The sequence below is a fragment of the Cupressus sempervirens genome, chromosome 2, assembly GCF_028749045.1.
Source record: "Cupressus sempervirens isolate cs-2001-9-10 chromosome 2, ASM2874904v1, whole genome shotgun sequence".
In the NCBI taxonomy this organism is placed as follows: Eukaryota; Viridiplantae; Streptophyta; class Pinopsida; order Cupressales; family Cupressaceae; genus Cupressus; species Cupressus sempervirens.
In genome coordinates this window covers 427,524,673-427,668,851 of record NC_143119.1, presented here as the reverse complement: position 1 = coordinate 427,668,851, position 144,179 = coordinate 427,524,673, and the positions used below count along the sequence as shown (strand labels likewise).

At 35.6% G+C, this 144,179-nt stretch overlaps 1 protein-coding gene across 1 annotated transcript; it reads right to left on the bottom strand.

The window, feature by feature from the left end:
• Positions 1 to 52,740: 52,740 nt before the first annotated feature.
• Positions 52,741 to 95,747, bottom strand: LOC149572915 (uncharacterized). Its single transcript, XM_089814022.1, has 3 exons — positions 94,999 to 95,747; positions 53,406 to 53,540; positions 52,741 to 53,142 (listed from the first exon to the last, which is right to left on the bottom strand). Exons 1-3 carry the CDS (start codon positions 95,516 to 95,518, stop codon positions 53,000 to 53,002), a joined length of 798 nt encoding a protein of 265 aa, XP_089670148.1. The 5' UTR covers positions 95,519 to 95,747; the 3' UTR covers positions 52,741 to 52,999.
• Between the last annotated feature and the right edge of the window lie 48,432 nt (positions 95,748 to 144,179).

Here is a 144,179-nt window from a genome sequence, read left to right as displayed (position 1 = left end):
TTATCATTATCAATTTCATGCATTAACCCTCTCAATTATAAATTAGCAACATAACTTTGGAAATCACATATGGTTATCAAGGACAACCTCATCATATAAATAAATTTTTTCCAACCTCTTAGGATATTTTGCCTTAATAATGTATGTGCTCCAAAATTCAACTGATTAGATTTAGATGTTTAAAAATAATGGATGAAAGTTGAATAATCACAATTGATATGTGATAACATATTTGCTAGTAGCAAAATTGCATGAATTACAATAGTGTTGTACATAACTGAAAGAATGTATGGAAACAATTGTTTATTAAAAAGTACATGGTTCCTTTTGTAGTAATTTTTTTAAAAAAATTAAGATTTAGATCAAATAAAAAGACTTAATTAATCAAATTCCAAGGAATATGAAATTTAACCATTGGTTTTTAATCCTATTTTTTTCTTACCAAGGCATTCGCAAATGAAAAAAAAAAGTACTATAAGATGGAGGTGGGTAATCTAACACATACTTGCAAATGGTTGAATAATGAAACTAATGTTTCTTGATATAATGCTAAACTTACTTGTGTGCAAAAGACATGACAAATAATGGATTGATACAGAAGATAGATTTCTTAATATATATAGACACAGAAGAGTTTTTCTAGATATATAGGGAATGCAAAAACATATCAGCAGTAATGCCTCAAGTTCTACAAATAAGTAAGATATACAATTAAATTTTTCTTATTACAATAATTTTGAAACTTCTCCAACTCAAAAATAGATTCAATGATGAAATTTCCATTCTAAATCATTTCATTGATCTTAAGACTAGTGTACTATTAATTGATCATTATAATCTACTAGAAAATAACAAATAGTTCACAATAAGTCTATACCAAGGCTCAAATATATTGAGTGATAATTTATGGCATTGAAGCACAACCTCCATAAGAAACAAAGGCAACATATGAATTCATGGATGCATCAAAGCATGATGCTCAACCTTTTGTACAACATATTCCTCAAGAAAAAAAATTGTATAATAATGTTCAGAGTCACACTAAGAGAAGCCAATTAATACAAATAAAGAAAATTATTTCTAAGAATTTCAAAATGAAAAGGAATCCAAAGAAGAAAAAATTGAGAAATGATCTTTATTGTCTAAATAACCCTTTATGTGATTTGACATTGTCTCTTTATTACACGAGGTTGCATTTATTCCAACTAAACTCAAAGTTATAAAATATTAAATTGGTTTATTAAAAAACATTGAGAGGTGGACACAAACAACAATAAATCAATCATTGAATGAAAGAAAAAAGTTGCAAAGTAAAGAAGAGTAACTTCATATTTTACCTTAAAGGGTATGTCCTTAGATTTAAAAGTAGGATTGTTTTGCACATTGGGCACTTATTACCTACATGTGTTAGATTAAAATTAGCTAGGAAAAATAAACCAATATAAACATAATTGGTACAATGTGATTTCTTATAAGCTCAATCTTACCATAGTCAATGGATTGAAAGAGACGTGCACAATAGAATGAATGTCTACATGGAGTAGTCACAAGATCATAAAGAATCTCGACAGACAAAGTACAATCAAACATCACTTCGCTACACTCTAGCTCATTTAGTTCTATCAGTAGAATCCTTTAGTCCCAACATAAATTGTTTGTCAAAATAAAAAATTGCTTCCTGCATCAGAAGGCTATTATAAAAAACAACAAGGCTAAATCATGGAAATTGTCAAGTCTAAGATTGTTAGAAGAAGAAATAGTTGGGAACTACTAAACTCAAACATCATTTAGTTTATCGATTAATAGACACAAGAACATAAACCCTTAATGAAACATGATTTCTCTTATTTCTTGTTAAATAAATTGAAAACCTTAAAGGATTAACCTGAAGTCTAGATACAAGTTCTTTCCTGGCATCACTAAATTGTTCTAACTACAATGAATGGTTTATTAGATTGGATAGAAATTGGAGGAACATAAATGAAAACAGGTGAAATAGATTATGTTAATCATACGTTGACAAAATTATGATTGTTTCACTTTTATCCATTATTTTCAAACATCTAAATTTAACTAGCTAAATTTTGGAGCACATGCATTTTTTAAGGAAAAGTATCCTAAGGAGTTGGAAGAAATTGTTTATATGATGAGGTTTTCCTTAATAACTATATATGATTTCCAGAGATATGTTGCTAATTTAAAATTGAGAGGGTTAATGCATGAAAATAATAATAAATCCTAGAAATAATCAATATTAACCAAGAATATTTTTAAGGTACAAATACTGAAGAAGATGGTCATGTAAATTATAAAATAAATACAATTATGCTACTAGAAAATATGTTGTCACATATCAATTGCATCATTAGAAATATTAGAAGGGAAGGGAATGATAGTAACCCATATTGGGCCCATGACATGATAGAATTGGAACTTGTGCATTTTTTAATGCCAACTTGAGAAATTTTTAACAAGTAGATATTAATTGCTTCATTGAACACCCACATCGGCTTTAGGTCATTATATGATGTTCAGAAGTAAATTTACTAATCTGAAGAAGAAAATCAATTACTTTGGGTGGATACATAATAGCCAAAGAAAAAGCATGCTTTGAAGCATAAATAATATTATATAATTGAAAGAACATAAATAAGCAAGAAAAAGTTGGAAATTTATTTTTTAGACAAGTCATCAAATGATATTGGATTGAACACATATTGAGCTTCAAAATAACAAAGTCCAATGCAAGCAGTAAACAAACTCATAAGTAATGACTCTTTAATAAAACATTGTAAGTGTAATTTTGGTAAGCTCAATTCCTTATGTAAGTAATAAACATTATTTTGGATATGATATCAGATATATTTAGTATTGTGCAGTTCTATGTGTAAACTTGGGTGATTTCTAAGAGGTAAATATTAATACCAACTAGGACAAATACACCAGTCTCGGCTCATTGCATGTTCAAAAATAAATGTATTCATTTGAATATGAAAACCAATTAATTCAGTTGGGTATGTAATAGTTGAAGTTAAAACAATTCTTTGAGTTTGAAGCATAAATTAAAAAACCAAAAGAATATTAATATAAAATTAATTGAGGGGGAGAATTCTTTACTTTAGATGAGTCATCAAATAATCTTGGACTTTGCACATATAGAACTTAGAAATTTCAATTAATAAGGTTGTTTTATGGAAATGTTGGCACACATCAATTATAATAGGTGATATTGTACACAAACTGGAAAATTGTGACTCTTCAATGAAAAAAATCTAATGCAATTTTGGTATGATTAATTTCTTTTGTGAGCAATGAATTTTATATTTTGACCATATATGTGTATTCTTATCTTGTGAAAGCTACAAGTGTATAATGTCCATAATTGTGCATGTTCCTTAATATATGGATTGCGAATATTATATCAAACAGGAATATCTTATTGCTAGCACTTGTAAGTGTTTAAGTTTTGTATCCTCTACTTGTCTCCATTCTCCACATGCTCTTCCAATAAGATGGATTATTCCACTTCTCAAAGCTTAAGTGTCAATTTGTCTATAATAATGAGATTATAAAATATTTCTTAAAATAATTTTTGTCCATTATATCCTACAAAAGAAATTAAAATACCAATTGGACTCCATTATGTGGATTAAAAATAATGGTTTAAGTGGGTTATTCAATTTTGTTCTTGGTAGATAAAGAAATCTGAACAAAATTTGAATAAATGCAAAGGTACCCGCATGTCTCAAAATTATTGTGGATATTAGGAAGATCTTGTTTTTTATTTCTATGACATATGCATGCTATCTCTAGGTACTAAGGGAAATTTATTTTCTGCTATAGCTTTGGATATTTTGTTAGCCAACTATCCTCTTATAGTCCTTATAGTGTGTGGGCCAAATTATCTAATTATAAGTTGATCTCTACATATTGTCCTATACTTAATCAAATTTCTTATAGACCCTTCAAGCTCTAATAGGAAATGTGAACTATTGTACACATTACTTCTTTGATGCATTGGATCCATGAAGAGAGTTAATTTTTTATTTTGTTCCCAACACTAATGCAAGCATACTAGTGACTAAACCTTCAACACTAATGTTCAAACTTCTATGTATCCTAGTACAATTTCAAAAAATAAAATAATTACTCAATAACATAATTCAAGTACTTTGCATCACTCATGTCCACTATATTGCTCTAAGGATTTCAAATTATACAATCAAAAGCATAGATAGGAAAAACAAGTTGCCTCAACAAAACATTGTGATAGAACAATCCAATTAGTAATAACTTGTTAACACATTATATTTGTAAATGATTTGGTAGGTTTAATATTACCAACTTTAGAGCCATTCCTTCCCTATAATATGATTTTGGCAAAGCACTTCGGCTTTTCGATGCCTTCTCTGCATCTTTCATAGCCAGATAAACTACAAAAAAAAAAAGATAATTGTTGAAGGCTAGAATAAAGTATTTTTATGTCAAGATATCAAAGTTGATTGTAACCCAAATTCAATACCTCTACATGTATTGTAGGCTCCATTGCTAACAATGCTTGACTCTCTAACAAAACAGCAGGATGTTTCCCTAGTTGTTGACTATGACTGTAATAGAAACCACAATCATTTTTAATGAATGTCTAACTTTAAGAATCTCATTTCCTTCTAGAATTCTAATTTTGACATATTCATTCTAAAATAAATCATTTAGGAACATTTTAGCTTTCTCCTTACCAATAAAAATCTACACTATGATTGTTGAGAACTATAGGATCACTAGGTTTCCATTTGAGAGCTTTTGAATATAAACTAATGGCTTGCATAAGAAAAAATTTGCAAGAATGAACATGCTTAAGGAAATAACCAAAAATATATATTCATTTAACTCTATATTGTAGCTCAAATATTCCAAATCTTTCTTCACATGTGAAGAATCTCCCTTTCATTACATGTATTATATGTGTATGATCTTAATATTACACCACCCAAATGCTAGTTTGTTTGGTAAATCAAGAATTTTACTCAAAACCACAAATATCAAAGTATGTTGGCATGTTATTACAGCAATAGCAAATTAGGAAGAAATAAATTTAGCATTAAAAATACAAAATGATTCAATACTATGCACATTCTCACAAGAAATATATCTTGTCAAATTAGTGAAACTAAAAGGTATACCATGTCCTGCAATAATTATGCTAAGTACAAAAATTTACCAAAAAATATTTTTATGGTTTCAAATATGTGCAAATCCTAAGAGTTTGATATTTCCAACTAATGAATAAGAAAAATCTTATTAGATCGTTGATAAACCATGTATGTACCAGAAATATAAAGAGAACCCTAAAAAGATGTTAATCTTGTACTCATTTGTGATATCTAAATAAATTAACATAATATTTTATAAGAAGATAATGAATTTAAATTCAAACTTTTATCATGAAACGTTTTTCTTTAATAAACATCATGGCGTAATCACACAATTTAACTATCTTGGTTCAAAATTTTAGTTAAACTAAAAATAGGTGCAAACATTAAGCCCCTCTAGGCCTTGGAAAAGCATAGGCTTCACCTTAAAATGGCCTTTTTGTTAGTTTTGGTACCATCGAGAACTAAGCCAAAACATTGCAAGGACCAAGAATAAGAAAAAATAATGATTTTGATGGTCCCAAGAACTGAGCAAACAATCAAAAAACTTCACTTCATGAAAAGAATAACTATGGCATGAAAGAAACAAATAGTCAACAAGAGATGGGGAATGGGGAACTCGTCAACAGTTCTATTGGTTCTAGGAATAGTTGTTGTTGTTGATGGAGGTTCTTGGGTCCAATTAAATCTCTATTTAGCCATAATTTCTTCATTTGGACTTCAATTTTCCCAAAATTTGAGTTATAGATACCCATTTATTTATTTTACTAGATATAAGATTTATACAAGCCCTAGACTTAGTAAACTGTTCAAATATTTGAATCTTGAGGCATTGACTAAGGAGAAAGGAGGGAAACATGCACTCAATAACACATTTCAACTAGATGACCATTGAAGAATTTGTCAGATCAATTATTAATAAGGGATCATGAATGGGAATTTCATAGACATGCAAAATGAAGGGACTCAAGAAAATGATAACAAGAAACTTGAGTCCCAATAGGGGACTCTTCTTCCATTTAGCCATAGATACAAGGATTGTGTGTATAGGGAGCCACATTTCTAATTTTGAATTTTTTCTTACTTGTAACATTTTTGATGCACAACCAATGTCAGATGGTGTGATGTGAAATAAAGAACTAAAACATGAGGCAAAGTAGACGCATGGAAATTTATGGGGTGTGTGCTTTTTTTCTTCTTTAATATAAATAAACACGTTTAATAGAAACAAATTCAAATATTTGGCTACATATAACAAGTCATATCCACTGTTGGCTTGCCTTTGGCATCCAACTTTTAAAACTTTTAAAATCAAGCCTCATGAAGAATTTCCCTCAATTTTCTTATGTCTTAAACTATTTTTTATGATAATGCTTTTGTGAAGTTATATTTTGTAAAGGAGATGTTGAACTTTAACATTGAATCGTATAGTTTAAGGTTCAAATTTCAGAGTTCAAAATTTTATAGTTCAAAAGTTCAGGTTCACAAATTGGCATATCTTGAACTCAAACCGTCGCACTTACTTTGGTTCAAAGTTTTAAAAAAAATCATGATCCGATAGGTTCAAAAGTGAAACTTTAGGCTCAAGTGCAAAAGTTCAAAATATGGAAGTTTGAAATATTCAATTTTAACAATAGCATCTTGTAATTATGAATTTTCTAAAGCTATAAAATTAGGTCTCAATGTCTTGAATCTTTCTAAATTTTGGATATGTTTTTGAAAACCAAGTTATCTAAATCATCATAGAGCAATTAGAAAAGTACAATTGAGTTAAAAAGTTATTGTTGACTGAGTACGAGTCTATCAAGGAGACCAGCAATGTCTTATTTTGATAGGAAAATATACCAAAAATGACAACTCCATTCTAATTGGAATGAAATTATAGAGGGGAACATGATAAGTTATTTTCCTATGGTATATGAGAATCCAGGTGGCAACAACCCCATGTAGATTATTTTATTTTGGCATAATACAAAGTGTTGTTTGAATGGAGTGTGGCCACATGTCAAGCACATATGCATTAGAGCTAAGAGGTTTAATTAAATATCAGTTAACAATGTTGAAGATATTAAAACATTATATGGGTATGAACAAATTAAGTATACAATCCATTACCACACGGGAGGGAATATGGCTACTAGAGTTGGAGTTTTTCTTGGAGCTTGTCATGGCATGGTTTCTAGCTCTTTATCATCTCCTAGTGGAAAATGGTTGTTGTGTGGATGGAATAGGGGATGGTGTGGGTCTTGTCATTGATGTTGGATGTGGTGATATTTTTGTTGTTGGTGATGGCATAAGTGTTGATATTAGTGTTCTTTCATTTTTTGGTGTAGCAGTTGCTAAAGTTGGTTTTGGCAAGGTTGTTGGCTCTCTCTTGTCTACTGGTGGTAATGGTTACTATGTTGTTGGAATGGGGGATGGTGTAGGTCTTTTTGTTGGCATTAGGATTCTGTTGTCTGTTGGTGGAGCTACTAGCTCTTTTGTGGTTAGGGAAAGGGTTGGTGTGATTTTTGGATTTGGTGTTAGTATCGCTTGAAATGGAGTTATTCTTCACATTGGTTCTGGGACTAAGACTAGGGTTCAGTCATCTAATGGTTTTGGTGTGTTTGGATCATCTATTGGGGTGATTTTTGGTGCTAGCAAAGGTGTTGGCACTAGGGTTTTTCCTATCACAAGTACCATTTCTAAATCTGGTTTGTCTATTCTTGGGATTAATGGTGGTGTTAGGACTGGAAAGATTATTGACACTACGTTGTCTGATGATCCTTCTTCTTCTTTTGTTAGGATTACAGTAGGATATTTGGGTCCTTCAAAGGTGAAGGATCATATTCATGTTAGTAGACCTCTCTTGATCAGTGTAGAGGAGGATGTGGTGTTTGACATTGTCCATAATTCAAATGATCTTTCAGTTTGTGTTGTGATTTGTCTCTTTCAGAGGATTTGGTTGAGTCTATCAGATTTGCATGTATGGATAACTAAAGAATGGGAACCTATTTTATTTGCTAATGTTCAATTTTATTCCATGGCTAAGGGTTTTTTTATGCTAAGTTTGGGATTATTGAGGATTGAAAGAGGATCCTTTGTTGCTCTTCTTTTGCTTGGTCGACTCAACACCACCCTTTGATGGTAAAACCATGGCATCTTGATTCTTCCCCCACTTCTGAATTGTTTACTAAGTTCTTGATTTGGGTTGATTCACTGTTGGAAACTATGGGAGATTATATTGGAGATTTCTTGATGGTAGATAAGGATTTGTCAAATATTTTGCATTCCACCTATGCGAGAATTCTTATTGGGGTGTATATTTTTTAGGGGTTTCTAGAGGAATTTAAAGTTGGGCTCCCTAATGGGAGCAGGTAGATCTAGACTTTTGACTATGAATGGATTCCCTTTAGGTGTAGAAAATTTTATAACATTGGGCATTTGGCTACCCCATGCTTCCTAGTGAAAGTGGGCTTCTCTTAAACATTATATTGTTGCTAAGCAAAGGGATCTTATTTCTCTCATTGTCGATACTACAGTGGGTTGTGATTTGGATGGTATGGATGTTGTCGTGGTGGCTCGATTTGGCTCTATTTCTATTACAACAAGTTTTTTTGCTGTTGATTTTTCTTGATAGGATGTTGTTGTGTTTGCTAGCACTGGTAATGTTACAAAAAGTTCTACAAGTACTTCTATTATTTTCCCTGCAGTCACTAATGGATTTTAGTCTTTGGTTGATCCTTTTGTTATCCTTGTTTTGGGGTTCCTATGGGTTTCCATGTACTAGCAATGGTTGTTCTGGTTGGGTTTTCTGATAGTATTGATTATGTTGTTATTGCTTCTACTAGTACTGCTATTGCAGGTTTTGTTCAAGTCTTATCTATTGAATCTCATGTGATTGTTGATGGAAATTATGTGGATTCCCCTATGTTGGAAATAGTTGTTATGGTTGGGGTCTCTGTCAATACTAATTGTGTTGTTATTGCTTCTACTAGTTCTACTACTGGTGGTTTTGTTCAGGTCTCATCTCATAGACTTCCTAAGATAGATATTCTTAGTCATGATTCATAAAGGATTATTTCATTACTTGAGGAGGGGTGGACCCGAGTTATTGGAAAACATCATAAGAAGTTCTCTCCTCATTTCAACATGAAGGTTCGCTCCCAAAAGAAGGGAGGTAAGGGAAAATCTTAGTGCTTTCCTTATTTTTATGGTTGAAGGTTTTTTTCCCTTGGGGCAGATCGGGTCTTATTTCCTTTTTTTTTAATCTTTCAGTCTCTTTTGGTCAAGTTTTTTGTGGTTCCTTTTTGGTCCCTATTTCAGATAATTACAATTCTTTTGGCAGGTGGTCTTGTTGGCTATGTTTAGTTGAATATCTTCTTCTAGAGAAGTTGTACATGGTTTTGGGGCCCCTTTAAAACATATTCTTAAATTAATCAAAAATATTATATGGGTTTTAATAAGAGCTTATCTATAAACTCTAAAGGGGTATAATTTAAAATAATTAAAAGAATTAGTTATAAGAAACTAAAAAAGATCATCGGGAAGAAAGAAAAATAAATATGCAACAGAAAGACAAGGAATGTTTCTTCTTTTCTAGATAGTTAGTTGGTTGTGGGGGAGGATAAATTTTTTTAGGGTTTATTGTAATGGAGGAGTTTAAGGGGAGACATATTTCTCAATTTTGCATCATATTTGGTGGCATGGGATAGATTAATTTGTTGGTTATCTTTACTCTGTGTGTGTGTGTGTGTGTGTGTGTGTGTGTGTGTGTGTGTGTTGTGTTAACTATAAATTATTGGTTGGTTGCTTCATTTAATGTCATATATTATTCTCTTCCATCTTTGCGGGTGCATACATATATCACAAAATCCATAGGTCTTGTGTATTTTCTATGTAGAATAAAATATTAAATCTTCTCTTGGATTCTCTTTGAACATGAAGATTGATTGAATGGCATGCATTTCATACACTTAACCTTCTTTTTAGTTATCTAAATTTATATTCACATTCATTCATGCTAATGAATGGATGTTTGTGTGCCTTCTAGATAAAGGCATAATCAAAAAACCATTTACTATAAATTAAATGAAGGGAGTTATATCTTCACATCAAAATTCAGATAGTGTTTACACATCTCATTATAAATGGATCAATTGTTAGCTTTAATTCATCTTCTAGTTCTAGGCATTTAAGAGCCATTTTTGAAGGTATTTGCAAGAAGACAAATCCGTTAACTAACACTCGACATGTTCATTTGACTTCTCAAAGCTTCAAAACCTTAAGAACGTGTCAGTTGAATTCCTATCGATATCAAGCCCCTATTAGTCTAATTAATTAGTAAATAATTTTCAAAATGAAGTATTTGGTTTGTAATTTTTGCAATGCACCACACTTCCATTCCATAACTTCTCATACTCTCTAATATACAATCCAATATCAATGGAAGTGAATTCCACATTTGGTAGCATCTAACTCTACAACTTATGGTAGTTACTAAGCTAACACCACCTCATTTGTTGATGAAAGCTATAAGTGTGTATAGTTGCAGGATTAGCAAGATTCATTATTTTAAATTGCAATTACTTAACAAGTCAGTAAACCACTTGAATAGGAAGACTCATTTTCCACCCTCTAACTGAAAGATAAGACCTCTCCTTTCTAAATCCTAACAAGCAATTGATCAAAATTAAGTTCTGTCCAACTCTAAATGCAAACCAATTTAGTAGTTTTGGATTAAAAAAGAGACATTACAAACTTAGAAAGTAATATTTGTAATTTTATTAAATTATTACAATGGCATCTTCATATTATTACTTTTAATGCAGATTTCTTTTGAAGAATGAGAGAAAATATAAATATAAGAAATTAAGGCGCCTCTTTTAACATTATTTTAATAAGAAACATTTAATTGTACGTCAATTAACTTATTTTTAAAACTTGAGACTTTATAATTGATATGTTTTTGCATTCCCTATATAGAGAAAAACTCTTCTACATCTATATATATCAAGCAATCTATCTTGTATAACAACCCATCATCTGTTATATCTTTTGCACATAAGTAAGTTTAGCATTATACCAAACAACATTAATTTCATTATTCAATCATTTGCAAGTAAGTGTTACATTACCCGCCTCTATCTTATAGTACATTTTATTCTTTTTCATTTGCAAATGCCTTGGTAATAAAAATTAAACTAAAAAACCAATGGCTAAATTTCATTTTCACTGGCTTTTGATTAATCAAGCCTTTCCGTTTTATCTAAATATAAAATTTTTAAAAAAATATATTTTACTAGAAAAAGGAACCATGTACTTCTTTTTAATAAATAGTTGTTTCCAGATATCCTTTTACGTTATTTACAACAGTGTTGCTCCTTTGACTTCTTAGTTAAAAGAAATGTGGTATGTCAAAAAATGATTTTGCAGATGTAAATTTTGTTTTGCTGAATTTTAGGGATGGTAGCGAGATAGCTATTTAACTAACTTTAACAAACTATTGCAATGACAATCCTTCCCTTATTACCTTTTTATGGTTTTTTAATCATTTTATGCACCAAGTGGAATAGGTAGTTAATTCTGAAAAGAGGCATATCCCCTCCAAATTCTTATGTCCTTAGGATCTCGCCTAAACCATGGGAACACATCTCCATGGAACATTGCTGAAAATCCATAAAATTCCTCATTCTTCGCCATTTTCCATTTTTGTGTTAAATATTATTTGAATTTTAATTATGGATATTAATGTTCTAATTTTTAAATGGGTATTTTAATTGATATTTTAGATATATTAAGGTAGGCATTCTTTTATTATTTAGAATTAAAGCAAATACAAAAATATAAGGGAAAATTAAATTAGAAATTTAGTTCCAACAACACTTAATTCAATAGTCAAATAATCAATAACAATTGCATATAAAATGTTAATCAATTATTTTATATTTACTGATTTAAATTTATCTTAGACTATTCAATAATGCTTAAGAATTAATTATTTAAAACTTTTGAATGACAAAACCTTAAAATTCCACAAACATATAGATATTTCTTATCTTTCATAAATCATATAAATAAAATAAATAATAGAATATCTAAAATTAAAATTAACATAAAATTACTTTAAAATATATTTGTTTAACATTTAAGTAATTCTATTAAAAGAAAGTATTGAACAATTGCCTCTTAATTAGATCTATTTTTACAAACTCTATTTAAACTATCTCTAGAAATTACTCCCACAAGTTGTGAATTAAAAGCAAAAATTCCATCAAAATTAATTTTCTACTAGCCATGGTTCTTAGTAGGAAATTGTCCCATCCTACAAGCAAGCAACCTACCTTTCCAACACTAAATAGTCCTTGTACAACATTCCTATAATGTACTATGTTGCACAATATTGGACATCCTTTCAACTAACATTGTTACAAAAAACTACATTTGTTGTACAATTAAAAGTTATAAATTTTTATCACAATATTTACTAGATGTTATTATCGGCTAACCCATTGCACCTCATCTAGTGCAAGCACTACTGATAAATTTATCAATAAATGAGACATCGTCTGTCATTCTGTACAACACACAAAATCTAATGGCCTTGTGTAGGTAGCAGGTGCTATGCATAGATTTGTGTATGTGGTGAAAATGTTAAACACCATGATGAACAAATGAAACTGCTTGAATCGTCTTGCAAGACATTTAATATGTGAATGGGACCCATAGCACAGTTGTCACAATGGATGAATGGATTTGTCTCATTCGTCTTGCATTAAGTCTACCAAATTTTTGACAATAGATTGAATATGAAGTTTGAAAACTTCAATATAGGTACGCCTTCAGCATGATTATTAATATTAATATCACTATTATTATTATATTATTATACTCATTTCTAATATACAAAAATTATTAATAGATTATATTATCATCTATTTGTTTATCAATTTATTTATTTTATTAATTATTAAATCTTATATAAGGAAGGGGACATTAACATAGTACTTCAAGACAGTAAGCACCTAACCTAGTAAGGCAAATACCTACCATGGTCTTAGAGGCGGAGAACCTACCATTGAAGATCCAAGTGCACATCCTGCCACTTCTATTGGTGAAAACACAATGGATTGATAGTTTTGAAAGTCTAAGAACATACACAAAGAAATTTAACAACACGGAATTGACTTGAGGACAAGTCGAGGTTTTGAAAGGGTTGATGATGCTAGCAGGAAAGATGAACAATAAAAAAAAAACTAGATCTTACAACTTCATTTTACAAAAAGTCCACAAAGCATAAATTTGACAATATAGTGCCTCAAATAGGGTACTTTATATGGGTCACTTCTCATCCCTTAAATATTATATAGAAAGATGCCAATGATAGAAGAGAGGTGCATGTATTAGGATATAAGATACATGTATAAGACTACAGGATATATGAATACACGAAAAGATATAGAGGAGTATAAGTGAAGATATGATGTACCACAATGATATGAATAATATAAATACTTGTGAGATATTAAATATGATATGATGTGTGATATCTTTATGTTGCGTAGATTAATCTCCCATTCGAATCTAATCTATATTCCCTTGGTATGACTGTGAGATATAACAACACTTAAAAAGTGCTTGGGTCCTAGAACTTTAGTTTGTGTTCCATGTATTTCTTGGTAATAGGCACCTAAGCTTGAGGGGAAGATTTCAAGCCAAAACATATTTCCTTACACATTCTTCAGAGACAAATTGAAGGATTGGATTATTGGAATAAGTGTCATCTTTAGGTGTCAAATATGGTGCATAATAATTCCTTACGAACTCTATTAATTTAGCTCCTAAGATGTGGAAAATCAGAATTGTAGAACATAGAGTTATAATACAAGAACAATAACCTAGGAAGAAATAGGTTGGAGCACACAAAGGTTGTTCCAAAGCACCGTGGTGTTGTAATATTGGAGGCAAAAAGGAGAATGGAAGTGTGATCATTTTCAGTCATGTTTCAAGAAAAATGCATATGTGACCTCTCTTCTAGTAGGGATAACTTTAGTGGCGAATATTCGCCAATTGGTGAATTTCATTCATCGGGAACCTCGAATTTTGCAAAAGAATTTGTACTTTTTTCGTGGTCATGTCGTCTACATTTTATGAAAATTGGGTCTGATTTGACCAATCAAATAACTATACAAAATAATTTTAATTTTAGTGGTCTTTGCCAATAGAATTTAATCCTTTTACACATTACATTAAATATTTTTGCCTACAATTTTCAAGGCTCGCCTTTATTGATAGTCATATTCGCCATTGTGTGGTATAAATTTAAGTTAGGTTATAGTTTAAGTACATATATATGACAAATGTCTATTCCGAAAAGTTTCCTTGGAACTTTATATTCTTTCTCACTTTGTCCCAAACTAGATTTTATTGTAGACATGAGTCTTTATTTCAGGAACTTTCTTTAAAACTTGGTGTCCTTCAAAGAAAAAATCTCGAAATAGGATTTGGGTCATTGATTAAGGACCATCCAACTATTGTAAAAATAGGGTTGCTATATGTTATATGATATAGTATTAACTTAGGCTCAATTTAGCCTTCAAGTATGATAATTAATTAGGCTCCATATAATAAGAATAGAATAATAATTTCTAGGTATGTTTACTTATGAACCTATGGCTTATTGGCTTTGATTTTCTTCAATACTGAAATATTAGCCAACATTTTATAGAATTTCAATAGGATCAAAAAAAAACTGTCAAAAAAATTAAATTGTTTCCTCCTTTGGAAAAAAAAATTGCCAATAGAAAATAATTTTTCCCCCCTAAAATAATGTTGGATTTTCCAAAGTTTTATACTTTTTTACAAAAGGGGGTTTCTTAAAGTTATCCATGTCTTCTAGTTGGAATATTTTTCCACAAAAGATCCCTGACATAAACCCTATGTTATGCGATGGTTTTGTGTTTTTTATTTCACTTTGCTTCTACCTTATGGTGTATATTTTTTTTAATTTATCAACATTATAAATCTACATGAGGTGATAGTGTTAAATATGTTTAAGTTTTAGAGTCATTAAAAAAAAATCTAATCAGTGATAATTTTATATTGAGGTTAAATAAATCTCAGACTTGCATAAGAATTTTCATATTGTAGTAGTTCAAGCTTGGTGCCTCATTATTTAATAACATAACATTAGAACATATCTTTAATGTCGATTTATTGGATAAAGATTAAAAAATTTCCAACTAAATAAATGCAATGCAAGGAAGGAAAACTAGAAAACAAAAATTATTTAATCTTAGAAGATGTGGGAGTGTAATTAAATTGACATCAAAATGACTATGTGCGTGTGTGTGTGTGCACGTGCGCATGAGAGAGAGAGAGAGAGAGAGAGAGAGAGAGAGAGAGAGAGAGAGAGAGAGAGAGGTTCCATTAAGTGAGCAATTACCATCACTTTTCTTTTCTAATAGAGTACTAGAAATATAATTGGTTTTTAAAAAGGAATATATCTACAAGCTTATATGCATATATGCACATACACATACAAATAAGTATACATACAAATGCATTAGTACATACCCACATGTTTGCATGTATAACTATAAAAAAATATTATATCCTCAAACATACACATACAATTTATACATAAAGGTGCACACAAACTCGTACAAATATTTAAATATATGTTTATGATATATGTATATCTACACTTATGTATGTGCACTCTTATATATCACAGTATATATAAAGTGCATGTGTGCATTGTCCTATAAATACATACAATATATGTATGTGCATATTATAGCACACGTGAGTACTATATGCATGTTTGCATGTATAACTATAAACAAATATTATATCCTCAAACACACACATACAATTTATACATAAAGGTGCACACAAACTGGTACGAATATTTTAATATTTGTATATGATATATGTATATATACACTTATGTATGTGCACTCTTATATGTATGTATGTATGTATGTATGTATGTATGTACACATATATAGATATACATACATATGTATGTATATCTATGTGTGTGTGTGTGTGTGTAGATATACATGTATATATATATACATGTATAGATATACATGTATATATATATATATACATGTATATATATATATACATATATGTATATATATATATATATATACATATATATACATATATGTATATATATGTATATATATATACACATATATATACATGTATATATGTATATATATGTATATATGTATGTATGTATGTATAAAGTACAAGTGTGCATTGTCCTACAAATACATACAATATATGTATGCGTATATTATAGCACATGTCAGTACTATATGTGTACACCTAAACATACATGTGTACTATATGTGTGCTAGAAATAGTTTTTAATAAGTTTTAGTAAAGAAAAATATCTACAAGTTGATATGCATACATGCACAGTATACAAATATGTTGCACACATATACAAATATGTATACATACAAATGCATTAGTACATACCCACATGTTTACATGTATAACTATAAACAAATACTATATCCTCAAACATGCACATATAATTTATACATAAGGATATATGCTCGTACAAGTATTTAATCTAAATATACAAGTATAAATATTTATTTTAAATATATTGGTATAATATATGTATATATACATTTATGTGTGCACTCTTATATATTGTAGTATAAAAACTACACGTGCATTCTCCTATAAATACATAGGTTTGTTTGTCTAAAGAATAATTTTGATAGCTAAGTGTCAATACACTTAACCATTTTTCATTACAGTGCCGAGTAATATCAAGTGCCGAGTTATTCAAGTGTCGAGTGATATCAATTGCCGAGTTATTCAAGTGCCGAGTGATATCAAGTGCTGAGTTATTCAAGTGTCGAGTGATATCAAGTGCCGAGTTATTCAAGTGTCGAGTGATATCAGGTGCCGAGTGATACAGTTTTGTTTAGGTGCCGAGCTATCCAGGAAACAGCATGTGCCGAGCATCAATAATGCTTCAGGAGCCGAGTAACTCGAGATATTAACATAAGAGTTTGTAATTGCACAAACTATGATGTAAACTATTTTTGTAGCCGACATAAGGTAAATCTCGAATGATCCAGAGATAAGAATGAATCTTTTACATTTCCTATGCAATCTGCATGCAGCCAATTGGAAAATTGAAAAGGCATGCAACCAATCAGCAAAAAGGGAAGTATTGAGCAGGAAATTGAGATTCAATATCGATCGTAGATCCATATCTAACCCTAAATCCTCAAATGTCTTTATAAGGAAGATGAAATTTTATTGTAAAGTGATGCAAGCGGATATACAAGGGTGTATAAGGAAATCTATTTTCAGAACAAGGGTTATCAGATCACAAAGGATCAAGATCAGAGAAAGCAGAACAAGTGTCTGCATTCAGCAATCAAGGATTGCAAACTATCAGGTTTATAATACCTAATACTCTCTTACCATTGTATTAGAAAGGAAATCCTATGTAGATAGGTTGGCTTAATAGCTATTTGTAGATCCTTATCAAAAGGTGATTAAATCATTTAACAGGGTGACACTTCATGTTAAGTGTTTGTAAATCCTTTAACCAGGTCACTATTGACACAGTGTAAAGCCTTTAACAGGGCAAGCCTTTTACAGGGAAGACCATCAAAAGTGGTTGAACCATATTACTGCAGTGAATTTTTGTGGGTATCATCCCCACCCCAGTTTTACCTTCTTATTTCTGGAGGGTTTCTGGGTTACCAAATTCCAGTGTTATGTGTTGTTGATGCATGTTTTAATTTCATATTTTCATGATGTATTTACATGCATGCAATTTACTTTCAGATAAAAGTTTTATTGTATAAAATATAATGCTTCTGATTCACCCCACCCCCCCTCCCCCCCTCTCTCATCAGTATTCTTTCCATATTTGAATATTCCAACAATTGGTATCAGAGCGGATTAGGTTCTCACAAGAAAAAGCTTAACAGCTTGGAGGAAAAGATCTAAAGATGGAAGCTTTCAAACTTGGAAAGATCATTGAAAATCAAGTGATAGATGTGCAACTTGCTCTGCATAGCTTGGAGGAATCTAGAGATAAGTTGAGAAACTCATTGAAAAGAAGGAAGGATTTGGCCATAGCCAAAAATGAGATAAACTACAAGGAGATTGATGCTACAAATATATTTTCCAATGGAAATACTAAAGAGTTTGATGTAGCAATTGCAGAATTGATGGAGAAAAATAAAAACCAAACAGATGAGATAAGATCTCTCAAGATGGAACATGAATCACATGCCATAATGTTATGTGAAATTACTGAACAAAAGAAAAGAGCAGTTGAAGATAAAGCTATGATGGAAAATGACAAAAGGAATCTTGCAAACAGACTTGAAGAAAAATGTACTAAATTAACAAGGATCTCAAACATGCAGATGGATACACTTGCCCAAATGATGAACCTTCATCATGAACTTAATGTGAAAGACATTGAGATCTCTACACTAAAGATGCAGAATGAACAATTGCAGAATGACTTAAGAAGAGAAAAGGAAATTTCAGAAAGCTTCAACAAACCCAATGAAGCCATCAAGTATTTTGAGCAATTACTGAAATCCCCAAGATCAATCCATGATACATCAGGACTTGGATACAATAGCACTAAAGTTGGAGAATCATCAAAGAGTGCTGAACAAAGAAGCGACAAAGGTAAAAATGTCAAACTTACATGTCATTTCTGTGGAAAGAAAGGACATACATCTAATGTATGTAGAAGCAAGAATGCCCATCAGCATGATAAGAATGTAAACTATTGCCATAAGTGCAAGAAGCAAGGTCATCAAGCATATGAATGTAGAACCAAGATTATTAAGACATCAAGATTTGAGGGTCATAGTCATAATTGCAAGAAATATGGACATAGAGCTTTTGAATGCAGATCAAAGCCTATGTGGACATCAAATCAATCAGCAAAGGCATCAAACCATGAATTTTGGGATTACAACACCAAGTACAGTTGTCACTATTGTCAAGAATATGGACATATACCCCAAAATTGCATAAGAACACATTTTAGGGGAAACTATAAAAGATGGTTGAGTCAAACCACATGTTTTAGTTGCTTAAAAACTGGTCATATCAGCAGGAATTGCCCAACAAGGTTAAAGGCACGTAGTTCTATGTTCAACAATGGAAAGGCAAAGATAGATGTTGAAAGCATCAAAAGTGAGATGAATAAGACATGGAAGAAGAAAAATGAGTGTAGCACATCAAGTGTAGAGATCACTTCACCTAGTAGGTCAAGTGATCACACTTCATCAAATTAAGCAAGAATGGGTGTGTGGGATTGATAAACTAAGTCACATCATACATCAGTCCCAAAACATAGAAGAATTGCAAAGAAGAAATCAGCATAAGCAAATATGCAAAACTAAGAGTCTTGCAAAATCTACCAAAATTGTCTTCAGATGCCGAGTTGCTAACAGCGATCGAGTTAATAGATAATGTCGAGCTGTGAAATATCAATAGGAGCCAAATGAAGTCAAAATCCTTTAGGTGCCGAGTAGACAGTTGTCAGTGCACTAAGCATTAATTACTCTATTTTAAAAGAGTACATAATCTGATTTTTGACCATTCAGACACAAAGCAAAGACGAGAAGAGCACAAAAGATCAAGGTCAGCTTAGAAGCCATTTGTGAAGATTTCCATAGCAATTCAGCACAAGTCTCATCGATTTGAGGTATTTTTACTTAAGTGTTGAGCTACGTAGTGTTTATAAATTTGTTTAAACTGTAAACCCTAGTTTGGAAAACAATGGCATCTGGGTTTGAAACCACTAAGAGCAAAGAGAGTCATGAGATACAGTTGGTCAATAATGAAGTTAAGCAACCAAAATTCAAGCCCATCCCAGAAGTCGCATATAAGAAGGATCCTACAGGTGCATTATCAGTTATTCCTGATAAAGTTGTTATGGTCCAAGATGTCCGTAGATGCTATAACTGCAAAATTGGAGCCATAGGAGATTTAGAAATTCACAATGCATATGACAAGTTATGTGAGAACAACATACTGAAAGATGAGTTCTCAATAGTCGAGAGAAAAGGATTAACCAAAACCCTAGAATTTCTTACTATTTTCAAAGTTGAATGGGTGCGTAAAGTTTTGAGTAGAATACATGATGGAGCCTTTTGGTTAGAAACAAGGCCAGTGAAATTCTCCAAGAAAACTATTCATAGGGTTACTGGTATTCCAACCCTAGATCGGCCAAAGACCCTGCGTAGTGATAAAAGAGAAATAATAGAGAGAAACACGGGTGCTAAATGGAATAATAGGGGAATGACCATAGATACAATCACAGAACCCCTATTGGATTTTGCTGTGAGAATCATCTCACACAAATTCTATCAGTCAAGCAGGTTAAACAATGTGCCTTGTATAGCAGTTGATGTTGCATACAAATTGATCAAAAAGGATCATACTTATGATCTAGCAGAGCTCATATTTCAACAAATTAATGAGAATCTGGGAGCTATAAGGAAGAGCAAGGGAGCTCAGTGAAAATTTGGATCTGTTTTGGTGTGCATGTTTTTCTATCTGATGAAAGAATTTCCTTCTGTAGGTAAGGTGAGATGGAGTCCAGACAAAACAATTGTTGAACAAATCAATGGATATATTGAACAAATGGGTGATAATTTTGATGCCCAAATGACTAGTTACTTTGAGGACTTGAAACAGTCCATGAAACAAAGAATGAGAATTCCAGTTTCGTTGACTGACAAATATGAAAAAGACATTTATTTTCTTGTAGATATTGATTATACCTATATACAAGCAGTAATACCTAGACTAAGATGTCTTAGGCCACTAGGATATGAACTTGACATTGATCAAGCCTCTGCAGCAATAACAGCCCTCCTTGCAGAAGAAGTTGATAAGAATGCAAAAGCCTTTGGAACCTATGATTTGGTAAAATCAAGGGTGATAACATATTTCAAAATGTCTTCTACAGTAAAGAAGTAAGAAAAATTGGTAAGGAAAATTAAACAAAAATTTGGTGTTGGAGAAGAAGGAACAGCAGAAGAAAAAGAAGAAGACATTGAAGATGAGGAAGATGAACCACAAGGTCTGACTCAAGGGTTAGGAGAAGATGAAGAGGAAAGTGCTAAGGAGAAGAAGTCGAGGAAGCGCAAGTTGAAAAAAAGGTCACAAAAAGAAAGGCCACAACTCCTCTTGCTCCTCAACCCAAGGGAAAGAAAGTAGCTGCTCTAGCACCAAAGAGACCTACTATAAGGGCTGCAGCACAAAAAGCCCAAGAGGAGGCAAGAGAGAAGAGGAAAACTTCAAAGAAGACTGCTGCCGAGCCAAAGAAGAAAAGAAAATTTGTTGCCCAGCCTGAAACAGATGAGGAAAAGACTGAGTCGAAGGACAACAGCCAATTTCAAGTGGTAAGGCACAAACCTCAAACTACTATTGATAAATTATGTTCAAAGATCAAGAATGATGATTTGAAAGGTTTAAAGAACCTAACTTTTTCTAAGCTCACCAAAGAAGAACAAAATAAATTAGAGGAATTAGTATATTCTATGATGGCTGAGTATAAGCACACACCTCTAGAATTAGATGAATCAATGCCTAAAGATTTGTACAAAATTGTAGAGGATAAATGGCATTTTTGTTTACAAATGGAAAGGGAGATAAGAGAATCAACATTAGCTAGATTGTTGCCTAATTTGACTAAGGAACAAGTAACAAATGCAATCAAGAGGCATAACAATAGATTCACTCCCAAACATAGAGCTTTCAGCATTTTACAGAACAAAATTGAGGAGGTAGTTACAAAATCCACAAGATTGTGGAAGATAGTTTACAAGAAAATAGAAGATGTGTATAATGAAGAATATAAGGCAGAGGCAAGTATCAAGATAAAGGAGAAGAAGGCATCAAGGATCAAAGAAAAAGAAAAGGAACTAGTGGAGAAGAAGGTTGGAGAAGAAAAGGCACATGTACAGAGGAGAAAGAGGAAGAGAAAGATACAGTTGTGCAACAAGATCAAAGTGTGCAAGACACACAATTATCCCCTTCTAGCCCTCCTCATGCCACCATCACACCTGTAGAGATTATCAAAATCAAGGATGTTATAGACACTTCAAGTCCAAACATCAATCCATTAACTGCAGAGGATTTAGAAATCCTTGACCAATCAACACTAGTAGCAAAATTATGTTCAAATCCTGTATTGGTCAGTGTTGATGAATTACAGAATCCAGTAGTCAAAACAAAAGCAGTCAAGGTGAAAACACAAAAACCACCTTCCATCATACAACCTACTAGTATTCTATTCCTTCCTCCACCACCTTCACCAAGTGTAGTCAGTGACACACTTCAAATGCCAAGTACAGCAGCAGGGGAAACTAAAGAAACAACTGAACAGCCAGCAAGTTCAACCCCACCTAGTGATCATCAAAAGGATATACAAGATGAAGAAAAAGAAGAGACAAGCAAGAAAGAGGAGTCTGCAATACAAATGTTGGTTGCATTACCCAAATCTAGTACTCCAACATAGACTCTTCAACAGCCGAGCACCGATAGGTTACAATTACAAATCAGGATACCAGGCTCGAGCTCATCAAAGGTAGCCAGGAAACTTCACTATGGAATTCCTGAGCTTGATGAAGAAATAAAAATTCCATATTATGAATCCAGCACTCTCACTAAAGAGAAGATCAATGAAATTCAGAGTGCATTGGATAGAAGAAGGAGACAAGAAACACTAAGAAGAGAACACAAGCACAAGCTTACCTTGAATGAAATCAAAGACATATTCACCGAAGCTTTCTGCTTACAGTCTCTAGATGACTCAAAACCAATTGTAGAACAACTATCTGATATAGTTGACTAGGTGACTAGTGAAGACCAGGAAACAAATGCCAAATTACTAGAATGGTCAGAAAGAAAATTCCAAGGCAAGGTAAACAAGAAAATATCTGGTGATATAGCACTATCACAAGTAGAGCTGGCTAAGAAAATAGAAAAAGTCAAAATTGTACTTAGAAACATATTTTCCCTGTACAACAAGTTATGTGACTTTTTCACATTCACACAGGATACTAGCCAGAAGATACTGAGCTTGGAGAAAAATTTGAAGATTTCTAGCATGCAACTCCACAGAAATCCAGCTCAGAGTGAGAAGCATTTTGTCCAAAGAATAATTTTGACAGCTGAGTGTCAATACACTTAACCATTTTTCATTACAGTGTCGAGTTATTCAAGTTCCGAGTGATATCAAGTGCTGAGTTATTCAAGTACCGAGTGATATCAAGTGTCGAGTTATTCAAGTGCCGAGTGATATCAAGTGTCGAGTTATTCAAGTGCCAAGTGATATTAGGTGCTGAGTGATACAGTTTTGTTTAGGTGTCGAGCTATCTAGGAAACAACATGTGTCGAGCATCAGTAATGCTTCAGAAGCCGAATAACTCAAGATATCATCATAAGAGTTTGTAATTGCACAAACTATGATGTAAACCATTTTTGTAGCCGACATAAGGTAAATCTCAAATGATCCAGAGATAAGAACGAATCTTTTACATTTCCTATGCAATTTGCATGCAGCCAATTGGAAAATTGAAAAGGCATGCAACCAATCAGCAAAAAGGGAAGTATTGAGCAGGAAATTGAGATTCAATATGGATCATAGATCCATATCTAACCCTAAATCCTCAAATTTCTTTATAAGGAAGACAAAATTTCATTGTAAAGTGATGCGAGCGGATATACAAGGGTGTATAAGGAAATCTATTTTCAGAACAAGGGTTATCAGATCACAAAGGATCAAGATCAGAGAAACCAAAACAAGTGTCTGCATTCAGCAATCAAGGATTGCAAACTATCAGGTTTATAATACCTAATACTCTCTTACCATTGTATTAGAAAGGAAATCCTATGTAGATAGGTTGGATTAACAGCTATTTGTAGATCCTTATCAAAAGGTGATTAAATCCTTTAACAGGGTGGCACTTCATGTTAAGTGTTTGTAAATCCTTTAACCAGGTCACTATTGACACAGTGTAAAGCCTTTAACAGGGCAGACCATCAGAAGTGGTTGAACCATAATACTGTAGGGAATTTTTGTGAGTATCATCCCCACCCTAGTTTTACCTTCTTATTTTTGGAGGGTTTCTGGGTTACCAAATTCCAGTGTTATGTGTTGTTGATGCATGTTTTAATTTCATATTTTCATGATGTATTTACATGCATGCAATTTACTTTCAGATAAAAAATTTATTGTATAAAGTATAATACTTCTGATTCACCCCCCCCCCCCCCCTCTCATCAGTATTCTTTCCATATTTGAATATTCCAACAAGGTTATGTATATATTATAGCCCATGAGGGTACTATATGTGTGCATACCTAAACATAAACATATGTATGCTTTTATATATATGTATACTTTTGTATATTTAAGTTCAAAAAAGAGAAAAAAATAATGCAAACACTTAAGAACCCTACTTATAGATTACAAAGTGAACTCAATGAATTAGTGATATGAAAAATTGAACTGAAAACCATGTTAAAAGGATTAGTTTTTGACTTCCTTCGGCATTTTCTCAAAAATTGTTCTCATCAATTGGTGTAATATGCAAGTAGTTTACACAACCACAATATTCAATCATTTAGCCTAACTTTATATACTAGAGTTAGAAATAGTTCATTAGTGCATTTTCAGAAATATAGTGGATTAATTCAAGCACCAAGAAGAGAAATGATAAAAGGAACTTATTCAAACCCAACAAGAACTCTCTATCACATGAAATCTCACACAAGATTAAACCACTTTTTATGTCGTAGATTCATGTATTCAAGAGATGAAGGAAAACGCTCAGAGATCTCACTCCATATTTGTTTGTTTTCTTCAACCATTTACGAAGTCACTTGCAAATTCACATATCCAAAAGACTCGAGGTTAACTATCATAACCCAATTTTTCCTTATCTGAATAAAATGGCAATTTCATTACCACGTGGTGTTGGAGATGAGACTGCCACTAAAATGGTAACCAAGAACAAGGTTGTTTTTCTATCTTGTTGAGCTATGTTTTCTAACACTTGAATATTTCTGAGACTATTTTGCTACATAATTCCATTACTACTCTTAGTTTTGCTTGTTTAGTCTTCCTCATTGTCGGGTTCGGTATCTTTCATGTCAAGAAAGATTCTGGGGAAGCTTAATAGCTTTGTGGTAGGGTGGTAAAGAACTCCTACAATATTCTCACACTTGTGTTCTTAGATAGGTTCTGGAGCTTCATTCCAACTTTCTCATCATGGTTAGTCCATCTAGTATCTAGTATATGTATTCTTTTAAATTTAATGTTAGTTAAATATTTGTGTTGACAAGTCAATATTCCAATTATCTTGACTCTCTTTGACCTTCCACATTTTTACAAAGATTGATGATGTGGCATTGGTTTTGCAGGGGTAGTCTCTACATATGGTATCAAAGTAGAAGTGATGCTTTCACTTTCCACTCTACTTGTCAATGTAATATTGGCACTACAAAAATGCTTTTGCCAAAGCTAAGTGCGTATGTTTATTTGATATGCTTGCCCATGTTTCATCTCCCTACCACATCCATGATTATGGCTATTTGGACATATGTGGAAATTAGTATGTTTCATGGCTACACTAGATACCTCCTACTTTTTGCATTGTTGGGCATTGTTGGGTTGGGAATTCTACATGTTAGATAGGATCCCACAAAAAGTACCTATTGTATTGTGAGGGCATGGCTAGATTGAGAATTCTACGTGTTAGGTAGGATCCCAAGGAAGTGCATTTTGTATTATTTGGGCATCTTATGTGTTAGTTAGAATCCCATGGAAGTGTAAGGCTTCATGGTTGGGCAAGAAAGTACCTCAAACCATATTTTATGTGATGATTTTTAATGGCGTGAAGGCCATACATCACAACTTTTTCTTATATGTTGGTAAAGCACACTATGGTGATGAGATGGACTTGAGGGCCTAAGGTCACTGAATTGATAAAAATTAGATTTACTAATCCTTGCAAGTGATCTGTGAGCATACCTAGATGATTTACTTAATGGTGTTGATCATATGGAAGATGGAATTGCACTTGTATGATGTGCTTATTGGTCCATGTCCGATGTGTACGTCGACATTTTCTATGATGCCCATTGAGGTATGATGCTTTAAATTATACTTTGTGTATTTATTAAATAATGCATTTTGATGGATGGATGACGTGTAGGTCAACATCCTTGGATAATTTAATGTGTTACATTCTTAAATGGATAATTGTTTGTTAATCCTTGATTATGGTAATGAAATAGATATTGACTATTCAAACTATGGTTTTTCTTGATTATTTTCATGTTTCTTGCATTTGTTGATGTGGAAATTGTTTAGTAGGACATGGTTCTTACATATGATGAAATAAAGTTTGACATGTAGGTCAACTTCTTCAATATATTCATGTGTGGAATGGGTAAGAGCACAAAGTTGGGTCACAATTCTATGGAAGTCAAATCCGCAGAATTGGACCTCTTAGAAATAGGTACCCAATTTGCTTAGAATCGGGTACCCGTTTCTAAAATCCCACTTCGGGCACCCAATCCGCTTTTCAAAAAGAAAGTGCCCAATTTTTGAGTCATGGCTCGGGTGCTCGAACCACTTAAGAATTGGGCACCCAATTTTGAACAAATCGGGTACCCGATTTGTTCAAAAGTGGGTGCCTGATTCTAAAAACATCGGGTACCCGATTTTCAAAAACTACAAATGCCCCATCTTTGACATTTTTTGTGTCATTTTTATCATTTAGAAAATGGGAGCCCAATTTTAGAGCAATACGAGAGCCCATTTTTTACCTCTACTGACCCCCCTACTGCTATTTTCTGACATACTAGGTATTTTATTTTGTTTTGTACTATTTTATTTAATTATTTTCAGTTTTACATTTTATATATTGTCAATTTATTATTATTTTTTCAGTTTTAATATACATAAAATTGTAAATTTTCATTGTTAATAAATATTATCTTTAGATTATTGTATCTGTTAATTTAAATAATAGTTTTGTAAATGTTCATTTAAAAATTATTATTTTAGATGTTTTGAAATGTATTTAATATGTAAATTACAATGTTGAATGATTAGATAGATGTAAATTCATTGTTTAAACATCTAATTACATTCAATATTTTATATTTATTTCAAATAAATAGTGATTAATTATAGATTAGTTTGTAAACCATATAACAAAGAAATTAAAACTAACTATATTTGTAAGTCTTTAACCTCGACCTACCCATAATTGTACAATAAAATCCTAAACTTATAACTAAATATTTAATCACGTAACACTTCACCAAGGGATCCAAACACAAAACTTAGTATTTAATGATTTTACTTATTGTATTGTACTTTGTTTCATGGATCAAAAATGGATGATGTAAACTATTTTATAAATGTATATTCTTTCAACCTTTCATACCCTGTGACATGTACAGTGGATGATTGTGCATTTCGAATTAATGCCAATTGGCATTCAGAACAAATGTATATTATTTAAATGGATTGAATTTGTAGTTATTCTTTCATGTGGATGTGTTATTTATTTTACTTCTAGTACTTATAATTATTTTAAAATGAAATGTAAATGTACTCGTTAAGGAATCATTAAAGAATGTAATCTCTTATGTTTTTTATGTAAATTATTGTACATGTTATTGCTTGCTTAGTAAAAATTTAGGTTAGTTCTTTGAATCCCTTGGCTGGGCATTACATAATGTGCTTCCTTACTTTACATCAAGGTTATTATTTTTTAGAAATGCTTTAGAATAACTGAGGGGGGGGGTGGTGAATCAATTATTCAAGTTCCAAATGTCCAATTCAAACTTTTTCACTAAGTGTAGTGAGCCCATTCAACCATTCATTTATCCAAGCTTTAACATTCCTATTCAGCAAGTTACTATAAATCAACATATAAGCATAACACAATGACTTATGTGGAAGCCCAATTTGAGAAAAACTACCAGGAACATGCTACTCAATTCTCACCCCTGTGAAAGGCATGCCCTATTAAAGGCTTACAACACACTGTTAAATGCGACCTTGTTAGAGGATTTATCCACCCTGTTAAAAGTGGGCCTGGTTAGAGGACTTTAGAACATTCACTTGGAATGCCACCATGTTAAAGGATTTACAAATGATTATTAAACCAACCTAAGTCCATAGGATTTCAATATCTAATACAATTACTAGAGAGTATTAGAAAATCTTTGACCTAATTACAACATACAACTTAACTTGCAGATCTCAAATCACCGTTCTGCTCATATCTTTGACTAGCTTTCAGTCTCTACAACTCTTGACAGCTTGTCCTCCTTTCAACCTTAGTTTCCTTGAGTCCCCATGCTCAATGTACTAGTGCAATCATCTCTTTTTAACCACTTGTAAAAGCATAGCCTCTATGCTCTTCCTTCTACTAGATGCCTTCTCCTTGACACCCTTCTAACCACTTCCTAATTTGGCACTTCAGCAGTAGTAGCATTTTCTTCTTGGTCTATGACTCCTTAAATAGAAGTTTGGAGCTCCTTTTACACTTGATTCTTCCATCCTTTGATTTCAATTCATATGGATTAGGTAGGATTCATTGTATCTAACCCATATTTTGTTTCCTATAGAAACTTCTTGAATAATCCCTTTGAATTCACCCAAAAATGGTTTACATAGGATTCTATGCCACCATCTCATCATCCTTATCCTCCAACTGGTTCACAAAATTCAAGGTAACAACTATGTCAGTTCAAATTTGGCAATTCTTCATCATTTAAAATAATGCAGCAGCTCGACACTATTGAAATCCTAATGCTCGGCACATACTATGTTACTCGGCATCAATTGTGTTTTTACTAATGCTCGGCACCTAAAGTTCACTTGGCACCAACTAAAATTTTCTGATGTTCAACACCTAATACTTTTCTCGGCACTTGAACTTCACTCAGCACCTAAAGATCACTCGGCACACACTAGATTTTTTTTTTGCTTGGCTTCAACTAGCTTTCTCTACTCCCACTAATGAACTTAGTTTAAGCTTTGCAGTCAACCTTGTCACAACTTCTTCTTCCAATGTTTCTAAGTGTGACCAACCTCTGTATCTTTGAGTATGTTAGCAATACATCATTTAACCATTGTCTTAACTGATCCTTGTACTTCATTACAACATCATAACTCAACCTTTCCCTTAGGTAATCTTGTTACATCTTGTTGATCAAATCCTCTTCATCAATCAACTAAGTGATAGTACTTGGATCATATAAGAAAATGTCATTTCTACAAGTAGCAGGTTTGACATCAATTACAAAACAATGATTGAAAACATTCTTTTAACAACAATCTCCCTCTTTGATCTTCAATAATGAGCTTTTCAATCAGATTTCCAACAATCTCCCTCTTTGAAATTAATGGCAAACCAAACTGGCCAACCATCAGACTAAACTATTTAACCAAATGCTAACTAGGTTAGAACAATAAGTCAAATGCCAAAAAGTAATTGTGTTACCATCACCATCAATTTTTCGATCTCCCTCTCTTGATCTACTATCCTGATTGCTTCATCTCTACTTCTCCCTCTTAGTTGATGTATCCTCTTACTTTGTTTTCGCTCTCTATATGCATTTCTCTTCTTTTGCCATTCTTTCTCTATTCTAATCAGCTTCTTCATCATCTCCCTCAATCTTCATTTGATCAGTTTCTACATTTTCTTGACATTTCTCCCTCATACTTTTGATCAAATGTTGTTGATCAGTTTCTCACTACTTCTCCCTCTTTGACAACAATGCCAAAGACATATTAGCATCTTATAATGCAAGTGTAGCATTTGCAAGTTCATTCAATTTCTCCCATTTTCACCTTTCTTGTGATTGATTTGTAACTTTTGCACTTTGATTAATTCAAGCATGAATCCTAAAGTAAAAATCCTCTGCATCAATGTGTAAAATCTTCAACAATCAGATCATTTGATGCAGGGCAGTCTTGCTTATTCTTAAGTAGCCTTGGCTAGGGGTATCACCCCTAACTTACCTCTAAGATACTCAAAAGAATCTTTAAGTAGAGCTTTTGTGAAGATATCAACAATCTGTTCCTTTGAGCTAACATATTTCATCTTCACTTGTTTGTCTTCCACCAATTCTCTTACATAGTGATACTTGATTGCAATGTGCTTAATTTTGGCATGCATTACAGGGTTCTTTGATATGTTGATAGCACTTGTGTTATCATAATAAAGTATCACGGGCTCATTTACTTCTTCCTTCATACCTTGCAATAAATGTTTGATCCATACAATATTGGTGCAATTGATAGCAGCTGCAATGTATTCAACTTTTGTAGTGGACTATGAGGTACAACTTTACTTTTTGTTGGTCTATGTAATCAATCTTTTTCCCAAGAAAAGTGCTCCTCCACTAGTTCTTTTTCTGTCATCAATATTACTTCCCCAATCTACATTAGTGTAGGCTCTTAGATCAAACTTTTTACTTCTCTTGTAGTACAAACCATAGTCATCAGTTCTTTTTAGGTACATCAATATTCTCTTTACTGTCATCAAGTGATTTTCACTTGGATTTGAAAAATTTCTTGCCACTATTCCAACAGCTAATGCAATGTTTGGTCTACTATGTACAACATATTGCAACTTTCCAATCATTGATCTATACAATGTCTGATTCACTTTAGCAGACTCATCATTCTTGGATAACTTATGTCATGTTGCCATTGGTGTACTAACTAGTTTTGAATCTTCTAATCCAAATGTCTTGAGTATCTCCTTGATGTATTTGGATTGAGTCACAAATATGCCATGCTTCAATTGATGTACTTGTAATCCAACAAAGAATTTTATTTCTCCAAACATTGACATCTCAAACTCATGTTTCATTTGATCAGAAAAATATTTGCATAGAACATCTTTTCCTCCAAATATTATATCATCAACAAATATTTCTGATATCAAAATGTCTTTACCTTTTTCTGCCTTGATATACAAGTTGTTGTTGTCATCTATTCTTTCAAATCCTATCTTCACAAGGTATTTTTGCAGTCTCTCATACCATGCTCTAGGTGATTGCTTCAAACCATAGAGTGCCTTGTGCAATTTGAAAACCATGTCCTTGTTCTTATCATCAACAAATCCCTTTGGTTGTTCTATGTAGACTTCCTCTTCTAGTATACCATTTAGAAAAGCAGACTTCACATCCATCTGGTAGACTTTGAAACATTTGTAAGCAGCATATGCAAGTAATGTTTTTACTCCTTCCATTCTTGCAACAAGGGCAAATGTTTCCCCATAATCTGGTCCTTCTTCTTGTACATAACCTTTGTAAACTAATCTGGCTTTGTTTCTTGTTATCTCACCATTGTCATCAAGTTTGTTTCTAAACACCCATTTGGTACCAATTACATTCTTATCAGCTAGTCTAGGAACTGGGGTCCAGATTTTGTTCTTCTCAATCTGGTCTATCTCCTCTTCCATAGCTTTATACCAGTCATCATCTTGTAGTGCATCCTTCACGATTTTGGGCTCAACCTTGCTCAGCAGACATGATTCATTTCTGAGTCTATTCCTTGTCATTGGTCTTGCATCCTTGTCGCCAATGATTTGATCTGCAGGGTGATGTCTTCTTACATACTTGGCTAACCTTGGTTCTATCCTTCTTTCCATGTTTGATCCTGCAGCTTCTAAGTCATTTTGATCTTCTTCGTCTGGTACTTCATCATTTCTCTCATGTGCACTAATTTCAGAGTTAGAATGTGCATTTTCTACATTCTGCAACTCAACTTTTGAATGCAACTCGACATTCACTAGGTGTGACTCAACTAATACTAAAATTTTTTGTTGATTCTAAACTTGATTTGCAGCATTGTCTTCAATAGGCATTCCTTTATAGAAGTATACAAGGGATCCATAATCCTCTGATTGCTTAGTTCCATAAACCTGAACTTCTACATGTTCATCAAAATGTACATTTGCACTCCACAATCTTGTTAGTGTTAGTATTCAAATATTTATATGCTTTGCTTCTAGTGGAGTAGCCAAGGAATATGCCTTCATCACTCTTTGCATCAAACTTGTCATTTCTAGTATCTTTAAGAATATAGCATTTACAACCAAAGACTTTGAAATGTTTTACATTAGGTGAGTGACCATACCATAGTTCAAAAGGTGTTGCATTTGTACCTTTCTTGACTTAGACTCTATTTAGGGTGTAAATAGCAATTCTTATAGCTTCTCTCTAGTACTTTAGAGCAACATTTTTCTCCATCATCAAGGTTTTAGCATAGTCTATCACTAATCTATTTATTCTTTCAGCAATACCATTCTATGGGGGAGTTCTTGGTGCTGATGTTTTCCTTTTGATACCTTTATCATTGCAGAATATCTCAAATTCTTTTGATGTAAACTCACCTCCTTTGTCTGATCTTAGGCACTTTAGACTCTTTCCTATTTCTTTCTCAACTCTAGCCAAATACCACTTGAACATTTGAAATGTATCATATTTTTGCTTCAAGAACATAGCAGTCATCATCCTAGAATAGTCATCTACAAATAGCATTATGTATCTGTCTCCTAGATAGCTTTGCACTTCTATTGGACCACACAAGTATGTATGGACTAACTCTAGTACTTCTTTGGAAGTGTATGTTTTTCTTTTGAAGCTAGACTTAATCATCTTCCCTAGTTGACATTGTTTGCACATTGTGATTTTAGGTTTCTTCAATTTGGGCAACCCTCTGACCTTTTTATTTTTGTTGATGCTAGTCAGATTGTCAAAGTTAACATGACACAACTTTTTATACCATAACCACACATCATCAAGTCTAACAACAAGACAAGTTGCATCTTCCATATCTAGGTAAAACAAGTTACTCCTAGTTTGTTCACCTTTTCCTATCAGATTTCCATCAGTGTCATAGATCGTGGCAGTTTTGTTTCCAAATTCTACTTTGCAACCAACATTGCCTAACTATGATACACTCAACAAGTTGTAGTTCAATCCTTCAACATAGTATGCATTATCACATGAAATTTTCTCTGTGAGTTTAATTGAACCTTTTCTTTTGATTTGACATGGAGCATCATTACCAAATCTAACACTATTTCCATCATACCAAGTAAAGGTAATGAACTTACTTTTGGCTTCTGTCATGTGATATGTGCATCCACTGTCTATGATCCATTTGTCATTCTTCTTCACATAGGTAACCAATGTTGTTTCTTCATCTTCATCTTTATCTGATTCATCCTTCATGGCCACATAGACTACTTCATCATCATTCTCATCAGAATCTTCTTCAACAAAGTAGCATCTTTTGCCTTTTTCTTGTAGTCTTTGCTATCATCTTCTCTCTTATTCTTGTACTTGTTTCCTTCTCTGTAGTTCTTCTTCTATGTGCACCTTGCAGCAATATGACCTACTTCATTACAATTGAAACATATGATAGAGAGCTTATCTTTAAATTTATTTGCCTCTATGGAATATCCTAGCCAGTAGTGCTTCTAACTGTTCCATGTCTTCTTCATCTGTACTGCTATCATTGGATGCATGCTTTCCTTTTCTTCTTTTCTTGCTTGATGTCTCCTCCTCAATGTCTTTTATTTTCATCTTGGCCTTGAAAGTAGATTCAAGATTCTCAGGTCTGTAATTGTCATTTTTTGACAATTCAAATGCAGTAAGTCTTCCCGCTATACCTTCAAAGGTTAGTGTGTTTCCTTGTACACACCTTAGCTCTTGGATGGCTGAAACTCTAATAGCATAGATAGGGAGAAAAGTTCTTAAGTATTTGCTATTGACAGTTTCTTCTTCCAATTGACCACCTAGACTTCTTATTGCACTTACCACTTCTTTCATTCTAGCAGCATTTTCACCTTCCTCCATTTTCATTCTGCTCATATCTTTGCTTGGCTTTCAGTTTCTGCAACTCTTGACATCTTGTCCTCCTTTCAAGCTTAGTCTTCTTGAGTCTCCATGCTCAATGCACCAGTGCAATCATCTCTTCTTGACCACTTGTAAAATCAGAGCCTCTATGCTCTTCCTTCTCCTAGATGCCTTCTCCTTGACACCCTTCTAACCACTTCACAATTTGGCACTTCAGTAGTAGCAACATTTGCTTCTTGGTATGTGACTCCTTAAATAGAAGTTTGGAGCTCCTTTTCTGCTTGATTCTTCCATCCTTTGATTTCAATTCATATGGATTAGGTAGGATTCATTGTATCTAACCCATATTTTGTTTCCTCTAGAAACTTCTTGAATAATCCCTTTGAATTTGCCCAAAAATGGTTTACATAAAATTTTGTGCCACCAGCTCATCATCAGTATCCTCCAACTGGTTCACAAAATTCAAGGTAACAACTATGTCAGCTTAGATTTGGCGGTTCTTCATCATTTAAAATAATGCAACAGCTCAACACTATTGAAATCCTAATGCTCGGCACATACTGTGTTAGTTGGCATCAACTATGTTTTTAATGATGCTTGGCACTTGAAGTTCACTTAGCACCAAGTAAGATTTTCTGATGCTTCGCACCTAATACTTTGCTCGGGACTTGAACTTCACTCAGCACCTAAAGATCACTCGGCACACACTAGATTTTTTTTTGTTGCTCGACTCCAACTGAAAATTTGCTCGCCTTCAACTAGCTTGCTCGGCACCCACTGATGAACTTAGTTTAAGCTTTGCAGTCAACCTTGTTACAACTTCTTCCCCCAATGTTTCTAAGTGTGACCAACCTTTGTATCTTTGAGAATGTTATCAATACATCATTTAACCATTGTCTTAATTGATCCTTGCACTTCATTACAACATTATAACTCAACCTTTCTCTTAGGTGCTCTTGTTACATCTTGTTGATCAAATCCTCTTCATCAATCAACTAAGTGATAGTACTTGGATCATATAAGCCAATGTCATTTCTACAAGTAGCAGGATTGACATCAATGACAAAAAAATGATTGAAAACATTCTTTTAACAAGAATCTCCCTCTTTGATCTTCAACAATCAGCTTTTCAATCAGATTTCCAACATTATTATGGTTAGGGTTAGGGTTCAAGTATTAGGCATAGGATTTACACTAATCCATAACTATAATCCCAATTTTAACCAACACTCTAATCATAACCCTTACTGTCATCCTAACCATAATCTTAATTTGCTAAAACCTACACCCTAATATAAATAATTAAATAACTATCCTAAGAACCAAGTACTAATTATAAATGTCAAACCATAATCCTAACCTTAAATGATAAACTATTATCCTAAATGCTTAGCGCTTATCTTAAATATTAATATTACTAATCCTAACCTTGTCCCTAAATCCTAACCCTTATACAATCTCTAACTTTTATTAAAACACTAACCCTAATCCTAAAAGATTTACATAAATCTAAAGTATTAAATACTATATATTAGATCCATACCTAAGCAATAACCCTAAGTTATAGTAAATGATAATTTAAAATGAAAAAATCTAAACTCTTCAAATACTAAACTATAGTTGTTAATGATATTATAATCTCATCCCTAATTATAAATGCTAAAATTTTACTTTAAATGGTAAAACATGCACCTAATACAAAATATTAAACCTTGACATTAAGTTTTAAATTCTAATCTCAAGTCTAACCCTTATCCTAAACCTTTATCCTAAATTCTTAACCCTTAGCCTAACTAAGTTATCCTAAATGCTAAACCTTTATCCTAAAATTAATCATAAATGCTAAGCCCTTTTCCTAATTCTAAATAAAAATATTAAGCTTAAATGTTAAACCCTAATCTTGACCTTAACTATTATTTACATATAAGGTTAGATGATAAGTATGAGATAATTTCCACAGCAAGTCAACTTGTGATATTGCTATCGGGATTTAACTGTGTGATTTTTGAGTCAAACTCATTGACCCATGTTTCATGAGTGTTGAATCACTACTCATGAAACATGGGTCAATGAGTTTGACTCAAAAATCACACAGTTAAATCCTGATAGCAATATCACAATTTGACTTGCTATGGAAATTATCCCCTACTTATCAATTGAGATGAGCTTAAGGGGATTTCTAATGAATGATTCATAAGGCACAACACTTGGTGAAGGTTTTGCAAATGGGGTTGCAAGCTTTGGGTTTAACCATGGAGGAAACTTTGTAGTTAAGTGCGCTCAGGCTGGAGTAGTACTGGGATGGGAGGTGGATGGGTGACCTCGCGGGAAGTCCCAGTGCTTCACCCCTGTGAGCATCACCTAGATCCAATGAGTGCTAAGTGTTCCATTTATTCTCATGAGAGATGGATTCATGTTGAATCACTACTCATGAAACATGAGTCAATGAGTTTGACTCAAAAATCACACAGTTAAATCCTGATAGCAATATCACAATATAAGGTTAGGGTTTAACATTTAACATTTAAGATTAGGATCTAGTATTAGGGTTTGTATTCAATTCTAGAATATAAATAGGATAAGTATTATAATTTAGATTTTATAATTAAGGTGTATATTTAGATTTATGATTCAGGTTTATAATTAAGGTTTATAATTAAGATTTATGATTAAGGTTTATAATTAAGGTTTATATCCAGCAACTCATTAAAACACCTTAAGAAAAATGATAATTTATGAAGTTTCTTCCACCTACAAATTAGAATTAGGAATACATATTTTATTAATCATTGAAACTACTGAGGCTAATGTTTGGATGAGCCAAGAGTAGTTCGCAAGTGGAAGACAAGTAAGCATCCAAAAGTAATTATAAAAGATGTGATTAATATAATACAAAGTTTTCTAATAGTAAAAAGACTTTGGTCATAATTAGAAAATGCAATTAATATAACACATTCCAACATAGAGATTTAGAGGGAAGAAAAGTTCTATTAGCAATTCATAACAATTGTTAAATGATAAGTTAAGATTTAAATTACTAAAGAAGATATTATAAGTTTAAGTATTATGATTAGAATTAGGATTATTATGGTTAGGGATAGGGTTCATGTATTAGAATTAGGATCTAGACTTCATTAGCGGATAATATTTAGGATGAACTATAATCATAAATATAAATCAAATCATAATTCTATCTCTAAGCTTTCATTGTAATTGTAACCTTAACTCTCATCCTAACGCCATCTATTATATATCCTTTAAACAATAGCACCATAATAAATATCCAAAACCTAAATATAATTCTAACTAAAACCATAATCCTAGATAAACCCTAACATTAATCATTATCATTATAATAATCTTAAGCTTAACCATCATGAGAACCTTAAACATGACAAAAATTTAAACCATAACCTTGCCATAATCTTAACTTTGTTTGATCCTGAAATGAACATATAATCCATAATGAGAATACAATCCCCTAGTGTCACAAAATAAGTGTACATAAAAATTGATCTAGCTACTTGAATATAGAAAAGGGAAACAATTTTGAGGCAAACAACCCTAGAACAAACAACACATTAGAAGTTGCATTCTTAGTCCCCCTGCCAATTTCTTCATACTTTCCTTCCATAATCTTAATTATCCTCATTTTTATCTCATCTTATCCTTATATTTCTTAATGATTTTGTGCATTTCCTCACAAGTTTAGTAGGCCAAATAAATGCATAAATAGTGTTGAATTAAAAAACTTATAGGAGTATCAAAATATATTTTCCCTTTATATAAGGTCAGTTAGGGGTCTAGGACAGAAACATATATCTGTAATATTATTTTCAACAAGACTTTAAAAACTAAATAGAATAGGAATATAACTACTCTAGCATTCAATATAAAATATTAATAATAAAAAAATCACTACAATATATTTCATAAAGTAGTTCCCTTTAGGATCTAGATCATAATCTAACAAAACAATGGTTAAACTATTGGGCACTTTCACATCCTTTTCCTTAATATCAAAAACATGTTCCCTTGAACTTGCATAGACAAAACAAGTTCGTATCTAACATTAAAACCAAATTTATATAGTTGATTTATTAATATAGTTTTTTGGAGTATTATTTTATGATTAGACTTAAATTCGGTATAATGTTCAATTAGCCTTAACATTAAAGTTTACTTAAGTATTTAACTTTATTTATTTAATTGATATGGTTTTAAAGATATGCGCATTTATATAATTGATATTTTAGATTTAAATTTTATTAAATAGTAATTTTGTCATTTTTTATGTTGTTTAAACATATTAGCAAATTATATTTTATGGACCCACCGACACCCCCTCCCCCTCCCCCTCCCCCACCCTCACATCTACCCCCTCCATTTCCACCTCCACCTCCACCCCCACCTCCATGACCACCTAGTCCTCCTCCACCACCCACCGTAGATGATTTTCAAGAGAGCATGAGGCATAATCTTAACAACCTCATGTGAGTTATTGAGGCTATCCAATGCGAGGCCCACCCCCCTCTGCACCTACTATGCCTTGTGAATAGCATGCAAGGCATCATTCACTCCATACAGCATCTAGATTGTGATATTGATTCATTTAGATTATAGAGGCAAAACATGTGTGCCTTCTATTCTAATGGCTTATCATACAGAGAGGTCCATAACCTCAAAATAGGTAAAAGACATTTTACAAGATATTTTGTAGACCCTAAGACGGGTCTGGAGATTAATGAGAAGAAGCCTCGTATTTCTATTAGATGGTGCACACATCCACGCATAATAGCACACTTTTGGGAGTGATGGTGGATGGTATTTGACCATCCACCACACGCTAATCATGAGGTGCCCATGTACTTCCGTAGGAAGCTATGGACTGAGTTTGAATTAGGTTTGAAACTCAATTATTTTGATATCAAATCATTTCAGGGGGTTGGTGGAGGGATGCCTCAAGATAGGCCTGGGACAAAGCTAAGTGATAGAACGAGAAACCCTTGTACCTCTTCCTATGCTCATTGTACCAGCTCCACACCATCATTGAGCATTTTCATCTGCTCTTACCTCTTTGAGTGCCCTTTCACACAATTTAGTACAACAATGGATGCAGGAAAACATGTTTTTCTACTTGGACATATTTGTACTAGTTGTGGAGGCATATGTAGAGGCCCCCAGAGCGATGTTGATGCAACACACGATGACCATTATGCTGAGGATGTTGATTTTGATGATGACATATGCATTGCCCATGGTGATGGTAGTGATGAGATTGATGTGTCATCATTTGTTGACCTCATGCAGGGAGAGCTCGGAGACAGTCAAGAGCAACAGATAAAATTTTAATTAAAATTTAAATATAAAGTACATAATTATTTACTTTCTACATACATGTGTAATTGTATTAACCATATTAATTTGTACTTTTGAAATAATAGAGGATGGATGATATTGTTCCTCGTAGGAAGCAGCATAGTCATTTTTCGAGACCTACAGATGTTAGCGTCCCACATACAGTATGCACTTTGAATTACACTATAAAAATGTACATTCGAACTCGAATTTAATAACATGTGCTCATATGTTCTTTTTATCTAATTTTGTAGGGATTGTCCGCTACTACACAGTTTGATGTCAACACAGGTACTGATCCAGTGACCACTAAGGCACAGCCTCAAATACATACGGTATGAACTTTTGACTGAAGACAAATAATTTGTACTATTTTTATGTATGTACATTGTTATTAACTTATAATTTGAACAATTTTGACTCATGTATATATTTTATGTGTTTTGATTTTATGAATAGGAGATCGATCGCACTCATCCATACAGGCCTCAATATAGTTTATTTTTGACTCCATCTTTTGATCATCGTGCTAGCATTCCTGTAGACACATATGTGACATTGGCTACTACTCAGGTATGATATATATACATGTTTTATAGTGTATAAAAAATGTAGCGTACAAATTATGTACTTTTTAGTTTATGCACTTTGTAATTATTCATATATATATATATATATATATATATATATATATATATATATATATATATAATTTTGACTCAACGTTTATGTATCCATAATTTTAGGACTATGTCGCCATGAGTGTTGTTGAGAGTATGAGACTTAGCCAGATGGAGGTACCTACATCATCCTTCAAAGTCAGTATTGTGATTTATGTACATACATAGTTCATTATTCTCTTTATCAAATTTTTAAAATGTATATATTGTAAATTATAGGACCTCACCACTGCTGCATTTGGTAGCTTTCACAGTGCACCTCCTCTCGTTATAGAGGGACACCCATCTCATGTGGTATTTATTTTATTATGTAGTTAATATTTAATTTATTTGCAAGCTAGATTTTGAAACCCATTTCAATTAAGCATGTACATGATGAGATGTGCCTCATGTTACACACAATGATCCATCTACCTCACAGGGTGTCTCGCATGATGAGACAACTCATATTACACAGGATGATCCATCTAAGTCCTCTTCACCTGGAGTAAAGAGAACATTTGATCAGATAGATTAGGTCTTGTTGGCACCTTTAGATTGTGTTTTTATGACACATTTATTTATTTTGATACACTTTGTATTAGGATAGTTAACTGTATTATATGTATTTTTTGACTTCATAGATCATGTTATGACATGTTAGACCATGTACTATTTTTTTACGACTTCTTATCATGCTAGTGTATGTAGTATATATTATTATGTTTCATCATGTTTTAAGTATTCAAACCATTTTCTTTATTGCAACATATTTTATTCATGAACATATGACACATTTTGTAAGTATATATGCTACATGAACAATAATTTTAACTATTTATAGAGCATTAGTACTGATATCAAAAAGATTATTGGATAAATATCACATCAAATTTATGCATTGGGATTCATACAAATAAAATTGACGTACTATTATAAATATTTTTCATCCTAAAAATTCAAATTTATAAAATTTAGGTAAAGATTGAAGATTTTTTTAATGAAATGATGGATGATACCCTTCCCTTCACACATTTTCTCATCAAGGCTATGTACGTATGTTCATATGATTATGTACCTAGGAAAGTCATGTACCTAGATGGTTCCTTGTAACTTTGACTTAGGTTTTCTTACATCACAAGTGTCACTCTGGCTAGAATGCCTATTTTTCTAGACAAGACACTTGATGTCTTATCAAGTTGTTACATTTTCTTAAATATATTTACCTATGTAATTAAATAACTGATCGAGGTAGTTTTAATGTGTCCTAATTGGTCCTAATATATTCTTAGGTTTTGCAATGGGTCTTGGGGCCACTTACAATCCATTATGACCCCTTATGATACATTAGAATCATTAACATCCCATTTGTGTGTCCTATTATAGTTAATGTGTTATAAGGGGTCCTAACAAGCCCTAAGATGTCCTAGGACCACTAAGAACTCATTATGACCCTTCATGATATATTAAGATCACAGTTTAAAATTCAAGAGGAAACATTAGGACTGATTATAACCACTTAGGAACTATTATAATGCCTTTGGACATAGTAGTGTATTGTATGATGATGAATGTGTTCAGAGGGGTTATAATTGATTCTTATGAGTCCTAATGGCCCCTAATGGATTATAAGGGTTCCTAACGGGTCCTAAAAGGTCATGGGATCACTTAAAACACATTAGAACCCCTTGAGACACATTAGGACCCATTAGGGCATATTATAACCCATTAGTGCGTCTTATGCCCCTTAAGATTATCTAAGAGGCATTAATGGATTTTAATATGTTTTAAATGGTCATAATGTGCACCCTAAATGGTATTAATGGGTTTTCAAGCCACATAGGACCAATCGTGATCCATTGCGAGATATTAGGACCACTTAGGACACATTACTATGTCTTGCAATGGTTAATGTGTTATAAGAGGTTTTAATGGGGTCTAATGGGTCCTAATGTGTGTGAATGGACCCTAATGTGTCCTAATGAGACCTAATGTGTACTAATGGGTCCTAAAAATCCCTAATGCCCCCTTTGAACATATGACTCATTAAGACACATTAGACCTCTAAACGGTGTCCTACAATGACTAATATGCTATAAAGGCTCATAATGGTTCTTAGGAGGTTGTAATTAGTCTCAAAGATTCCTAGAACCACTTAGGACCCACTAAAACTCCTTAGGAAAAAATAGGATTGAATAGGACACATTACAACCCTAAAGTGTATCCTATGATGATTAATGTGTTCTAAGGGTTCATAAAGTGTGTTAATGGTATGAATGGGTTCCAAGGAGTCATAATGGGTCCTAAGGTTTCTTATGACCATATATGACCCATCAAAAGCTCTTGGAAACATTAGAATATACTAGGACACATTAGAAAAGATTACTTTTAGGACTATAATAACTAATTGTTGTAAGGGGTCCTCAGAGGTGCTAATTTGTCCTAAGATGTCCTAATGGGACCCCTTTCTGATAAATTACAAGCACTTATAACCCTCCTCATATCCCTCCCTCTCTCTCTCTCTCTCTTCCTCCTTCCCTCCCTCTCTTCCTCCTTCCCTCCCTCTCACTTAACATGGTTAACATGGTTAAACATACATGTCAATTATCAACATAACAATAGCATATAATCAATACAATGAGTACTGATCTTTAAATTATCATGTACAAGTGAAGGGTTTAATATTACAATCAATAGTAACTTGAAACTTCAAACAAACATTAATTTAAACATGCTTGAATGTAAAAGTAATGGAAAAAAATGAGGTCATTACTTAAATTGACAATTAATTTATAATATCAAGTGCACACCTTTAACTTTCAAATAGAAGTAAACTCTTGCTTTTAAAATTGTTTGTACAACATATTTCACAATATATGTAAGACAATGTCAATGATAAATTTATAGAGATGAATTCAAAATATAAAATTGGTTCAACACATCTCTTCAAATGAGGTCCTATAAAATAAAATTGTAAAACAAAAACACATATTAATAAATGCATAAATTAATATGAGGTATCTGAACAATGTAAATATATGTGTAATTTGTATGTACTCACTATGTGGAATTGCACAAGATGTTGATGCTCGATCCACTTTAACATTTAAATTTGCATAAATTGTAATTGAGACCTGAATAAGAGGAATATATATAAGTTCTCTAATTTGGTATTGACAGCACAAATATACATGTAATTAAATTATATAAGTACATATATAAAAATAACACAATAAAGAAAAAACTTACATGTGTTTGATTTAAATGTAGTTATCCCACTATACCATCTACATCCTCTCTCTTTTGCAATACATCTATGATTGTCTCGTGCTCATCTATTGAAATTGTCCATAATACCTTATTGGCGGGTCTCCCTTTGTATCTTTCTAATTTGATATTTGTTGCCACAACCAAATGAGAATAGTTTAAAATCTTCTTTTCAGATTGGTAGTCTTCAAATGCTGGTAAACTATTTCTTCTTGTTAGGTATCTACATAGCCAGGTGCCAGCTACAACGACAGACCCAACTAGATACTCAAAACCATCATCGTCTACTTGATGACATATCAATTTTTTCTTAGGTTTCACACATCTAGCTAGCCAATACTCAGTCTGTTCATCGTTATTACTAGGCACAATAACAACATTTAAACATGTCCTACAAGATAAGATAAAGTACAGAAACACTTTAATCACATGAGTACATATGCAAATTATATAAATTGAAGCATGAGATCACAATAAAATCTAATTAAATTGTGCATACCAGGTTCTATGAGGTTTGAAATACGATCATAGTCTTCTGATGCAAAAGTAACATTCTAGCCTTCATTTACTATACCATCTTGAAAATGTGTGTCAATAGGTGCTAATGATTTTTGTTCTCAATCTTCTACCCATTATGTATTCTTGCATTCTTCCCATTCACCTACAAGACAAAATTTGCAAAATCAAGCAAGCTCCCTAGTCCATATAGTCCAAGTGTTAGAATCTTAACTCCTAAATGAATGTCATTTAGTTGACCCACCAATTGTATCACAGTCATATCTTGAAAGGATATTCTTCTCTTCAACTAGGTAGAAGAAACGTTTGATTGTAGAGCTCTCACTTAATCCCGTGTATAAATATTTGTTACACCATTTGACAATTTCATGTGCATTTTTTAATTTAGCTTTTTCCTCTAATTTTAATTGCTCTCTACTAAGGGCTCTCTTCATGCATGCACCAGCACCATCATGTTCTCCTTTACCATGTCTAGCCTCAAAAAAACTCCACACGTGTTGGATGTTAGTTTGCCTATGTGTCCTACTCGACCAATAGAACATTCTAGCATTCTTGAATTGTCCTATACAATTATCTAACCATATCCAATGTTGTGTCATTTGAATTTGTCTCTCTTTTAAATTATCATAAAAGATCTTGAAACAATATTGGACAAACTCATATGAATGGAATTTATTATCACTCATATAAAAATTGTACTCTCTCAATATTTTTCGATCCTCCTCTGTACTATCAAGTGCATGCCTATAAACTATATGAACATGAATTGTTACTTGCACTAAATTGTAATATTGTGGTTGTACATCTTCTTGTGGTGCAAGTGTGTAGTTCTCTGCAAAGTCAACAACTGAAGGTATAGTACCAATTGAAAATGTATTCTTACATATGCAAAATTGTCCATCAAGTCATCTAGCATATTGAGAGTGTTTAACATATTTTGGTATGATCACACTCTTAAACTCATTCATAAATGCATGACAACTAACTTTATCTGTAACTAGATCACACCTTCTTCCAATCTTCCCATCCTTCAATGGATATTCAATAGTTTTGAATCTTTTTACCTCAACTAATTGTTGTCCAAAAGTAGTCAAAGCATTTTCATGCAAACATTCATCTAACAAAGAAAGATTGATGCACATATCACATGTATCAGAAAGACATGTATTGAAAAGAAAGTATTGATCATTAGGTGGTTTACAAAACAATCCTGATATGAAATCCTTTATAGTTTGAGGTGGTATTTTTATACCACATTCCTGCAACATTTCTTTACTATGCATGGTACCACATATAGATCGAAATACATCATAATGGTAATGAAATTGAATATGAGTTTTACAACAACATGTGATTCTTTCCTTGTTAATCCTTACATACCATGTTTTACACTTTTCAAAAGATCTTTGACTAATGGTAATATTTAATACCTTACCATCCACAAATTTTTTAAACAATTCAATTTGAGTCATGTCCCAAAGGTGTTTAAGATGTGGATCATGTATTTTTGACCCAATTCTCAATTTAAGAACATCTCTTGAATTAGGTGATACTATGGTATTATCATGCCAAAAAATTTCAACCAAACTTTTGACTTCACTAGTAAGTTTCATATCACATCTCGGGAATCTACCACTAGAAGTCCACAAAATAATTGCTAGATCACATTCAAAGTTAACCCTTCTCTTTACATCTCTTTCTAAAGTCTTACAATTCACATTAAGATATCCACTTATGTTGTTAATCAATCTTTTGTCAGTTGTTGATTTGTTAACTAAAGCTGTTGTTATTGCTCGTTGTGCTGCATTCTTATCTTTAGAGCAACTTCTTTTTCTGATAACATCAAAGGCACTAGCAACAGTGGATACAACTTGTTTTAAAGACTCATTTTTATTCTTGGATTTTGCATACGTTCCTAACCTTCTCATTACTTTTCACATTTTAGACATTTTAATTAGTTGCAACATCAACTGACATTGAAACCCAAATTTCTTATTATAAAAAAAAATGTCTATATAATCTATTAGCGTGTGTCCTAATTTGTCTCCATGAAACCAATCCCTCAAGATTATCTAGCACATCATTAGGAATATGAAAATTATGTTCAAACACTTTACTATCATTCTGACATGTTTGTTCAATAGTTGGTGTTTCTATGTCTACATTCATGCAATTTTTATTTTCAATTCACATTTCATTTTCACTGTTATTTGGGATTTGAATCTCATTTTCAATTTTTCTTGGTATTTCTTTTGGGGCATGCATTTTCATTGGAGTTTTTTGTGCATGATCGTTTGACAATTTATTCTCATGAAGAAAATCTAAATCGTTTAAATCGTAACCTGCTTCTTAAAAATCACCAATTTCATCACGAGAAAAAATTCAAGGGTTTGGAGACACACCTGTATTGAATGTATGATTAGAATGTGCACCTGAATTTCCTTGTATTGGGTTCTCTTCTTTGGCCTCTTCATCCATCGTGGTATCCTCAATGTCTTTCTCCTTTGAAACATTGTTCAAATCTCTAATTCTTTGTCTTCTCTCTCATTGATGTTGTGCTTCATTCTTTTTATTTGTTGCAATCTCCTCATCTGTCAGAACTCTTGTTTTCTTCTTTTTTCATTGTTTTGATCCCATGTTTGCACCAGTTTTGAATTTGAATCAATAGCTTGCAAATTGTAGAAGAAGACAAGAAAATAGAATAACTATGACAGAATTCGTTGTTGCAGATCGAAATTGTTATTCAATCATTGAAAGTCGGCCTATGGGGCAGCTTTTGGGGCCCAAAGGGTACATAAGAATCGGGTACCCGATTCTTACAAAGGTTAACATGTAATCAGGCACCCAATTTTTGAATTACAAATCGGGTGCCCGATTCTTGAGACATGAGCAGGAATTTGGAATGGCCGCGACTTTTGCATGGGGTTTTGCCTTAGGGAAAGGCATGACATAGGCTTGGTCCCACCAAGCCATGCCTTTATGATCCTTTTTTTTTTTGAGACATTTAATTGACAATTTCAGGGATTGTCGTAATTTTTATATGGTCGTCCCCATTGAATTTTTTGATGAAACAAAAACCCATTATAGGTCTTACTGTTTTGATTTCAAAAATGTAAATTTTATAGTGTTATTAGCTTATTTACTATTTTTCCATTATTTATTAATCAAAACTATATCTTAAACGTTACAAAGTGACATTTACTAAAACTTAAATAATTTTTTTATTTTATAATTTTTCTTAAATTAATTTATATGTCATCAATCTACATACAATTCTTTTGAGGTTTTAAAAAAAATGAAAAAAGATGAAATTTTGATCAAATTATAGTGTTCGTACAAGAGAGGTTTTAAAATTTGCCTTTATAGCCAATCAATAATTAATAATAAAAAAACTATTCAATAAAAAATTAAGAAAAAATATTGTCATCAATCTTAGGTGTATTAGGTAACTCCCTTTAAAAGGTTTTACGAAAATTCATTTATTTGTGTCAAATTATAGTGTCCATACACGAGCATAATATGGTTTTGAAACAGGCATTTTGAAAAAGTGATTTTTAAATATCCATACCAAAAAAATAATCTATCATATGGGTACACAAATAAATTGCATATTCAAAAACTAGATTTTGAACACTAAAATTTTTATTTTTGAAGTTTTTTTATATTGTATTTCTAAATGCCTAAATTTTGACATCAATTGACAAAAAATTTCAAAAAAAGGAAAAGCACTTCCACTTTTTGCCCAAAAGTGAGACCCAACTTCTTGCACTAACCCGAATATTCATATGATGATATGGTGTGCTTGATAATTTGGTTGATAATTGGTTTATGAAATGTAATTATTATTGCACCTATCATTTCGACATGTAAGTTGGAAACTAGAATGAAGTTGCATAATTAATTGGAAGATATTTTATTTACTTGTTGATTCAACTATGTGTAGTCAACTTTTCACTGACCTAACTTGACTTTTTGGCCTATGTGGCAAGTATATGGAAATGCGCTCTTCCTATGAGAATGCAAAAGGGTATGTATAGATCCTTCTTTATTTATTTATGGAAACATATTGCAATTGTGATATAGATGTGATGATCCACCATGTATGTGACTTCTACTTTATAGAAAGTTGTTGACTCATTTTATTAGTCAACTTCGTCGATGAATGATGATCAATGATTTGGTCGTCTTGAGTTGTTTTTTTTGGACTCCTAGTTGATATGTTGTTTGACATAGACTTAGTTATTATGCACTCGACTTAGACCCTTTGGTCGACATGTGTGTGTTTGGGATTTGGTTTGATTATCTATTGATGCAAAACTTTTGGTCGATGTTACTTTGGCACAAATGATTGTGTGGCCTTTTATCGCCCATTTACTTATCATAATTAGTTAGATTATGTTTATGATAAATGATCCATTATGATGTAAATACATTAGGATGTCAACTTTTGCAAGCATTTAGATCCATAATGATGATTGAATGTTAATGAGTACATTGATGATGTTATATGCATATGTCATTATATTTCATGATGAATCAAATGATGATGAATTATATGTAATGTGATTGCATTACTTGATTATGTTTCATGGACACTCACCTATCAATGTGGATGCTTACTCACTTGGTGATCACCATATATTAGATGGGACATATGGTATGTATGGTTGATTATTTATGTTACTCATGATCAAGATGTGATTAAAATGTGAGTTAAGAAGTCGTAAAGTTAAAGTAAATGACTCCTAATATTTGAATTTATCTCCTCCAGCTATTGACATTGTGACGAGCTAAAAGCACTATGAGTGTATATGTATGAGTATGGCAAGAAGTGGGTGTGCAATATCTACTATTGGGGTCAAATTCATGTGTCCCAAGGTATGCTAAGTAAGCACAGGTATGTGTGTGATATCATAAAATTATAAGGTAATATGTTACTTGAATTTTGAGAATCATAGAAATAAGGAAGTATTTGAGTAGATATTCCATTTGATATTTGATTTTGGTTTATGAAATATGATAGACTGATACTTTTGTGTTGTTCCTGTAATGCAACAGAGGGAACGACACATTATAAGAAAGAGAGAATATTGTCAAAGAGAGGTAGCCTAACCTTGTAAAACTATAGAGGTGTAATGGAATTCACACACTCACACGTAGAAAAAATTCTTGAAAAGATTACTCATACATGCGCTTATATTATATTACAAACATGGAAGTTTTGAAATTCTATGGATATGATTGTAAGCTTTAACATATCAGCATCGAGGACGATGCATCTCCTAAGAGAGAAAGGATGTCATAACCAAATTTTTCCTTGTCTGAATAAAATGGCAAATTCATTACCACGTGGACTTGTTCAATTATCATTATTGTAGAAGTAAAAAGTTAATTACATTAATAATGCAATTTATTTCAATAACCACACAATTAGTTACATTCAAATCGTTAAATTGAGATAAGGAATTGTGTCAGTTATGGAGAAGGTAGTGGGATAATCAATGAAATACTTAGTGGTTGATAGAAGATGGGGGGTTCTTTGGAAAACAAAACCAACACACACAAAACCAGAGGGAATCACAAAGCTGGGAAGCAGTTGGAGATGGGGAAATTGAACAGCAAACTTGCAAGACCAAATTTCTATCACCAGGTTCCACTTTTGGTTTACAAATTTTATTCATCTCCATGAATCTATCCTCAAATTTGTTTTTCTGCACTAGGATTGGGGCTCAAAAATATTAGAATAGTTGAGAAACAAAAAGGAGTGCTAATGCTTCATCTTAATTGAGGATTGAATAAATTTGTTTTGTTTGTTTTAATTACTATTGGTTTCCAGTATTGTTTCCTGCGCGATTTAATTAGCCGAAGACATTAGATAAATTGGATTTGTCTAATTCTTTGCATTAGATTTGCTCCATTACTATGTCACATGTTGTTATTCTATTAACTTGATCATTTCATCGTTCATCCTATTGAATGAGAATAGTTTGACTATGTTGCTATTCTATAGTAAAATAAAATGCGATTGTTGAGACAAAATTACTATGAATTATAAATGCTACCCATTGAATCACAAATTATACCATTTGATTGAAATCATGTGGCTAGAAATATCTTTGAATGTCTTGTTCATTGAGTTACTACAAGGTCATGAACATTAGCACTATCAACTTTTTTATTTACATATCCAGGAAAAACCTGACTACTGGCAATATGTGTGTTGAACTCTGCTATTTTGAATACTCATGTTTCTACAGGCAAATGTCTTCTCATATTATTAGTGCACTAAGTTCCTTCAGGCAATTGAGAATGTCTTCTTTGTATGTATGGGTTGGGTTTATTGTTCTATCATCATGATCTACTATTGTGGTAAAAGGCTCTGTTGTATAAGAATAAAATATTACACTAGGTTGAGATATACATGTAAACATATCTTTTCTGTGAAAATCCCTGCTAATTGTATAGAAAGACAAAATAGAGTAGTAATTCTACATGCTCCCTTGGAATGCATGAACAACTCACATAACTGGAGTGCCAACTTAATATGTAGATCTCGCTGGATATGTGTTCTAATGCCCTCCATTTTGGTGTATACAAATCATATATGGTATAAGAATATCTAATTTTGATGTCGTCATATACCATCAAGTTTATCTAAGCATGTTTCTATGTAAAATATTGAGAACTGTGTCATACCATGTTAAGGAGAATTATACTGAAACAAAAGTTTGGTATTACAAATGTAGAATACATTGTGCTCCTTATTGAATGCCTATTGAGATTAAAATCAAGTATATGTTCTTGAACTGAAATGGGTGAATAGTAATGAATACAATAGAATTAATCTGTGATTAGATCAAATATCTGGGTATCATGATGTTGGGATTAGGATATGGGAATGTTTTGAGCCAAATTCATGCAAGAAATACCACTTATTATTGCATTTAAAAACTATAAATGGGAACTGGCTAACCAAATCGAAATTGGTATACGAAATAAAATAGGAATACATATTCCAATTTTGGCCCAAAAATGAGATTTTGCAATTCCACCCAAATAGGTGGAATTGGAATACTTATTCCTATTCCAGTTTCATTTATTTTAGAAAACATAAATTTTTGAATCCGCAAAATCCCCATCAAATACTGGCTGAACCAAACAGAGAATAAGAATATGTACCCCATTTTCTATTCCAGAGTAGCTATTCCTATTCCCGCAGCCAAACAGGCCCTAAGCTTAACCGAAGTCACTACAAACAGAATAAGCAACCTTTACTTTTAAATTTCACATTCATACTTCAGACTCACCAACTCTCATTCTCTCTTACTAGATGTTGTAAGCTGACCTAGCACAGACACGTTGATTTTGTATGCTTAGTTGCGGTACTTAAAGACGTTTCATTTATTCATTTTGAAATCGTCTAGGGAATCTATTGAGCACATCTAGAATTAAGAAGCATTATCAGAGAATTTCATCAGGTCATTCTCAGTCCATTGCATGGTTTTTGCACGTCTCAAATCCTTAAATCCAGTCCACTAAACGTCTGACTACAAGCTTAACCCTTGTGCTCTAAAAAATTCCCCAAGGTGTTCCTAACCACTACCTACGGTCATGCACATGCAGACATCAAGAATCGAACCCAACAAGATTCAATGGGCAATAGTTGAATCATATCTTTGAGTTATTGTTCATTTTTGTAAGCAAACTGCACTCACGGATATCAGATTGGTACTTGCATATGCGAGAGCCTAGCTAAGAAGAAACAGTTTTACAAAATAATTCACTAAATCGCGGCACCTTGTTGAATCAGTTTCGATATCTGTGACCACATTTACATCATCAGATTTTAAGATTATTATCATTCGTCAAGTATTTGATTTTTCACATGTAATTCCAAAAATATAAGGCTTTTGTTATTGCTTAATATTTGTCCTGGGTATAATGTGGTGGAAGACATCAATATTTAGAGAGCGCGAAGGAGGGAGTGAAGGGTGACATTTTCACAAAATATAATGAAGCCCGCTTTCAAATGCGATGAACTCAAGAGAAGTGTTCAGGTTTCAAATATAACACAACAATTTGATAACGGAGCCCCAGAGAGACCAACATAAACTATAGCAACCAACTCCCTGGGTGTGGCATATCCCAGCACTTGAGTTCTGGGTAATCGGATGAAATGATCATATAATATTCCAATGAAGCACAAATCGCCGTCCGTTGGAAAAAACGATTCCGAGCTTTGGTACAAAATAGTTTTGTACCAATTTCAGCAAGGTTAGTTGTCCATCAAAAATATACCTTGAGGAATCAACAGGTGTACAAACCAATGGATGACTTCCATTTTAGAATTCATTACACGGCCATTTATGATAACAATAACTCGTCATCATTTTACCAGTCCGCAGTTAACTCTAGTTTAGGAGGGGTTTCCGTAACTATTCCTGTATCTTCTAATGAACGTTACTACATAACATAGCCATAACTCTATTTAAAATATATTTCCATGAACATGTCTGTAAATAGACATAAAACTCATACGTATCTTCAATAAGCATTTCTTTATATTCTGTCCTAAAATAATGCCCACCAATATATCCTTATATACCATATCACCAAGTGGTGAGCTGCCCAAATATGTAGGTAGCTTAAGACCTCTTAACACACAAGTTGGCCAGCGTGCTACTAGGAACATGTAATAAATGAGCAAAAACAAAAGCTGATAGTGGAGATTCAGTAGAATAAAATCATAAAAAGGCCATTTCTACATATGTTTGTAAATTCTACTCTCAACTTAAAATAAGAGAAAAATCAAACGCACCATTTTGAATACATCAAGAAGCAACCTAAGAACAGACGAGACATTAAAATTTTAAATATAAAAACCAATGATTTATTAAGATACAATATAAGATTAACAACAGTTTAAATGGCCAGAAAAGTATTAAAGACTGCAACCATTATGACTCGGCCATATGTTTGGTCTCTAGTTCACTGCATGTAAAGTTTAAAGGCATTGCCTCAACCAAGGATTTGGGGATGCCAAATATACAAAAGAGAAAAATAGAGTGATTTATGATCAAAACATAAACAAAAGCAGCATTCAATCTTAAAGTCTCCGTAAGTACACTATGCATGGGAACTGCGTAGAATGCCATGAGCATATCCACCAGTCATTATCAAAGAAACCAGAGATACTACACCTGCAGGAAAAATCTTCCCAGATTTCTTAAAACGCGTCCCCATTGCAACCAAAAGAGCAACTGAGATCCCTGAAATAAAACACTTTGTCTTAGTCTTAAAGAAGAACTTTGTAGAGAATTTATCAATCTCCTTACACTGACTAATCTAGTACATCCCAGCCAAAAATGGCAAACACCATTAAATCCCTATAAAGTCTCATTTAGGCAAGCATGTCAGTGTAAAAGCAATAATAATGTCAATTGCATGTGAGTGTGTAAGATTGACGAAGTCCAAGATAAAATTTTAACAAAAGCGCCAAGCTGAAACAATGAGATCCCATGGAAACACTTACCAAGCCCAACTGACGATGCAAATACTGGATTTGTAGGAAGTTGAGTATGCACAGAGTAAAGCACCAATGCCGACAATCCTCCCGATATAAGGGATTTAGAACTCCCACTTTTCACATAGCCCATAAGTCCACCCACTGTACATAAATAAAGAGAAGAGTCCATTTAGAAAGTCAATTGTAGATTCCACTCTGAGATGCATGTTTGCTAAATTTTAAATAAAATGCCAATGGCAAGAGTGTCTCAAAATTGTCTGCTTCCTCTGTTGTATTCAGAGCTTCTATTGATGAATTGGTTAATGATCTTTCTTGCCGCTAAGAAACCAGTGTGCAAGCATAAAGACAAATATTTTCTTATTACAGGATTTCACTTTCTCCATTTATCACCTTAGTTATTGGTCTCTACAATCAAATAAGCCGCTGAGGTGGTTTAAGTTTGCAAAGGCAGAAGGGCTAGAAGTGTCACACTTTTAAGCTGTTAAGTTTGACCCCAATAGTGAAAAATGTCATAAATCAAAATCTTGGCTCTCCATTGCTTACTCCTGCTCTTGGAGACCTCTGTCTTCAATACTTCTCGACTTGGATGTCTTATGTGCAACTATTCCACAATTACAAATTCTTGGTGATATGAGTTGGACGACTGGGAGGAAATTTTCCTGCCGAGACTAATCTTAAATATGTAATGCCCAAAACATGAATAAAATAATATGTTCATCAAACTCAAACTAATTAAGAAAGTCTTTAATAATAAAATTAGCATATGGCACAAACTACATCGCCAAACATCAATTCAGATAGACATACAATGTTTTCACAAATAAAAATAGATTTGGTAAAATAACAGGGGAAAATGAAATAGATACCAGCTACAAGAAATAACCAATGGAAAGAATACTTCTTGACTTGGATGTCTTATGTGCAACTATTCCACAATTACAAACTCTTGGTGATATGAGTTGGACGACTGGGAGGAAACTTTCCTGCCGAGACTAATCTTAAATATGTAATGCCCAAAACATGAATAAAATAATATGTTCATCAAACTCAAACAAATTAAGAGTCTTTAATAATAAAATTAGCATATGGCACAAACTACATCTCCAAACATCAATTCAGATAGACATACAATGTTTTCACAAATAAAAATAGATTTGGTAAAATAACAGGGGAAAATGAAATAGATACCAACTACAAGAAATAACCAATGGAAAGAATACTTCTTGACTTGGATGTCTTATGTGCAACTATTCCACAATTACAAACTCTTGGTGATATGAGTTGGACGACTGGGAGGAAACTTTCCTGCCGAGACTAATCTTAAATATGTAATGCCCAAAACATGAATAAAATAATATGTTCATCAAACTCAAACAAATTAAGAGTCTTTAATAATAAAATTAGCATATGGCACAAACTACATCTCCAAACATCAATTCAGATAGACATACAATGTTTTCACAAATAAAAATAGATTTAGTAAAATAAGTGGAAAATGAAATAGATACCAACTACAAGAAATAACCAATGGAAAGACTACTGTAGAAAAAGACATTACTTTCTAAAGACTTCAATCAAATATTCATAAATGTAAAAAATGCAAGATAAATGTAATAAATTTATACTGTCATAATGTAATGTTATGACTTTTATTCTATTGTCAAAATTAATATGTAGCAATGCTACCAATATTGCATTTGGGCAAATGGGCAGAGCGTTAAACAAGGAAACATCTGGAAGAACAATCTGCAAAAATTGCTGGAAAATATCAGGAAACATTGGAAATTGACAAAATTATTCTAATTCATTAGAGTAAAAATCAATTTTACTCACTCCATTGTTTTTTAAGATAATTGGAAAAGAACAAGAAATTTGAAAATATAATATCAAAGAAGGATAGAAAAGCACACATCATCAACCGTATTCCAATCTGCATCCTTCTCTTTACTGTATGAAGACAACCTATCCTTCAGACATATATTCAGCTCCTGATAGTTCCACTAGTAGCAGATAAGATAGGTTAAGCATTTGGAGATAATAGGCAGAGAACCCAGAAGAGATTGCAGAATTTCCATTCACAGATTTTATCTCTAGCCCGAGTCCAAAGCTGCCATCCAGCCATTTTTATCTTCACTTTTTGGATTGGTTGACATGTTTTTTTCATATAGATTTAAACTTTAAAAGCTAAGTCACAGGATACACCAAATTTCATCCATGAAGTGCGAATTTTTACCCTTTCTGAACTTCATCCAAATTTTAGGATATTTAATATAATATTGTTTGCAATAAGATTATTTTATTTTAAAATAATATTAAGTTATTTAGTTTTATTATTTAGCAATGTCAAACGATTTTGACAATTTTGTGGATATATTACATTTAAAAAATAGATAAATTTATATAAGTTAAATTTATGTCCATTTTTCTTCAAAATTTTCACCCTCGACAAATATCATCCAAATTTTATAATCGACAAAGTCGAACTCGAATTCAAACTTGTGAATTAGCTTATAAGTAGCAGCAATATTTAGTTATTATCCCCATATTGATAGATCTTAGTTCAAAGATATGACATTGTTTTGCAGCCATATTAAATCTTTTGGCCAAAACTGAAAGAATCTTCTTTACTCTGTTTCCCCCAACTCAAATTTCTACCCAACCTTTTGGGCTTATATAACCTGAAAGTCATTCATTAACTTTGCAACTGACAGCCCATGGACAATACTCCATATGCCCTACTAAAATTGTGTGTTTACGGTTTTCCTCCATGTTGAACAGATGACTATCACTGCCGTTTTCATAAATCAAAACCATACAAACCACATATTGTTCAGAATCTGAGCACTCAAGCATGAATTTGTAGAACATTTTCCAAGCCAATCTTTTTCAAGTCAGCCTTCAACTCATAGTGCTTTTATTTAGTGCCCAACAATGTCTCTGGATCAAGTGATGATATTTTGCCACCAGGCAGTTGTTTTCCTCGCCCACCTCCTACTCTCTATTGCCCAGAGGTGGAGATATCTTCACACTTGCACCAGCTACACATAAGAATGGACTATTTTCAAAGGTGTGAATATTAAATGCTGTAAGATCATTTGATCCTCTCAGGTAACAAGGTATTTTGGAAATAGGATTCATCCAATAAAAAACTGCAGTATTTTTGGCCTTATAATTAATGGAAAAGTTACTGTGACGTGAGGATTTTACTTCTTTCAGTTTCAAGTTTCAACCATTGGTGCATCTACAAAACCCAAAGAACGACCCCAAAAAATGGCTCAAGTTCTTCGTAGTGCCTTGACAATTCAATTTAAGCCTTAAATTCAACATCTGTCCAATCCTCTAGAAAGAAAACTGTTTCTAATGTTAGATACTGCCATTTTCCATATTTTTTCTTCTAAAATAAGTTGTGCTCTCTATGTTTATCTTCTTTTCTAGAAAAACATTGTTGAAATCATAGTTGGCATAATCGCCAAATAATCCGCGATTTGCCACTAATCGCCAAGTTTTTTACTCAGGCAAGTTTTCGGCAGATTTAATCACAAAGTAAAAACTTGCCGTTTTTTTGCACCATTTAATCACCAAGCAATCAGCGAGTTTTTTGAAACTCGCCAGTGTTAAGACAGCAGGATAAAGGAAAAAGCCGATATAGTTTTGTTTGCCAGTTAATTTTCTGCATTGGGAGGCATTTATATATAGCTAAACTCTGCTTGTTTCTTTTGTGTTCTCTTTAATTAAATCATTAAATGAATCTTCTCATTGAGATTTGCTAAAAAAAAATGTATTTTTTATTAAATTTTAGAGCCCAATTTTTTTATAAATATTGGCCAATTTTTTCCCAAATAAACTTTAAGGGGCTTGGCGAGTTGTTGCCGAGTGAGAGTTTTCCAACTATGGTTGAAATCCTTCAACCAGTAACCTGCAGCAAGGTTGTCTGCCCCCAAAGAATACACTCCCACATGAAGTACTACTGATCTGGTTCAAGAATGGATTGATTGTATGGTATGTGCAAACTGAACAATTGCAAGAATGTAGAGGAGCTTTAACATGGTGGAAGCATGAATTTAATGCTCAATTAGAAGAATGGGCATATGGTATAATTAGTATGAAGCAAGCTTGCCCATGCAGGCTGCTTAATTTCCGTAGTAGAGAGACATATGACATACTGTTGTACTGAAAAACATCACATGTAATGGTGGTAAGCCAAATAACACTGCATAACAGAAAGCAATTGCATAGCAATTGAGCATGCAAAAAAAGAAAGAAATCGTAGTAGTGTCCACAAATGACCAAACGTAGGTCAATGAGTCTAGAGTTAAAGCAGTTAAAGAAAGACAGTTATAGGAAGATAAAAATAAAATATATCGATGTCCAACAAATGACCACAACTGGGTAAAAGAGCTTGAGGAGACGTACAAAATACAACCAACAACAGGAATGCAAAACAGTGACCAGAAACCAATCAACAATAGAGAGAGGGAAAAAGAAAACGAAAGCCCAACAAGCATGGGAAGGATGGAGGGGGGAAGAAGGCAACCCTACCACGCCTAACAAAACTAAGAAGCTGAAGAGACAAAGAAAAAGCCCAGAACAGAAGGATAATGTAGTGGGACAGTGCTAACAATGTTGCCTCTAGAGGAGACTCACTCAGGTAGAGGGAGCTGATCTGGATCTCTACTAATATGATTTTTAGGGTCTCACAAACTTGGGCTGAGAAGGCAAGTCTAACTGCCTTCTGTTACTACAGACCGTCCTAGGGAAAAAAAAGGTGATGAGCTGATTGGATAAAGGGCAAAAGGGGCACTCAAAAGAGTGGTCCCTCAAGCTACTAGCGTCCTCCAGATAAAGAGCCACACATCTCTGATCCGTGTACCTAAAGAAGGACAAGAGGGAACAAGACTCTCAAAAGAGATAGTAGAACCTAACCGCTCCATTGACTCCACCTCGCTGAGAGTACAAAGCTAATAGATCCAGTCACCTTTGTCTAGCAAGTGGTTGGTCTTGACAAGAGATGGAGGGAACCAACTCTGAAAGACCAAAGAGGAATCCTAAGGGAGTGATTCCAATGACAAGAAGTATAAGGACAAACAATAATACCATCTTGGATCTCCAAAAAGTACTCAGCATAGAAAGCCATCTTCAGACGAAGCCCCCCATGGAGGATGACCCAAGTGGTGTGAATGGATTACTTGTAGATATCCTCTCTAACGCATTTGTTCAGAACCTATAAGGGGGGAGAAGGTGGGGAGGGGCATCCAAAGAATACTGGAATGGGGGGGTCAATCTCAATCCTAATAGTATCAGAAGGGAAGAGGCCCCCGCCAACTAGCTACAAGACTGACAGGATGGAGCAGCAGAGAGAGCAAGGGACTTTGAAGAGCAGTACACGATGTAGGGATATTTCAAATGACCCTCCTTGGAATCAGCAAAGCCACAAAGATGGTGTAAGAACCAAACAAGGTCAAAGATGGCCTTGAGCTTGAGAGAGTGCCCCGAACTCCACTAGAACAATACTGTGAGGTGTAGACCATCTACATCTGATAAACTGCCGAAGAAGAAGAATCTGAACTTGCTCAATAGAAGCTAAGTCTCACCCCAGAAGAGAAGGCCATCAAACCACTGAACCATAGAGAACCATGAATCGCACAAGAGTGTCAAGAAGTGCCATGGACGAGATGTCCTCGAAGTGATACTTGAAGCATTATCTTTCAAGAAGAGCAAGGGACCCAAACCCCTTGCAGATATGCGATTGAATAGTTGGCCACCAAATAAAATGGGAGCCAACAAACTTAAGCCCCAAGTAGGTATAAGATGAGATAATCTCAACCACGAAGCCACCAAAGGTAAAGCAAAGATGGGAAGTGTTAAGGAAATTAAAGACCATTACCTTAGTCTTACCCACGCTCACAGTTAGTTGTCTCATCACAAAAGGAAGCCAAGAAAACCGTCTCTATAAGCCCTAGAGAGAGGAGGTATATGTGACAAGCAAGGTATGAACTAGCACGTGGTGAAGAAGGCAATCGTCACCCACAAGAAGGTGCTCATGGAGGAAATCATCAAGCTCATCAATATATATCTCAACCAGAGTAGGAGATAGGGGACAACACTGCTTCACCCCATGGTGCTACCAATGAAGCTGGAGAAGCCAGTGGGAATCCTAAAATATCCCAGAACCATCTCATAAAGTCCAGTGATGAAAGTGGAAAGTAGGTCTAGGATGTCGATGCCGCGAAGTCTCTGATAAGTGCCCATCGGGGGACTATGTCAAAGGTTTTGTGGAAGTCGTCAAAGCAGCAAATGGACCTTTGAGGAACGAGACCAAACCTCCTAAGGACCTCAAGAATAGTGCAGAGAGTCAAGATGTGGTCCATAGTCTGATAATCCTATCTGAAACTCGCTTGCCCTCTGGCCTAGCCTAGCGCTAATTGAGCTTTCTGGAAAGAAGAATATTAAGAACCTTAGCATACAGCTTTGGGGAGTGCAGCTAGTCATATTACTTTTGTAGTTATTGGGGTCGAAAGTTGGGCCTGCCTTATCAATCAAAAGGATAATATAATGAGGGAAACCCAAACAAACCACCTGATTGAAGAGCTCAAAGAGAAGGGAACAAAGAACAATTAGACCACACTTGAAGAGTTTAGCCTGAAAACCCTCCTCATCAACTGCCCTACTAGTAATCATGTTTCTGATAACCTCTTAAACAGATGAACAAGTGAGAAGATAGTATGCGAAAGGGGGGTGGCCTAGACAAGGGGTTGGTCAGGGATATCGTACAATGTTGAGACAAAGGCAAATAAGATACTCTACACGAGCTCAAGGGAGAGGGTGGAGTGAAAAGGAAATAGTGTATGCTTGAACGACTTTGGAGAACAAAAGAGGGAGGAGCAACGGGAAAATCTACGTTGGGAAATGAAAAGGCATTTCTCCCAACAAAGGAAGAGGCGATGTCACAGTTGTAAGGAAGGGAAGGATGGGACATGTTGGGTGAAGGCATGGCAGAGGCGAGAGTGAAAAAGCCTTACAGTCCTCATCATACGAATAGTTCATTGGACAAATATGCTTGGGCTTGAAGGGGAGCACGAGAAGGTAACCTCACCATACCAATAGTTCATAGGACAAAAATGCCTAGGCTTGGAGCCTCCCAGATAGCAGCAAAACAGGGGAAGAAAGAACCCTAGAATCAAAATCAATAAAGTACATGAGATGAAATAAAGCAACGTGCCACTAACAAATAGCAATGGAGGGCAAAGAAGATCCCCAAAAGCATGTGTCAGTAAGGGGCTGAACTGAAATCTCATTAAATATCCCCATCTATATCTCTAATAGAGTTCTCTGAGCCATCGTTGATTACTGTCACTATCAAAGGTAATGTTCACTAGGAAGTTTCTAAGGTCAAAAGCATAAAAGGCCGAAAAGCACTTGTGCATAACATCCAAGGCCACTATACCTCCCATAATAGAGAAGCTGCTTGCCATATGATTCGTCAATATAAGAAATATAATTCTTTCTTCCTGAAATTAGTGCTACTGACATCAGTCCACAAATGTTCAAATGCAGTAAGTTTAGAATATCCTTGGATCTATGCTCACTACTTGGGAAAGCAGTCTTGGCATAATGCAATGTCCCCATCACGGAATTTAACATATTTATACCAAAAATAACATTTCCAACAATAACATATCAAAGTGAACTTAATTAATCATCAATAATTTGACAAATAATGAAGAAATACATCACTTGGTGAAACCAGATTATGATAGGCATTGTGACTAGCTAACTACCTCATAACCAATTTATGAAAACTCAAAAGGGCAAACCTTCTCTCGATTCTATATATGTAACATGGGTGTGCCAATGAATCCCCCAGGCTTCATCGCCCTCTTATTCCCGAGTGTGGAGGGAGTGTATCATAAGTTGTTGCATATAGAAAAACTATCTTCCCACAAAAAGAATTAGGAATTATAGTTCTACTTCTGCCCCCTGCCCCCTGATATAATTTGAATAACCAAGTCAATTGTTATGAGACATTTGCTCATCTATGAACAATACTACTTTTTCTTTATTTCACTATTTTATTGTGACAATATTTTGATTGAAACATAATATTAATGGTGTCCTTTTTTTAAAAATACATTCCAAATTGAATATACGAGAAATGTCCAATGTCTCATTTTACAAAATTGGAACGCAAAATTTGGGACCAAAATGCAGTTCCTAGCACTAAGTTTCGGTCACAAGATTGGAATGGCAAATCAATTTCTGGAGCAAGTACTGCTGCCCACTTTTCAATAAGATTACACGAGTTTGAATTCTTATCTGAAGATAAGTTGGATGGAATCTATGGTTCAACAGCTGAGTAATTCTTGGTATAGGATTGATAGAAGATATGCTTTGACTATAGGAGATGGATTTTCAGCTAGTTCCATACACATGATTCCTACATATTCACTAGCATTTCAAATTGATTACTATTCTGCTAGTTCCTCTGTGCTGTTGATGTTGACCTTAGCCTTTGAGCAGTTTGATTTTATGCACTTGCAGACTTTAGTGCAGCTAGTGGTGGGACATCTTGTGGGCACAACTCAATTATTCTTCACCTCCATTTGGGAGCATTCAGGTCACCATGGTCACTTCATAACATCACTATTTGTGCTTTCAGATGATGATGGATTGTCTGCAGTGAGTTGGAATACTCAATTTTCCTGCACTAGCACTTGGTGGCTAACTGTTGAAGTCTTGCTTTCAGTGGCTAACTGTTGAAGTCTTGCTTTCAGTGGCTGACTGCAGACATAATATTTGGATTGTGATTGGCAAACAATTTGTCGATAGGATTTTTCTTTAAGTCATAGATTTCAGCCCCCTTAGAGTTTTCAGACCTATGGGAGTTGTTCTAGTTTACATTAGCATCTCAAGATGGGCTGATATGTTTTATGGTGTGCCTATGATAGGTGTTACACACTTCCATGGGAGATCATTTGCAATTGAAGAATTGTTCAGTGTTGATAGCTCCTTGATATACTACCATATCCTCATATTGACATTTTTGATGACATGATAATCAGGGATTCTGGCATTGACATGTTTGGTGCATTACTTCAGTTGGATTTTGATAAGTGGCTTCACAACTCCGAGCATATTGTTGTTTATATTACAGTAGCACAACGGATTGGCAGAGAAACATTCTTGAGGTTTATATGGGAACCGAGATTTGGCTTCAGCATGCAAAAGAAGATTGCTTGAGGGAAAGCAATCTTTAGGAAGGAAGGACTATAATGTCCCCTTTTGGGACATTAGAAATCAATTAAAATTATATCAAATTTAATGATGAATTAATTTAATTAATTAATAAGGTACTAAAATGACTATATGGAGCCCAGTGGAAAATTAATAAAGTCCTTTTAAGTTTAAAGAGGGAGACTAAAGAGATGAAGAAAAAGCTTATGAAGAAATAGGCATATGGAAAACAAAGTCACAGGGATGTGCTATAACAGAACATTAAGAGGCTCATTTACATTATGCTTAGTACATGCCTGGAATATCACTTCCCCTTAGAGAGTTTGGGAGCCTTGGCTTTCAATTTTGAAACTTGGGGATGGAAACCTTCAAGGTTTCTTGGTGGATTAGATAGAAACCTCATTCATTTCTTGGTAGATTTGCAACGCAGTTCATAGTTTCAGCAAATATGTTATAAAGGTATTTAATTTCTGTTTGGAAAACAAGCTTGCAATGATTTATCTTCATAATTAATTTTAGATCTTATTTCAGTCTTGATATTATATGATTTTTATATAATCTGTTAGATAAAAGGAAATCCATTTGCATGTAAATTTTGTGCTTAAATTCCTGTGAAACATTTGCAAAATTTGGAGCAAATATCTAGAAGGGGGTATTTCACAACTCCATTCGGGTTACCTTCTAAGTGCAAGACAGAATAGTTCGACTAGCTACCTTCACATCAAACTCTTCAACTAGAACTATACTCAGACCCAGACTCCAGACCAATTCTTCATTGATATAGTTAATAGTAGCTACGCACTACAATGTAGTTTCAAAACCCCTTTAATGCAGAATGCACTATAGTGTAGTTCTCTCTTGCGGATTCTTTAACATTTTATGCCTAATTTTTCACTTTCAGCATCTTCATCAGAGATAATTTCAATATAATGTACCTGCCCCTTTCCTAAGCAACGATGTTCTGACTATCATGGTTCCTTGCATGTAATACACAACTTTCTTCTCCTTAGTTCTTTCCTACTTACATCCATTTGCTATGACTTTGTTGTAGGCATTCTTGTGAGTGTTGAGATTCTTTGAAAAGACTTTTTGGTATGCATAGGTTGAGTTGTCCTCTAACTATTAAATCCATCCCTTGCCACTAACTTCCAAGTTGAGAACTGATTTCATGGCCTCTTTGAAATTTCTAGGGTTTAAAGATTTTTGTAACCCTTTAAATGGCCCAGCTGGGCCTTCAATAAAGAGTACTATCCAGTGTTACCAGCCTCGGACTTGGTCAGGGCCAAATTGGGCTCGGATTCGATCTCGGTGGCTGAACTCGGCAAATTAAAAGAACCGTGAAATTCAAGATTTCTAAGGATTTAAGTTTTTTTCATGCATCATTTAGCCAATTAAGATCAAATGCACAATAATTGAGATAAATAGAAGCTACTTTCCGCGCATATACAACTTTTCATAAGTCACATAAGTATAAATACAAATCTGTGAAAGAGATTACTTAAACTGAATAACATAATAGAAATCTGAAATATAGTGTAACTGTCAAATTTCTACAGTATCCATGGAATCAAAAGTTCAAAACATTTATCAAAAGAAAGGCTCATAGTAGCCTATGTCTTCCTACAAGTAAGCCTCTTCCAAATGCTTCTTTTAACTCCTCTCAATGCTTATATGCAAGCTACAAAGTGGCACAAATAATCAGCAACTGATATATGAGAGCCAACTGATTTGCTAATCTATCTCCCAAAACCCCAATACTCTCCCCTCAACTCTTATTTCTCTATTCTTTGTGTTTGCAAGTGATAGAATGGCCTTTTTGGGTCTTACTCATGCTTAACATACAAAAAAAAACAAAAAAAACATTAAAATTTTGTTTTTTGTGTTTTCCACATGCCCCCTACCGGCTAAGTCAATTTGACAGGACTCGATGAGTCAGTCGAGTCAGTGAGTCAACCAAGACTCGGCTAGGACTCGACCGAGTCCAAGTCCTGAAGCGATTTGCCTTGTTTTGATGGGCACACCTCGAGATTCACTGAGTCCTGTAATGTCGGTACTATCAACCTCCTACCTGACACATCTGGCACCACTACAACAAGATTTTCAAACTCAGTTACATAGTATTCCATTGTGCCTTCTTGCCTCAAATTGGGCTACATTCCTGAAATGTATTTATAGGTCTGTTCTATCAACTCTCTCAATCAACCTTTGACTGAATCCGTCTATGGTCAGAACTGGATGATGTCCCTAAGTTGCTAACCTCTGGTTCCGCCATTTATGAGATACTCCCTCTAAATGTAAGGTTGTAAATTTGATAGTATCTTCCTCCATCTTTGAATTCAATGAGTAGTGTGTCGAGTTTTTGTAACCATGATTTGGTTTTGATACTATTTGTTCCATCAAAGTTAGGCATTGTGATTTTTCCCAAACAATGTTGAATATCCTTAATCGTGCACTTCCCTCAAATGCACTCCTGCTTTTAATCCACAATATTTAGTAAAGATCATATCATACTTAGCTACTTTACGAAGGGTGTGGTACTCTACATGAAGACAATCCATTTCATTGATCTGACGCAGTTCGTCATCACCAACTTATTCTTTTGTCAAAAACCTAGCCCTAAATGTTATGGCTGAGACTTTATCTCCCTTGGAATTGTTGTTTTCAACATTATTACCATAACTCCTTCATTAGCAGCACTTTCTCCAGGCTTATCACCACCATTATTCTGATGGATTCCCTTCAACAATCACACCACTTCCTATCATGTCTCGAACATGTTGAGTTGAAGCTCCTAAAATCTCTTGAAGAATACATTAGTAGCTTTATCTTTGTCCCCCATACTGTTACCATTCTTCAATTCACAATGTAGATACCTTCGAGTTCCTTAGCTCATTGATTGACCCCACAAGCTAGCAGGCATGAACACTTTAATACTACTAACAGATGCCCTTGTAAAGTTTCTGCAAATTCTGATGGAAATGTTCAGTGAAATCTGCAACAAACTCTGTCCTGAGATATTTCCTTCTTGAAGATTTAATTCTATTCTAGATTGCTGAGAATGATCTTTTAGTTGATCTGAATATAGAAGAAGTTGTGGCCTTTATTTCTGATCTGAATATTATATATATTTATCTGCAATAAATTGATAGGATTGTATTGCTTGAAGAAGCAGACTTATTTGTAATTGTGTGTTCTTCAATCTGCAATATTAACCTTCCTATATACCCGACTAAAGGTCATAACATTCCAAAGGATGTCTTTTACCTAGGTCAATACATATGCCTCTTCCTTAAATCGGTGACTTACAAGTTATGGTTATAATTAAGTGCTAACACACACATAGTGATTAGTTTAGTTTTTAATGTCTCATAACTGTCTAGGAAGTTGCCGTTTCATGCTAGGAATAATATTTATAAGGCCATACGTAATATATAGGATAAGAAGAATAAGTGCGGACTGCACTTCCAAACCTGTAGGATATCAAGTTATATACTTAACACTCCCTCTTAACCTGATAATCATACAGAGAGATATCATATCTAGCAACATCAATACAGATGAATAAGCAAGAATCAATACTCTATATCTATTTGTATCTTCTTTGAATGAAGTATCATAGAACACATGATACAAAGTCATATTACTAAACCTGTGATATGACAAATCACTTCTGCTAGTGATAATATATAGGATAAATCTGAAGAGTAATTTAATTTCTCCATTATCCAAGTTGTAACTCATAGAAACTGGTATTTCTATATCACAACAAGATCCTGAGTTTAAGATCTACTAGAATACAAGATAAACCCGGAGAACACTAAAATTCTTCCTTTATCCAATTTGTGACTCGTGAACATAGCAATGTCAACATCACAGAATAATCTTAAACTCATCTAGATCTTACAGTAGAACTCTACTATTTAGCACATTACCTAAGAGATCGTCACCTCTTATAATGTTTTATACAAGTGTTCATTATTTTTCAGAGATCGTCACCTTTTAAAATAATGAATACAAATGGTGGGGCCCATAACAGTCAATAGCCTGACAAAATAAAATTATTTTATTAATAATCAAGAGAGTACAAATGGATTACAACTCAACCATACCAAGTCTCCTCCTAAAGTGTTCCATCTTCACTCTAGATAAAGGTTTGGTAAGTATGTTTGTTGTCTGATCTGCAGTGCAAATGTATTCCAATTTTATACAATTCCTGTCTACCATATCTCTTACATAATGGTAAGGAATTTTAATATGCTTAGACCTGTCATGGAAAACTGGATTCACTGAGAGCTTGATGGAACTCTGATTATCACAATGAATAATCGTGGGATTCATAGCTTGCCCAAATAATCCCACAGGTAACTTCCTCAGCCATATTGCTTCTCAGGAGGCCATCGGTGCTACAATGTATTCAGCTTCTGTGGAACTCTATGCTACTGAAGACTATTTTCTACATATCCAAGATATCATTGCTGATCCCAATCTGAAACAGCATCCTAAAGTACTTTTCTTGTCTTTAACACTTCCACCCCAATCTGAATCAATGAATCCATGTAAGTCTAAAGCAACTTTCTCATATTTGAGTCCGAGATTGAGAGTGCCTTGTAAGTATCTCATAATGTGTTTAACTGCGACTAGGTGAACCTCCTTCGGTTTACACATAAACTGACTTAAGGCATTAACTGCATAGCAAATATTTGGTCTTGTATTTACTAAGTACATAAGAGACCCAATCATCTATCTGTAGAGAGTAAAATCTGTGGATGGTGATTCTGCAACTACTTCCTTAAGTTTATGTAGATTAGTCTCCATAGGAGAAGACATAGGTTTGCAATTCCACATTCCAGATTTCTTTAAAATATCTGATATATACTTCCCTTGATTTAGTATGATACTGTCAGAATTCTACCATACTTCCAGTTCTAGGAAGTAATGAAGGAGTCCCAAATCTTTCATCTCAAATTCCCTAGTTAGATCTTCCTTGCACTGATCTATGAGATGATCATCACCTGTTATTAGTAGATCATCAACATACAGTATTAGAATTACCATATCATCTTTATCTCTTTTATAATATAAATTTGGATCAGCTTCATTCTTGGAGAATCCTAAGCTGGTGAGATACTTATCAACTCTTTCATACCAAGCCCTGGGAGCCTGTTTAAGCCCATAGAGAGCTTTCTTGAGCCTGCAAACAAAAGCATTAGGATCATGAGTTTTAAATCCTTCAGGTTGTTCCAGATATACTTCTTCTGAAATCTTTCGATTTATGAATGTTGTTTTCACATCCATCTGATGTACCTTCCATCCCTTTGATGCGGCAATTGCTAAAACTGCTCTTACGGAGGTATATCTGGCAACAAGAGCAAAGGTTTCTTCATAATCAATCCCTTTTTTCTGAGAAAATCCTCTGGCTACAAATCTGACTTTATACTTCTCAATACTACTGTCAGCAGCATGCTTTATTTTAAATATCCACTTGGAAGAAACAACAGATTTTCTTTTAGGTCTTGGAACAATTTCCCAAACATCATTTTTCATGATAGATTGGTATTGTTCTGTCATAGCTTCTTTCCAAGTTGTATGTTTAAGAGCATGAGAGGGATTGGTTGGCTCTGTTTTGGATAAATCACTTATGTTAGCTGTATAACCAGAGAATCTTTTAGGTCTTTTGCTTTCTCTGACTGCTCCGGAAGGTGCAGCAAAATCTTGAGCTGCTTCAACTATTTTAACGGCCCAATGTGGTCTTTTGTTTGAATTTTCTTCAAGGCTCATATTTTCATCTTCGATTTCTTCTAAGTTCTCCCTCTAAGACCCAAATTCACTATTTCTTTCAGAACTAGATAAAGGAGAAGGTTCATCAGAAGTTATGGCTCTTTTGAATGCAAGATCTTCTTCAAAGATTACATCTCTGCTAAGTTCAATAGTTTTCTGTCTAGGTATGCAAATCCTATATGCTTTAGAAGTTTTTCTATACCCTACAAAAATACCTTTCCTCCCAAAGGGTTCTAACTTGGTTCTCTTTTCTTTTGGAACATGGATATATACAGGACATTCAAAAATTCTAAGATGACTTATATTGGATTTTACTTTAGTAAATACTTCTTCAAGGGTTTTATCTTTAAGATAGGAGTGAGGGCTTCTGTTTTGAATATATACAGCAGTACAAGAGGCATCTGCCCAAAGATAATATTCTAGTTTTTGGTCAAAAATCATAGCCCTAGCAGCTTCTATAATTGTCCTATTCTTTCTTTCTACTACCCCATTTTTCTCTGGGTTATAAGGAACAGTGTACTCCCTCTTAATCCATGATTCTTTGCAAAACCTTTTAAATAAGTCTGAAGTATATTCTCCTCCATTATCAGTTCTAAGGGTTTTAATTTTATGTCCTGAAAGATTTTTAGTTAATGCTTTGAATTCTTTAAATCTTTATAGGATTTCTTCTAATTCCTTGCATTTTAAAAAGTAAATCCATGTTTTCCTAGAGAAGTCATCTATGAACAAGATATAATACTAGAATTCTCCAAGAGAAGGAACAGACATAGGTCCACATAAATCTAAATGAATTAATTCTAGTACATTATTTGTTTTTCTAGTACTATCATGAAAGGGACTTCTGGTGCTTTTACCCAGAGCACACCCTTTGCAAATACTAGGGTGGCCTTTATTTAATTTGGGTAATCCAGTAACCATCTTTTCCATAGTTGATAAGTTTTAAAATTTAGATGCCCTAATCTTCTGTGTTATATTTCATTTGAATCTTCAGTTTCGTGAACTTGGGCTTGAATGGATCGACTAGATTTTGTATTCAATTCATACAAATATCCCTTTCTTTGACCAATTAACTTTGCTTTCTTGATGGAAGAGTTCTTAGCCCAAATTAATACTTTGCCATCCATGAATGCAACATTGTGTCCATCATCTTCAAGTGATGTAATTGAGATTAGGTTTCTTTTAATCCCTGGTACATAAAGTACACCTTTAAGAAGAAGAATATTTCCTGATTTTAGTTTCAAAGTACAATTTCCAATTCTTTCAACGAAGTGTGCTGAGTTATCACCAATGGTAACTTCACCGTTAACCTTCTCTGATAAAGAATCTAGAGTTTCTTTGTATCCCGTTATATGTCTAGAACATCCACTATCAATTACCCATGCTTCACTTGAAATTTCATTTGATAGTGATGAGTACAATACTCGATTCTCAGGATCATAGGTATCTTCTTCTCTAGTAACATTAGTACAGTTTGCTTGTTGTTTAGAATTCTCAGGACAATTAGATTTTTAGTGTCCAAACTTTTCACATTTGAAACACTTTATCTTAGATAAATCTTTCTTGGGCTTTCTATTCTTTTGATTTCCTTTTTTCTTCTCGAAATGCTTCTTCTTGCCCTTATAGGAGTTTGTATTAAAAACGTGAAGTTCTTCATCTTCTACTTTCGATTTCCCTCCTTTCTTTAGTTTTCTAGATCCCTCTTGAAGACAATCATTCTCGAGTCTATTGAAGTCCGAAAGCTGATCTCTAGCACTTATTCCTTGTGCAAATGTCTCCAATGAATCTAGCAATCCATCTATAGCCATAAGTGTTAATTTTGTGTCACTAATGATGGTTCCTATGCTTGATAGTTCATCTTTAATACTGACAACTCTTAGGAAATAAGAATTTATCGATTCTCCTTTCTTTATCTAAATGTGATTTAGTTGCCTTTTTAATGCAAGAACCCTAGTTGCATTGTTTACTTATATGCATTTTGTAATCCATTCATCATATCAAAGGCAGTTTGATGTTTTGTAAGCATAGGTACAATATCGTTTTTAACTCCATCCAAGATGATTTGAATAGCTTTTCTATTTCCTTTGCTCCATATAGATTTGTGAGGTTCAACTAGGAGTTGTTTGGATGCTCCATCAACGAATTGTTTAGCATTGTTCTCTTCAAGAATCATCAAGATTCTGAATTTCCAGGCTTCAAAGTGTTATTTCCCATCAAACCTATCCTTGGGTCTAATTGTGTATGCCATTGAAGATAGGAGAAACCTACTGAATATATATGAAGCCTAATAACTGAATTTTGCAAAGCCCTAGATCTGATAACTTGGCTCTGATACCATGTAAAGTTTCTGCAAATTTTGATGGAAATGTTCAGTAAAATCTGCAACAAACTCTGTCCTAAGATATTTCCTTCTTGAAGATTTAATTCTATTCTAGATTGCTAAGAATGATCTTCTTGTTGATCTAAATATAGAAGAAAGTTATAGCCTTTATTTCTGATCTGAATATTATATATATTTATTTGCAATAAATCGATAGGACTGTATTGCTTGAAGAAGCAAACTTATTTGTAATTGTGTGTTCTTCAATCTGCAATACTAACCTTCATATATACCCGACTAAAGGTCATAACATTCCAAAGGCCATGTCTTTTACCTAAGTCAATACATATGCCTCTTCCTTAAATCGGCGACTTACAAGTTATGGTTATAATTAAATGTTAACTAACACAGTGATTAGTTTAGTTTTTAATGTCTCATAACTATCTAGGAAGTCGTCGTTTCATGCTAGGAATAATGTTTATAAGGCCATACATAATATATAGGATAAGAAGAATAAGTGCGGACTACACTTCAAGACCTGTAGGATATCAAGTTATATACTTAACAGCCCTCTCATTTACAAAATAGACCTGACCAATATAAACAAAGATATAGAATCAGTTGAAATTAGAATGGAATAATTGATGCAGGTGCATCCTAGGGTAGTTGGTAATCCTGCAAGCTAGAGTGGTTTGATCTTGGGGTTAAAGAGCTCAGTCGAAGAAGAGGTGTGCTCGATCGTCACTAAGTTGTCGTGTTGGCCAAGGAGCTTGGTCACTGAAGGAGCCTGGCATATACTATGTTGCTCAGTTTATACTGCATTGCTCGGTGTATGCTATGTTACTCGGCATGCATTGTTACTTGGCAATGCTTGGTGATTTTGCTAACGCTCGACAATATGGCGCATCGTATGGAGTTCTTGCGGATTGGATCAGCCGACTTGGTGCATTTAATGAGTGTAGGGTGTGATCGTGACATCGAGCAATCGTAAGGATGTGTGAGGACCTATTTTGGTCTTGGTGATCTTTCCTGCGTGTATTTAATGATTGTTGTAAGCTGACTATGACAGTTTATGTTTATTGTGTTCTAATTGCTTCAGGCTGACTTGTGGCTGAAGTGTTTATTTAATGTAAGGGTTTTTAATTTGGAACTTGCTAGGCTAACCTTTGGCTTAATTGGGTATAAGTAGAGGGTCTTGTGGAGTCTTGAATCATTATTCATCCAACATAGAGAAGATGGAGTAGCTGAGGAGGAGTGAAGTTTAGCAGAGTTAGTAGCTAAGTGTGGCTTGGAGAACAAGAAGGTTGCTTGGTGGCTTGCGAGAACAAGTTTAGATTCTTCTTGGAGTTTTCTACCAGATTTTGGGTTAGGTTAGCTAGGGGTTTGGATCTTGCGAGGTCTTGCAAAACTACTACAGTAATTGCTTTGTATTTGGCCGTAACCCGGAAGGCCTTACAGCCAGACATGTTGGATGTAAATCTTATGATTCTATTAGGAGAATTGACATTATTGTGGATCTAAATCTTTGTGTTATTGTTTATATTCCGCTATGTGGTTAATTGTTGGGGGCTAGGACATCTCCTTTGTGGATTCTCCTGCCTTGTACTGCATCAAGTGGTATCAAAGGGAAGGTTGGATTTGGTTGATCTTGTGGATTTGTTGCAGAGGATCTTGGAAGATGCCTCTGAGAAGATTGGACACTAGGGCGATTGATGATCTCTGTGATGTTGTGGAGACTTGGATTTCAGAGAAGGTGAGATCAAATTTCAAATCTGAGATGGAGTTGATGAAGAATGAGATTATGATAGCTATTATTGGTGTACCTAGGAATGTAGGTACTGAAGATGGTTATGAGGAAGCTGTTGAAGACTTTGAGGTTGCTGGATCTAGTGGTGAAGACAGAACTAATTGCATGGACAAACCTATGGAAGATAGAGCTGGCCAGTTGGGTAGATCTGAATTTTAGTTGAAGCTGAAGCACAAGATGGATGTTTCTAATTTTTCAAGTACTTTGAATTCTGAAGACCTGATTGATTGGATTGGTGAGATGGAAAACTCCTTTGAGTTAGAGGATATTGGTGATCCGCTTGGAGTGAGGTTGGCACAAAATAAGTTGAAAGGACATGTTGCTCTTGGGTGGAAAAAATTGCAAAGAGATAGAGAAGAAGGTGGTGAAATGAAAATCTCTTGTTGGAGGTTGATGGTACCTAAATTGAAAGCTAGTTCATTCCTGCTGATTATGGACTTGAGTTGATTAAGAGGTTGCAGAATCTGAAGCAAAAGGATATGTTTGTAAAGGATTATACTGAGTTCTACAAGTGGACTATTTGATCTGGGCATAAAGAACTTAAAGAGATCGAATTTCCACAATCCATTGTATTACATTGATTTGTTTTTGGATTCAATTGTGTAAAGATTTTTAACATCAATGTTTCGAATCACACTACGTGATCCATCATCAAGATAAAAGAAAGCACGAGAACTTTCTAAGGAAAAGGTGGCTAGATATATTAATGACATGACATTCAACATCCAGGATGAGATTGGTCTGTTGAATATTGTTTCAGTTGAAGATGCTTATCAATATGCTCTGACAGCATAAGAAAAGTTGAAGAGAAGACATCAGGGTAGTTCCAAGGGAAGGAGAAGCAGGATCACTCGGCAAAGGATAAACCAAGTGATCCATCACCCAATTATACACATTTGTATACAATGTTGGAGGTACAATCTTCATTTTCTTCTTCAAAGCCGGCCGTAGTTCTTCAACAAACCATCATTTCTTTAATTCGTCAGCCAGTGGGCTCTCCATCTTCCCCACCAACTCTTTCAGTCTTCTTGCGTATACATGGATCATTTCATTCTTTTCTTGTTTTGTACTGTATATTTCTGCTACAATTTTGTTATCGTCCCTTAGTAGTCGGAACTCTACTATGAACTCCTTCCTAGCATCTACCCATGTAATTAATTTATGAGGATTGGCATCCGCAAACCAATCAATTGCTACACCCCGTAGGGTCGCTGGAAACTATCGGGCCCAATCATCCTCGTTCGTTACACCATTTGTCATCCATATTGTTCCACATGTCTTGCAGTGTTTGATTGGATCTGTCGTCCTGTCACTATTAAACTTCGACAATTTTTCCTTTAGTCCTGCCATTGCTACTTTCTTTTGATTCTATGGTACTTGTTGTGTACCCACGCTATTCTGAGTACCCACGTTGTTCTAAGTATCCGCGTTGTTCTGCACAACCGCGTTGCTTTGAACAATCGCCCTACTTCCAACAACCGCATTACTTGGTGAGAAAAGATCATCTTCAAGCGAAGTTGTTCAATTCTCTGCCTGTGTTCGTTCGTCGAGTGTATTGGGAATGAAAAGTTCACTCCACGCTCGTGCTCCTTCGACACTTCGAGCCATGCGAGTTACTTCCCTTCTATCCGAATTCTCTACCCACGATGTATACAAGTTAAGGAACTCCTCCCTTGTCTCTTCCACCAAATTCAATCGCTGTCAAGTCTCTTCTAGCAATTCCTCGACACTCCTCGGTCTGCTAGGTGAATGCACTCCCTCCGTCTGTGCTCCTTCACCCCCTCGATGTCCGTCAGTAATTTGCTGAAGCTTCTGTCTGCGCTCTGCCTGTTGTGCTAAAATTAAAACTTCCTATGCTATACGTATTTCATCCTTATCTTTTATCTTATTCCTATCCTTATTAAGCAAATTCAGCATTAATCTTCATAACACTTCTTCGTTCCAGGTTCAATTGGCAACGGCGCCAAATGTTTACCATACAGAGTAAATGGATACTTATCACATGTAGTATAGTAACATATAACACAATACAGATACTTTATTCATATACGCAATATGCACTCCAATGCTTACAATATGATTATGATGATTACAATGATGTTCCAAAGTCCCTACCGGACGGTATACATATACTTTCCCGAAGGGGTGACTCAACCGTCACGCACCCTTTCGGATACAATTCTACCCATCGGCTACAATTTAGAATTTACTGACAACATGCGAAAGATGAATTAAAACCTGTTGAGCCAAGGAAGTGGATAGGTAAGGTTGCCTTTAAAGGTAAAGGTTTTCGTTGTGGTTAAGGACATAGAACTTATGAATGTTCCCAAAAGGTTAGTGATAGAGGAGTAGTTGTTGTGAATAAGGTTGAAGACTCAGTCGATGAACCCGAGAGGGAAGGAGAGAACTTGTTGGCTCGTCGAGTACTGTTTGGTAAAAGTATATTGGAACCTTGTCAAAGAAGTAGTTTGTTCAGGACTCGTTGTAAGTCTATTGGTATAATTTGCGATGTGATTATGGATGGTGGTAGTACTAATAAACTTGTTTCTAAGGAGATGATTCTGAAGCTTGGTTTAAAGAGAATGAAACATCATTGTCCTTATAGGGTTGGTTGGTTACAAGATGAACATGCTTTAGAAGTGCGGGAGCAATGTCTTGTTGATTTTCAGATTGGGTAGTGTAAGGATCAAGTGGTGTGATGATGTGGACATGAGTAGTTGTCACATATTGCTTGATAGACCTTGGCAGTATGATTGCAGAGACGTGCATGATTGTGTCAAGAATGTATTTACAGGTGAGAAAGGTGTAGGAAGTTTTCACTGATTCCTTTGCAGAATGAAGAACTTGGTAGGAGGACCTTGAGCTTTGGGAGTCGAGTTGAGTTAAAGGATTCTAAGAAGGATAGAGATTAATGTGGAAAACAGACATCTACTACACCAAGGAAGGATGCGAGGAAGCAAAGTAAACAGTTGTTTGTTGCTGGAAAGGATTGGCAAAAGTGGAAAAAAGGGAAGAGTGTGCAAGTTGATAACTTGGAGGATATGTATGTGATGAACCAATTCAGGATTTATGTGTTGAATCTCGCAAGATGTTCTTCTAGCTGATTAAGAACATCTTTTCAAACCTGGGGTGTCTAATGCAAGAGCATCCTAGGGTAGTTGGCAATCCTGCATACTGGAGTGGTTTGACCTTGGAGTTGAAGAGCTCGATCGAAGAAGAGGTGTGCTTGGTCGTTATTAAGTTATCGTGTTGGCCGAGGAGCTCGGGCAATGAAGGATACTATGTTGCTCAGTTTATATTGCATTGCTCGGCTTGTGCTATGTTATTCAAAATGTATTGTTGATCGATGATGCTTGGTGATTTTGTTGACACTCGGTTGGTATGGTGCATTGTATGGAGTTCTTGTGGATTGGATCAGCCGACTTGTTGCATTTAATGCGTATGGGGTGTGATCGTGACATGGAGCAATCGTAGGGATGTGTGAGGATTTATTTTGGTCTTGGTGATCTTTCCTATGCATATTCAATGATTTTTGTAATTAAGTTGACTATTGCAGTTTATGTTTATTGTGTTCTAATTGCTTCAGACTGACTTGGGCTGAAATATGTAAGGGTTTATTTAATTTGTAATTTGCTAGGCCAACCTGTGGCTTAGTTGGGTATAAGTAGAGGGTCTTGTGGAGTCTTGAATCATTATTCATCCAGCATGGAGAAGATGGAGTAGCTGAAGAGTGAAGTTTAGCAGAGCTAGTAGCTAAGTGTGGCTTTGAAAACAAGAAGGTTGCTTGGTGGCTTGCGAGCACATGTTTAGATTCTTCTTGGAGTTTTCTACCAAATTTAAGATTCAGCTAGCTAGGGGTTTGGATTTTGCGAGGTCTTGCAAAATTACTACTGTAATTGCTTTGTATTTGACCGTAACCTAGAAGGCCTTACAGCCGAGCATGTTGGATGTAAATCTTATGATTCTATTATGAGAATTGACATTACTATCGATCTAAATCTTTGTGTTATTGTTTATATTCCGATGTGTGGTTAATTGTTGGGGGCTAGGGCATCCCCTTTGGGGATTCTCTTGCCTTGTTTTGTGTCAATAATCACTTAGGAAGCCATACAATTGGTTCTTAGCAGCACCTCATAGTAGATTTAGAAACTTTTATTAACCAAGAAAAGAAGCCAAACACCAAACTTATCTTTCAAAGGATCCACTTCAATGTATAGTTCAATTATCAAAATGAAAGTTCAACATGTTCATCTTCCATGCTCGTAACAATTTGCGGGTATTTTATCTTCCATGACCTGAATATGGGTCTTAATCAAGTTGCAGACTTAATTCTCTTTCTATCCTAATATGTAGTCTTCCTGATAATTATAATGGCACTCTAAATCTTGCAAAAATTGTATTGCTTTCTTCTAGATGTGATCATTTTTCCTCTCGTTATGCCTTGGCTCCAATCACCTTAATGCTAGCTTGATGATAGTGTCTCTGGCTTTGACTTGTTGGAGACAAAGGCAAAGACAAACCAACCACTCCCTTACTTGTAGATACAGGACGCTAGGACGCTAGTTGTTGTAGTTGTGAATGGGGAGCTCTCTCCCATGCCTTCTTCCCAAGATCCAATCCTTAATTTTCCAGTAGGTTCATCTACCATTAGAGATTGGCTTTCAAACACTTTTTCTTATAATGCTTAACAGCGTAAGGTGGTCATCTACGCTGGTCATCCTACTTGGCATAGGCTATTGGGTTTGCATCCCAATAGTCTTGTGTGCACAAAGGTGATTCATTGACCAAGGATGTCTAAACTACTTCACCTAAAATAGGTGCTGCAACAGGAGTCACCAAGTCGGCCCAAAATAAGAAATAAAACATTTTATTTAAAATTGTTATTAACCTCCTGTTGTGAAGTTTTCACACCATCGCCCCAAAATTTTTGGGGACCCCCTTTTTTCTAATCGCCTTGGCAAATTTTTGGATTGTCCAACAATTTTGAGTTTTGAAAATTTTGAGCCTTGGACACCTTCAAGGCCAATGGGGAGAAGGTTAGATTTATTTTCACCCAGTTTCAACTTGATTTTCTAGAGCCACCGATTTCATCCTTGAGCCGAACAAATTTTAAAGAGCAACACTTGGTAGGATAAAATTGTAAATTTTGTGCTTAGACATTTTTCTTTTGAAAATTTGGATATAATTGTGTAAATTTGGATAATTTTCAAAAATGAAAATTTTGTTAAATTTGGTCTTTTGGAAAATCTTGATTATTTTTGGTGAAAAAGATTAATTTTTGTGATGGTGAAATGAAATTGCAAAAATCGATTTTTGGCTTTAGAAGAAATTTTATTTTATTTTTGTCAAAATAAATAAATTTATTGGCATAACAAAATCGATTTGGGTAAGAAATTGCAAAAAATTGATTTTAATAGATTAAAATTGTCTTGAAAACTTTTTGCCTTTAATGAAATTGGTAATTTAATATTGAAAAATGGCTTTTGGTTAGCCAAAATCCTATTTTAATGACGTATTAATTACTAAATCCTTATTAAATGGAAATATTTAACATCTCCAAGGCACCATTTAATTTCTTTTTGCAATTTATAACTAATTGGCAATTTTAAAAATTAATTTTCATCGTGGAAAAATTAATTTTGGTTAAGTATTTAATTGTGGGCCATAATTTTGCATTAATTATTTGTTTTTTCTTTCTCCCAGGGTCCAAGAAGAAAGTTGGGTATAAGAGGAGGCCTCTCTCCCATTTCTTCCTCACTCCTCACTTCTCCTTCTCAAGGCGTTGGTGATTTTGCAAGAGCAGATCTGCACTTTTCTTGCTTGGTGAATTTTGTGGAGGCCGAAATTTGTGGAAGATAAAACTCTGATTTTTGCAAGAGGCTGCGATTTTTGCCCTAGGTTGGGTAATTTTATTTAAAGGTGAATTGCATGATAAATTTCTAATTTGCAAAGGGATTTGAACTTCTTGAAAATCATATCCTAGGTTCCGAAAAGTCGCTGTAAGTTTACTAGTTAAGGTGAATTTTCATCATCTAGAGTTGCAAGGAGTGCTTAAGCTGACATCCATCTTTCGTTCTAGTCTAAGGATTGCTCCGCTTGGTTCTTCTTGGCTTTTGGTCCACCACTCTACCATCCCGTAATAGGGCGACGAGCATGGAGGATGATAGTGCAAGTAAGAATCCCAAGCGGGCGAACACTAAGAAAGACAAAGAGGATATGACGCCCAAAACTTCCTTCTTCTCGAAAATGAAGTGAATAACCGACACCAATATCTGTACAATGGACATGATATGGATGAGGGACAAACCGAAGGAAGGACAATCCCCCTTAGCAAAGAAGATGTCAACGAGATAGATTTTAGATCGAAGTTGGATGAGTTGGGAAAGGTTGCTATCAAGAAAAAGCATTTGGGCACCCTTTCCTCTCTCAATGCTTTTATTGGATTTGAGAAAGAATATGAGAAGGATCATGAAAGGATACTACAAGCAGCAAGTAGCGTGGCGAAGTCAGCGGAACTCAGGGCAAAGCACACACCCTGTCCTCCTATGGGAGAAGTTAATGAAAGGCTAGCTAAGTTCATTACCTTAGCTAAGAAAATGAAAGAAAAGGGAAGATTTATATTAGAAGATCATTTGATATAAGCTCAAGTGGCAATTTCCCTTTCTTCTAGAATAGGACAAGTGTCTATTTCTGATTGACCACCATTTTGGTGCCTTCTCCTTGGTTGCCACTTTTTTCATTGGTCCATTGATGAGGTGGTGGCTTCTCATTGGCCGAGGGGGTGGCAACCTTAATTAGGGTTTTGAGGATCCAATCTAGATCGTTGATCTTGTTTTGATCTCCACAGTCCGTTGTATTTTTGGCCCCTATAAAAGGCCATTTGCTCTCATTTGTAAAGTGTTTAGAGAAATTGTTGAGAAGATAATACCAAAATGCTCTCTTTTTCATTGTTGCGATTGGCATGTTGATCAAAAACATTGGGTGCTATTGCATGTTTTCTACTTCCACTTAGTTAGATTTCATTTCAAGTTGTTTAAGTTGTTCAAGTGAAAGTAAAGTAGGTGGATAGTTGTGTGGTAGCATTGGTAAATGTTTGATAGGGATCAATACTAGACCACTAGCATCCTAGCGGCTGGTTGGGAAGCCTGGTGTGGTAAACTAGTCTATTATTCCTTTGAATCATTGCACCTATGGAAGTGAGGCCGCTGGTTAGCTCTTATTAGGTTCGATCCCCGTCCATTTGCTAACCTTTCATTCATAGGTAGGAGTAGAATAGTGAGTAGTTGGGTAGTCGAAGCTTAGAGAAGTAAGTTAAGTGATAGAACTCATCCATTCACCTTCCACAACCATCGCTTTCCCATCAACATCATCACTAGCAAACACATCCTCCATCACCACCATCATCAACATTATCTGCCTCCGCACATTTCACAAACCGAGTCACCATCACCTTCATTCCACCAAAGTCCAAGTCATCCTCGAATGAATAGCGTAAGGCCGCCTACGTGATTACCAGCAAATCACATCGATAAAACTAAGTGAGTATCCAACGGTGTAAGGAACATTGGAGCTATTGCTTATGTCTTCATGAGTAATAACTTTTCAAGAGAGGAGTTGCATGTTTGATATCCCATATTGAATATTCAAATCCTAATATGTTATGTAAGTGATACAAAACTCGCATCAACATTATCTGGCGCTAGAAGGAGGGCAGAATCAAAGTTCATTGGAAGGTTGAATTGAAGTTTTGAATTGTAGAGGAGGGCTTGAAGTGAAATTCATTTTTGAGAAAATTGGAGTGTTATTGGTGGGCATACCCTCCATCGTCGCGCATCAACATTATCTGGCGCTAGAAGGAGGGCCTGATCGAAAGTTCATTGGAAGGTTGAATTGAAGTAGAGATTGAGGATTGAGCTTTCAAAGTTAGATTTGAGATGAGAGATCTCTTTTAAATCGAAAAATCAAAAAATTCAAAAGGGAAGAAGAAAGGCTTCTCAATAAATAGGCAAGTGGACATTCTGCCCATTTGGTTTGATTTGAACAAAAGGTTACATCCATGGAATTTGTCTCGACTTGCAGCATTAGGGAGGTGTAGGATACATGGTACTACAGATCATGAGGAGTTGGATTGTTTGGTGTTTCTCTTGAGAGTGGACTTGGCATTAAGAGGAAAATTTTCCTTTTCACAAATACATGAGCCTGCGGTCTTTGTCAATTCATAGGAAGATTTTCTTGTTTTCAAAGAAAATATCAATAGGGAACCAAAAAACACATATGGAAGAAGATCTTGGTGCGTGATACACGGTTACTCTTATTTAGAGTCTACTTGCCCATCTTGCCAAGACACCATTGACTTGGTCAAGTTTCAATTGGGTTGGTATGAGGAAATATCAATAGGAGGTGGTAAGAATTTCTTTCCGCTTCCAAGTTGGACACCAAAGAATGAAGAGGGTGAGATATATCAAGATGATGTGGTTGATTCTAATGTTCAAGATAAACTTGTGGATGAACCTTCACACATTATATCACGAGGTGGAGAGGTTGACAAGAAAATTGAGGAAACAATTGAATTTATCCAAGAGAGAGAGGAGACGGTAAGCAAAGGAAAGGATTCCACCAAGATCCTAATTGAGTCAGATCCAGATGCTTCATCCGATGAGGGTGAAGGCATGTTCGAGAGCTTCAAGAACTTTGTAACTAGAACTGTACAACAAGGAATGGAGTCGGGTAACCGAATATCAGTAGAGAACTTATTATTACCCAATTGGTGCAGAATTCACAACGCATTCCACTCGGAGTTATCTTGCTCCTTGTGTACAGTGGCCTTAGAACAAGTAGAAAAGAGAATATCAGCGGCTCTAAAACGAGAAGATCAACATAGCAGACAGAAGGTTGAGATTCAACAGGTTGATGAAGCAAAAGGTCAAGATGTGAGGGCACACAAAGAACTACAAATGGAACATCAAAAGGTGGACGAAAAGGAAATCTTTGGTGAGCATTCATGTATAATTCAAGGGGTGACTCTTGAGGATGGACTGTAAGAAGTTTCAAATAACCTTAAAGAGGAAGATAATCAGGTGGGAAAGTTGAACAATGAATTACAAGATATCACAAGAGAGTTCAAATATAAGGAAAATATTGATAAACCAATACAAGGTGCTATCTCCACCACATTCTTTGGGGGGATGCTTGAAGATCCTACGAAAGAAATACAAAAGGAGTCACTGCCCAAAGGCTTTCAAAGTGATCAAGTTGTTGCAAATGGCATATTTCACCATCAACTTCGACCTCCAAAAAATTTGCCACTTGAAATGGAAGTTGATGGACAATTCACAAAGACATATGATGGTTCTCCTATCAGTCTTGAAGGTACCATGTTCAGTGAGATTCTACATAAAGAGTGGCAAGATGTTCCTGAAGAGAGTTCAAAGGGAAATTACACGCTAGATGATGAAGCTTCTATTGACGAGGATATGCAAGGATTGTTGAGTGGTGATCAAGTTGCTTCCTTGGAAGAGGAAAACAAAGAACGATTAGGTTGATCCTACCATCAGATATTATGTCCGAGCAACTTGGAGAGGTGTTTGATGAGGAAAATATCAAACAATCCTTGAATTTGGATGATAGAATTGAGGAGATTCACAAGGATTCATGGTTCACGGTCCACAGGGACAAGCCTCCAAAGACGATATTTCATGAGCTTGATTTCAAGATTGATCTTGCCTAGACTACCAATGAGTTTGATGCAGATGTTAGAGGGAAGATTCATCACCAATTGCGACCTCCTTAAGCCATGGATGATCAATTGAGGTTTAAACAAGAGCTACCACCTAAAGCACACCAGGTTGTTTCTTTCCTTGCTCTTAAAGATGAAAAGTTTGAAAGTTTTTATTTTGATTATGGAAATTCTAGAGAAACAACTTGTATTTGGATTAATCATGGGCCCTATGAGTTGCCTCAATTGTTAGTCTTGCATGATAATTTTCTAGAGTTTGAGTTTGAGGTGACCAAATTTTTTTCAGAGTACAAGGATGAGTTTGCGCGATTGAGAACTATCACCCAAACCTTGTTATTTTTGAACATCTTGAGAAACCATGTTAGATCTAGTGTATATATTAGATTGGTTAGTGTTGTCCCTTTAGAGTCTTGTACATAGTTAGGGTAGGTTTGTCTTAGACCATTCAGTTCAAGAGAGTCGTTTAGGTTTACTTTCAGTTAGTAGTTTAGTTTGCTTTCAATTCTTTAGAGTAGAGTTTGTTTTGGACCATTTGGCCCAAGGGTTTAGAGTAGTTTTCTTTTAGTTGTTTAGTTTTGGTTAGGGTAGTTTTCTTTCAATTGCTTAGTTTAGGTGTTGCGAGGGAGCTCAAATTTGATTTGTATCAGGTCATTTGACTTGAGATCTTTTAGCTTCCTTAGTTAGCAGTTTTGGTTTTGGGTCTTTGCAAGTGCAAAGGGGGGTCCATGTCATCACTCGTGGGCAAGGTGTGTAGATTTTACATTTTTGGTGACAAAACAAAGTCCGTCTTGTTCATTTCTTGAGTATATTTGACGAGGTTTAGAGATTAAAGGATGTGTTTAGGTGTTGGTCTATGGCAAGACTTGTACTAAATTTGGGTCAAACTTGATGGATGTTCTTAAGTTATCTTTGACATGGTTACAACATTCTACTCACACTTAATTGCTCTGAGTTCTTGATGTTTTGAAGTGAAATTGGACTTAGTAAAAATCTTACACCTACTTCAGCGCCACCGTGGTCCTCCAAACCCTCTGCAAGCTTCATTGCCTACAAACCAAGCAAAAGATTGAAGAAAAGAAAGAAAAAAAAAAAGAGAAATTATGTCATGATAAAAGAGAAAAAAGCATTATGAAGGTGAAAATAAAAATGAAATTTGGTTCAAGGGTGTGCAATCATCTCTATCGGTGCTATAAAAATAATCACTAAAGGTAGAACCGTGATTGTGGTGCCACAGCGATAACTCCGTCAAGGCTTTAGACGCTTGACTGGTAGCGGAGCTCTATCCAGGTTGCTTTTGAAGTAATGATATTATAATAGCTAAGTCTGATGGATTTAAGAGATTATCAAGTTCTTGTCGAGCGGGGAATAAATCATGCACACACGTGAGTAACTTATGGTCAGAGTGCTTAGGTCCAACTTGAAAGTCATTTTCCTTGTTGAGTGCTCATCCTTAAGTAGATTTGCGGATAGGCCATCTTGAGATTTTTGTTCTAAGTTACTTATTTCTTGAAATGTTCAAGAACATTTCTTTGGGTTGATGCTAGATGTTGTGAAGTTTTCACACCATTGCCCCAAAATTTTTGGGGACTCCCTTTTTTCTAATCGCCTTGGCAAATTTTTGGATTGTCCAACAATTTTGAGTTTTGAAAATTTTGAGCCTTGGACACCTTCAGGGCCAGTGGGGAGAAGGTTAGATTTATTTTCACCTGATTTCAACTTGATTTTCTAGAGCCACCAATTTCATCCTTGAGCCGAACAAATTTTAAAGAGCAACACTTGGTAGGATAGAATTGTAAATTTTGTACTTAGACATTTTTCTTTTGAAAATTTGGATATAATTGTGTAAATTTGGATAATTTTCAAAAATAAAAATTTTGTTAAATTTGGTCTTTTGGAAAATCTTGATTATTTTTGGTGAAAAAGATTAATTTTTGTGATGGTGAAATAAAATTACAAAAATCGATTTTTGGCTTTAGAAGAAATTTTATTTTATTTTTGTCAAAATAAATAAATAAATAAATAAATTTATTGGAATAGCAAAATCGATTTGGGTAAAAAATTGCAAAAAATTGATTTTAATAGATTAAAATTGTCTTGAAAACTTTTTGCCTTTAATGAAATTGGTAATTTAATATTGAAAAATGGCTTTTGGTTAGCCAAAATCCTATTGTAATGACGTATTAATTACTAAATCCTTATTAAATGGAAATATTTAACATCTCCAAGGCACCATTTAATTTCTTTTTGCAATTTAGAACTAATTGGCAGTTTTAAAAGTTAATTTTCATCATGGAAAAATTAATTTTGGTTAAGTATTTAATTGTGGGCCATAATTTTGCATTAATTATTTGTTTTTTCTTTCTCCTAGGGTCCAAGAAGAAAGTTGGGTATAAGAGGAGGCCTCTCTCCCATTTCTTCCTCACTCCTCACTTCTCCTTCTCAAGGCGTTGGTGATTTTGCAAGAGCAGATCTGCACTTTTCTTGCTTGGCGAATTTTGTGGAGGCCGAAATTTGTGGGAGCCGAAATTTGTGGAAGATAAAATTCTGATTTTTGCAAGAGGCTGCAATTTTTGCCCTAGGTTGGGTAATTTTATTTGGAGGTGAATTGCATGATAAATTTCTAATTTGCAAAGGGATTTGAACTTCTTGAAAGTCATATCCTAGGTTCTGAAAAGTCTCTGTAAGTTTACTGGTTAAGGTGAATTTTCATCATCTAGAGTTGCAAGGAGTGCTTAAGCTGACATCCATCTTTCGTTCTAGTCTAAGGATTGCTCTGCTTGGTTCTTCTTTCCTTTTGGTCCACCACTCTACCATCCCGTAATAGGGCGACGAGCATGGAGGATGATAGTGCAAGTAAGAATCCCAAGCGGGCAAACACTAAGAAAGACAAAGAGGATATGACGCCCAAAACTTCCTTCTTCTCGAAAATGAAGTGAATAACCGACACCAATATCTGTACAGTGGACATGATACGGATGAAGAACAGACTGAAGGAAGGACAATCCCCCTTGGTAAAGAAGATGTCAACGAGACAGATTTTAGATCGAAGTTGGATGAGTTGGGAAAGGTTGCTATCAAGAAAAAGCATTTGGGCACCCTTTCCTCTCTCAATGCTTTTATTGAATTTGAGAAAGAATATGAGAAGGATCACGAAAAGATACTACAAGCAGCAAGTGGCGTGGCGAAGTCAGCAGAACTCAAGGCAAAGCACACACCCTGTCCTCCTATGGGAGAAGTTAATGAAAAGCTAGCTAAGTTCATTGCCTTAACTAAGAAAATGAAAGAAAAGGGAAGATTTATATTAGAAGATCATTTGATGTAAGCCCAAGTGGCAATTTCCCTTTTTTCTAGAATAGGACAAGTGTCTATTTCTGATTGGCCACCATTTTGGTGCCTTCTCCTTGGTTGCCACTTTTTGCACTTTTTTCATTGGTCCATTGATGAGGTGATGGCTTCTCATTGGCCGAGGGGGTGGCAACCCTAATTAGGGTTTTGAGGATCCAATTTGGATCGTTGATCTTGTTTTGATCTCCACCATCTGTTGTATTTCTGGCCCCTATAAAAGGCCATTTGCTCTCATTTGTAAAGTGGTTGGAGAAATTGTTGCGAAGATAATACCAAAATGCTCTCTTTTTCATTGTTGCGATTGGCATGTTGATCAAGAACATTGGGTGTTATTGCATGTTTTTTACTTCCACTTGGTTAGATTTCATTTCAAGTTGTTTAAGTAGTTCAAGTGAAAGTAAAGTAGGTAGATAGTTGTGTGGTAGCATTGGTAAATGTTTGATAGGATCAATACTAGACCACTAGCATCCTAGCGGCTGGTTGGGAAGCTTGGTGTGGTAAACTAGTCTATTATTCCTTTGAATCATTGCACCTATGGAAGTGAGGCCGCTGGTCAGCTCTCATTAGGTTCGATCCCCATCCATTTGCTAACCTTCCTTTCACAGGTAGGAGTAGAATAGTGAGTAGTTGGGTAGTCGAAGCTTAGAGAAGTAAGTTAAGTGATAGAACTCATCCATTCACCTTCCACAACCATTGCTTTCCCATCAACATCATCACTGGCAGACACATCCTCCATCACCACCATCATCAACATTATCTGCCTCCGCACATTTCACAAACCGAGTCACCATCACCTTCATTCCACCAAAGTCCAAGTCATCCTCGAATGAATAGCGTAAGGCCGCCTACGTGATTACCAACAAATCACATCGATAAAACTAAGCGAGTATCCAACAGTGTAAGGAACATTGGAGCTATTGCTTATGTGTTCATGAATAATAACTTTTCAAGAGAGGAGTTGCATGTTTGATATCCCATATTGAATATTCAAATCCTAATATGTTATGTAAGTGATACAAAACTCGCATCAACACCTCCTCAAATCAGCTAAGGTCGACCCTAAAGATGATTGTTTTATTTATTTAAATATTAACTAAAAAACAAATAAAGGTCTAGTGTTCAATAAGGAACATTGATGAAGAGCAAGAGTCTCTTGAGGAAGAGATCAAGAGGATTGAACACGTGTTCAATGCAGCAACGGAGGAAGTTGTAGTCGTGGTGATTGAAGAGGATGAAGATGTGACCGTGACATTGGAATGTCAAATGACTGAAGATGATGAAGAAGAGAATAAAGAGGATTTTGGGGCAGCAAAGGAGAATGAAGTAAAATCTGAAAATGTTGAGTTCAATTTGCCTTTCTTTAAAAGGTTGAAAATAGAAAAAATTGCAACTGCAGATTAGCATATGGGTGTCAATTGTTTGCACGTTGAGGATGTTGTGGATCATTGATGAAGAGGAGAGAAAACAATGTTTGGAGCAAAAAGGAAAACCTTTGATGGAGGACGATCTCTACTAGTCTGGAGTCCACTAGAGGTAAGAGGAGAAGAAAGCACTCTTGATGGAGGTTGGCAGGTGTCCCAACTAAGTGTTGGATAAGATAAGATAAGATAATAATATTAATGTCCAACAAAAAACCACAAAGGTTTATGAGACTGAGCATACAAACAAAAGAGTTGGCCAAAGCAGGAGCACCAAACAGTGACTGAGAAGAAACAAAACAAGACACGAAACCAAGAAAACCAAGGTAAGGACTAAGGATCCTTCCTTGGTACAAAGAAATCAGTTACAGAAGGATATAACCATGGACGATTCAAAGTCATAGATCGTCGCCGAGAACCGTTGGAGTGTTGTTGCTTGGAAAGACTAGTATAGTGTCTAACTAATCTAGAGGGAGTAATAATGGATGGCCTTTTCACACCCCATGGAGGAGACAAGGGGGAGAAAAGGGCAGTGATGAGCTAGTCTGAGGTATGGCCCTGAGGTGTCACTGACTGCAGGGTATGCTCATGAAGTTGGGTGGCCTCTCATAGGTAAAGTGCAAGACACCGCTGGTCAACATAGTTGAAGAACACTAAAAGAGAAAAACAATCTTCGAATAAACAGTAAAATCTCCCTCGAATCTTATAGTAGATAGGACAACGAAATATGAAGTGGGTCTCAGTCTCAACCTCTGCCAAAGCACACAGTCTACAAATCCGATCTTCTCTATCCATATGGTGATCGCTTCGGACCCGAAGACGGTGAAAGCCAATAGTGAAGGAGCCCAAAGAGAATCAAAGGGCGTGACACCAGTGCCGATAACGATAAGCAGGATGCACAATAATACCATTCTAAATCTCAAGAAAAAGCTTTGCATAAAAGGCCATCTTAGGACGTAATCCACCAAGAGGATTATGCCAAGTAGTGATAATGTATTGTCTATAGATATCCTGTCTGACATACTTGTTCAACTCCTAACATGAGGGGAGGAGGTGAGTAGGAGCATCCAGCAAGAACTGATATGGAGGAAGACAATCAATCTCAATCCCAATCGAACCCAATAGAGAGGTGGCCTGGGCGTACCAACAGCGAGATCTAGTGCTAGTGTCGGATCTCATAACCTCAACAGAATAACAATATGCTAGATGAGAGTATCTGTGTCGGTCAACATCTGAATCCATAAAGCCATGAAGCCAATGGAGAAACTAGATCAAGTCAAAAATGGCCACAAGTTTGAAAGGATGAGCTCCAAACTCGGCCAAGACAATGTTGTGGGGGGTGAGTTTGTGACATCTAATGATACATCATAAAAGCAATGTCTGAACACACTCAATAGAGGCCCAATAAAAAACAAGAAGAGAAGGTCCCCTAGAGGCCCAATCAAAAACAAGAGAAGGTCCCCAAACCACCAAGCCATAGAGAACGATCGGTTTAACCAAGGAGTTCAAGAGGGACAACTTGGACAAAATGTCCTGAAAATGATGTCTAAAGCACTGTCTTTCGAGCATGGCCAGAGAACTCATGCCCTTACTAACCCTGGACTAAATAGTCAGTCTCAAACTGAAGCGGGGCCCGAAAACTTTACCTTGAGATACATGTAAGAAGTGATCTCAACCTCCTCCCCCTAAAAAAAGAAATGAAGATGAGAGGTCTTTAAACAGTTAAAGATCATAACCCGAGTCTTAGCCAGATTGACCACGAGCTGACACTGATCACAAAAATAAGCCAAACCATCAAGAAGTCTCTATAAACTATCAAGAGAAGAGGCCAAGAGAACCACATCATCTGCGAAAAGGAGAATGGAGATCAAAACCTAATGCAAATAGCACCCATCACTAGGTTGCGAGGAGTTCACAAGGAAATCTTTGAGCTCGTCAATATACAATCTGAACTGAGTAGGAGAAAGAGGGCTACCCTTCTTCACCCCAATGGTGCTCTGAATTGAAACAGAAAAGCCATCCGAGGTCCTGGGTCTACCAGTCACCTTCTCATACAATCTCATAATAGCAGTCAACAGCATATCTAAGATCCCAATCTCGCTAAGTCTCTTAAATAAGGCCATCCTAGGAATAGAATCAAAAGCCTTGCGAAAATTCACAAAACAGCAATAGACTTTCTCAGTGCGGTGCCTAGCCTCTTCAATAATAGCCCCCAACATGAAGATGTGATCCATAGTCTGATAGTTTGCTTGAAAACTGGCATGTCCTTTAGCCCTACATTCTCTCCTATCAAACACTCTAGATAGCATGGTGTTCAGAGCAGTGGCATAAAGTTTGGCAAATGTATGCCCGATCATGATAGTCCAGTAGTTACTTGGGTCTGAAGTAAGCCCAGACTTATGAATAGGATATATCACATGTCGTGACCAGGACTAAGGAAACCTAGTACAGACCACTCTATTAAAGAGTGTAGGAAGGTAGGATCCACGCACCAAAGCACCAAGTTTAAAAAGTTCTGCCTAAAAACCATCCTCATCCACAGCTCTACTGCATCTCATGGATCTAATGGCCTCAAAAATACTGCAGGGGGTGAACAAATGGCAGTAAGGAGGTGGAGTGGAATGAAGGGGTGGCTGCCCTGGAATGTCATAAAGTGCAATGGTGTGGAAGGTCAACGAGTGGAAGTCAAGGATGGAGAGCAAGGAGGGACACCTAGAAAAAAGGGTACACCAGAATATCTGAGGATTCTGAATAAGGGTAGAGCAAAGGGATATGCACTGAGAAGAAGCAAAAGAATGATGCTTATAGCAAAGAAAACGGAGATAAGATAACACAAGTGGGCAAAGACAAGGGAGTGAGTCTCAAAAGCGGAGCGAACAGAGTGATGGAAAGCTTTACAATCAGCATCAAACAATTAATTCATAGGACAAGTATTTCAACGCTTATACCTGAGAGAGGGAGAGGAGCAGTGAGGAATAGAAAGGAGAGCGAACACCCAAATGGCAAAAGCAAGTAAATCAAACATGGTAGAGGCCGCATGCAAATCGCTAAAACTAGCTGGTGTCAGAAGTCTCCTAAGATGGTAGGGAAAAAGCTCACCATCACCCTTACGGTAGCAGAAGCGAGTAGGGGTGCAGGCAGTGTTAGTCGAGATGGGGGAGGGCTGAAAAGAAGGTGACAAACAAGACGAAATGCGGATAACAATGTTGAGAAGAGCATTGTCAGCAAAGGGGAGACGAGATGGTGAAACTGTGAATGGAGGGAATGAAGGAAGAAGAGGTGATGACATAGTCCACAACACTCGCACCACCACAGTGTGGCCAGCAGGTAAAGAGATCAGAGCCAGGGAAGAAGGATAAATTGTTCAAGATCAACAAACCAGAAGACTCACTGAGCTAGAGGAGGTGGCGACACCATAGCAAGAGAGCGGCTTAGAGGCATCATCTAAGGTACGCTGAAGTCCCATATTAGTTTCTCTCTCAGAAGTGCAAATCAAATCAGAGCCACGATCATGTATAGGAGTCTGAAGATTCCTGGTTCGTGCGTTGAAGTCTCCAAGAATAATGATATCACCCAAGGCTGCAAACTGTGAGATGCTCTCCTAAAGGTCACCAAAAGGATCCCCATCCTGAGCATCATTTATGGCATATGGAGAAGAGGTCAGTGGAAAATAACATACTGCAAGAAAGATGTCCCTTTGTCAGTGATTCCGACACCCAATACGAACCCACATGAATCTGGCAAAGGCATTAGAGTGAACCACTGATGTTAACCTGTAAATGTCATCTCTAATCAAACAAGCAACACCTTTGGACCCACGAACCCCACCAGAAGTATGGACCCCATCTCTACAAACTGACAGCCACCGGTATCCAAGGTATCCTAAAAGAGGGCGCATGGAACTCTCGTGAGTCTCAGTGATGACCAAAATATCGGCAGACCCCACCGCATCATGAAAGAGACCAAGCAATGACCATAAAGAGTCATTACCATTCCAACAGTTGACAAGAAGAGAAGGAGATTTCCTCTTGTCAAACTACTGTCGAAACTGTCATGCGGTTTTGGAGGTCATCCTCGCTACCCATCCAGTAGGAGAATCACGAACAATTGCTCTAAGATTCCTAATAACAGCCCACCTAGCATCTGCCACAATTCCTCGTGCATGTTTCAGCTCTGTGACCTGTGCCTTTGTGAGATCATCATCAAAATAAATTTTAGAGGGGAGAGAGAACAATTTTCTCTTTGCTCTAAGGACACGAGGCCTGTCGGAAAAAGAGAAAAACTTGATGAAAAGGATATCTCCCGTACCAAACCAACACTTATCTAAAGTGATATTAGAGATACCAAGCTGGTCAGAGAGGAAAGAACGTCCAGTAGCAAAAGGGTCAACAGTGGTGAGAGACCCCAAACACGCAAGTTGAGTTCACATGCGCGTCGCACGCACTCATCATTAATCTTTCCTTGGACAATCTTGTCTAAGCTTAGCCGAGGTGTAGTAGTATCTGTGTTGGTACAGAGAGAGGCCCATGATTTCACCTTTTGTTCAGTTTCAGCAATTAAAGAAGAGTGTATTGTAGCCATTCTAGTTTGTTGTTCCTTGATTTTATCCAACCCATCTAGTTGTTCAATAACAGATTCTATATTGGATTTTAAGCATGTTGTTTCAAAGATGAAGGTATCGGAAAATCGTTTAATATGTGAGGTGTTCAATTCTATAGACAATTTGATCTCTAAAATTTCTACCGTCAATGCAATAACTTGTTCTCTAAGCAAAGTATTGTCAGTCTCCAACTTCATCACTCGATCACATAACCTCTAGTAGGTCAGAAGTCGATGTTGTGCGGACCACTATCACTCATTGCAGCAATGAGTTGATCCAAAATTCGTATCAAACCAAGCACCAACAGATACCCGTATGCCTTAGACGTAACCCCACACACCGACAAACTAGCGATAGCCAATGTGAGGCAATACACAGGTGGTTAGGTTGAAGCAATGAGATAAAATATGAACCCGCGAGCAGTAGGAGATACTAGAACTTTGCAACCCGATAGAACACAGTTAAGATCACAAGTGGGTAAGACGATGATGAAAACCCGTGAAAATAATAGGCAGAGATCGCTGGCTATGTGAGAAACCACCGATCTGAGCTCAAACGGAAGGCATAGCAGGTGTGAATGCAACCAACGTCGAGCTATAACCCAACAGTAACTCGACGAAAGCAGATAGCAAGAACCCGACAAGAGCAGACTAGTCTGAACCTTGAGTCCGTGAAGTTCAAGCTCTTGTCGTGAGAGAGAAAAGACAGAAAATAGAAAACAAAGAAAAAAAAATAAAGGACGAGGGGAACGAAGGGCACACAAGCATAAATGGAGAGAAAGATCAAGGAAGGAGCCATGCAAATAGAGCAACACAAAACACGCAGCGGCAGGTAGAAAGTTCATCATTGTGGGACTCATCCTTCATTATGGGAGCCTTCATCTCTTTTGTAGGGAAGAGGAGAATGAAGAAGACTTCTGATGTACTTAATGCGGCAACAAGGTTTGCTAGAGGTTGTTTACAACCTAAAAGAGTAATTGAATTACTTAAGCCCATTTTGTGAGCCTATGCTCACAAACTTCTTATTTGTTGTGTCTAATGCAGGAGCATTCCAAGCAAAACAGCGGTTAGCGTCTACCAAAAAAATATTCCCCCATTTGTTTGCTTCAATTTGATCAAGCTTTAAAACAGTGTATAGTCATCCATCAAGAAGGAATTTGCCAGATGTTATAATTCTCACTACCACAGTTGATATGTAAGCAATTATGGAATTTTGAAATAGGGCATGAACATCCATCATCTTGTATTGGGATTTTCTTTTCGATAATCGCATTACCATCCTACTTGTCAATTTGTGATATTCTATACGATGCCAATGTCACCGAGGTAGAACTTGTAGACATACCCTTATAGATGTTGCCACTGCCCTTAATGTCCACATACTGCCCTATCTAATGTCCTCAGATACATGCCCAACGTAGCATGAGTGGCCCTACAAACATATCCCTTGTTTGGGTGCATACTCCATGTCTAGTTGGTGTTTTCTCTTTCCTCTTCTCTATGAAACCGACTACAAAATGTTGAAACAGAGACAACACCTTAATTGAATACAAAGAGATGTCATCCCGTGCAATGCAATGTTTGCGGACTATGCACCAATGAATTTGTTGAACTAGCTATCAAAAGTTTTAGTCAAAAAATATTGGTAGATCATGTGAGAGAGGAAGAATGAAGGGTTGCCAAAAAAGGGAAAAGGAACAATCCTACGAAATTGAAAAGATTCAAAAGGAAGAAAGGCAGTTGAAACGACTCAACTTGAAATTGACAAGACAAAATTTACAAATATAGAAGATAGCAAACGAATGGAAAGAGGGGCAGTTGCGCAGAGGAAGTGAGGAGATAGGAAGATGGTAGCATGGGTGAGGGATAGTAAGTAGCGAAAGCATTAGAATAGCTCCTGAATTCACACGAAAAATGGAGAGGCTTTGAAGTAAGTGAATAAGCAGTGTGGGAAAAGAGATCACACAATCATCGTAATCATTGCGAAGAAGTAATCACTGTGTAAGGTTGAGAAGAACAAATTTGTAGAATAAAAAATGATTGAGGTGAAAACTGATCATAGAAGCATCGAATAGAAGGAAAGCGTAGAGCAAATTGGTGAGTGCAAGGAGAACAAAAAGTACGCAAATAGAAATTAGAGATGTGGATGTGAGAAAAGAGAAGCCTTGCGAAAACCATAAATTGTAATTGTTTACAAATGTAATTTGTTTAATTGAATTTAATGAAGTGAAGAATGTTTGTTGCAATCTCTTGCAGAGAGTCTATGTTGATGTTTTACTTGTGTGTTTTGGAGTTGAGAGATGGGGGGGAGTATCCTTTTGCATCACTAGCTTTACTATTCAGGAACCCTTTACAATGAAGAATGATAGGCTTGCCTCTGCAGCGCATTTGAGGACAATTCTGCAAGTTCAATATTTTAGTACGGAGTTATCAACCTCTTCCTAGGCCAAAAGAGTTTTTCAAGACCTTAAAAATGGAATAACTATGTTGAGGATCGAACTAAAAGACTATTAGAAGTCTACTCGATGACTTGTTAGAAGTTACTTTCCTTGCATCTAAAGTGCATATTGTTGCAGTCTAAGATAACTTCCAAAATTCGCCTCAAGTAATTTCTGATGCATCGCGGGCAGATTTGTCATCCTAGCTCTGCATTACCAAGACTTGCAATACAACTTGTCTAAGCTCGTTCTTAGGTTGCTGCGTTTGATTTACTTTCCTGACCGAATCTGCTGATCCAACCAAACAAAAAGAATTAGGTTTGGAATTGCACAATCTAGTTACTCGCTTTTTACCGAAAACCTAATCACACTTACCGCTGAACAGGTCATGTAGATTGCCAAAGGAATGCCTGGAACTTTGCCCACTTGAAACAGTCACAACTTCTGGAACATTACACTAAGATCGACAAAACTAAACAGCGCAGACAAAGGAAAAGGTCGTTTTCTACATCACGGCCTGGCGACCGCATAACAATCATTTTCTTCACCTTCTGTAAGGTTCAAAATTTGTACTCTCGAATTTGAACTTCTGATAAAAGAACCTCGAGACAAGCCAGAATAATCCATATGCAGAGCTCCCAAGATCTCGAGGTAAGTATTCCATTCGAGTGGACTACATAGACAAATAACGACATAATTTTTGTTCTGAAAGTACCCGCGTAACTAACAATGTATAGATCATTTAGCAAACCTAAACTACATTACAAGCAGCTTAGATCAATCTTAACTACATGTGTCTTCTAGACTGAAAATATTGGTACAAGCTAAATCCACACAGTTATTTCCACAAACATTTTATTCGTTAAACATGTGCTCGTTAGCTCAAGTAAGAAGATAAAAAATTTGAAAATGAGGCGGAGAAATGTTTACCTCCAACCAAGAAAGCATAGCCAAGAGTAAGCTTTTGAGACATAGACAAAGCCATCTGTCTACTTTCTTCTTTTCCTCCTTCTCCTTCTCCTTCTCCTTCTCCCCCCTCTCCTCCCTCTCCTCCTCCTCCGCCTCCTCCACCGCCAAATTTATCTCCTCCTCCTCCCTCTCCGTCACCTCCACTGAAATCTAATTTCACCTCCGACTCCTCTGTTTCTGCTACATCTACCTGCTCCTCGCTTACTGCTAATGGAGTTGAGGACGCCCTAATGTGTCGATCAATAGATGAAAAGAGGTATCGACTACACAGAATCCAGTTGCTCTGAACCCTTGAAGATCTCGTCCAGCCCGCATTGTTTTCTAATGCCAACTCACATGACGAACAAGTGAGAGCGTATTGAGAGATTCTGGTACCATTTTGCCCCCGTTTGGAAAAGGTAAGAGTCTGAGAAAAAGCAGGCGACAGGGTATCGATAAAAGAAGAGTGAGATAGTGTAGAAGCAAATGAGAGCGCCGCCATAGTCAAAGGAAGAACTGGCGAGTTTGTAATAAGTAAAGGGCTTAAGCTGGGCCTATATAATTCTCATTTACCTCAACCGCTCGGGCTATCCTTATGCATGGCAAGTTTCGGAAAAGCCAGATGTCTGTTGCTTTTCAAGCGAGAAGCACAGAAATAAACAGTTTGTGAGGAAAATTTACAAGGATCTTAAGGTCAGAATAAAATGGGTGAATAAAGGCATCACTGCAATGGTTATTCCAATTTAAAAACTCTCTTTTGTCTAATATTTTTATCGTATTGAAAAGTCAAAAGATCAATATTTGAAGAAGAAATTGTCCATTATAATTTTATGGCTTTAAGAATTTACAAGGATCTTAAGTTCAAAATAAAATGGGTGAATAAAGGCATCACTTTAATGGTTTCTCCGATCAAAAACTATGTTTTGTCTAATATTTTTATTGTATTGAAAAGTCAAAAGATCAATATTCGAAGAAATTGTACATTATAATTTTATGGATCTAAGTATTTCGTGGATTGCAAATGTAAGAAAGAGAGACATAGTATGGTTGAATGGATCATTGCTTTTAAAGTGGTCTAGACTTTAAGAAAATGCTCTCACAGTACAAAAATGTTTAGAAATAGCTCCCTCGAAGACCTACACGACTCGAAGAAGAAAAACTGTTAAAATTATACATGATAAATTTTGTATCCTGAGAAAATGGTTGTTTTGTGTTGTGGACCTTAGAAAACATATGAGGAGATTGTATGAGAAATTTATAACATTTAGTGGCCTAAGAAAATGGTTGTGTTGAGTTGTGTACCTTAGATTTGTTAGAGAAAGCATTGTTGCAACCAGACTTCCTCTTTTTTCCTTGATATTGTATGTAAGTTATCTTACATTTTTGAGTATCTCTCGAAGGAGAACATTGGTTGAATGTGAAGGTCATTCAATGTTCTAACTATAGACATAGATGTGAATGTCAACCCTTGCCTCTTTGTCTTCTCAATGTCAATTGTTGTTTTTTGAAATGTCAAACCTTGAGATTTGTGTATGGTTGTAGTCCATGCCATTGTGAGTGGTATTTGTCTTCGACTACTTAGTGACACAGGAGTTATGGGTACAATCTTAGGGTCATCTTTGTTCCATGGGGGTTCAATATAATTCTTGATCCTTGTCGTAACATATATTGGAATATCATGTGGTTTGGAGCTAGGACTATACACAATATCAACTACCTCACCAAGAGATCCATTTACAAGACCTACTTGTGTCCATATGTTTGTCATGAGCATAATGTGTTGGCCTTTACAAAGTAGCACTTATTTTTTGCCTTCGACTACCTAGTGACACAGGAGTTATGGGTACAATCTTGGGGTCATCTTCATTCCACGAGGGTCCAGTATAATTATTGATCCTTGTTGTAACATACATTGGAATATCAGGTGGTTTGGAACCAGGACTATACACAGTATCAACTACCTCACCAAGAGATCCATTTATAAGACCTACTTGTGTCCATATGTTTTTCATGAGCATGATGCGTTGGCCTTTACAAAGTAGCACTTGTTTTTTGAGTTTTTCATCACCAGTTACATTGTCCATTTTACTTATTGCAATAGGATAGTTCAATAATTTCAGCATTCGTTTGTTGTGTAGACTAACCAAATTAATGGTAGCAAATAGGTGCATTAAGCAGTCAAATTCTTCCCTTTCAAATGATGTTACTTGTTTGTTTGTTTGGGTCATCAACAACTACCAATCTTCTTGCCTTGGTTTTGCATTTTGTATGCTCTGTAACATTTGACGAATTTGTATTTGGGTTGTACTTTCACCTTGTTGTCAAAACATTGTTGCCAAAGTGACAACTATTGTGAACTGCTCCCATAGAAACCTAATACTAGATTGTGTTGTGTACATAAGCTTGGCCATCACAGGTGGCAATTGTGCAAGGTCTCCAACTAAGATTATGGAGATTCCTCTGAAGCATAGGTGTTCATTGTAGGGAAATGCTTGTTGCAGTCGACTATCTATTTTTAATAGTATGCTTTTCCCCTATGAAACTCATTTCATCAATAAGAATGTACCTTATGTCCTTTAATTCTTCCTAGAATGTTGCCAAAGCTTGTCCTTGCAATGGATGCATTTCTCTAATAGGAATCTTGAACATTGAATGTATTGTCAATCTGTGTATGTTGAATGTAACAACTTCGATAGGAGTTAGTATGAGTGGTTGGCTTCCTTGTTCTAGTGTCTTACACTTGAGTGCATTTTGTATGTAGGCAATCAAGTAGGATTTTTCTGTACTGGTTGTCCCTTGAATGTTCATGTGAAGTGGTTTGGCACTCAAGCAATTGTGGTGGTTTGTAATTATTTCTAAAGCAATTTATTGCTTTGTAGACAATTTATAGTTTGGAATGTCAAAGTTAGACAACATGGTTTCCTCTTGCCCATTTGTTTTTTTTGCATTTATGAAATGTGGTGCAATTTCATGTAAATGTTTTGGTATTGCAACCAAATTTCATCTATTGTTGTGATCAAACTCATGTCTACCAAGCGTATCAAGTTCACTTAGGCTGACACTACTTGAGGGCCCCGTTTGTGAAAACAATTGTCACTCATTTAGCTCTATTGTTTCGTTCATACTGTACACTATATTTGTGTCATACTCTAAACCCTTATACCCAAGTGATTCCATGAGTTCGAAATGCTTGGATGTCATCTTAGAGCTCGCAATCCACGAAGTGCAAGAAAGTATATTTCAAGCATAAGAAGGCTCTCAATCAAGCCTTTGTAACGCCCTGCCAAGGGATCCAAAAGAATTAACCTAAAGTTTTACTAAGTTTTCCAAACATTTTTTTAAAAAAGAACAACACACATCAAACATAAAGTAGTGGAAGCAATAACAAACAATCATACAGAAGCAAACATAACAAATTACATTCCTTAAGGATCCCAAGAAGTTGAGTCACATTTAAATTTAAATAATACTAAGTCTAATAAATACTACATCCATATGAAAGAATAATTACAAGTCCAAGTCCATTTAAATAATATACATTTGTTTTGAATGCCACTTGGCAATAAATTCAGAATGCATAATCATCCACTATACATGTCACAGGGTATGAAAGGCTAAAAGAATATACATTTATAAAAATAAGTTACATCATCCTTTTTGGATCCATGAAACAAGGTACAATATAATAAGTAAAGATCATCCACCATAAAGCTATAACCATCCATCATAAGACACAAAGATAGAATGAAAGGAAAAGCAGACAAAAAACTCCAACCATCGCAAAAATCGATGGATATCAATGGTAAGAGTAAAAAGCACTACCACCCGACCGTGTGGTAACCCAAAAAGGCCCACTCCCACCACGCTGAGGAGATAGTCTCAAGTTCCAAACAAGATATCAATCCAAAAATCAAAAGTAATATATAAGTCAAGGAAACCCTAAAAGTAATCTAACTCAAAGGTTCCAAGATAAATTGACATCTAGACCCAGAGGCAAACAAAGACACATAGGAAATCCTATATTGCTAGTGGACAAGTGTAATCCCACAAACCAACTCTAGGGTTACCCGGCTAGTCTTTTAATCCTTCGGCCCCCTAGTGACTCTATGTGGCACTAGTATCCTTTCGTACTAACAAGGCATACTAACGAGTCGACTCTAAGGTTACCCAACTAGTCTTTTAATTCTCTGGCCCCTTAATGACTTTCTGTGGTACCAATATCTTATTAATTCATTTTGAACCCATTTAATGAAATGTTATCACTTATTAAACTACTTACAATGGGTTACCCTGAGAGCCACTTTGGGCCCTAGCCTCCATTGCAAGTCACTTCCCAACTTAACATACAAATTACCTACCCTAGGCTCATAAAAGTACAAATCAAAGAATCATAGTATATCACCTCAGTCATATACAAGTGATTGGAAAGCATCAAAAGATTATTCACAATAACCCATCAATTCTTTACAAGCAACTAGAAAACATCCCAAAAATATTGATCGAAGACTCAAAAAGGTTAAGTCAAATATATCATAACATCCCTCTCGTTATCCCACAAGGACACTGAAAGCAATAACAAACAATATAATCAAACTCATCATAGAGCATACCAATCACATTACCATGGTTGAGTTTAAAAGACCAAGATCAAATTAGCATAATACCACAATCACAAAACTCTCAAGCCTCTAGTAGACGTCCTGAAATTGGTCAACACTCTAGTCAACCCAGACCCAAAACATAGACAACATACAAATAACATAGTAGTTTTATAGTTTGGTTTGATTTTGAAAACACATAGTTGAGTTAACATTAAGGTTTCAATTTCCATTTTAATATATGTTTCAAGTAAATAAAACTCACAGTTTACCCTTACAAATTAACCCATTCTTATATTCAAATGAAATGCACAGTTACCCCTATTCAATTTTTATGTCAATAATTCCAAAATAATTTAAGGGTAATAATTTATTAATTTATTAAAATAATAATCATTGATTATTAAATAGAATACTCGCAATCCCATAAAAATCAATTTATCAAATAATAATATCAATAAATATAATTAAACACTATTAATTGATATTTATCATTAATTCAGATTAACTTCAATAATAATTTAAGTTATCAACTTAATAATTATTAATTGATTAACAATCAAATTTTTTAATAAAAAAATCTTTAATTAATAATTTTTATTAATTATTAATTAAAAAAAACTATTAATAAATTTTATTAATAAAAATAATTTAAAATTATTAATAAATAATAATTAAAATTAAAATTAATTAATTAATAAAACAAAATAATTTTATTTTTTAAACACAAGCCACTTGCGATTTAGGGCCTGCCGACCGTCCCATAAAGGGCAGTTGTTGTGTGGCCTCCCTACCGTCGCAGAGGCCTACAGCCATAGTGGTACTCTGTACCACTATTGTCCCAGTACCCTACGATAGCAATTATGCCGTCAGCAGGGTTTGGGAGGGGAGGGGGGGTAAAACCCGCCTCCCCTTCTTTTATTATTATTTTTTTTAAATAAATTTTTATATTTAAAAAAAAACAAAACATATTCCCTTTTTTTTTATAAATAGAAACAATCCCCCTACCAAAAATCCAGCTTTGTTTTGAAATATTTTTTTTAATAAATGTTTTAACAAACACTCTATAGGAAGAATACGACAATCTAATTAAAACTTCAATATAAAATTTCCATTTCGTTCAAAACCCTTCCCAGTATAATTTTCAATTTAAACTCTATTAAAAAAAAAGTTTTAATGATATTTTAATCTTTCACGTATATAGAAGAAACCCACATGCATACCAGTAATTCCAAATCACAAGATTGAAAGATTCATCACCAAGAAATTTAGATAATCAATTCACAGTCACAAAGAAGACAGGAAAATAACATAATTAATTGGGTGAATCAAAACACAAGAATCTACCTGGTTCTGATGCTAAAATTGCAAACACCCAAAAGATTTGTGAGAGAAATGTCTTTTCTCAAAACCTTCTCTCTGAAAATTCCTTCTTCAAAATGCTCGATCTCTCGAAAATGAACCCTCAATTGCTAATAAGGAGTTCTCTCTTAAATTTGGGGCACTAATTGTGAGATCACCGAAGAGGACTCCTTGCTCACAACTTTTTAACTCCTTATTAACTTTTTCAAAACTTCATGAACTCTTTATGCAATTTTAAATATCTTTATTTAAATTCACTTGCCTTCTCTTTTTAATTAATTTATTATATTGTAATCTCATCCATACTTTATGCAATTTTAAAACTCTTTAATAATTTAATATCTTTTTCATTATTTAATTTATTTTCAAAGCGTTAATTGATAAAATATTTATTAACTTAAGTAATAATACTATTTAGCATTTGTTTACAAATGATCTCCTAAATATATTATTATTAAATTAATTTAATACTATTACACTTTAAAATTAAACTATAATTTTTTCTTTAAATTGATGAACGGACCTAAAGAGTTGACTTGGTGAGAGTACTTGGTAGGGTGACTTGATGAACAGACTTAGAGAGTCGACTTGGTGAGAGTACTTGGTGGGGTGACTTGATGAGCGCACTTGAAGAATCGACTTGGTTAGAGTACTTGGTGGGGTGACTTGATGAACAGACTCAAAGAGTCGACTTGGTGAGAGTACTTGGTGGCTCGACTTGATGAGCAGACTTAAAGAGTCCACTTGGTGAGAGTACTTGGCGGGGCGAACTGATGAACGGACTTAAAGAATCGATTTGGTGGGAGTACTTGGTTGGCCAAACTGGTGGGGTGACTTGATGAACGAACATAAAGAGTCGACTTGGTGAGAGTACTTGTACTTGTTCTGGTGACTTGATGAACGGACTTAAAGAGTCGACTTGGTGGGGTGACTTGATGAAAGGACTTAAAGAGTTGACTTGGTGAGAGTACTTGGTGGGGTGACTTGATGAAAGAACTTAAAGGGTCGACTTGGCGGGGTGACTTGGTGAACGGACCTAAAGAGTTGACTTGGTGAGAGCACTTGGTGGGGTGACTTGATGAATGAACTCAAAGAGTCGACTTGGTGAGAGTACTTGGTGGCTTGACTTGATGAGCAGACTTAAAGAGTCTACTTGGTGAGAGTACTTGGCGGGGTGAACTGATGAACGGACTTAAAGAGTCGACTTGGTGGGAGTACTTGGTGGGCCGACCTGGTGGGGTGACTTGATGAAGGGACATAAAGAGTCGACTTGGTGAGAGTACTTGTTCTGGTGACTTGATGAACAGACTTAAACAGTCGACTTGGTGGGGTGACTTGATGAAAGGACTTAAAGAGTCGACTTGGTGAGAGTACTTGGTGGGGTGACTTGATGAACGCACTTGAAGAATCGACTTGGTTAGAGTACTTGGTGGGGTGACTTGATGAACGGACTCAAAGAGTCGACTTGGTGAGAGTTCTTGGTGGCTCGACTTGATGAGCAGACTTAAAGAGTCAACTTGGTGAGAGTACTTGGCGGGGTGAACTGATGAACGGACTTAAAGAGTTGACTTGGTGGGAGTACTTGGTGGGCCGACCTGGTGGGGTGACTTGATGAACGGACTTAAAGGGTCGACTTGGTTAAAGTACTTGTTCTGGTGACTTGATGAACGGACTTGAAGAGTCGACTTGTGGGGTGACTTGATGAAAGGACTTAAAGAGTCGACTTGGTGAGAGTACTTGGTGGGGCGACTTGATGAACGGACTTAAAGGGTCGACTTGGCGGGGTGACTTGATGAACAGACCTGAAGAGTTGACTTGGTGAGAGTACTTGGTGGGGTGAACTGATGAACGGACTCAAAGAGTCGACTTGGTGGGAGTACTTGGTGGGCCGACCTGGCGGAGTGACTTGATGAACGAACTTAAAGAGTCGACTTGGTGAGAGTACTTGGTGGGGTGACTTGATGAAAGGACTTAAAGAGTCGACTTGGTGAGAGTACTTGGTGGGGCGACTTGATGAACGGACTTAAAGGGTCGACTTGGCGGGGTGACTTGATGAACGGACCTAAAGAGTTGACTTGGTGAGAGTACTTGGCGGGGTGAATTGATGAACGAACTTAAAGAGTCGACTTGGTGGGAGTACTTGGTGGGCCGACCTAGTGGGGTGACTTGATGAACGAACTTATAGAGTCGACTTGGTGAGAGTACTTGTTCTGGTGACTTAATGAACGGACTTAAAGAGTCGGCTTGGTGGGGTGACTTGATGAAAGGACTTAAAGAGTCGACTTGGTGGGGTGACTTGATGAACGAACTTAAAGGGTCGACTTTGCAGGGTGACTTGATGAATGGACCTAAAGAGTTGACTTGGTGAGAGCACTTGGTGGGGTGACCTGATGAACAAACTTAGAGAGTCGACTTGGTGAGAGTACTTGGTGGGCCGACCTGGTTGGGTGACTTCGTGAACGAACTTAAAGAGTCGACTTGGTGAGAGTACTTGGTGGGGTGACTTGATGAACGGACTTCAAGGGTCGACTTGGCGGGTGACTTGATGAACGGTCCTAAAGAGTTGACTTGGTGAGAGTACTTGGTGGGGTGACTTGATGAACAGACTTAAAGAGTCAAATTGGTGAGAGTACTTGGTGGGGTGACTTGATGAACGCACTTGAAGGGTCGACTTGGTGGGGTGACTTGATGAATGGACCTAAAGAGTTGACCTGGTGAGAGTACTTGGTGGGGTGACTTGATGAACAGAGTTAAAGAGTTGACTTGGTGAGAGTACTTGGTCGGGTGACTTGATGAACGCACTTGAAGAATCGACTTGGTTAGAGTACTTAGTGGGGTGACTTGATGAACGAACTTAAAGAGTCGACTTGGTGGGCCGACCTGGCGGGGTGACTTGATGAACGAACTTAGAGAGTCAACTTGGTGAGAGTACTTGGTGACTTGGTGGGCCGACTTGGTCAGGTGACTTGATGAATGAACTTAAAGAGTCCACTTGGTGGGCCGACTTGGCAGGGTGACTTGATGAATGAACCTAAAGAGTCGACTTGGTGAGAGTAGTTGGTGGACAGACATAGCGGGGTGATTTGATGAACAAACTTAAAGAGTCGACTTGGTGGGGTGACTTGATGAACGAACCTAAAGAGTCGACTTGGTGGGCCAACCTGGCAGGGTGACTTGATGAACGAACTTAAAGAGTCGACTTGGTGGGCCGACCTGGCAGGGTGACTTGTTGAACAAACTTAAAGAGTCGACTTGGTGAGAGTACTTGGTGGGCCGACCTGGCGGGGTGACTTGATTAACAAACTTAAAGAGTCGACTTGGTGAGAGTACTCAGTGGGTTGACCTGGTCATGTGACTTGATGAACGAACTTAAAGAGTCGACTTGGTGGGCCGACTTGGCCGGGTGACTTGATGAACGAACTTAAAGAGTTGACTTGGTGGGTCGAACTAGCGAGGTGACTTGGTGAGAGTACTTGGTGGGCTGACCTGGCAGGGTGACTTGATGAACGAACTTAGAGAGTCGACTTTGTGAGAGTACTTGGTGGGTCAAACTGGCAGGGTGACTTGATGAACGAACTTAAAGAGTCGACTTGGTGAGAGGACTTGGTGGGTCGAGCTGGCGGGGTGAATTGATGAACGAACCTAAAGAGTTGACTTTGTGAGAGTACTTGGTGGGCCGACCTGGTGGGGTGACTTGATGACCGAACTTAAAGGGTCGACTTGGTAAGAGTACTTGGTGGGCCGACCTGGCGGAGCAACTTGATGAACGAACTTAAAGAGTCGACTTGGTGAGAGTACTTGGTGGGGTGACTTGATGAACAAACCTAAAGAGTCGACTTGGTGAGAGTACTTGGTAGGCCGACCTGGTGGGGTGACTTGATGAACAAACTTAAAGAGTCGACTTGGTGAGAGTACTTGGTGGGCTGACCTGGCAGGGTGACTTGATGAACGAACTTAAAGAGTCGGCTTGGTGGGCCGACCTGGCAGACTGACTTCATGAACGAACTTAAAGAGTCCACTTGGTGGGCCGACCTGGCGGGGTGACTTGATGAACGAACTTAAAGAGTCGACTTGGTGAGAGTAATTTGTGGGCTGACCTGGCAGGGTGACTTGATGAATGAACTTAAAGAGTCGACTTGGTGGGGTGACTTCATGAACGCACTTGAAGGGTCGACTTGGTGGGGTGACTCTATGAACGGACCTAAAGAGTTGACTTGCTAAGAGTACTTGGTGGGGTGACTTGATGAACGCACTTGAAGAATCGACTTGGTTGGAGTACTTGGTGGGGTGACTTGATGAACGGATTTAAAGAGTCGACTTGGTGAGAGTACTTGGTGGGGTGACTTGATGAACGGACTCAAAGAGTCGACTTGGTGAGAGTACTTGGTGGCTCGACTTGATGAACAAACTTAAAGAGTCCACTTGGTGAGAGTACTTGGTAGGGCGAACTGACGAACGAACTTCAAGAATCGACTTGGTGGGAGTACTTGGTTGGCCGAACTGGTGGGGTGACTTGATGAATGGACATAAAGAGTCAACTTGGTGAGAGTACTTGTACTTGTTCTGGTGACTTGATGAACGGACTTAAAGAGTCGACTTAGTGGGGTGACTTGATGAAAGGACTTAAAGAGTTGACTTGGTGAGAGTACTTGGTGGGGTGACTTGATGAAAGAACTTAAAGGGTCAACTTAGCGGGGTGACTTGGTGAACAGACCTAAAGAGTTGACTTGGTGAGAGCACTTGGTGGGGTGACTTGATGAATGGACTCAAAGAGTTGACTTGGTGAGAGTACTTGGTGGCTCGACTTGATGAGAAAACTTAAAGAGTCCACTTGGTGAGAGTACTTGGCGGGGTGAACTGATGAACGAACTTAAAGAGTCGACTTGGTGGGAGTACTTGGTGGGCCGACCTGGTGGGGTGACTTGATGAAGGGACATAAAGAGTTGACTTGGTGAGAGTACTTGTTCTGGTGACTTGATGAACGGACTTAAACAGTCGGCTTGGTGGGGTGACTTGATGAAAGGACTTAAAGAGTCGACTTGGTGAGAGTACTTGGTGGGGTGACTTGATGAACGGACTTGAAGAATCGACTTGGTTAGAGTACTTGGTGGGGTGACTTGATGAGCAAACTTAAAGAGTCAACTTGGTGAGAGTACTTGGCGGGGTGAACTGATGAACGAACTTAAAGAGTTGACTTGGTGGGAGTACTTGGTGGGCCGACTTGATGAACGGACTTAAAGAGTCAACTTGGTTAGAGTACTTGTTCTGGTGACTTGATGAATGGACTTGAAGAGTCGACTTGGTGGGGTGACTTGATGAACGGACTTGAAGAGTCGACTTGGTGGGGTGACTTGATGAACGGACTTAAAGAGTCGACTTGGTGAGAGTACTTGGTGGGGCGACTTGATGAACAGACTTAAAGGGTTGACTTGGCGGGGTGACTTGATGAACGGACCTGAAGAGTTGACTTGGTGAGAGTACTTGGCGGGGTGAACTGATGAACGAACTTAAAGAGTCGACTTGGTGAGGCGACTCAAGGATAGCTCCTCACCATGAGTCGCCTCACCATGTTGACTCTTTGAGCCTGCTCGCCAGGTCGCCTCACCAAGTCGACTCGAGTACGTTGCCAAGTCGACTCTTTAAGTTCGCTCGCCAGGTCGACTTGCCAAGTCAGCTCACCATGTCATCTCAACGAACCAACTCGTCGAGTCGCCTCACCATGTTGGCTCTCTAATTCCACTCGCCAAGTCACCCCACCAACTCGCCCCGTTAGGCCCACTCACCACGTCGGTTCGCTAGGTTGGCTCCCCGTGTCAGCTCGCCAAGCCAACAATTCAAGCACGCTCACCAAGTCTGCCCCTAGGTCATCTCCCCAGGTCGGCTCACAAGGTGGACTTGCAAAGTTTCCTTAATGAGTTGACTCTTCAAGTTTGCTCGCCAGGTTGACTCCCCAATTCGGCTCGCCAAGTCAGCTCACCAAGTTCGCTCGCCAGGTCGCCTCCCCAATTCGGCTCACCATGTCATCTAAATGAACTAACTCACCGAGTCGCCTCACCAAGTTGGCTCTTTAATTCCACTCGCCAAGTTGCCCCACCAACTCACCTCGTTAAGCCCACTCGTCATGTCAGCTCGCCAAGCCAGCAATTCCAGCGCGCTCACCAAGCTGACTCTTGCAGTTTTCTCACCAAGTGGGTTTCTCCTTGCCAGGTCAACCCCACCAAGTCACCTCAATGAGTTGACTCTCTAAGTCCGCTCACCAAGTTAGCTCAAGCATAAGTGTCGAGAAGTTATTGCAGATTTTCGATGGAAAAATATGCTAAAAATCTTCAGGCTCACTGTTGGAGGCCTTAGAGTGCCCGAATGAGGTTCGAAAAATTGAGGGAAGGGTTATAATAGCATTCCTGAGCCTGTAGATCAGGAGCTGGCATTTTCGAAAAGTGGTTATAATAGCCAATCGGAGCAACGATTTGTGAGTTATGGCCTTCGAAAGTTGGGCTACCGAAATTTCTAAAATAATTTGTCAAAGATGTATTAGGCAGACTTATGTGTATTGTCAGGGTCTTCCAGCCATAAGCATTAAGTCCGAGCATCTAGAACCTTCCCGGTCGGCATACAATTACCTATTTAAGAAAGGCCCGAACGTTGTCTAGGACAACTCTGGGTGATAGCTGGCAGCTTGTCTTGCAGACTGTTGCAGTGAAGGCGTCTGTGTGGGTTAGCATATTGTGCTTATGAATTATGCAATTCCACTTCTGCGGTCCAAATGACAAGACCACATTTTGTTCTCGCATTTTCTATTATTTCTATGGTTCTGTTATAAGTTTATGGTATTAACGAGACCTTCCTGCATCACCTCACCAAGTCACGTCTTAAGCCCTGCTCACAATGTCGACTTTCTAAGTCAGCTCAACAAGTCGATTGTTCAAGCATGCTCACCAAGTCAACACTTTCAGTTTGCTCACAAGGTCTTCTGGCATGGTCAGCTCATCGAGTCACCCCACCAAGTCGCGTTCATCAAGTCACCCACCAAGTACTCTCAGCAAGTCAACTCTTTAGGTCCGTTCATAGAGTCACCCCACCAAGTCGACCCTTCAAGTGCATTCATGAAGTCACCCCACCAAGTCGACTCTTTAAGTTCATTCATCAAGTCACCCCGCCAAGTCAGCCCACAAATTACTCTCACCAAGTCGACTCTTTAAGTTCGTTCATCAAGTCACCCCGCTAGGTCGGCCCACCAAGTGGACTCTTTAAGTTTGTTCATGAAGTCAGTCTGCCAGGTCGGCCCACCAAGTCGACTCTTTAAGTTTGTTCATCAAGTCACCCCGCCAGGTCAGCCCACCAAGTACTCTCACCAAGTCGACTCTTTAAGTTTGTTCATCAAGTCACCCCGCCAGGTCGGCCCAAGTACTCTCACCAAGTCGACTCTTTAGGTTTGTTCATCAAGTCACCCCACCAAGTACTCTCACCAAGTCGACTCTTTAAGTTCATTCATCAAGTCGCTCCGCTAGGTCGGCCCACCAAGTACTCTTACCAAGTCGACCCTTTAAGTTCGGTCATCAAGTCACCCCGCCAGGTCGGCCCACCAAGTACTCTCACAAAGTTGACTCTTTAGGTTTGTTCATCAATTCACCCCGCCAGCTCGGCCCACCAAGTTCTCTCACCAAGTCGACTCTTTAAGTTCGTTCATCAAGTCACCCCGCCAGTTTGACCCACCAAGTACTCTCACAAAGTCGACTCTCTAAGTCCGTTCATCAAGTCACCCTGCCAGGTCAACCCACCAAGTACTCTACCCAAGTCACCCTGCTAGTTCGACCCACCAAGTTGACTCTTTAAGTTCGTTCATCAAGTCACCCGGCCAAGTCGGCCCACCAAGTCGACTCTTTAAGTTCATTCATCAAGTCACGTGACCAGGTCAGCCCACCGAGTACTCTCACCAAGTCGACTCTTTAAGTTTGTTAATCAAGTCACCCCGCTAGGTCAGCCCACCAAGTACTCTCACCAAGTCGACTCTTTAAGTTTGTTCAACAAGTCACCCTGCCAAGTCGGCCCACCAAGTCGACTCTTTAAGTTCGTTCATCAAGTCACCCTGCCAGGTCGGCCCACCAAATTGACTCTTTAGGTTCGTTCATCAAGTCACCCCACCAAGTACTCTCACCAAGTCGACTCTTTAAGTTCGTTTATCAAATCACCCTGCTATGTCTGCCCACCAACTACTCTCACCAAGTCGACTCTTTAGGTTCATTCATCAAGTCACCCCGCTAGGTCGGCCCACCAAGTGGACTCTTTAAGTTCATTCATCAAGTCACCCAACTAGGTCGGCCCACCAAGTCACCAAGTACTCTCACCAAGTCGACTCTCTAAGTTCGTTCATCAAGTCACCCCGCCAGGTCGGCCCACCAAGTTGACTCTTTAAGTTTGTTCATCAAGTCACCCCACCAAGTACTCTAACCAAGTCGATTCTTCAAGTGTGTTCATCAAGTCACCCGACCAAGTACTCTCACCAAGTCGACTCTTTAACTCTGTTCATCAAGTCACCCCACCAAGTACTCTCACCAGGTCAACTCTTTAGGTTCGTTCATCAAGTCACCCCACCAAGTCGACCCTTCAAGTGCGTTCATCAAGTCACCCCACCAAGTACTCTCACCAATTCGACTCTTTAAGTCTGTTCATCAAGTCACCCCACCAAGTACTCTTAGCAAGTCAACTCTTTAGGTCTGTTCATAGAGTCACCCCACCAAGTCGACCCTTCAAGTGCGTTCATGAAGTCACCCCACCAAGTCGACTCTTTAAGTTCATTCATGAATTATTTTTATTTAATTAATTTCCCAAATAATTAAATATAATTAAATATTAAAAATATCATAATAATTTTCCATTAAATTAAATCATTAATTAATCTTTTAATTTGACTTAATTAATAAAAAAATACAAAAGACTTACAAGATGAAATACAAAAACCCAACATAAAATACCACATACAAGACCAAACTCAAGGGTTATAATCATGAATTTACATTATGCAACGCATTCGAAAGGGTAATCATCACAGATACTTGTCTTAATTTTCTAGGACAAATGGTTTAAAGGTTAAGAATTGGACTCAAGAATTTATCTCCCCTCTCTTACCATTGAGATAATGTGATAGGGTACGCTCATCCTGGCAATTTAGGAAAGTCGATACCCGGTACCTGCAATCTACATAAAATCCACACATGTACAAACACAATTCTAAACTAAATAGGCAATGATAGGAAGTGATGCATCGTGTAGATCCCAACTAACAGGTGACTACGACTCCCTTACTTAACCACATTAAAAATGTCATACATAAAGAAAACATACACGCACACCATACACATGCAGTGTGGGGCAAGTATCCATAAGAAAACATGCATAATAATCCATCTAACTAATCATCATCAAATAACTAAAATCATTATAACAATCAACATCAAGGTATAATCATGCATACATAAAGTAAATAATACCAAGTAGTCTCATCATAAAATCAACTAAGTGTGAAACAATATTTGATAATCTGAAAGATAATGCTATTAATCATCAAGCATAAACTGGCCTAAAAGAGTTTGGCAATAATAACAAAATGTAAACTAGGGGTAGGCATTACAGCCTTAGAGATACTCTTCTTGCTAGTAAACCATGCAATGGGAGGTTCTCTTAGAGACAAGATGCAAGAATGCAAATGTCCACAAAGAATGCCTCAAGAATGCAATGCAAATGTAGACTAAACTAGTAGGAATATGCAAAATGCAGCTATGTTAACAAGAATGAGAGTGTTACAAACCAACCTAGTTATTGTATGTGAGATAGATTATTACAAAATAGAAGCTAAACTAATATGCAACATGATTTTAAGCTAAAATGCTATGGTATGAGAGAATAATAGTACTCAAGAGTGTGGATCCTCTAAGGGGGAAAGCTCTCTCTCTTTTAAAGTCATATGGACAGTGGAGATCAAGATGATGGAAGATCAAGGGTGGAGTTTGAAAATGAGATTGATCCAGTGCACACACAAGTCAACCAATAAACAAATAGTTGACTTTGCATATGAGACAAAAGAGTATTTTCCTTTAATTTGCAAAATAGAAATAATGCTTTATATGTGCACATTGAGTGGGTTAGAAGAAAGGGGGCTTTTATTTAATTAAAAGGGGACACATGTTCTTTTAATCAAATAATGAACTTAGGATAATATAGTCAAAACTATAGTTTATAATCAAATAAATTGATTTATAGCAATTTGGCCTAGGTAAATGATTAAATAATTTAGCCAAAATGCTGAGAAGGGGGCTAATATTCTAAATGACCATTTTTAGGTGATTACATTTGCCCCTCTTTGACTAATGCATGATCAATTTGGGAACACATTATGTCAAAGAAAACAGAAGCCAAGTAGGTAGCAATAGATAGAGATATCTGATTTTGAAGAATGAAATGCAGAAAGAGATAGCAAATCCTGAATGTACAGTCTGATAGTGGTAGTACTGAACACTAGGAAAGAGACGATGTCAAAACTCAAGAGGAATGCTAACACCAAGAAAAGTAGATAGATCGAGAGCAAATGAAAAGATCCAACATATGCTCCTAAGAAATAGATAGTTGTAGCAAGCGATGATAGAGTATTTTTGCCCCTTTGAGATTGAAATTAAAATGAGGTAAGGGGGATGCAAAAATGAGCTAGATATGAGAAAATTGAGATATAGAAAAGTCCATGATGAAAAATAGATGATTAGAACCAAAAAGTGACCATAAGGAAATGATAGAATGTCCTAGTTTGACCAGAGTTGACCACAAAGGATAAAGCATGAAAATTAGGTCAAATCAAGCAGAAAGGTGATTTAGACATGAAAATGTGAATTTGAGTAGATATGAGATGTAGAAATGATGAAGACATGAAGAAATAAAGATGCCCTAGCAAAGATTCGAAGATTAGACCTCAAGAGGTCAGCTAACTGCATAGAAGAAGGTAGACTTTTAAAATGCTATTTTGACTATCAAGATGAACTCAGATTTTGATTTTGATCCCAAAAATGGATCGAAGATGTCAAAATTATGTAAAAGGTTGAAATTTTATATAGGTGTGATGATAGGATAGCAAAGAGATGAAGCGAAAGATCAAGAAGGTGAAAAGACATGATCAAGAAGAAAGCAAAGAAGGGATGATAGTAGTTAGCTGACATGTCTGAAAAGGATGAAGAGAGAACTCTCCTCATATGCAAGAATAATCAAGGATGATACGTTTGTGAGTCAAAGTGTCAAGTAAGACAAGCATGAATACTCTAAACATTGTGGACAAATAAAGTATACCCACAAGTAGAAAGCAAGTAAACATGCCCCATGCCCCCAGTCTTCTAGTCTATGACATCCTTGAAAGAGTATTAGGGAGGGAACACATAGAAAAGAAATCAGCATAGACAACACACAAAAGAAGATAAAGTTCATCATAGCTTAGGCGTTTAAATGTTTAAGTGCATGTGTGTAAGTCACTTGGCTATTTCTTCAAGACTTGGTTCTGATAGTGAGAAATATCGCGACATCTGAGACTGTAGGTAAACTATCTAAAAAGTGTTGAGAAACACTTGATGTCAAAGGAGGTAGCATTGAGAAACACCTTTTTTTGTGAGTTGCCAAAGAAAAGCTAATGCACAAGGAGCCCTTAATAGGCTAAGTAGTTGTGCCCCCAAGATGAGGACAAGAAACAATTCCAAGTTAGGAAATGTGTTGCACAATGAGTGATTGAGACTAATAGACATAGGTGTAAGGGTCTCGAGTAGCGCATGTTTCCAGGTTTTCACCGCTTGGAAATATTTTTTCTTGATTCTGATAGTAATAAATATTGCGACATCGAAGACCGTAGGTAAACTATCTTAAAAGTGTTGAGAAACACTTGATGTCAAGTTGGGGGTAGTGTTGAGAAACATTATTTTGGAAGATACTGCCAAAGAAAAATCTCCTTGTGCAAGAAGATCCTTGATAAGCCAAACAAACTATGCCCCCCAGACTATGACAAGAGTTAATTCCAAGCTAGGCAAGGCAAGATAGAATAGTAAGGTAGATGGGCAACGAGCGTCCAACAAGCCTGATAGACATAGAGTTAATTCTTTTTTTTTTTTGCAGAGACATCAAAGTATTCAGGAATAGGCTTTGACTAAGATGCTCATTTTTTTCAAGACATTTTATATTTTTTAGGATTTTTTCAACATCATATATGGTTTTTAGGATTTTTTAGAATGACTTAGAGATTACTCACTCTCAAGCAAGATCACATCATTTTCTTCCAATGTCTAGCAAGGTATAGGACATGATGGAGTAGCAAGATGGTGTTTAAGAAAAGATGGATAGGTGAGGAATATGAAGCAAGTGAAAGCGATCCGGAAGGATAGACTCCTAAAGAGTACTCAAGCTAGGGAAAGATAGCCATATGAATCAAAATTTAGATAAGTGGTGAAAGAAAGGACCGAGTGATAGCGAAAGCATAAGCCAATAAGAAAGATTATGTAGAGGCATAGAAGCCAACAACAAGAGCATAATGACGAGACATCATGAAAGCAAGCAATCCAAAGAATGAACATGCCAAGAGAGTGCAATAATCAAGATCAAGGGGGTTAAGTGGATAGGATAGTGATAAGATAACAATAGGGATAAAGTTAGATATGAATGATTTGAGAGAATGAGAAGGATGGGGTGAGCAATAGATAAGATAGCCAATGCACTTGGATAGCTCAACAATGTCAAGATCAAAGAGAGAAGAGGGGATGGATTGATGGAAGAATTATTCATGATGCTTGTTTGCTAGGTTTACATCATGGTACTTATCCAAGGTGTCCCAAGAATTAGTTTTCACCATAGGATGAATTTTATTTCTCTTTACTTTTGCTACCAAGGTGTCACAAGAAGTGGTTTTCACCAAGGCAATTTTCATTTTTTTCATTTTTTTTTTCATTTTTTCTTTTGAATTTTTTGGAAAGAGCTCAATATTTTCCAAATTAGATAGCACTCTTATAGGAAAGATTACTCATGATAAGCAAAGACCATAAGAAAGTATGCTCAAAGATGTTGATAGGGTAATGGAAGGGAGAAAATAGGAAGAAGAAGGGTAGATGGAGGACAAGGTTGTAAGTTTTGAATAGATAGACAGAGGATGGATAATAGGAAAGTGTAGGCTTCAAAATATTGTATAAGGGTAGGTGTGAAAGTGGGAAAGGTCATCAAAGACACACACCTCGAAGGGTAGTGGAATGATTCAGAAGTTATGGAGCTTTAGGTTGAGATGTATGAAGTAGTGGAGTAATTTTGGAGGAAGATGTAATGGAAGGCTTCAAAAGATTGCTATGAACATGTTTAGAAGAAGATGAAGTGGAAGCTTTTGGAAGCTTGATTGTCAACTTTGAAGTATTTTCAATATTCAATTCCTTTAAGAAAGACTTGGGAATCCATATAGATTTAGAATCTTCATTGGATGTTTTAGAGCACATTTCTTTAGGTAATGGATTTAGGAACCCAAACTTTCTTTGGTTTAGCTCTTTGAGTAGTGGACCTTTGCGGTCTATTTTGCACCATTTCTTTCTTAGCATTCACATGTTGATTAGAGGAGACATAGTGAAATTTTGAAGATGGATTCATGCCTTTGTATTTGAGTTGATCATCCAAATTGCTTCCAAAAGACTTGAGACTTGTGGATGAATAAGGCCAATATGACTGGTTTATATTGAAAGGTGAATGTGAAGAGTTCAAGTATGTGTGTCTTCGTTGACCTTGAAATGTAAGAGGAGAGGTGGGAAATGGTAAGATAGGAGAAATGGGTGATGAGCTAGAAGTGGAAAATGGAGATGAAGGAACATAAGGTCCTAATATGGAAGGAAGTTCTAAAGGCACTAGCTTAGATGGATAAGGACCAAGAATAGACTTAGGAGATGCAAATGGCTAGTGGAAAGGAAAATTAGCATCTTTAGAGTGAGAAACATGGTCAAATCCATCAATATACTCATGAGTAACTTTGATAGGAACAACCTTTTTTAATAGAAACACTTGAAGCTTGAGCACAATTTTGAAGTGGATATGGAGAAGTAGAACATGAGAGGATGATTTGATCTTGACAAGTAGCTTTGGATAGCATAGGAAGAGAACTTTTCTCATAATTTTCAGTAAGATCAAGGGAAATAGTGGAAGTGGTGTCTTCATAATTCTTAGGAGGTGGATAAGACATAGGATATGGAGGACTAGAATTTTGAAGGAGATGAAAGGGTGCTTGATCTTGATCTGTCTTGACATTTATAGATTTTTCTTTTTGAGAGTCCTCTTGACATGGAGCCACTTCTAAGGAGAAGGGAGAAAGTATGGATTGCACGATAGGACCTTGAAGAGGCAATGAAGGACTAGCTGGAGTAGGAATAGTAGGCATATAATTGTATGAAGGTTGAGGAGTTTTAGTTGTAGTAGCATGGAAAAGGTTTGCAACCAAGTGAAGGTTAGCTTGAGTTTCTTTTAGAGGTAGCCCTTGAGGAGAGGCATAATCAATGTGGAAAGCATTAGGTTCTTTTTTTGATGGAGGCATGTTGGAAAGCTTTGAAGTGTTGGGAGATGCATTAGTGTTAGAAGAAATAAGGGTGTCATGGAGACCATCACTAGACATAGGTTCATCAACATGATATTGCTCAAGAGAAGTATCCTCATCACATGAGTTATTAGAGGTATCAAAAATCCCATCATCAATAAGATCTTGGATTTTATGCTTCAACTCTATGCAATTTGAAGATCTATGCTCATTATGTCGATGATAAGCACAATAGATATCCAAGAATGGGTTTCCATATGAGCTAGACTTAGGTAACATGATGAGCTTGGTGCCAAGAAGTGTTTGCAAAGTGTCATCATAAGAATCTTCCAAGGGAGTAAAAGTTCTATCAAAAGTATGTCTAGAGTATTTTTGTTGTTCCTCAAGCAAAAAACAAGCTTTCATGTCTTCATCATATTGGTCAAAGATAGGTTTGTCATGAATTTTTGGCATATGCTCCAAGGATGTATCATTTTCTAGCTCTCTAAAAAGGCCTTTAGATATAGTAGGCAAAGACAATTGATGTCTTGAAGTTGAGCATGTAGACCTAGAAGAAGAGGATGACCTTAAAGAGGGTGACTTGTGTACATATAGAGAACTAGAAAGAGAATCATCTAATGATTTTGTTTTTTCTTCAACCATTTTCTCAAATCTATCATATGTTTTTATCATTCCCTTAGTGAGACTAGTGTAAGCAGGGTCAAGGGTCTCTTCAAGTTTATTGTATTGAGTGCACAAGGGTTGCAATTCCCTAAAGAGCTCAAGCAACTCAGGATCATTTAGATTTGGTTGAAATTTGATAGCACAAGATTTCGATCCCATAGTTGTAGATGAAAAGCCAAGCATGAAAGAGACTAGAAGATAACTTGATGTTCAAACTATAAGAGGTAGAGTGTTCACTTTTCAAATAGAGGGTAGCAATGAGAGAATGACTTGTCAAACAATATGTCTAAGAGACTTATGACATGAATGAATCAAGTCAAGAGTTAGGCAAGAAGCCAAATATCCAAATAGCCAAGTAGATAGATAGGTAAAGACAAGTGAATGACTCTTCCAATCAAGCAAGACAATCAAGAGGTCAAGATAGCCATTTTAGCAAAACATACTCTAACATATAGCTTCCAGACCTAAGGAACCATGGTAAACCAAGTATAGATACCTTAGACAACCTAAGAACAAGCTCAGAGCAAGAGGAATCTAGTTTAGAAACTAGGTGAGACAATATAGTAACTCAGGCGATAGTTTGACAGCGTAAAATGTCGTACAATATTGTTCACAGTAACAGGATGACACTTTTTCTTGGTACAACAATTTTTCTTCAGCAATGTGACATAATTTAGTATAAGTAGGTGATATTAGTCAAAGTAACTAGGCAATACTTTTTTGGACAAAAAGTATCGTACGATATTTCTCCAGAAAGGATGCAATAGTTTGCTAGTGGATTGTGAAAAAAAGACAGTGTTGACCCAAAAGTTTATGTTTTAGTTTGACAATCAAGTAGTTTTTAGATTAGACAGTGTGAAATTTTAGTTTGGGTCAATAAACAACATGGTTTGTAGATGAGAAAGATATTTTTCATGTCTCAATTAGTTGAATAAGGGACAAAGCAACCTTGCCAACATGCATACCATGTGATATTAGAACAACTTTCTACTATGCTAATGCGATGTTTGATGTAAAAGAATGTTTACACAGGTTAGCACATTCCAAAACACTTGCTAAGCATTTCTACCTAAATGTCATGATTCATTATTCAACAACTCGGCCCATGCTAAGTGCTCCTTTGCCTCACACCAAGTGGTTTCCCACAAGAGATATTGGCTTTGTCATGGAAATGTCATAAGCATAACCAACGGAACACATATGGTGAGTGTAAAATCTTGGGGTGATCTAGGTAATCCACTAGGATCAATCCTTGCACCAAGAAGTTGAGCAAAAAAATAAGGTAGCTACTAACCTAGGGTGTTTAGAAAGGATTTCTGTTCATAGCACTCCTCTTGCTCCTGATACAGGACACCTCACCTTGCGATGAGTAACCGGTCTCACGACCACAAGAGTACCTTAAGCATTCCTCCCTAGTGATCTCCTCATGGTTGCAATCCCACAAGTGGTACATCTACTAAGGTTTTGTGTCCTCAATAGCCTTGAGATTATAGTGAGTCAAAATAGTCGAGTTCACTTGTCCCCACTTGGGTCATTCCTCTTGGTTGCCCAAGAGCAAGCCCTCTAAAAGATTCTAACTACAACAAATTGGATCCACTTTCAAGAATCAAGATTTTTGATTCACCACAAGGGTGAAGAGTATACTCTCCTATCTTGATTGTTTCCCCCAAACACACCAAGAAGCTTCAATTATCCCCTTGCTCTCGAAATCCCAAGGCAAGTCAAGATTTCTAATTCACCACAAGGGTGAGGAGCATACTCTCCTATCACCAAAAAATCCCAATCACAAGTTTAATGTGCCTACAAAATGAAAACAACTAGTATGATGTCGCACATGAAATAAAAAAAAACAAACAAGTTTGGTTTTTATGCGTTGGGCAGCCCTACAAACAAACGTTAGTAGCCCCTATGCATTTGAAGGTTTGACATGTGTTCTTTTTTGCTGGGGTTCTATTTTATTTTTTTGTCTTTGACATGTGTTCCCTAAAAAAACCACAAGTTAGAGTGTTGAAAGTATATAACAAACATGAGTTATGAAAATGTTAACACCTTAGCATGAGTTATGATGTCTACCATCCTAAATGAAAGCTTTGTTGACATATCAATCAAGTTTGTTATTAGTGACATACACTTATTCAGATTATAAGTATCTACCAAGCTTATTGTTTAGTTAACAATGTTAACCAAGCATTTTAGTTGTCACTGAGCTCTACAGTTACTACCAAGTCCTTTGGAAAAATTATAGTGTATACCGAGCAGTTACAGTTATCATGAAGATTAGCAATGTAAACTGAACATCTCAATGTATTCCGAGTTTACTAGTGAAAACCAAGTTGTGCAGTGGTTACCAAGTTCACAGTTGATGTGATGCTAGTCTAGTGTTGACCAAGCTACTCAGTGTTAACCAAGTGACTCAGTTTATACTGAGCTTGATGTGACAGTGTTTACCAAGCTATGCACTGGTAAACAAGTGATTCGGTTTATATGATGAGTTTCACAGTATTTGTCGAGTCACCAGTGCAAACTGAGTTCAAGACTACTTGGAAGTGATCAGTATGGACTGAGCTTCTATGTCTACTAAGTGCATGACAATGTCAAGCATTGGTAGTGGATGTCGAGTATCAGAACCTCATCGAGTTAGTCTTTAGAACCTGAGTGTCTACATTTGAGTTGACTTTGTAATATTTGTGTAAACTTGTATTGTGGTCGACTTTGTAATTGTATAATTGGATTGATATATATGTAATGTGTTGTATCATATCCAAAATATATATGAGGTATACAATATACTAAAATCTAATTAGAGAAGAACACAAAGAGAAAATTACAAAGGCTACAATAGTATAAGTAGCAGCAAAGATTCATCTATCATAGCATGGTAATTTGAACACTTAGAGGAATCTCATTTAGCAAACCAAGTTATAGATCGGAGATCAGCTATTGCTTCATCCTAATAGGTGGATCAATCAAATCCTTTAACAAGCTAGACCTAACAGTCTTATGCAAATCTCTTTATCGAGTGCATACTTCATTGTATGTTTGTAAATCCTTTAACAAGGTGGACCTAGCAGTCCTTATTGCTCCTAACAAGGTAGATCATCAGAAGTGATCAATGTAAGCCTTAACAGGAAAACTTTATACTATAGTATTAAAGCTTGTGGGTATCATCCCCACCCTAGTTTTACTTTCTATTTGGAAGGTTTTTGGGTCACCAAATCTATGTGTCAAAGTGTATGCTTTCATGTTTTTAGTTTCTCATGCATGCAATTAGATCAGAATTTTCATATTGGATTAAGTGTTAATTGGATTAAACTTTTATAAGTTTTAAAAGTTATTGATTCACCCCTCCCCTCTCAATAACTTAGCCTTTAAGAATATTTCCAACAATCGGTATCAAAGCTCTATGGTTCTCAGAGAAAAGTTTAATAGCTTGAGCAAAGATCAAAGGCCATGGAGATATTCAGACTTGACAAAGCTATTGACAATGAGAAGCTAGATTTGGAAATGGCTATTGCCCAACTCAAGAAAGCAAAGGAGCAACTCTCTCAATCCTTGAAAAGAAGAAAAGATCTTGCAATTAAAATGAATGATCATATCTACATTGAGAAAGAATTGAAGACTTTCATTCAAACAATCTAGATGAAGCCAATGAAGCAACCAAAGAACTCTTAAAAAAGACTAGTTCATTGCAAGAAGTAAGAAAACTAAGAAGAGAGCAAGAAATTCCGTCAATAAGATTATGTGAAGTTATGGAAGAGAAAAACAAGATAAGAGAAGAGATAGAAGGAAAGTACAGTGAAATTCAACACCTATCCCTTCAGCAAGCAAACTTCATTAATCAGCTCACAGATGCAAATGAAGAAATCATGAACCTAAGATCTAAAAATGAAAGATTTCAGAATGACCTAAACTTTGAAAGACAAATCAATGAAAGAATGATGAAATCACAAGCGGATATGAATCAATTGAATGAGAAAAATCTCTATAGACAAAAAGGAAAAGTAGGAATTGGATATACAGAAGAAGGAGAATCATCCAATCAAGGAGCTCAAAAGAATCAAAGACCTTTTTGCAATCATTGTGGTAAGATAGGTCATACTTCAAACAAATATTGGAGCAATGGAAAAGAAAAATTCAATGGAAAATGTTACAATTGTAATCAACATGGTCAAAGAGCAAATGAATGCAAAGAGAAACCAATATTTGAAGGCAAATGTCACAAATGTAAGAAGCATGGGCACAAATCATCAGAATGCAAAACCAAAATACTAAATCTAGCAGAACAAATTGTGAAAGCTATATTTGGTTGGGACTAGTAATTTGGACACATTTGAATGAATTGTGTAAAGCATCATTTGAGGAAAAGAGATACTACTAAAAGATGTTTCATTTGTATAGAACTTGGTCATCTTGCCAAGAACTACATGAATACTAGTAGAATTGAAGAAAAAAAGAAGGTAAAGGCTAATAACATCTAAAAATAGATGAGATAGCAATGGGTTCCAAAGTCTACTGAGAATGCAAGTCTAAACAATAATGAACAAGTCACTCAAGAATTGGGTAGCTCCACAATTTCTACTTGATTTCTCAAAGGAGAACTAGAACTAGGCTACCGAAGAAGACATCCAAAGCAGTTCCAAGTGAAAGGACAAAAGATTTGTATATGTATTCAAGATACAAAGCAATCACCAAGTAAAAGGGTACCAGCTACTATCGAGTTACTTTCCTTACCAAGTGAGGTCAAGTCATAGACTCTACCAAGTGAGGTCAGGAGTAACTAAATTTCATATGGTTACTGAATGATGGAAGACTCTATTGAGTAATCAATAAAAGTGAAGTGGATGATAGTCTACCACTTTGATCTACCATTCGTACCAAGCATTTATGATGAAATTTGATAAAAAGAATGAAATCAAAGTCATTTTTACTGTAAATTTTTGAAGAGAAAATTGTGCAGAGTGATCTTCAAGAGCATCCAAGCAATTTGAGTGAATTGTTACCAAAAGAATTTGAATTCTCTCAAACCCACTGAGTGAAGATAGCATCTAGCAACAACTAGGCAAAACAAGGATTAGACATGTTGGTTCATGGTGTAGAATGGAAAGCTCTAGACTTCAAGCTCACTCCTACAATCGCTAAAACCCTCATCCATGACAATATTTTTTCCATAGTAGACCACATGATTAAGTTGTCAGCAGAAGTGCGGATTGCACTACACATATGTAAGGTCTTGTAGGACAATTGGGACAAAACTTTGGCTATCATACTCGAGGTACATTCAAACTTTTTGTCTCATTTTGGTATTAATATGTAAATATATAGAATAAATCTTTGGCATTATTGTCAAAAAGGGGGAGAAGATATGGGAATGATGAGTTATGGGGGAGAAAGATGTAAGAATTGGTACATAAGATGAAAAGGAAATGGGGGAGATATATGTGAGATAAATGTAAATAATGATTCAAAAAAGAATGTATAGCAAGTGTATATTGTATATAGAAAGGAGATGTATTCAAATGTATAGTATATTGTATAGGAGCCTTACCATGTACAGAAACATATCTTACAAAACCAATTTTGGAAAATCTCAAAAATAGTATACTCTACGGAGCTAGAACCACAAGGTGATGGATAAAGATATTTAAGAACTTTTTGAATTCAGTCTTGGCTAATAAGTGTTTTTTTCACTAATGCCAAATGGGGAGATTGTTGACATATCAATCAAGTTTGTTATTAGTGACATACACTTATTTAGATTGTAAGTATCTACCAAGCTTATTGTACAGTTAACAGTGTTAACCAAGCATTTCAGTTGTCATCGAGCTCTACAGTTGCTATCGAGTCCTTTGGACAAATTCCAGTGTATATCGAGAAGTTATAGTTATCCCTCTTAGTAACTTAGCCTTTAAGAATATTTCCAACAAACTCGACTATGGGGGAATTTTTTTATTTTTAAATTTGTTATTTTTTATACACGTAAAACAACTTAGAAAAGGTCAAATCCTACAAAACTATTAAAATTCAAATTTCATTTTATACTCTCTTTTTTCATTAGTATACCATGAGTTTGTCCAAAAATAACAGCAAAAAACTATAAAGAAACCTTTGTTAGATAGTCACAAACTTGAAAAAACCAAAAAGTAGCAAGCAACAACTAAAAAACTAACAATAGCACCCAAATAACAAGAAAATTTAAGCCAGGCAATAGTTTTTGTTGGAAGACCATCATACAATACTTCTCAATATACCCACGTGACAGTTTTTCTTCTTATAATATTTCTACTTAAGCCAGGCGATAAAACTTACTATATTGAGGTGATAAAGTGTAGTATGGGAGTATGATACTTTTATTGGAAAAGTATCACATGATAGTACAAACAAATGTTGTATGATACTAGCAAAGTATTGCTCGAAATCTGTTATTGTAAAAAAAAAGAAAGTGTGGACAAAATGCAAAAAATGCAATAAGATGAAGAGCAAAACTAAGATGTTCTACCCCATGGTGGGTGCGAAAATGTACACTTTAAATGTGTCATACTCTAAACCCTTCTATCCAAGTGATTCCATGAATTCAAAATGCTTGGATGCCAGCTTAGAGCTCTCTATCCACAAAGTGCAAGAAAGTATGTTTCAAGCATAAGAAGGCTCTCAGCCGAGCCTTAGAGATACTCTTCTTGCAAATAAACCATGCAATGGGAGGTTCTCTTATAGGCAAGATGCAAACATGCAAATGTCCACAAAGAATGCCTCGAGAATGTCATGCAAATGTAGACTAAACTAGTAGGAATATTCAAAATGCAGCTACGTTAACAAGAATGAGAGTGTTGCAAACCAACCTAGTTATGCTATGTGAGATAGATTATTACAAAATAGAAACTAAACTAACATGCAACATGATTCTAAGCTAAAATACCATGGTATGAGAGAATGTAGACAAGAAATAGAAGTTCTCCACAAATGCTCTCAAGAATTTAAATGATAAACCCACAGCATAACAATACTCTAGAGTGTGGATCCTTTGAAGAGGAAAACTCTCTCTCTTTTAAAGTCGTACAGACGGTGGAGATCAAGATCAAGATGATGGAAGATCAAGGGTGGAGTTTGAAAATGAGATTGAACAAATAGTTGACATTGCATATGAGACAAAAAGAGTATTTTCCTTTAATTTGCAAAATAGAAAATGTGTTTTATGTGTGCACATTGAGTGGGTTAGAAGAAAGGGGGCTTTTATTTAATTAAAAGGAGATATGTTATTTTAATCAAATAATGAACTTAGGATAGTATAGTCAAAACTATAGGTTATAATCAAATTAATTGATTTATAGCAATTTGGCCTAGGTAAATGATTAAATAATTTAGCCAAAATGCGAAGAAGGGGGCTAATAGTCTAGATGACCATTTTTAGGTGATTACACATACTGGTATTGCTGTCACTCTCATCTTCTTTTGAGGTTTTTCCCTTTTGGGTAATGCAATTGGCATGCCATATAGAATATCTTGTTGCATTAATCTACTTCCAATTTGTAATAATTTGATCCTTTGTAAGCCTTATTTTAATCTCTATATGATGAAAATATTTATATAAGAGTAGCTCACTCCAATAGAATATTTCAAATTGCTATGATTCTGCATTTGGGATGTCGCAGAACTTTGGGTACACATTGACTATGGCTTTTACCTGTCTCTTTTTCCACTTGCTTTGTTTACGATTCACATAATAAGTGTATGATCCTATAGATTCAGAAAGTGTTAGTGTTTCAAGCTCTAGGGGTTGTTCAATGTAGCTATGCAAGTAGGTAGACTGCACTTAGCTTTCACCCTTTCTCTTTGTTATATGTGTTAACACATTTCATCAAACATTCAAGGATGTGAAAGGATGACTGCATATGATGAGTGGTAGTTTTTGGAGCATGACATGTTTCTTGTGCCCCTATATCACACTCTGCAACAATCTTTGTTATAAACTTTCATCGAGGGTTGGCATGTCTTCTTGTTGTGTTGTTGATATTTTTCTTAGCATATTAGTACAAGTATCAGATGCTTTCTCTACTTTTGATGCATATTTGGTGATGTACTTGAGAACAAGGGCTTGAGAGATAACTGACTAACAATCTATTAACATGTCTTTGTTGTGTATGTTTAGCCTATCATTGTTTTGTGCAGGTTTGCATTTTTTAATCCCATCACTGTCACATGATAGAGTGAATATATTTTGTTCTTTCCATAGAGTTTTGTCTTGACACTTCTTTTTTACCCTTTTTCTACAAACATGTTCCCTCTTTACACTTTTTGTGTCTCTAAACATAGTTAATAATTTCTTCATACTCATGTACATGATCTATAGTGAATATCTCAGTTGTGTTCAACAAGCATGGATCATCTAGTGAAGCCCAAAATATTGTATTGCTTCTATGAGTTGCATCTTGAGGGTTCCAAGCATGTATATACATGTCAAAAAAATTGTGTGCTTTTTCAACTTCTACATCATTCCTCCAATCATTTTTTTTCCATATCTAGTGCATTTTCTAGCCAAATAAGTCCATGTATGTGTGTAGTCCCTCTATGTTACCATTCATATTTGTACTAATAGACTTTTGCACCAAGAAGTTTTCTGATCACCTCTTCACGAAATATTGTGAATCACTGATGCAAGTATAATGATGTGGTGTGGGGGTTGTTTATTATGTTTTCCAAGCATTATTTTCTTGACCACAATTTGATAGGTGTGTCATATGTAAACAAACATTATAGATTTGGCTACTTTGTGTCTATTGCACTTAATATGAAAAATAATGTTGGTGCTCCTAGTTGATTGATCATGTTTGTTAAACCTGACTAATACTTTTTCCAATATGGTCTTGTGCCTCTGATTGAAGATCCAAAGTGCATAAGTTCCTCTACAAGTTATGAGTCAGGAAGATTTCTAGATGACTGCAAAGACTTTCAATGGTGACTGGTATCTTCTCTTTAGTGTATATCTCCATGAACACTACTACAAGGGCTTGACTATGATGTCACATCATAAGATTGTAGATAAATATTAGAAATGTTAGTTTGTGGTGATTGATCAAGGAAGTATTGTACATGCTGTAACTAATTTTAACCCTAAATTAGTAAAAATACCTGTATAAAAGGGATTAGGGTTAGGGATTATTTCATAAGGTGTGAGTAAAGATTGCTTCTTGCAGTAGTATTGAGTTGTAAGAGATTATGGATTGTAATTAGGTTGTAATCACTAGATTGTAATAATATTAGACTTGTTATTTGGTGGATGTAGCCCAATGATTGGATGAACCCCATTAAATCTTGGTGTCTTGTGTTCTCTTTTGTGTGATCTATTATTTTTAGATATTGTTTATATTTGCATGTAATTTTTATTTTTGTCCATGATTTTATCCTAACAAGTGATATAAGAGCCTAGTTTTTTTTCTAGTTATCCTTTGTAGGAAAGTCTCATGGTTGAGTGGGAGTGATGGCAGATGAGGGTAAGCTAAGGGTTGACAAGTTTAATGGGCAGAACTTTTAGTCATGGAAGATACAAATGGAGGACTATCTTTATTAGAAGGATTTATGGAAGCCGTTGGAAGAAAAAACTAAGAACCGAGGACCTATGACAAATGAGGACTAGGAGATTTTAGATAGAAAGACACTTGGAAGCATTAGATTATATTTAGCACCATCTGTGACATTTAAAATTACAAAAGTGAAGACAACAGAAGAGTTGATGGAAACCCTAGCGAAATTGTATGAAAAGCCCTCTGCTTCAAATAAGGTATTTCTCATGAAGTGTTTATTTAATATGAAAATGGCAGAAGGTGGATTTGTTGCAGATCATTTAAATGAGTTTAATACTATTACTAGTCAATTATCTTCTATGGGTATTGATTTTGATGAGGAAATTAGGGCTCTCTTGATCTTGTGTTCTTTGCCTGAAAGTTGGAATGGCTTGGTAATGGCTATGATTAATTCTGTTTCTGGATCTAATACCCTAAAATATGATGATGTAATCAATGTTATTTTGAGTGACAAAACTCGTAGGAAAACTTCAGGTTGATCTACATCAGGAAGTGCTTTGAACACATAAAGTAGAGGCAGAAAGATTGAAAGAGGAAATAATTTCATAAGTTGTGAGAAATTAAGAGGAAAGTCAAAGGGGAAAAGGTCTTGATCAAGAGGACCAAAAAACTGTTGGTATTGTGGGAAACTAGGGCATAAGAAGAGAGATTATTGGACTTGAAAGAAAAATGAAGGAGATAAACTAGAAGGGAATAAGGAGGCAAATGCGGTAAGTACCAAATTTTAAGAGGATGCTTTGCTTCTGTCTTTAGAAAGTGTTGATGATTCATGGGTTTTAGATTCTAGTGCTTCATTTCATGCTACATCTCATAGAGGTTATCTCATTGATTATGTCCAAGGGGATTTTGGGTTTGTTTATTTGGGGGACAATGAACCTTGTTAGATTGTTGGAAAGGGAGAAGTTAAGATTAAGATGTAGAATGGGAATAATTGGCTACTACATGATGTAAGACATGTTCCAAGGCTGAGTAGAAATTTAATTTCAGCAGGGCAACTTAGTGATGAGGGTTGTGTAGTTACTTTTAATGATAAAAATTGGAAGGTTTCAAAAGGTCCACTTGTAGTAGCAAAATGTGTGAAAGTAGGCACCTTATATCTTTGTACAAGTCATACTATTACTTCTACTTTGATTGTTTCAGAGAAAAATGAATGTTCAAGAATAGTTGTTATAGTTGAATAGGGAGAACAAATAGTTGCTGTAGATTTTGATACAATGTTGTGGCACAACAGACTTGGGCACATGAGTGAGAAAGGTATGAAAGTACTTCATTTAAAGCAAGTTTTACTAGGCCTGAAATGTGTTAATATGAATTTTTGTGAAAGTTGTGTTTATGGAAAATAAAAGAGAGTGAGTTTTGTGAAGATTAGGAAGGAAAATAAAAGTAAGAAATTAGAGCTTGTGCATACAAATGTATGGAGACCAGCTTAGGTATCTTCCCTTGGTGGCTCTCATTATTATGTTACATTTATTGTTGATGCAACTAGAAAAGTATGGGTTTATTTCCTTAGACAAAAATATGATATATTTCAAACTTTTAAGAAATGGAAATGCTTGGTTGAAAATGAGACTGGTAGGAAATTAAAATGTCTTAGATTTGATAATGATGGTGAGTATTGCAGTCATGAATTTGGAGATTATTGATCCACTAATGGTATTCATAGACAAAAAATTATTTCGAGGACTCCACAAGAAAATGGAGTGGTTGAATGCATGAACAAGACTATAATGGAGCGTGCAAGGAGCATGAGGTTACATGATGGGTTGCCCTTAAACATGTGGGAAAAGGCTATCAATACTATTGTATATTTGATTCATGGAGGTCCCTCTACTCCTTTGGGCTGTAGTATTCCAGAGGAAGCATGGACTGGTAAGAAGGTGAGTTATTCTTTTGTCAAAATCTTTGTTTGTGAAGCATTTGCTAACCGAGCTAGAAGCTAAGTCAAATAAATGTGTATTTGTCAGATATGGTATTGATATTTTTGGTTATAGGCTTTGGGATTTTGAAAATCATAAAATTATAAGAAGCAGGGATGTCATATTCAATGAGAAAGTGTTGTACAAAGATCTATTGCAGCAACATGAAAGAAAGAAGATGATTATGTAGTGCTGGATGATACTCCAAAAGATGATGTTCCAACAATTCCTTGTGATGTGCAGCAACTGAAACAACAAATACCACACACACCAGTGAATGTTTGACAGTCAACAAGGCTAAGTATGTTGGAGTTGATGAAATCCAACTCCGTAGTCGCCAAGATCACCTACATGCAAAATAACCCGTCGAAGGGAAACCAAGAAGGAAGAGGTGGAGCTTGGAAAAACCCTAAATGGACATGAGAGAGAGAGATATTGCAAAACAATGAAATTGTATTTACAATGGAATGCAATATGAGTTATGAAATACAATGAGGGAGCTCGAATATAAAGAACTCGAGGAATCTCCTAGAAGATGCTAGGAGATAAGTGTGACAACTAAGCATACATCCACATTAGGTGGAAAGTCCTCAAACAAGGTGAGAGGATAAGTATGACTTAGGAGAGAACAAACTCCCATATTGTCAACAACTTATAACTAACTCGTAGACTACAACTAATAAATGCATTTATCTAAGTAAGCTTAAGTAAATAGAATAAATAATTAGTAAATTAATTATTTACTCTAACACCTCCTCTTAAGTGCAACTTAGGGAAATGCCTTAAGCTTACAAAACTAAGAAATGTAGAATGGGTCCGAGCAATGAGGCCATGTTAGGTACCCATTGTATATGAGAAATATGTTAGCAAGTAATACTAATCTATTAAGAAAACAAAGCATTAACTAGCATAAAAGACATAACATACATGAGAGATAAAGTGAAACCCTCAAATGAGAATATGAGCCATGGAATGGCTCTCCCAATGAGGATAGTCACTTGATTTAGGGATGAGTCTATTTTATAGGATTTGGAATGTATGCTCAAGCTTCAAACTAGCTTCAATGGAGATTTTTGGGATTTTTGGTGTGGATGCATGCAAAAGTATGGATTTGGCTTCAAAATGGCATTATAACTTTACTTGATGGATTGTGATTGAAATGGCTTGGGAGGGGATTCAATTTATAGGCTAAGGGCTTGAGGGATGGAGGGCTAAGATGGAAGGAAAGATGAAAGCTTAAGGAGGGCTAGGATGCACTCAAAAGGGAGCACATGGATTGTGCTTGTTTAGCACCAATCAGGGAGTGACACATGTCACAAGGTGAGTGGATGGAGGAAAGGGGAAGGATGAGTCAACAAAGGAGGCTCAAAGGATAATATCTTCATAAAGACCTTTCATTATGGCTTGTAAGAGCTTGTAAGAGTCTTTATGGCTTTTGTAAGAGCATTCATTGTTGGGTGGTTGGGATGTTTTGGAGGGAGTTGAGATTGTTGACTTTCTTTGGCTTAAGAAAGTCTTAAGCTTGTTTAGAGAATGTGACAACATTAGGGGGTGGATTAGGCTTGGGTTTAGGATTAGATTAGGGATGTTAGAGATTTGCAAGTGGATGGCATTCATGAGGGTGGGTGAGTTAGTGGCTAAGCTTGGTTAGTATGGGTGGATGGGGTGGATTAGGCTAAAAAGGGGATTTAGGATAGGTTAAGGGTTATTAGATTTGAGGGTTTTATTTATCAAATAGGTTTATTTAATAAATGGGGATTTTGGAATTAGATAGAAAAATAAGATTTAATTGATAAATAATAGGTTATTTGATTTATCAATTAGGACTATAGATGATTAATTAAATTAATCAGCTAGGGGATGGCAAATGATTAATTAAATAAGCATTTAATTAATTATGCCTTTAGAGATGGCTAAATAGGATTACCAAAGCGGTGTAATCAAATTTAGGTGTCTACACCCATGAACAATGCAACAAAATGCAACCTCTATAAACGGGGAAAGAGAGAAAACCATGTGGGAAAAAGCCTCCCCCAAAAAGAGGTAAGAACCTACTGAAGAACTAAAGAAGCCTCCAACTAGGGGAATGTCCCCTAAAATAGGAACAAGGAGTGATCATGAAGAGCATCATTGAAGCAAGAAGAAGCTACAAAATCTGCCATCAAAAAGAAACTGCTGATCCGAAGAACCTAGAAATTGTTGTTCTGAAGAACCTCCATGGAAGAAGAAGGCATGAATCGAGCGTGTCTATATGGTAGATGATCCATCTCACCGAAATGCATAGGTAGCCAACCACTATAATCGCCTCGTATATAGGATCAACCACTGAATACATAGTTTACACTATCAAACCATCGAACTAAGGATGCATTGGAGCAACAACATAACCCCCCCTTAATGTCGATGGGGTGAGATGACAGGCAACTAAGAAGGTGGGCCAAAAATCTCCTACAGACGAACCAAGAATGACGAGAGAGGAAGAGGTACAAACAACTATAAAGACACGGTCACACTGACATTACATGGGGCTAATGTCGTGGAAGGGACATTCACTTGACAAAGGGAGAAGGCATAAAACAACAAACAACTATCCCCTCCATGGTGCTTTATAAAAATAGTGCATGTACAACTGTCTCAAAAAACAACGTTCATGAACCCGAATGCAAAAGTGGCACTTTATCTTAGTGCATATACAAAAGTTCTTACAAATGATGTCTATAATGATTAGAACATGAAAAAGCTGACACAAAAGAAAGTACAGCAAAAAAAAAAAACCATGTCAGGAAAACGATCCTCAGACCTAAAACACCCAAGATATCCACCATATAGAAAAAATGGCAAAAACATGATATAAATAACATGGGCCAAAATCTAAAGAAAAGGACTATATTTTTGAAAAGATGACAAAACCAGCTTTCCAAAAATATAATGTTATCAAAAAACTGACATGGGACGCAAAAGATATGCATGCCGGAGTCAAAAATAGAACTTCAAACTTCAATTGAAAAAAAGACAATAAAACTGCATCAAAACCTAAAAATACCTATACCAATGTCTTTGTCTTGGAACCAGCTTTTCGGCACTTCTTTCGGATCATAAAAATACCTTCGTATGCTCAAGTTATCGCCAAAAATTGAAAGTAGGTCCAAAATGACCTTGGAGTGGTGCAAGAGGTGGATGATGTAGTGCTAACGTCATGCTGATGTTAGCATTTCACGAGCAAAAATTTGATGGCTTGAAGGCCATCACCGCAAAAAAGAAAGCCATGTGGCATGCCACGTGGTAGGTCCATGTGGTAGCCACGTGGCAATGATGATGTGGCAGGTGATGTGGTAGTGGCTACGTGGCAAGGTGCCATGTAGCACATGTGCCATGTGTCACACCACATGGTGTTGACTGTGCACAAAATGCTGACATAGGTGGCAGGCACAACTGAAGTGGAGGAACGGCTGAGCAAGAGCATAAATCGCTAACAGAGGTGTAGAAAATTGGAAGTGCCACCGGTTGAAGCAGCACGCTGGTCGTAGAGGAGGCTGAGCGGTGACTGAATGCAGCAAAAGGGGTGTTGCCGGCTTTGGAGAGTCACAGGCAGAGTGCGGGCAACCTCGCAATGATTGTTGGGTAGTGCTGTGGTGGTGTAGCCTAGCGTTGCCTTTTATTTATTTTTTAAAACCCTAAATTGTCCGCACGACCATACAAAAGCCCCTGATCTAAATTCTTTTTTGCCTCCTGGAGCGCTATCTCCAAAATTGACAAATTTTATATGAATCCCAATTGTAAACAGCCTTCCAGATCTAATGGCAGAGTCTATTTGGGCCTAATGTGCTCCAAAAAAATGCTCTACCCCTGATTTGAAGAAAAATGTACAAACAAACTAGGGTTTGTGACTTCAAATCACAGCTTCAAAAATCCTTCAACGAAGTAGCAGCAGGAAGGCTCTAATACCGTGTTGGAGTTGATGAAATCCAACTCCACAATCACCAAGATCACCTACATGCAAAATAACCTGTCGAAGGGAAACCAAAAAGAAAGAGGTGGAGCTTGGAAAAACCCTAAATGGACATGAGAGAGAGATATTACAAAACAATGAAATTGTATTTACAATGGAATGCATTATGAGTTGTGAGATACAATGAGGGAGCTCGAATATAAAGAGCTCGAGGAATCTCCTAGAACAAGCTAGAAGATGCTAGGAGATAAGTGTGACAACTAAGCATACATCCACATGAGGTGGAAAGTCCTCGAACAAGGTGAGAGGATAAGTATGACTTAGGAGAGAACAAACTCTCGTATTGTCAACAACTTATAACTAACTCCTATACTACAACTAATAAATGCATTTACCTAAGTAAGCTTAAGTAAATAGAATAAATAATTAGTAAATTAATTATTTACTCTAACAAAGTAGACCTCCAAAAAGATTTTCTCCTTCATTATAATCTATTTTACTAACAGATGCTAGTGAACCTGAATGTTATGTTGAAGCTATGCAGGTGGATAATAAGATTCAGTGGGAGTCTACTATGCAAGACGAAATGGACTCTTTGCTAAAAAATGAGACTTGGGATTTATGCAAGTTGCTTGTAGGTAAAAGGGCTTTACTAAATAAATGGGTTTATAGGTTGAAAGAAGAGGATGGAGGTAAGAAAAGATTTAAATCTAGGTTAGTGGTAAAAGGATTTGCATAGAAAAAGGGCATTGATTTTGATGAGATATTCTCTCCTGTTGTTAAAATGACTTCTATTCGCACTATTTTAAGTATTGTAGCTACTGAAGATTTGTATTTGGAGCCACTTGATGTTAAAACAACCTTCCTTCATGCTGATTTAGATGAAGAGATATATATGGCACAACCACAGGGATTTGAGGTCAAAGGTAAGGAGAACTTAGTGTGCAGATTGAAGAAAATTTTATATGGCTTAAAGCAAACACCTCAGCAACGGTATCTGAAATTTGATAGTTTTATGCATGAGCATGGATATTCCAGGTGTCATTTAGATCATTATGTTTACTTTAAGAGGTTGGATGATGATAACTACATTATTTTATGTTTATATGTTGATGATATGGTTGTAGCTGAGTCTAACATGGATCACATTAAGGGGTTGAAATGCCAGCTAGCACATGCATTTGCTATGAAGGATTTGGGGGCAACAAAACAAATCCTTGGTATGAAGATTTGCAGAGATAGGAAGAACAAGAAATTGACATTATCTTAGGCTAATTATGTTCCTAAGGTGTTGCAACGTTTCTCTATGGAGAATGCTAAAGCTATTAGCACACCTTTACATGGTCATTTGAAGTTGACTAAGGAGATGTGTCCCAAGACATAAGAAGAAGAGGATAAGATGTCCAAGGTACCTTATGCTTCAACTGTAGGAAGCTTGATGTATGCTATGGTATGTAAAAGGCCAAATATTGCACATGTAGTGGGAGTCGTTAGTAAGTATACGAGTCATCCAAGAATTGAGCATTGGAATGTAGTCAAATGGATTCTCGAATATTTGAGAGGAATATCCAATAAGTGTTTACGCTTTGGGGGCTCTACTATTGATTGATAGGGATATGCTGACTTAGATTTGGTAGGGGATATTGATACTAGGCAGAGTACTACAGGTTATGTATTTATTGTTGGTGGGGTAGCCGTGAGTTGGGTTTCTCGATTGCAAAAGGTTAATGCTTTATCCACTACAGAGGCAAAGTATGTTGTTGCTACAAAGGCAACCAAGGTGATGATATGGCTTCAGTTATTCTTGGAAGAATTGGGACACCCTTAGAGGGATAATTATTTATTTATAGATGGTCAAAGTGCCATTCATCTTGCAAAGAATTTAGCTATGCATTCAAAGACAAAACACATTCAAATGCGATACCATTTCATTCGGTCAGTTTTGGATGATGGATAGTTAAAGTTGGACAAGATACATATAGATGACAATCCAATAGATATGTTTACAAAGGTAGTGACAAAGGAGAAGCTGAATTCTTCTTCAACTTCAGTTGGTCTTCTAGACTGAACAAGAATAAAAGAATAATAGAGTCCAGGGTGGCTTGATCTAGTGGGAGCCCCATGTGGTAGCGATATTGCTACAGGATCAATCTCCAAGTGGTAGACTATTGTTTAGTGTGGAGCTTGATCAGTCCTCAAGTGGGAGATTGTTAGTTTGTGGTGACTGATCAGGGAAGTATTGTACATGTTGTAACTAATTTTAACCCTAAAGTAGCAAAAATACTTGTATAAAAGGGCTTAGGGTTAGGGATTATTTCACAAGGTGTGATGCAAAAATTGCTTCTTGCAGTGGTATTGAGCTATAAGGGATTACAGATTGTAATCACTGGATCATAATAATATTGGACTTGTTGTTTGGTAGCCGTAGCCCATGGATTGGGTGAACCACATTAAATCTTGGTGTCTTGTGTTCTCTTCTGTGTGATCTATTATTTTTTGATATTGTTTATATTTGCATGTAATTGTTATTTTTGTTTGTGGTTTTATCCTAACAAGAACTGAGGATGCCTTCCAAACCTATGGTCATGAAACCTCATCAAGTGTGATACATACTCATGGAATTGTACTTCTCATAGTCATGGTTGCATGTGTTGTGCATATCCTATTGGGAAGAGAGTGGGAAAATCCATATCCAACAAGCCCTCAATATTGTATTCATTTATTGGAGAAGAGTTTATTTTAGGCCAGTTGGTGGCATCATCCATATTGTCCTCTAATTCCAATGTTTTCTTAATAATTTCTAGCTCACTACATCTATTCGAAAATTTAGACATGAATGATGATGTGCATGGAACATTATTTTTACTTAGATCTCCATCAATTTCCATCTCTTCATCTAGTATTGCTATCTCTTCCTCTGTTTCAATGCTATGAAGCATGCTTGAAATATCTATTCTTATTTCGAGGATTTTCGCTAAGCATTCAACATCTATGGTGACATTTTTGTAATATGGGTCATGCCTTACTTTTTATTGTAGTGCATCTATAACATGACTTTTACTCATGTAACACTGATAATAATGTCCTTATGTATGCAGTCTTCAAAATTTATGAGCACATCTAATTCTTGTATTCTTCATGGAAGAACTTTTGCAATACTTTTTATGTCATGTGCAAAGCTTATTATGTATTCATTATATTTATATTGGCCCCCAAAACTATGGTTGACTTGCAATACTAGGTTGTTTCTTGCAATAAGCATCTCTTCCACCTAGGTTAATCTTTTCAACACCAAAGGCTACTCTCATCAGTCCATGTTGTTCATTGACGAGAATCGATGTATCATTTTCTCTTTGAAGCATCTCATGCAAGATGTATTTGAGCTTGATGACTGGAAAAGCATGCCTAGATAACATTCTTTGCATTTATGCATATTTGTAAGTTTGCCAAGGAGTCTAGTCAGTGTTGAAATCTTTTTAATGTTGTCATAAAGTTAGCATTGGTATCTAGTGGTGTTATGACTTTTGACTCCTGCTATTCTTGGGCTCCTCTATGTGATGCATAGTATTGTCAATTGTAATCTTGTTGTCCCTATCTGTCTATGCCTTTTACATGTCTACGAATAGCTATTTCATCTTTATGGTGTGCATAGTATTCTCATTTTCTTTTATGAGCTTGCTCTCTTTGGATTAGTATTCGCTTAGAATCAATTTCACTTTTCTCATTACAAGAGTCCACTATCTGGATTTCATAATTACATGTTAGGTTAGGGTTTTCATCATAATTACATTTATTAAGAAAGATAAAAATGAATAAGCCAACTATTATGGACAATCTAAACTCTTATTTAATTCCTATATTTTTGATAGGAAATTTAATTCTTATATCAATCTTATGTTAAATAAATTAACAAATAGAAATCTAAATTTCAAGTACTATAAATTTAATTTAATCCAATATCAACAAAGAAAACTTTAAAAAAATATATCTAATATATAATTCACCATCAATCACATAAATTAGAAAATGTTGTATGATATAATAAATATTTATATTTTGGATTACGGTAAAAACAGGTTTTGAGGGAACCTGAAACCCCATACAAAAAACAAAAAAGATATATGAGATAGAGTAAGAGCAACAAAAAACCTAGGTTTTACAAGGATCTAGAACCTAAAAAGTAGCATACAAACATAAACCACCTAAAAAGAAAAAATAATAGTAAAAGACATCCAACATAGAGAGACACAACCAAAAACCTAGACCAGCAACTAGAACCAACAAAAAAAGAAGAAGAAATTACCTTGTTACTCTAGTTCCTTCACAACCTTTGTCAAATCTTTGGTAGTATCAACAACCTCCTAAAGGAGACCCTTAACATTAGAGATAGGGACAACTTCAATGGTCCTTTTTGTGCTCAACCTAGTCCTTCTGCTAGGTCCACCAGTCATTCGGGTAGGCATAGGGGAAACAGTTTCCTCATTGCTCCTCCTACCAATGCTAACTGTCACCACACATAGGCTGGTAGTAATCATGTCCAACTGTTGGCCACTATCCTTAACTAGTTGCCTCAACCCAGCTTCATAGGCAATCGGTTTCTTAGGAATGTTACTGATTTTTCCTTCTAGCTCAATATTTATAGTAATGACATACATAAATTTATCTTTTTTTTATATATATGTATCTTATGATTAAACATTTCTGCAAGAAGACAAATAAATAAAGTATGACAATTTAATATATTAAACTTATTTATAAAACTTTGATAAATTTTCATCATTGAAATATTAAATACAAAATACTTGATTAATGTTTTTAAGATAATATTTAATTTTCAAACCTACTTTACTATCAAGGTAGTCACCTCTATCAAATCAATCTTGTGATATTTCACTAATAACTAATAATTTTCAAAATAATTTATTTTTTAATTCTCTTTATACATAGTTTCATGGAAGATGTGGCATAGTCTATTCAAGCCTTCATACATGTCTTGATTCATTGACACTAGCATCTATACGAACTGAGCTCAATTTTGAGTTTTTTTAAACGATAGAAAGAAAGCATATGATTCACATTTTCTCAATTTTTTTCAGCTCTTGGTTGCCCTTGTAAGTTCATAGTGATATGAAGGCCCAAAAATGGACATACACATGGCCAAGTCCGAGGCCATAGAAGAAAAGGCTTATAATCATGATGACCTCATCCAGATATTGAGTACAAGAAGCAAAGTTTAGTTGAATGCCACTTTCAATCATTACAAAGATGAATATGGTCATCATATCAACAAGGTCTCCGTACAACCTATATGTCTAAAAACAATTACTGTTTCATTCCCCTCCCATGCTCGGACTGTCTTTAAATGACTATTTGTACTTTATTATTATCTAGAAATAGATATGTGATTTGTCCATAACAAATAATATCAAAGAAAAGAAGAAGAACTAAAGAAGAAACTCATCTAGAATAGTATATGTTCTTCTTTTTGCTGTAAATCTAATATAGAGGCTTAAATATATCTGTCACTTGAGTATATTGTCAAATCTTTATGTTTGACTTTGAGTAACAAGCAGTTTTACTAATGAATGAATAACAAAATATGAAGTTAAAAGTAGCATGGAAGTGATGTGGGTCATATTGTTATCACATTTTATCTATATTTGGAATTGCTTGAAGTGGTTGGTTATCACTCAAGCTTCTAATCAATTAAAATTAAGTATTATTATTATTATTATTTATAATCACTTATCAATTAAAATTAAGTATTTTGTTAATCTGAATATTTGTTTTCAATATCGTTATATCAATATGTCAATTCAATACAATATTTGGAATGACCTGAATTGGTTACTAGTCATGCTTTGATATAATTGATTAATGTAATTGAATAGCAATAATACTTGATAAAGATTTTTTCTTTTAAAAAATACTTTAAAAAATATTTAATTAGTATGTCATTTTCCTCATATTTTGATAATAGTTTGTCACCTATGTGGTAGCAATGCTCATGGCCAGAGTTTTTGAAAAAAATAATTGCTAATCACCAAGAATTTATTTCAAATTAAATTATACCCCATTTTATCGTCTTCTACTACCAGTTTGGGCATTAATTACGGTGAGTAAAACACATACACCAACTTTGATAGCCCAAAAAACAATACTCCACTAAGACAAAATCAACAGACCCTCTCATGCAACATTAATATGGTTTGAACAAAAAAAACATTGAACGATTAACTATGGAAAAATAGATATTTTCTCAAAGTCTTCTTCCACATTTTTGAAGCTATTAATTTGATAATATCAATTTTTGGGATTTTATATTTTTTAATATCAACTTTATATGAAAAATAAATAAGATTGCCACAAGGGCAATGATAAGTTGCCTATTGGAATTGTAGCAGTATGCGTGCTGGTTAACAATGGAGTTTTTAAAAATTGAGTTTTATCACATGCAACCATCAATACAATACGTTTACTGTCATTAGTTGAATTTCCATGGCAATGAGCCATCTCCCACTTGTACTATTTTTCTCCTTTTTTGTTTATAGGCACTGAGCATATTTCTATTTAATAAATCCAAAGATTATTCATTTTAGCAAACATATTTTTTTACAAAGAAAATTGGTTGGAATTCTCAAGTTTAACATTCAAATAGTTGTGGATTTATGTTGTTGATGTCTTTTATTTGGATTTGGATAATATTTCAAATTAAAATTTAAACTTTATTGCTATTTAATAAGATTTCAAGTTAGATATTTGTCCATTTTACAACAATCTGACATTAAGAATGTAAGCTTAAAAATTTACATAAGAAACAACTTCTATATTAATTAAAAAACTATATAAAATTTTAGTTTACATGATTTCGTTTTCTTGGTTAATATTAAATTTCATTGAGATGCTATAATTTCATTGAGATGTTATAGATGTTGGATGTTGATGATTTTCTTTTTCATATTATATCTATATAGATAAAGAGAGGCAATAGATGGCCAAGGGAAAAATCTAGAGATGGAGGGTAAACCTTCAACTATGACTGTTGGAGTGGAAAAGGTCATTTGTAAGTCTAAATCTCTTGTTATGATTTTTTCTGGACAAAACCTGTCCAAAGAAAGGTATCCATATAGTTTAACTTTTTGCATACTTTGTGAAATTCAGGCTCCAAAAAATTCAATCAAAACATGAGGTTGTGCAACAGTTACCTGAACTGGCGTAGACAAAAAATTGGAATGCATAACAACTGCGATACAAAGTTTTTTCATTCATAGTGAAAGCTTAAATAAATAAGGCTATATAAGTAACAATAGAATCTTATGAAATGTAATTGGAAAGGAAAATCAAACTACCTATGTTGATCGAGGATGAGAAAATCTATAATGAAGTGTATAGAGGTGGCTACAAACATGACACTTTTGAAATTTATGGGTCAGTGTGGGTAGAAACCCATGATAGTTGTTTGGGTGGTGAAGATAGAATTGTTTGGGATGTGGTGATAAATGTCAAAAAAAAACTCATTCTTTACTATCACCTTTGTTTATCCATATAAATAAATGCATAAATATTTTCAACGACTCGGCTAACATTCTTTATCAGCCAATGAGAAAAATACATGACGTCTTCCTAGCACCAACATCTAGCAGTCGACATTGAATTTCTTAGCATAAATACCTAGTGCCTAACATTGGAAAGTAGTGAGCATCCTCACACAAGGTAGCCTATTAGCTAATAATTCTCATTTAGCTCAACTTGTCAGGCTACCCTTATGCATGACAATCTTTAGAAAAGCCAGATGTCTCTTTCTTTTCAAGTGAGAAGCAAAGAAATAAAGAGTTTTTGAAGAAAATTTACAAGAATCTTAAGGTCAAAATAAAATAGGTGAACAAAGGCATATTAAACTAGTGATAGCATTAAAAGGAGGTGCAATGGTTAAGTTGATAGTAGCATATATTCCATGTTTTTTCATAAAGGAGAAATAAGTAAAGTGAATGCTAAATAATAATAGGGTAGCTTGAATATGTTCATTTTGGAGTGAGCATGTTGTTTGAGGACCACCAATTTGCAAAGTCTCAGAGATAGATTCTTAGCATTAAATTTAAAGAGTTATAATTAGATACCGAGTAAATACAATGTTAACTTGGTCTTTATAACACTTAACCTTTTTGAGAACCTTTTTTCAGTTACTAGTAGTTTGAGTATTCAAAGTCCACAAGTTTTGAATTTGTGCATTTCCTCCAATCATCGCCTTCCATAAGAAAATATCTAGTTAGGGCATTATGTTAGGTGGTACATATGCCTTGTATTGTATGACGCGTCCTCAAAACCTATTGCACAATAGAAGAAAAACATTTTAGTTATTGAGAAATATCCAAAGAAACTATTAGTTGTGTAACATGTGGCAAACATGGGGAAGATTTTTGTACCTTAATATGTTATAGAGAGATTTTTGTAACTGTGCTTCCTCTATTTTCCTTGTAATTGTGTACAGGTTGCTTTGCATTTTAGAGTAATTTTTGAAGGTGAACATTGGTTGGATGCAAAGGTTGATTGACGATTTCACTCTGGATATGGCGATGAATGTCAAGCTCCACCTTTCTAGTTTGCCAATGTCAATTGTTGCTTTATTAAGTGTCAGTCCCATATATTTGTGTATGGTTATAGCCCATCACATTGTGAGTAGTATTTTCCTTTGACTTTCTAGGGATATAGGAACTATTGGTACAAGTTTTGGGTCATTTTGGTTCAATGATAACCCTTTGTAATTTTGCATCCTTGCTACAACATAAATTGGAACATTAGGTGGCCTAGAACCTTGGTTGTAAACAATGTCAATCACTTCACTAAGTGCTCCATTTACAAGCCATGCTTGTGTCCATATGTTCATTATGAGCATGATGTGCTGCCCTTTGCATAGTAATACCTATTTTTCAAGTTGTTCATCACCAACTACATTGTCTATCGAGTTACAAGTATTGTTCATTTGTACTAATCATATTTGGATAGTTTAACAGTTTCAACATTCTTTTACTATGTATCTTTACCAAATCATTGGTATAAAATAGGTGCTTCAAGTTGTCAAATTCTTCCTTCTCATTTGATTTGACATGTTTGCATGTGTGAGTCATTAGGATTTGCTAGTCTTCTTGGTATGGCTATGCATTTTTGTATATTTTGCAGTACTTGATGAAATTATGTTTGTGTTGTATTTTCAACATGTTGTCAAAATATTTTATGTAGGGTGATAACTATTGTCAATTTCTCCCACAATATCCTAGCACATGATTGAGAGGTGTAGATAGGCATGCCCATCATGAGTGACAACTATGCAAGATTGCCTATCAAGATCATGGAGATACCACCAAACCACATGTGTTGATTTTGTGGAAATGTCTAATTCAATCCACTATCTATTTTTAGTATCAACTTTGGTCCTATGAAGCTCATTTCATCAATAGGAATGTATCTCACATCCTTTAATTCCTCTTAGAATATTGTCAATGCTTTTCTATGTACTAGTTGTATTTCTTTAATAGGAATCCTAAGCACTGAATGTATTGTTGTTGCATGTATGTTGAATGCAACAACCCCTCTAGGAGCTAGTGTGATAAGATGAATTTTTTAATGTATTATCTTACTGTTGAGTGCATTTCGTATGTACTCTATTAAGTACGACTTTCCTATCCTAGTTGTTCCTTGAATGATCATGTAAAGTGCCCTTGTAGAGGAGCATTTGTTACATGGTTTGTTATTATTCTTAGTACAAACTCTTGATTTTATACTATTGTATAGCATGGAATATCAAAGTTTGACATCATGGTCTTACCTTGGCCACATGCCTTCTATGTATTGATGAATTGTGTTGCCTTTCATGTAAGTGTTGAGGTACTGTATTTTGTTCCCATTTATAGTTGGTATCAACTTTGTGCTTCCCAAGCGTGTGAAATTCACTTAGAATGATAATATTTGAGGGACCCATTTGCAAAAATAACTCCCATTCATCCATCTCTATTATGTACCCCATGTTTGTGTCATTATCCCTCTCTTTGTCTTCTTCTTCTAGGATTTTTTCTTCTTTGATGGTGTGGTTGACATGCCATATAGTGTATTTGATTGCATTCACTTGCTTCCAATTTCTAATTATTGACTCTTGCATAAATCCTATGTCATTTTCTATATTGTGGAAATATTTGTACAAGAGTAGTTTGCACCAGCAAAATAATTCAAAGTTTTTTGAGTCCTCATCTAAGACAGAATAGAACTTTGGGTAAATGTTGACAATGACTTTCACTTTATTTTCAATTCATACAATTTTCAAAATAGGAGAAAGATCTTTTAGTTTCAAGTAATGTTACTGCCTTGATCTCTGTAAGTCACTCCATATAGGCGTGTATGTAGCTGGTATAGACTTGGCTCTCATCTATTGTCCTTGATATTTGATGCAACACTTTTCTTTCAACATTCAAAGATGTCAAAGGGTGACTACAAATAATGAGGCAATTTTTGAAGCATTTGGCTTGTTTCTTGTGCTCCTATATAACACTCTGCCACTATCTTAGTCATTAATTTTCAATATGTTGCAAGGGATTGACTATTCACTTTTTTAATCTACAATTGTGGGAGTCATGACCAAAATAATCTATTTTTTCTTCCTCAACAATTATTATGCCCTAACAATGTCAATCACTAATATTATACCAAATGCATAATGTTTTATATATTGGATTTAGATAATAGTTACTTGCATAACAATAGCGAAGAAAACACAACACATTCAAGTGTCAACAATATTTAAAATAACTTGATTAGTGTAACATGCTCTTCAAATTCCCATCGATACCCTATTTGTCTATTTAATTTCCTATAATATTATTCTTTATGGACTCATCAATATCATCATTTGAACATATTGGAAACCCTTACACCATAGAGTATGGATCACCCTGCTAATTAAGAAGACTCATGTACATCATATTAAAGGCGAGGAAATATTATAAATATAGCTCTTAGAATTAGGGAAAAGGTAGATTCAATAATTTTGTGATTTTAAGAGAGCCACGTAATGATTCAAACCTATGCTTGCATTGCAGATATTTTTTATTAATATACTTGTACAAGTGTCAAATGTTCTTTCTACTTTTGATGCATACTTGGCAATGTATTTGAGAACAAGTGTGCATGAGACCAAGGGTTGACAATGTATGTTGGTTCTCCATATGTGCAACATTTATTGATTGTGTATGCTAAGCCTATTGCCATTTCTTGTAGGTTCATATTTTTCATTACCATCATTGTCACATGACATGATAGATTTATTATGTTCTTTCCATGGAGCTTTGTATCAACACAATATTTTTTTCCCCTTCATTCACAAGAATATTCCCTATCTAAACTTTGTTTGCCTTTGGATGAGGTTTACTATCTCTTCGTAGTCATTAGCATGATGTGCAACAAATATCTCAGTTATTTCTAACAAGCATGAATAATCTAGTGGACACCAAAACATTGTGTTACTTTTCTATCTCACATTGTGAGATTTCCAAGCACTGACATACATGTCAAAAAAATTTATTGGCCTTTGAACCTCTGCATCATTTTTCCAATCAAGGTTGTCCATATAAGGTGCATTCAAGAGCCAAATAAATTTGTGTATATGTGCAATACCTCTATGTTGTCACTCATATGTACTAATAATCTTTTGTACTGAGGAGTTTTTCAATCACTTCTTCCTGAAAGATTATGAATTATTGATGTAGCTATAATGCTATTGCCTGGAGATTATTGGTTTCATTTTCCCAAAGTTTCTTGTTTGATTGCATTTTAATAGGAATATCACTCAACAACAATCAATGTAGCTCTAGCCACTTCATATTTGTTGCATTTAAAGTGAACAATAGAATGGGTGTTCCTAGTTGATTGATCATGTCTTTTAACTCTACCTGATGTGTGTTAAAGTATGGTCTTGTACCTCTAATAGAAGATCCAAAGTGCATAAGCTCCTTTGCAAGTTGTGTGTCTAGGAGATGTTTAAGGTATGCACAAAGATTTTTAATGGTGGTTGGCATATTTTCTTATGTATTTATTTGAATGAATATAGTTGCAAGGCCTTGGGTGTTGTAGTGCCTACCCCTAGGTCCCATTTTTGTTATCATGGTCAAACTATGTTAGACTAGTTTTATGTTGATAGTTAGTAGCATTGTTTTGAGACTATCAGATATTATGCTATGGATTCAGTTGATGTATGATGAGATTACTTAGACTCTACATTTCATATGTGCATGATGATTATTACATTATTTCTAGTTATTGATGATGATTAGTTAGATGGTTTATTATCACATGTGTTTTCTTATGGATACTTACCCCATACTTGCATGTGTATGGTGTGTGTATTTGTTCTTATGTATGGCATTTCTGATGTGGTTAAGGAAGGGAGTCGTAGTCACCTGCTAGTCAGGATCTACACGATGCACCACTTCCTGCCATTGCCTGTTTAGCTTAGCATATATATATTGTATGTACATGCAT

Bases quoted from the DNA above. Each gene is read 5' to 3' on its own strand.
- LOC149572915 (XM_089814022.1), bottom strand. From the start codon at position 95,518: ATGGCGGCGCTCTCATTTGCTTCTACACTATCTCACTCTTCTTTTATC. The intron at 53,541-94,998 runs GTAAACATTTCT...ATTTATGTACAG, and splicing joins CTATGCTTTCTTGGTTGGAG to TGGGTGGACTTATGGGCTAT. The intron at 53,143-53,405 runs GTAAGTGTTTCC...GTTTTATTTCAG, and splicing joins TGCATCGTCAGTTGGGCTTG to GGATCTCAGTTGCTCTTTTG.